The 121,896-nt window shown below is 37.7% G+C and overlaps 8 protein-coding genes and 1 pseudogene across 20 annotated transcripts in view; 6 read left to right on the top strand and 3 right to left on the bottom strand.

Moving 5' to 3' along the window:
* Nucleotides 1-1,204: 1,204 nt before the first annotated feature.
* Nucleotides 1,205-3,820, top strand: LOC128607940 (crooked neck-like protein 1; annotated as a pseudogene).
* Nucleotides 3,821-5,053: 1,233 nt separating this feature from the next.
* On the top strand, nucleotides 5,054-8,730 carry taf10 (TAF10 RNA polymerase II, TATA box binding protein (TBP)-associated factor). Of its 4 annotated transcripts, none has more exons than XM_053625232.1 (7): nucleotides 5,054-5,439; nucleotides 5,678-5,697; nucleotides 6,116-6,242; nucleotides 6,801-6,955; nucleotides 7,066-7,130; nucleotides 8,080-8,194; nucleotides 8,383-8,730. In XM_053625232.1, exons 1-7 carry the CDS (start codon nucleotides 5,301-5,303, stop codon nucleotides 8,473-8,475), a joined length of 714 nt encoding a protein of 237 aa, XP_053481207.1. In that variant the 5' UTR covers nucleotides 5,054-5,300; the 3' UTR covers nucleotides 8,476-8,730. The 4 variants fall into 4 exon arrangements, with proteins under 4 accessions (XP_053481207.1, XP_053481208.1, XP_053481210.1 ...); XM_053625233.1 differs by having other exon boundaries at nucleotides 5,074-5,439; nucleotides 8,386-8,730; XM_053625235.1 differs by lacking the exons at nucleotides 5,678-5,697; nucleotides 6,116-6,242 and having other exon boundaries at nucleotides 5,107-5,439; nucleotides 8,386-8,730.
* Nucleotides 8,731-8,785: 55 nt separating this feature from the next.
* Nucleotides 8,786-40,551, bottom strand: cacna1sb (calcium channel, voltage-dependent, L type, alpha 1S subunit, b). 2 transcript variants are annotated; one of them, XM_053625224.1, is made up of 45 exons: nucleotides 40,144-40,550; nucleotides 38,193-38,298; nucleotides 34,676-34,815; nucleotides 34,118-34,254; nucleotides 33,883-34,035; nucleotides 32,877-33,082; nucleotides 32,654-32,757; nucleotides 32,250-32,395; nucleotides 31,997-32,078; nucleotides 31,754-31,914; nucleotides 31,453-31,678; nucleotides 31,033-31,240; nucleotides 30,385-30,505; nucleotides 30,164-30,278; nucleotides 29,963-30,050; nucleotides 28,706-28,775; nucleotides 28,164-28,296; nucleotides 27,563-27,692; nucleotides 27,387-27,446; nucleotides 27,171-27,277; nucleotides 25,603-25,690; nucleotides 25,356-25,463; nucleotides 25,212-25,264; nucleotides 24,901-25,047; nucleotides 24,545-24,746; nucleotides 23,789-23,947; nucleotides 23,523-23,633; nucleotides 23,344-23,427; nucleotides 22,851-22,898; nucleotides 21,221-21,247; nucleotides 20,981-21,106; nucleotides 20,377-20,442; nucleotides 20,181-20,272; nucleotides 19,932-20,097; nucleotides 19,628-19,755; nucleotides 19,434-19,530; nucleotides 19,168-19,270; nucleotides 18,977-19,078; nucleotides 16,955-17,082; nucleotides 16,574-16,696; nucleotides 12,935-13,155; nucleotides 12,418-12,482; nucleotides 12,204-12,301; nucleotides 11,986-12,051; nucleotides 8,786-11,895 (listed from the first exon to the last, which is right to left on the bottom strand). In XM_053625224.1, the coding sequence occupies exons 1-45, from the start codon at nucleotides 40,329-40,331 to the stop codon at nucleotides 11,665-11,667; spliced, it is 5,520 nt and encodes a 1,839-aa protein (XP_053481199.1). In that variant the 5' UTR covers nucleotides 40,332-40,550; the 3' UTR covers nucleotides 8,786-11,664. The 2 variants fall into 2 exon arrangements, 1 of the variants encoding a protein (XP_053481199.1); XR_008385980.1 differs by having other exon boundaries at nucleotides 11,880-11,895; nucleotides 11,986-12,080; nucleotides 40,144-40,551.
* Nucleotides 40,552-40,599: 48 nt separating this feature from the next.
* On the bottom strand, nucleotides 40,600-49,033 carry tmem9 (transmembrane protein 9). Of its 2 annotated transcripts, XM_053625237.1 has the most exons (7): nucleotides 48,790-49,033; nucleotides 48,366-48,467; nucleotides 45,665-45,759; nucleotides 44,783-44,891; nucleotides 43,251-43,382; nucleotides 42,718-42,874; nucleotides 40,600-40,729 (listed from the first exon to the last, which is right to left on the bottom strand). In XM_053625237.1, exons 2-6 carry the CDS (start codon nucleotides 48,447-48,449, stop codon nucleotides 42,749-42,751), a joined length of 546 nt encoding a protein of 181 aa, XP_053481212.1. In that variant the 5' UTR covers nucleotides 48,450-48,467; nucleotides 48,790-49,033; the 3' UTR covers nucleotides 40,600-40,729; nucleotides 42,718-42,748. The 2 variants fall into 2 exon arrangements, with proteins under 2 accessions (XP_053481212.1, XP_053481211.1); XM_053625236.1 differs by lacking the exon at nucleotides 40,600-40,729 and having other exon boundaries at nucleotides 41,320-42,874; nucleotides 48,790-49,030.
* Nucleotides 48,286-61,135, top strand: suv39h1b (SUV39H1 histone lysine methyltransferase b). 3 transcript variants are annotated; one of them, XM_053625228.1, is made up of 7 exons: nucleotides 48,286-48,489; nucleotides 53,241-53,466; nucleotides 54,018-54,193; nucleotides 54,982-55,635; nucleotides 56,107-56,253; nucleotides 56,811-56,940; nucleotides 59,122-61,135. In XM_053625228.1, the coding sequence occupies exons 2-7, from the start codon at nucleotides 53,388-53,390 to the stop codon at nucleotides 59,253-59,255; spliced, it is 1,320 nt and encodes a 439-aa protein (XP_053481203.1). In that variant the 5' UTR covers nucleotides 48,286-48,489; nucleotides 53,241-53,387; the 3' UTR covers nucleotides 59,256-61,135. The 3 variants fall into 3 exon arrangements, with proteins under 3 accessions (XP_053481203.1, XP_053481205.1, XP_053481204.1); XM_053625229.1 differs by lacking the exon at nucleotides 48,286-48,489 and adding an exon at nucleotides 50,641-50,902; XM_053625230.1 differs by lacking the exons at nucleotides 48,286-48,489; nucleotides 53,241-53,466 and adding an exon at nucleotides 50,411-50,591.
* Nucleotides 61,136-64,109: 2,974 nt separating this feature from the next.
* Nucleotides 64,110-80,769, bottom strand: si:ch211-167b20.8 (protein phosphatase 1 regulatory subunit 3A). 2 transcript variants are annotated; one of them, XM_053625226.1, is made up of 5 exons: nucleotides 79,899-80,769; nucleotides 76,045-76,079; nucleotides 75,740-75,807; nucleotides 69,058-70,167; nucleotides 64,110-68,033 (listed from the first exon to the last, which is right to left on the bottom strand). In XM_053625226.1, the coding sequence occupies exons 1-5, from the start codon at nucleotides 80,726-80,728 to the stop codon at nucleotides 67,992-67,994; spliced, it is 2,085 nt and encodes a 694-aa protein (XP_053481201.1). In that variant the 5' UTR covers nucleotides 80,729-80,769; the 3' UTR covers nucleotides 64,110-67,991. The 2 variants fall into 2 exon arrangements, with proteins under 2 accessions (XP_053481201.1, XP_053481200.1); XM_053625225.1 differs by lacking the exon at nucleotides 64,110-68,033 and having other exon boundaries at nucleotides 68,311-70,167.
* Nucleotides 80,770-85,146: 4,377 nt separating this feature from the next.
* Nucleotides 85,147-100,864, top strand: foxp3a (forkhead box P3a). Of its 5 annotated transcripts, none has more exons than XM_053625220.1 (12): nucleotides 85,147-85,173; nucleotides 85,784-85,998; nucleotides 92,503-92,675; nucleotides 93,860-93,950; nucleotides 94,048-94,216; nucleotides 97,614-97,709; nucleotides 97,900-97,987; nucleotides 98,065-98,115; nucleotides 98,252-98,399; nucleotides 99,277-99,353; nucleotides 99,454-99,555; nucleotides 99,820-100,864. In XM_053625220.1, the coding sequence occupies exons 3-12, from the start codon at nucleotides 92,505-92,507 to the stop codon at nucleotides 100,021-100,023; spliced, it is 1,197 nt and encodes a 398-aa protein (XP_053481195.1). In that variant the 5' UTR covers nucleotides 85,147-85,173; nucleotides 85,784-85,998; nucleotides 92,503-92,504; the 3' UTR covers nucleotides 100,024-100,864. The 5 variants fall into 5 exon arrangements, with proteins under 5 accessions (XP_053481195.1, XP_053481197.1, XP_053481196.1 ...); XM_053625223.1 differs by lacking the exon at nucleotides 85,147-85,173 and having other exon boundaries at nucleotides 85,514-85,998; nucleotides 99,820-99,941; nucleotides 100,151-100,864; XM_053625222.1 differs by lacking the exon at nucleotides 85,147-85,173 and having other exon boundaries at nucleotides 85,507-85,998; nucleotides 94,063-94,216.
* Nucleotides 100,865-101,044: 180 nt separating this feature from the next.
* tspy (testis specific protein Y-linked) lies at nucleotides 101,045-106,549 on the top strand. The gene is made up of 7 exons (XM_053625218.1): nucleotides 101,045-102,275; nucleotides 103,195-103,272; nucleotides 103,382-103,493; nucleotides 103,588-103,742; nucleotides 104,095-104,171; nucleotides 104,379-104,518; nucleotides 104,767-106,549. The coding sequence occupies exons 1-7, from the start codon at nucleotides 101,403-101,405 to the stop codon at nucleotides 104,961-104,963; spliced, it is 1,632 nt and encodes a 543-aa protein (XP_053481193.1). The 5' UTR covers nucleotides 101,045-101,402; the 3' UTR covers nucleotides 104,964-106,549.
* Nucleotides 106,550-116,288: 9,739 nt separating this feature from the next.
* The window catches only part of sema3ga (sema domain, immunoglobulin domain (Ig), short basic domain, secreted, (semaphorin) 3Ga), a 25,179-nt gene continuing 19,571 nt past the window's right edge, over nucleotides 116,289-121,896 (top strand). Inside the window, exons 1-2 of the mRNA XM_053625216.1 lie at nucleotides 116,289-116,916; nucleotides 118,926-119,069. The gene's annotated coding sequence lies outside the window, so the exon portion shown is untranslated. The remainder of the gene's footprint in view (nucleotides 116,917-118,925; nucleotides 119,070-121,896) is intronic.

Below are 121,896 nucleotides of genomic sequence, written 5' to 3'. Positions count from 1 at the left end.
TCTCCTTCCTTCTTTAAGAGTTTCTTTCTTCTCTCTGGGTCAGCATCATGTCAAGCATGATATCACCACTGGTTTGTTTTTTTCGTGTTGTTGTTTTTTAGTAGCACTGAGTGGAAGCTATGTTGTCCAGATTTAATCTGACATTTAGTGTTGAGACAAAGTCTATGTGAAAAAGGTTGAGACCCCAACGATATCTTAGTAGTTTATTCATATTTTTATAGAGATACATTCAAATTGGGCTATGAACCAAATTACCATTACTTAGCCAATGGTTACTCAACCCTTTTTAACATAGAATTATACAAATATACAAAATTTGGTTTACTAGCATGCTAATTACATGAGGATATTAAGGACATTCTAACACTTAAAAAGGAATATTTCAAATATTTTATATGGAACCATACACAAATGCAAAACCTAATATGGCTTTTTGAAGTATTTTAATAATCCACAGTAAAGTGTAGTGGGCTGGGACAAGCAAAAATACCCATATTAATAATTTACGTCATGTATCTGAGACAGGCACATAGTCTGTTGTGAATGACACTTTACTTATGTTTAAATGTCCTTGTCACTAGGATGGTACCATCAATGGTGCATGTTTGTACCTATGCCTTCTACCTAAAGTGGATGTAATTACATACATGTAAGTACATTTAATTAGCGTTTACACTTTGAGAGAGAAATAGTACTAAACTGTACCTTTCCTTGTTGCTGGAGTGGTACCCTTTTTGTCCCCTTTAATATGTATCTTCCACCTGGAAACATGGATATAACGTACGGAATTAATTCTATACACCTATGCACCTTACCTGCGTGAAGTTGCAAAATAGCCTCAATCGTTTGTGCTACTTCGGTTCTGGAGATATTAAAAGAGTATTTATAGGTCATTCTGGGATCACTCAGCCCCCCCAAATTCACCCCAAATAGTCTCAATCGTTTGTGCTGATAAAAGTTTCATTTGTGCTGCTTTAGTTTTTAAAATATTAGACATTGAATTCACGCAGGTAGTTTACCTCCATAACATTTCTACCCGGATGATTTTCCCCACCTGTATTACGTCAAGTCCTGCCTTCTTCGCTATGATTGGCTGCTCACAAAAGATTGCGCAATAGAACTCGAACGTCGAACGTAACTGTTGCACGATAATCGTTTACGTCACAGACGTCATGACGTTTGATAACCATGGTAACGAGACGCTTAGTCTACATACAGTTTAAAATAACTTGCATGAACTTGGCCCCCCACTAAAATGTTATGGCGGAAAACTTGGAACTTGGTTTTGATAGAATAGCATTGAGCGTTTTGTGTTTGCGTTAACAAATTGAATGCTGTACACTCATTTTATCTTCATTTTTTTGTGTGGTAAGATAATATTTTTGAGTCATGGTGTCCACAGCGGCAGGGAAGCAGAGAATACCGAAAGTGGCAAAGGTGAAGAATAAAGCCCCAGCTTTGATGCAGATCACAGACAAGCAGCTGCTCCGAGAAGCCAAGGAACGAGAACTCCCCCCTCCACCCAAACAGAAGATCACTGATGAAGAGGAGTTAAACGATTACAAATTACGAAAACGCAAGGGATTTGAAGACCATATCAGAAAGAACAGGACTGTCATAAGAAACTGGATCAAGTATGTACAATGGGAGGAGAGTCTGAAGGAAGTGCAGAGAGCTTTTTCTATGTACGAGTGAGCGTTGGACGTGGATTACAGGAATATCACATTATGGCTGAAATACGCCGAGATAGAGAAGAAGAACCAACAGGTCAATTAGGCCCGCAACATCTGGGACCGAGCCATAACCATCCTGCCTCGAGTCAACCAGTTCTGGTACAAATACACCTACATGGAGGAGAAGCTGGGGAACATAGCAGGCTGCAGGCAGGTATTTGGAGCAGGCCTGGCACTCTTACATCAACTTTGAGCTGCACTCAAAGCTCACGCGAGAAAAGTGTACTAGAGGGCTGTCAAGTTCTTCGGTGAGGAATATATGGATGAAAACCTCTTCGTGGCTTCCGTTAAATTCGAGGAAAAACAGAAAGAGTTTGAGCGTGTTCGGGTGATCTATAAGTACGCCCTGGACAGAATCCCCAAACAGCAGGCCCAGGAGCTTCTCAAGAACTACACAGTGTTTGAGAAGAGGTTCAGAGACAGGAGAGGAATTGAGGACGTCATCGTCAGCAAGAGGATATTTCAGGATGAGGAGGAAGTTAAGGCGAACCCACACAACTATGATACCTGGCTCGATTACCTGCGGCTGGTGGAGAGCGACGGCGACGCCGACACGTGGTACGAGCTATCGCCGACATTCCCCCCATCCTGGAGAAGAGACACTGGAGGATCAACCTACCTGTGGATCAACTACGCTCGCTTTGAGGAGCTGGAGGTCAAGGACCCTGAAAGGACAAGACAGGTGTATCAGGCATGTCTGGAGCTCATCCCTCACAAAAAATTTACCTTTGCTAAAATCTGGCTGTTCTATGGCCAGTTTGATGTCTGCCAGCAGAACCTGCAGAATGCCAGACGAGGCCTGTGCACAGGCATTGGGAAATGCCCAAAAAACAAGCTGTTTAAGGGCTACATCGAGCTGGAGCTGCAGCTCAGAGAGTTCGACCGTTGCAGGAAGCTGTACGAGAAGTACCTGGAGTTCAGCCCAGAGAACTACACCACCTGGATCAAGTTTGCCGAGCTGGAGACGATCCTGGGAGAGATTGAAAGAGCACGGGCCATATTCGAGCTGGCTATCGGTCAGCCTCGCCTCGACTTCCCAGAGGTGCTCTGGAAATTCTTATATCAACTTTGAAATTGAGCAGGAGGAGTATGAGAACACGCGTGAGCTTTATAAGAGGCTCTTGCAGCGCACATAAGCACGTAAAGGTATGGATCAGTTATGCACAGTTTGAGCTGTCGATTGAAGATGAGGAGTGACTGCAGCGGTGCAGGCAGCTCTACGAGGAAGCTAACGATTGCCTGCGCATGTGTGAGGAGAAGGAGGAGAGGCTCATGCTGCTCGAGGCATGGAACGATTTTGAGCAGTAGTTCGGCACCGTGGCCAACAAGGACCGAGAAAAGAAGCTCATGCCCAAGAAGGTGAAGAAGAGGAGGAAGCTCACGGCAGAGGATGGGTCGAACGCAGGATGGGAAGAATATTACAACTACATCTTCCCAGAGGATGCTGCCAATCAGCCCAACCTCAAACTGCTGGCCATGGCCAAGATGTGGAAGAAGCAGCAGCAGCAACAGGACGAGCCTCACTTAGTGGTCTACTCACTTTTGTTGCCAGCGGTTTAGACATTAAAGGCTGTGTGTTGAGTTATCTTGAGAGGACAGCAAATTTACACTGTTATACAAGCTGTACACTTACTACTTTACATTGTAGCAAAGTGTAATTTCTTCAGTGTTGTCACATTAAAAGATCCATCCATCCATCCATAACCGCTTATCCGTTATCGGGTCGCGGGGGCAGCAGCTCCAGCAGGGGACCCCAAACTTCTCTTTCCTGAGCCCCATTAACCAGCTCTGACTGGGGGATCCCAAGGCGTTCCCAGGCCAGTGTGGAGATATAATCTCTCCACCTGGTCCTGGGTCTTCCCCGAGGTCTCCTCCCAGCTGGACATGCCTGGAACACCTCCATAGGGAGGTGCCCAGGGGGCATCCTTACCAGGTGCCCGAACCACCTCAACTGGCTCCTTTCAACGCAAAGGAGCAGCGGCTCTACTCTGAGTTCCTCTCGGACAACCGAGCTTCTCACCCTATCTCTAAGGGAGAGGCTAGCCACCCTCCTGAGAAAACCCATTTCGGCCGCTTGTACCCGTGAGCTAGTTCTTTCATTCACTACCCAGACTTCATGACCATAGGTGAGGGTAGGAGCGAAGATTGCCCGGTAGATCGAGAGCTTTGCCTTCCAGCTCAGCTCTCTTTTCGTCACAACGGTGCGGTAAAGCGATTGCGATGCTCCGATTCTCCGGCCAATCTCCCACTCCAATGTCCCCTCACTCATGAACAAGACCCCGAGGTACTTGAACTCCTTCACTTGGGTTAAGTACTCATTCCCTACCCAGAGTAGGTACTCCATAGGTTTCCTGCTGAGAACCATGGTCTCAGATTTAGAGGTGCTAATCCTCATCCCAGCCGCTTCACACTCAGCTGCGAACCGATCCAGTGAGTGCTGGAGGTCACGGACCGATGATGCCATCAGGACCACATCATCTGCAAAAAGCAGCGATGAGATCATCAGGTCACCAAACCGCAAACCCTCCCCACCATGACTACGCCTCGAAATCCTGTCCAATGATATCACAAACAGGATTGGTGACAAAGTGCAGCCCTGGCGGAGACCAAGCCCCACCTGGAACGAGTCCGACTTTTTGCAGAGCATCCGGACACAGCTCTCGCTTTGGGCGTACAGCGACTGGATAGCCCTAAGAAGGGAACCCCTCACCCCATACTCCCTCAGCACCTCCCACAGTAAACCACTGGGGACCTGGTCATACGCCTTCTCCAAATCCACAAAACACATGTAGACCGGATGGGCATACTCCCAGGCCCCCTCCAAGATCCTTGCGAGAGTAAAGAGCTGGTCCGTTGTTCCATGACCAGGACGGAATCCGCATTGTTCCTCTTCAATCCGATGTTCGACTATTGGCCGAACCCTCCATTCCAGCACCCTGGGGTAGACTTTACCAGGGAGGCTGAGAAGTGTGTTACCCCTATAGTTGGTGCACATTCCTTGGTCCTAATCAAATATTTACAAAAATGTGAGGGGTGTACTCACTTTTGTGAGATACTCTGTGTGTGTGTGTGTGTGTGTGTGTGTGTGTGTGTGTGTATATATATATATATATATATATATATATATATATATATATATATATATATATATATATATATATATAATAGGTCTCTAGGGAAGTTATACATTATAAAGGTACCAAAAATTTCGCTCTGATGGCATCACCCCAGCGATAAGGAAAATACTTATTTATGAGAGTGTAAAGTAAGTTCGTCTTATTTTCGTCTCGCAATAGGGGCTTTTATTATGAAGACTAACTTCCGCACCGTTTACGTCGCGGAAATGTTAACGCTGCTGACGTCATACAACTTCCTCGAACAAAACAGATAGGAGGGATAGATACAACAGGGAAGTTTTGTTTTACGTGAAAGGTCAGAGTTTACATTATTCACTGAAAAAAAATCGCGCGTGGAACGAAATATCCAGTTATTTAGGCGTAATTTGTTTGTTCGGTGTTGTGGAAGCGCCTCGGTTCAGAGAGTTGTGTGAATCCCTGCGCTGATAACATGAATGTCGATGCTGCACAGGCGGCGTCGAGCGGAGCAGCGAGCACAAACTCCTCAACCCCGAGCAGCAGCAACTGTGTCCCTAACAGCAACTCCGCCGCTAATGTCAGCAGTTTACCTCCAACTGGCAGCACTAATGGTGAGTGGAGTGTGTGAAATATTTCACAGTAAAACCAGGAGCTAGCTGCCCTTGAGCTAGCTGCTTAGCTAGTGTTATTAAGATATGTTTAAAGTTGACACATGCAGCCGTTCTTCAGTTTTTAATCATTTTATATCAATGTAGTTACATTTTATAATTCAGTAAAAATATTTTAGGTCTAGAGTATTGTGAATTTCCATTCTTGGATTAATAAAGTGATCTATTTATCTGTTTCTAGAATCTCCGGGTTGTTTGTGTGTAAGTAGACTTGCTGTGTCTTGAGTCCTTCTAGCTAGCATATCATTAGCTTCACTTTAGAGGAAAATAATGGAGTGTGGTGTTGATTAGTTTACATCCATTTTATCCGTTTATGGTTAGATTTAATGGTATGAAACAACCACGAAAACGTTACAGCAGCTATAAATGGCTGTTCCTTCACCAGCATCTTATATTTCTCTCTTGAAGTTTAAGCGCACCTATTATGGTTTGAAACATGCCTAATTTTGTTTTAAAGGTCTCATACAATAGATTTACATGCATCCAAGGTTAAAAAAAAACAACAACCACTTTAATGTGCTCAACATTTAAACTGCAGCATAACCTTTTTACCAAAGTGTCACAAACGACTCGTTCAATGATCCGTTCTAAAGAATTCATTCTAAACTCCTCCTTTCAGAGAGCTTACTCTGATCTGATTGGTCAGATGTTCCCGTGTGTTCTGATTGGTCTACAACTGTCAGATTGTTTCAAAAATGGAACCATGTTTTCATTCACAAACAACTATGTAACACACTACATGAAAGGTAATATCTGAAAAACCATAATAGGTGCACTAGACATATGTTTTGGAAATAAAACATTTGATCAATGAAATAAAACATCTGATCAATATCTTGGTGTGGTAACTGTGGTATAAGCGGAATAATGGACTACGGTCCATTGAATTATTCAAAAATAATGCAAGGAATGCTGCATTACCACCTTGGGTTGTGCGCTTTCTAATACTTCAACATCTCGTCGTCAATTATTCCTTTCTTAATGCAGTCCGTACATTAAAATTGTGTAATGCACACCTAGCCATGAATTATCCCTTATATAAAAGTTTCCTTACAGAAAGTTATACCATATCAGCAATTACACAATTCTTTGATAAACAGTATGTCTTTAAATCGGTGTAGATTGTTTGGCGTTTCTGTCATACGTGTCCCTGTATAGAAATGACAAACGTGTGATTGGCCTTGCAGCTGGAACTGCTGTCAGAGCCGTGCTGTTATATATTTAACACCACATTCTGTCCAGTTGAATATGAGAACAGTGCTATTATTGAATATTAATACACCATTTATATTTTGTCTCAATAGTTCCAACCTCAGCTGCCATGGCAACACCATCATCAGACTCTGTGTCCAACGGGCTGTACGTGCCCACGGGATTAGCCAACGGTGATGTGAAGCCTGTCATCTCAAGCACGCCATTGGCTGATTTCCTGATGCAGCTGGAAGACTACACCCCCACAGTGAGTTCACACGTAATGAACACCAGTGATCTTCTTTTAATGTGGTCATGCCTTTATTTTATTAGGTCTTTTTATGTATCTATTTATTTATTTGTTTGTTTCTTCCTTAGATCCCAGACGCGGTCACAGGATATTATCTCAATCGAGCAGGATTTGAAGCATCAGATCCGAGGATGTAAGATTAGCTTGTTTATACTTTTACAAGTGTTAGCCATACTGTTGATAAAGCACAATATGAAATTTATATGCACTGCTAAGATGAAGTTAGTCTCTGGAGGAATGCAGTGGAATAGGCCGTGCCCTATACATTTTAAGAATTTGATATGTATACAAGCGTAAAAACTATCAAATAGCTCAGTAAATTTGTTGTTATAGGTCTGATAGCAGGAAAATAATACTGGTTATGCCTACAGCGCATCATTGTACCTTACATAATGTAGACTCGTATAGATAATAAGGTTTGGTGACCTTTTTGTAATCTAGACATATTTACACTCCATCCGTAGTAACATGCACATTATGATGATGATTATTATTATTATACACCTTTCTGGCCAAAAGCTTCGGAATCTTGAAGATTGCAATCCAAATGGCTCTTTTGGGTACATCTTGTCTTGTGTATAACTTCTAACAGTTAAATAAACTTTTGAACATAAGGAAAGAGTTTTTCAGTTTATGATATACCTACTGGATTGAACAAAAAGTTAACTGAAGTATATGTTGAAGTTATTCAATAGTTTTATTTTAGAATGTTTAACGTGAGTAAAAATGATAATTTAAGCATTTGACTTTGGTTGCAACGTCTGTGAAATGGACTCTTACTTTGAAAGTTTGGGCTGTGTTTAGTGATGAAAGGCTCAAGAGACTACTAAAAGTCTGACGAAATAAAGTGCACCTACTGACTTTATCAACTTGCCTCAAAGTTTAAATTCCTCTCATTAAAAGACAAGGGCAAGAACAATTTTAGTTACACTCCAAGATGATGGTGCTTGGCTTGAGAACTTTGCGTTTCCTAAATAAGTGAATAAAACTGAAACTTTTTTGCCATCATATTAAACAGGAGTAAATGACCGAACTCGACTAACTCATGACTTTGAAACACGCTTCTTTTCATGTAAATGCAGAATCCGTCTGATCTCATTGGCGGCTCAGAAGTTTGTCTCGGACATTGCTAATGATGCACTTCAGCACTGTAAAATGAAGGGTACTGCATCTGGAAGCTCCCGGAGCAAAACAAAGGTTAGTGGAGTTTGTATTACCCACAGCAGGAAATGTTTTCTGGATGTAATTGTATTGGAACTTTGCAACATTTTTGGACTATTATTAATCAGTATATATTGTTTAGTCTTTTGCATGAAAATTTCTTTATTTTATGGTTCACTGACTTTTATTACAAATCTGATTTTTGTCTTGTTCATCCTGAAAAGCAGGATAAGAAGTACACACTGACGATGGAGGACCTGACTCCGGCTTTATCCGAGTATGGCATCAATGTTAAAAAACCCTACTACTTCACGTAAAAAACGAACATCCTGAAACGAACTGCTGAAAGTAACATGGCTCCATAAATAGGTGTCCACACAGTAGAGACCTGACTTTTTAACAGTGAAAACCTTTGGTCCATGTGACACAGAGAAGGCTGTATGTGTGTGTTTTTTTCCTTTTCATTTATTTAGCAATTTATTTTAAGTTTTTGTTTTTGCTTAACTATGGATGTAATTCATTACATATTTGTAATATTTGATTAATGGAAATAAACAGAAATGTATCACTTATCTCTGATTTTTTACATTTATTTTATTTTCTGAAAATATTGTGCATCTGAGCTGAATTTTACAGCAGACTCTGCCATGCTTTTTATCATTCATATAAAATTATTCATACTGTCATACAAAAGAAATTATTCTTTCTTTTGTTTGTATATCCTGGCAACTTTTCCAGTTGGCTTCACATACTGGAGTATGTATTTTCTTCACCTAAATTTTGAAGGGTTTTTAGACCATAAGAGGAATCAGACCTGCTTAAGTATTAATAGAAATGGAAGTTGCTCTAATGTTTCAGTTGATGGATGACAGCACTGAGTACCGGTGTACAGTCATAACCAAGTTGAAGTACTGGTATACAGTTTACAATGAGGTGTGTTAAAATGGCATATTGAATTATTGACAATCTCGGCACAACCTTTTAACGCTTGTTCCCCCAGTGTATTTTTAATGAACATGGGCAAAATATGAGACATTTATGTACAATTTCAAAATTCCTTGGCCACAGTGATAACATTTTGCTTTAGGCAACTGGCAAAATGTGCATAATATAGCCATATACAGTTCAGTGCAAAAGTTTGCATCCCCCATGGTTTCTGGGTTGAAAGCATAGAGTTGAAAACTCTACACTTTGTCTACATAACAATTCCATGTTCATGTAATGACGTTTTCATGTTGAAAGCCTGTCACAAAGCCTGCATACTATGGAAACAGAGTCATCAGCGGTTAACTTCATCAGCAAGCTCAAAAATCCTTATGTGCATGCTCTAGTTATTTTAATATGTCTGTTCAAGGTGTCTAATGACCAGTCTAATGCATTATAACATTGTGAGCTGTCCAAAATACTGACCTTTCTCAATTTGTTTTTCAAAGAGACATAAGAGCTCGGGCCACCATAACCAATAGTGAAACCCATCATTAAACAGACTAACAAATAAAAAAATAAAAATAAAAAAGTATTCTGTGTATTAAAAAAAAAGAGGGATGCAAAAATCCAAAACTACAGCAGGGGAAAAAAAATTGGAAAAAGGAACAAATGGACTAAAAGTCAACAATCAGAAAAAAAATTATTTTAAGAATTGAGGATGCTGCTTTATTTAATATTTTATTTGTTTTACAGCATCCATGATGAGATTAACCTGATTATACTTTTAACATTTTTTTTATAGTGTAAATTTTTTTTCCAAATTTCATTTGATTTAATATACACTGAGAGACGAGAACTTGTTTGAAGAAAAATGCTTTGGGGACAAACACAAAGTGACAGTGAAGGAAACTGGGTGAACCTTGCCTTTATTTCCATGGTAATGATTAGCTTTTTCTGAATCGATGGTGAATGTCCAGATGATACTGTCTCCTGAGAGTCCACTCTGTTGTGAACACAGGAGCAGCAAACATATTACAGAAACACAACCTCTAGCTTCCACATTTTTTTTAATTTTTAAAGACCTTTTTTTCTATTCTAGACAGATAAGGGTTTTGAAGGGTCAGGATTTTTGTTTGTCTGTATCTATAGAGATCATTAACCATTTACACAATACAATAGCTAAAGTGTGTTAAGTATAAAGTAAAGACCTTAACTCAGAATCCATCTTTCAAGAGTGCCTGGTCCTCTTTGGAAGTATCCATCTGTTTTGTTAGTCTAAAACCTACTATCCCAAAACCAAAAAAAGGAAAAGGTACTTTTCTTACTGCCATACCAGACAGCACTCTGAAATAAAATCAATTTCCTCACGTACATATGGCTGCTGCAATAACTTAATATAATCATGAGTAAATCAAGTGTTTCAGTGATTCAAAATTCACTACCGCAGCCACCAGCCATTCAGACACATCATCTGACATCAGTAAAACCTCAATCAAAATGATTCTCATACACTTGCGTGTAATCAAGTCAGCATTTCATTTTGCCTTCCCTCTTACTGCTGGACGAATGTATTTTAACCTACAGTTCTGTACAAAATCTTAGCCCCAATATTTAGACTTGGATGTTTTTGTAGAACACATTAAAGTGCCAAACTTTAATTCTCTACAAAAATATACGTTACAGATAAATTTCTACTGTATACGTCATTAAAGAAAGTAACACATTAAGAAAGAGACATCTCAAATAAAAACATCAGAAGAGCTATCTAGTATTTTACCTGCAGAGAAAGAAACAAGTGAAAGAAGGCGTGTAGAAGAACAGTGCCAAATTCATTTAATTTCCATATAAAACTATGCAACAACATACCTATGATAATTGATGCAAAGGCAAAATATATATATATATATATAATTTTAAATTGAATTGATTTCTGCTCCCTGAAGTATTTTTTTACATTTCAAAATGTTACATTTGTATTATTTTTTTAAAGCATCTTCACTTATTAATCTCTTATTAAATGACTTTTGAACAGTACTTTTCTGGTTAGTTTTTTTTTTTTTTTTACAGACATAATACTCTACCTAATTCCTTTTCATATATTATTACCTTTCATAATTCCTGTTGATTTCTTAACCAGGGAAATATCCTTATCACAGATCATTCTCTGAAATAATATGACTGAATTCAAATGTTTAAAACATTAACTATTCAGACGAAGACCTGTTTTGAAATGGGTGCAAACAAGAGAGAACCCGTCTTGCGCACGATAATGAAATAAATAAGAATTTGTCTGTCTTCAGTCCCACTCACTCTTTTCTGTGTCCAATGGAACAAAAAAATCCACTCTTTGAATAAACGATCAAATGAACACAATGCCACACCTCACCTAGGCAAAACCTCACTCACATAGTTGTTTGCTTTGCCTGTTAGAGATATTTAATTCTTTTTGTTTCAAGAACATGTGAAACAGCATGTGAGGCTGTGAAACAAGTGAATTTGAATTTTCAGGATAAGGCTTGTGAAGTGCCAATGTATCCTTGTCAGGACAATTCTGAAATAAGCAGACTGATCATAGCAGCCTACACTGCAGTGGTGGCCTCGTTTGATTCAGCAGGTTTGGCGCTGGGTGGAACTGGAATGGGACGTCTTTTACGTTTCATCGTTTTCCCACCATTTTCATTCAGAAGGCCCTGAGCGGCTCCCTCCATGTCGCTCACGCTGATATTCATGGCTTCTGCCATCTCTTTCTTAGTCACAGCAACAAACTTGGGATCCTCAGCCAGAGTTTCAAGGCCACCATTTCTTAGTGCCTAAAAGTGATGAAAAAATGCAGTCGGATGAGTTTTTGGCTCTTTCTGACCAGCTAACACTGAGAAGTATGTTATCAGGCTGCTGTTTACCTGTTGGATGAGTATGTCAGTCGCTGGTAAAGATTCTTTTTCACCATATGTAGGATCATATGGGAACTGCAAGAGTAAAGAGTAAAACACTAAACCTAAAGGCAAAAGCATGTCCACAGTAATAAAGGTTACTCAACAGCCCCTGTTATTTAAACAACCAGAATGTATAAATTATACTGAATATTTTTTTAATATTGAAAGGCCCCTGGTCAGGTTACCTGAGTGACGTCAGTCCTCACAGTAAAATCTGACTGGCGTCTGTCTTCAGCATCTCTAACAGAGGATGATACTCTACTGGGAAGCATACTGACTTCTCCTGTTGGGTACAGTTCTTTTCAAACAAGGAGTCTTCAAACAAGAATTCTTTAACAGCCAATTTGTCCATCGTACATTTGAGATTTTATATATAATCCATGCGTTCTTTATACTTACTGATATCTTCAAAGGATTGGCCTCTGGGTCCAACAACCAATGGTGACTCTCTCTCAAATATAAAACTGGACAAGATAAGACAAGAAAAGCTTGACAGGTCATTAAGGTAAACAAATGCAATCTTAAGGGTTTTTTTTTTTTTGGTGAAAAGCATTTTATGCAGTCCTAGGTAGAAGGATGACATTTTGAAAGTTAGGGGTACCCAGTTGAATTCCCTGTCCTAACACATCTAATAACCTTTAAACACTCCGAAACTTTCAGTGGGTCCAAACTCATTCCTTATTCTTTTAATTATAGTTAGTTTCATTGCAGTTACCGAATAAATAATAGTTGTAGCTGAATCGTATGCTGTAAAATAAATAATAAAAACTTATACAAACAAATAATAATCTGGACCTTTAAGGGGTTGAAACCGGTAATTAAAAGGTGCATTGAATTAGGTGTCCTTGAGCAGGAAAATTCACCAAGACAACAATCACCAACAATCACCAAGTGCTGGAATATATAAAATACTCACTCCTCTGTAAAGTTGGCATTGTTGTTGGTGATGTTTGTTCTGGTTGGTGTTACAGGGAAGAACTCAGTGTTCTGGAGGAAAACAGAGTCAGGTGGAGACTCCACATCCTCCGGGCGACTCTCAGAGAATTGCAGGGGTCGTTGGCTGGTCGGTACTGTTGTAGGGCTACTGGGTTCTGATGAAAATGGGTCTGTGCTGGTCCCAAACAGACCCCCAGTTCTCTGAAGGAGGAAAAACTTTGTTTGGATACAGTACATACAAACATGATCTAGCTTACTAAATTGCGCTATCTGTGTATATACGGTATCCATCCATCCATCCATCCATTCATTTTCTATATCGCTTATCCTACAGGGTCACATGGAACCTGGAGCCTATCCCAGGGAGCATCGGGCACGTGGTACACCCTGGACGGGGTGCTAATCCATCACAGGACACAATTACATACACAGTCACACACCCATTCACACACTATGGACACTTTGGACATGCCAATCAGCCTACCATGCATGTCTTTGGACTGAGGGAGGAAACCGGAGTACCCGGAGGAAACATGTAAACTCCGCACACACAGGGCAGCAGCGGGAATCGAACCCCCAACCTTGGAGGTGTGAGGCGAACATGCTAAACACTAAGTCACCATGCGCCTATACAGTATACAGTGGATATAAAAAGTCTACACACCCCTGTTAAAATGTAAAAAAGTAAAACTAAGTTCAATGTCTGAACAGATTTCACCTTTATTGTGAAATTGCAACATATAAATATCAAGTGACAAACACCCAGAAATGTTTTTTGGGGAAAAAAGAAAAAGAAAAAACCTCCAATACCTAGTTTGCATAAGTTTGCAAACCCTTTTATAATTGGGAATGTGGCACTGTTCAGAATCACATTCAAACTCATGTTAAACACTAATTAGTATACACCTGCCATCAATTAAAGTGACCCCCAAAATAAAGTACAGCTGTTCCTATAGGATTTTCCTGACATGTTCTTGGTAACATCCAACTGGAAAAGCAATGGGCCGCAAAGACCTTACAAAGCAGGCACAGAAACTTATTGTTGAAAAATATCAAACAGGAGAGGGTTACAAAAAATGTCTAAGCCATTTGATATACCAAGGAACACTGTAAAGACAATAATCAAGAAGTGGAGAAAAATATGGCACGATAGTGACACTGCTAAGGATGTCCCTCTAAAATTGATGAGAAGATCAGGAGAAAACTGGTCAGGGAGGCTGCCAAGAGGCCTACAGCAACATTAAAAGAATTGCAGCAATTTCTGGCAAGTACTGGTTTCTCCCTACATGTGACAGCAATCTCTCAAATTCTGCATATCTATGGGCTATGGGGTAGGGTGGCAAAACAGAAACCTTTTCTACCAAAAAATAAAAAATAAATAAATAAAAGACACCAAATCTCCCAAAACTATTTGGAATAATGTGTTATGGTCAAATATGGTAAATTTGAACTTTTTTTTGCCATAATAACAAAAGATATGTGGTACATAAAAAATACCCACAGCACATCGCCAAAAGAACACCATCCCCATGGGGAAGCATGGTGGTGGCAGCATCATACTTTACGGCTGTTTTTCTTCAGTTGGAACTGGGGTTTTAATCAGGGTGGAGTAAAGATGCACTGATATTTTTCCTACTATCGGCTACCGATAGTTTAAAAACATCCGATGATCAGGGCTGATTATATTCTGAAAACACATCGATTGTGTAAAGATGGTGTCTCTTGTGTGGAATGATGACAAAACTGCAGTTTGTAATCTCTGCACTGCTAAAATTTTACACCGGAAGTGAACAGCAGTGAAGCAGGAGTTTCAGCCTCGAATCAAATCCCCCCCATGCTGCCTGCTCGCCCTTGTGCTGAATTAAAGTGCCAGTACACCGTTGAAAGATTTAAATGAAGATGAGTTGACAAAAAAGTATATATTGCACATAAAAATATATTTGTAAAGTAGTATATTTTATATCCAGTTAATGTTAATATATAAAAAAAGTTTATATTATATATTACCAGTTTGTTGTTCAATGATGAAGAAGAAATGCTTTTGTTTGTGGTGAGTGAATGTGAGACTAACAGGAGGTTTTTAGAATTCAGTCAAAATTAATTTGAATTAATAACATTCAGCACATCACCAAAAGAACACCATCCCCATGGGGAAGCATGGTTAAGAAATCTTAAGAATGTGTTTTCTGTTTATGAAACCAGTTACTGTGAAACAACTTGCTGAAATGGAGAGAATAAAGTTTTTATTTGCATTTCTTTCAGAATTCTTTTAATTAATTATTATTCATTTAAAAGAAGGCATAAAAGGCAGAACTATCGGTATCAGCCGACATCACTCTGAATAATCGGTTATCTGTATGGGCTGAGAAATTTTGTATCGGTTCTTCTCTAGGGTGGAGGGAATAATGAATAGCTCCAAATACCAGTCCAATTTTGCGCAAAACCTTTAGGATTCTGCTAAAACACTCAAGATGAAGAGGAATTTCACCTTACACTATGACAGCAACCCAAAGCATACATCCAGGTCAAGATGTTTGGCTTCACCAAAACAAGTTCAAAGTTGTAGAATGGCCCAGCCAGAGTCCAGACCAAAATCTAATCAGAAATCTGTGTGGTGACCTGAAAAGGGCCGTGCACAGGAGATGCCCAGCCAATCTGACAGAATTAGAATGCTTTTGCAACAAAGAATGGCAAAATAAAAAAAAGTCAAATTGTTCCAAAGTGATTGACTCTTACACAAAAAGATTGAATGCTGTGATAAAATCGAAAGGTGCTTCAACTAAGCATTAGTTTAGAGGTGTGCACAATTATGCAACCAGGTTATCGTGCCCCCCCCCCCCCAAAAAAACTCTTCTTATTTTAATTAATAGTATAAAATTTCACAAAAAAGAAAAGGTTCTAGGATGATTGGTTACATTATTTACATTACAAAAACCTGCCATTTTAACATGGGTGTGTAGACTTTTTATATCCACTTTAAATACATTGTCTGTTGTTGGAGTATAAGGCGGTTAAAGTTTTATAAAGTGGGATAAACGGATAAAGCATTTACCAAAGATGACTAAATGAATGAATGAATCTTTAATTCAATTATATCTTTTATTTGTGCAGTTAGTCCTTATGGACTGTTAAATAAATAGTAGATAAACACCAGCAGACTATGATGGATTTACAATCATAACACTATTGTTAGTGTATATACATATGTACATGCTTACTGTATATAGATTTGTAGATAGATACATACCTTTTCATACGTGTATTGTTTGAATGCTCTTACATGTGTCAACTTGCACTCCCCACTTACCTTATATGTTATACCCATTGTCTGTATAGTCTATTTATTGGTTGTTATGCACAGTCTTCAGAGATGCTGCATCTAATTTCACTGCACCTTTGTACCAGCTATGAATGTGCATGTGACAAATAAAGCTTTGATTCTTTGAATCTATTTTAAAGCCTGGAATAAATATTTGTGTGTGCTTTGTGTGCCTTTTTTCCCCAGCAAAGAAACCAAGTTCTCAGAGGTTTACAGGGAGTGCAGGGCTCATTAGGTTTACTGAAAATTGTTATAATGCAAAGGTCACATTGTTTAATAAGAAACAATTGTGCTTGTTACCCTGTAGATGCCCTCCTCTCCTCCTGCCATGGCTCTATCCATCTCATCCTCAGCAATAAGGTCTCCTGAGATGGCCCTGTGGAGCTCGGGGGCAGCCTCCTCCTCAATGCTGCGCAGACCCGCCTGAACAACAAAGGATAATATTGTGTGTTAAAGTATGTGTTGGTAAAATGCCAGGATGAACTGAGAGAAGAAAGGGGTAGTGTCAAGTGCACTACTGAGCATGAATAAGAAGCAAAACAAATTAGGTTGGGATTAAGTCATAACTAAAGCTATAATTTTATTTAGATGTTTACAAATATCAGTCAAAATAATAACACATGGAATGACTGTTTGATTTCATAACTCATTATAACATGACAGTATCAAAGCATGTTGTACCTGAATCTCAGCTGCTCTTTTTTTGGTAGGCCGGTAGCCATAGTATTCTTCCTGGCGCTGCATAAACTTACGGAAGTACTCCTGAATCAGGAAGGTGGCGTAGAATTTCCCAACAGTGACCTCATCATCTGTAACCAATCACATCACATCACATATTATTCGGTGGCAGGAAACTGTACATGCTTTTAAAGTGCACCTATTATGCTTTTTCAGATATTACCTTTCATGTAGTGTGTTATAGAGCTGTTTGTAATGTAAAAAGTCTGCAAAGTTTCAAAAATCAAAGTGCAGAACAAATGGAGTTATTGGCTCCCAAAAGAAAGAACCGATTCTGAACAGCTGAAATGAGTAGTTAGTAATTCCAGACTTACTTCCTGTACAAAACTACGTAGGTCTGTAACAAGAAAAACCCCGCCTCTGGTCTCCGCTCTGATCGCGAACAACGTGTACTTTGACCCGCCCTCAAACACTACAGTTCCTGTTGCCCTGAAAGAGTTAGGTTTCTGTTGTCGCCATGTCTAAAAGACGTTGTTTTCTGCACTGCCAAAGCAAAACCACTTTGCATAAACTACCAAAGGATAAGGATGTAAAGCGTCAATGGTTAAAATTCATTTTCAAAACGATACCACAGCAGTTCAAATCGGACCTTTATTTGTGTTCATTTCACTGATGACTGATTCTCAAATCTAGCTGAAGTCAACGCTGGATTTACAAAACAATTATTCATTAAAGATGGGCCGTACCCACTTTATTTGGACCACCTTGTGCCTCTGGACCACAGTCTGTAAGTATGATTAAAATTATTTATGTATATATTTTCTATTCAGTGTTCCAAATGCATAGTTTTGTGTTGTACAGGTGTACAGCCAGTGCACAGCTGTTAGCCTGTTAGCTGTTAGCCTCTGCTAACCAAACTACATTTAAACTTACCGCTGAGAAATGTCCTGTTCTCATCATGCTTGCATGCTTGCATTTTGGTTCAGGTTGATGTTCTCATGTATCACTATTGGACTCAAATGAATTAGGTAAAACCGACGACATTATTACTGAGTTGAAATTCAGATATAGTAATGGGCATTTCCTTTCCAACACGTGCTGTAAGTGGTAGAGCAATCACAACAGACTGGGACATCTGACCAATCACAGCAAAATAGTAATCTCTGAAAGGAGGAGTTTAGCGCGAACGGATCATTGAGCAAGTTGTTTGTGACCCTGAGAAAAAGAGATGATGTTGCAATGTAAACTATGAGAAAATTAAAGTGTTTTTTGACCTTGGGTGCATTGTAATCCTGTTGTATGAGACCTCTAAAACAAAATTGGGTGCTTTTAATATAGCATAATAGGGGCACTTTAAATCTGTGTAATCACTAAGTCTACTGGCAAATAAAATCAATAAAACAATAGTAATAGTAAATAGAAATATTTGTAGTAAAGCTTAATATTAATTAAAGTACAAGCTAAATAAGTAGTCAAACATTTCAGGACTGTTGTTATAGGAAAATAAGCAATAACGGGGTGAGGGCCATAACCATCCCAATGTTGAATATTTTCCTATAACAGCAAAATGTTTGTTGCTTATACCACAGCAATTTGCCAGTGCTAAAAAAAAATTCCATTTATTATTCAATGACATGTTGGACAGTTTATCTGCTTATAGTTACATTAAATGTTGTGGAAGTTAGTTCCTATTAACACTTGTGTTATAGCACCTATAAAGTCTTGTTCCTTAGAAAGCTTCTCTTTTTTTGTGAAAGAACAAAAAAAGCAGCTTGAAAACAGATAGCACAAAGACTTCTGTCCTTAAGACTTTCTCATGGTAGAAAATTTACAGACTATTACAAAGTGCACCATACAAGTCCCTGTGAATGAGCTGTTACTATAGAAACGGTAACATGTTAGTTATGAGGGAATTAATATAAACCTGTGAACCAGAACACATGTCAAAGCCATACCATATAGATGTGGTATAATAGGATGTAAACCTAGAACACAAAATGTTTACTTTATACAGGTATTCTTTACCTCCGATAGGTGGAAGAACCTGGTCCAAGAGTTTCATACTGGTCCGTTTCCAGATACTTTTAATAATGGCTCTCAACTCTTCATTAGCCTGCTCAAAGTTGCCTGATAGCCACAAGGCACATGTAAAACAGTTGTTATTAAAATGTATTGGTTATATTACAGTATTACTGTTTTCCCTCAGCATTACATACCTTCGGTTTTAATCTTCAAAGCCGTTCTGACTAAAGCAAACAATGTGGCATTGAAGGTGACCGTTCCATCGCTGTTCAGGGGCATGTTCATAGAAATTAATCGCTGGGGACAAAAGAAACATTATATCAATACAGTGGTTCAGTCTTTGGAAGATTACTTGCTCATAGGATTTCCTTCTAAAAGTGTTAGTTTGATTATCGTTATACTGTACAGTAGATACAGCTGATGTTTTTTTTCACCTTTACAGTTACTTTAATTGGCTTACCCTGCAGGCTGAGCGGTGAGGGCAGAATTTTCCAAAACCCAGTGGTGGCTGGATCCTTCGTAAAAGGGTTACTACATCCAGATGTTTAATTCGCCCCCTTCAAATTGAGAGTGATAACTAACTGTTTGTAGTCATAAAAGGTTTCCAAATATAAAATGCACTTAAAAGATCAGCTAAATATGCATTTGACTCACGTTGCCTCAGGATCATATTCTGCCCAGATCTTCTTGAACTCATCCAGATGGTGTGGACCGAGGATCGACCAATCACGGGTCAGGTAGTCAAAGTTGTCCATAATGATGGCCACAAACAAATTGATAATCTGCAAAAGAGGACACAAATTTACTGTTAAACTATCAACCAAACGGAGTTCACCAGTCACTTCAGAGATTTACAGAAAATATCAAATCTGCTACTGAGAGCTGAAATTCAAAAAACACTATAAATAACATTATTATATATGTTTGGGTTTTTTTTGTTTTTTTTACAGATGCTTACCAAAAAGGCACACAACATGTTGAAACTCAGAAAGTAAAAGACGGCAAAGTTAGTTCCACAACTGTACTCCTCTCCAGGAGTTGAGCCATGGTCTGATTTCGGATCGCACAGTTTCCCAGACATACAGGCCAGCATGACTTTTGGCCAACCCTCTCCCGTAACACATCTGTAACAGAACCAAACAATTTGCAATTTGAATCATTTTGCCACATCTAGATTACAGTGATGTCAAATAGACATCTGACCCACCGGAACAGTAGCAGAATGGCTTGTGGGAATGTCTGGAAGTTGTTGTTACGGTTGATTTCATTGCCATCCACTAGGGCAATTTTACCAAATACCTGAACAGGAGGAAAGAGATACAGACAGATCAAGAAAATGAAATGGATGTAGAACTGTAGAGTTTCAGTGATGAAGCATGTATAGGAAATTCAAAGAAGCTCACCTGCATCCCTATGACTGCATAGATAAAGAAAAGCATTACTATGATAAGAGCTATATGAGGGAAAGCCTGAAGGAGAAAAAAGAGACAGATCCTATTTTAGATTATTATTATTATTATTATTATTATTATTATTATTATTATTATTTTCTGACACTACAGTCCTTATTAATGTTAGTCTTCACTAATAATAACATAATCGCAAAGCCGTCTAACTGGTATTTACAATCCTGATGAAGATGTAAACAGTAAACTTTATGTAGTTTTCATAACTGTACTATGACATGAATGAGTTGTTTATGCAGCCTTTTAGTAAGAGCAGTTTATGTCAGAAATGTAAGCAACATTCACCCATTATTAGAAAATTTGCTACAAAATATTCTAGTACTGAGAAAATTATATCAAATTGGCAACCAAACATCACTGTAATATTGGATAGAACGGACATTGCTGACACCCATCCAGGAATCAGATAAAATCATTGCTACTGGATTATATATTTTACTATATGGTTTCACGCATATCAATGAGTTCAAAACCATTATATTTAATAATAATCCTCACTAATCATGTCTCCAATAACACTGCAACAATCTCTCTTTCTGACCTGGAAGGACTTAATGAAGGTCCACAGAAGGTTGCGAATGCCCTCAGAGCGGTTAAGCAGCTTTATCAGACGCAGGACACGGAAGAGTCGGAAGAAGGTGATTGAGACTCGAGCATTTTCTTCATACTGTGAAGAAGTGGAAATGTAGAATGTAGTCAGTAGAGAAATCTGAAATCATGAAGCTTTAAACTTGACAAGGATAATAACAGAGTACAGGGTAAAATGTATAAACGGACTCACAGCAATGGCCTGCATTGGATTTGTTTCCTGAAAAAAAAAAATCAAAAAGATATTGTACATGTTGATTTTTTCATAGTGCCTAAGTACTGCAATGTTGATATACAGTGCATACTAATGGCACCAAACAGGCAAATGAAATGGTTTGGATAACAAACCTCCCAAACTCATTTGTGCAAACACTTTCACTGACCATTTTAAAGACACTTTACATGCAAGGCCTAGGTCAAATAAAACAGCCATTTCTTAATTTGCCTACCTCTTAATTTCCCAACCAGCGTGGAAGACACTAATTTTTTTTTTTAAATAGTTAGATTGTTACAGTGATCTTACAGTGGATATAAAAAGTCCGCACCCCTGTTAAAATGGCAGGTTTTTGTGATGTAAAAAATTAAACCAAGATAAACTATCTTAGAACTTTTTCTAATTTTATTGTGACATTATAATCTATTAATTAAAGGGGAAAACCATAAGAATCATTTTAGGGAGGACAATGAAAAATTGAAAATATACAATAACTTGGTTGCATAAGTGTGCACACCCCTAAACTAATACTTAATTGAAGAACCTTTAGATTTTATCACAGCATTCAATCTTTTTGGGTAAGGGTCGATCAGTTTGGCACATCTTGACTTAGCAATATTTTGCCATTCTTCCTTGGAAAAGCATTCCAACTCTATCAAATTGGCTGGGCATCTCCAGTGCACAAAGAATTCAGGAGATTGTCATATGTAGGTAGCAACCATTACATGGCAGAAATTGATGCAATTCTTTTAATGTTGCTGTAGGCCTCTTAGCAGCCTCCCTGACCAGTTTTCTCCTGATCGGCTCATCAATTTTAGAGGGACGTCCTGTTCTTAATAGTCGTGCCATGTTTCCTCCACTTGCTGATGATTGTATTCACAGTGGTATATCCAATGCCTTGGACATTTTATTGTAATACCCTCCTGACTGATATTTTTCAACAATGAGATCCTGTACCTGCTTTGTAAGCTTTGTGGCCCATTGCTTTTCCAGTTGGATGTTACCAACAAGATGTCAGGAAAATCTAATAGGAACAGCTGCACTTTATTTGGGGGTAATCAGTCACTGTAATTGATGGCAGGTGTACACTATTTAGTATTTAACATGAGTTTGAATGTGATTGGTTGATTCTGAACACTGCCACATTCTTATAAAAGGGTGTGCACACTTATGCAAGCTGGGTTTTGGTTTTCATTTTTGCTTTTCTTCCCCCCCAGAAAAAAAAAAACCTTTCTGGGTGTTTGTCATTTGATACATATTCATATGTTGCAATTTCACAATAAAGGTGAAAAATGTCCTGACATGATTTAACTCAGTTTCTTTTTTTCTTTTTTTTTTTACATCACAGAAACCTGCCATTTTAACAGGAGTATGTAGACTTTTTATATCCAGTGTAACTCTTTGGGTTATTTTATTTAACCTTTTTCTTTTATAGCTTACTCTGACTAAGCCAAGATTAGAAGCATTTTTTGTTTTTGCAAAAACACATTAGCTTAACCACTGCAAGCTTGTTTACTTGCTTTGACTTCTAAGTTAAATGGACAAAGTGTACCAGGGTCAGTAAACCAGCTCACACAGCAAGGCCCATGCAGCGCACATTGATATTTACAGTACAGCCATGGAGGCAATACAGTCCACCACTGGACTCCAAAGCAGCCTGGAGAGGAAAAAAAAGTAGAATGAAGATGGGATAAAAAAGGTTTAAACTAAGAAAAATTATCAAGAACATTATACCACACTGTGGTGACAGTAAAATCCAAAAATAAAAAGAACAAAGCATCTAATCTTATCTCTGGAGGTCCATGGTGACATGCAGTGAGGTTGAACAGATGTGGACAAAGCTGAATTAAACTGCATTACCAGTGGGGGCTAGACCAAAAAAAAATGACACTGGTACTCATACTCAAACCAACTGAGAGCACTGAGAGATAAGTCTGGCCTTGATAAAGCTGGTGACTGCTTTGGCTTGTATAAGTATAATGTGTAAATATTAACAATAGGTATAAACATTGCTTATGTTTGTCTATTAGCTATTTTTCATATTTATCAGCATTTTTGACACACATACATAATGTTGTAGGTGTTTTTGCTCTTGTACTTACATCAACCTGACTGAGGACGACATCTACGATGCTCCCAACGACAATGAGGAAATCAAACACGTTCCATGGGTCTCCAAAGTAACCCTGCAGAAAGTGTCCAAGAATGTGAGCAAACTCTCTCAGGGAGGAACTCAATCAGGAATATTTATTTTTTTTAATTGCACAGGAGTTTGCATTACCTTTACTTTGAAAGCAATGAGTTTGACAATCATCTCAATTGTAAAAAGGACTGTGAAGATGACATTTAGAGTGTCTGACAGTTTGGTTATGTGGTCTGACTGATTACAGTGCTGCATTACAAAAGACAAGGAAAGCACTTAGATAATTAATATTGGTATTTTCGAAATGAAATAAAAAAAACATAATAATTTAACAGTAAAATACGTTAATAGTCAACAGCCAAAGACTGTAATTCATCTTATATGCATAGTAGAGAAACACACACCTGCATTCCCAGACACAATGTGTTGAGTATGATGAGGAAAAACATGAGGTACTCAAAGTAGCAGGAGGTCACCAGGTACCAGAACTGGTACTGGAAAGGGTTCTTAGGGATGTAGCAGCGGAGGGGCCGAGCTTTCAGCGCATACTGTACACATTGGCGCTATGGTGGAAATATCATACAAACCACATAGATTAGAGGAACTACGGCTAAAATAGCCATCTTTTAAGTAAGGAGAAAAAAATTATGGGGTGTGCTATTTAGGAAATTTTCAACAATGGGGTAGTGTGATGCAACATGAGGTGGAGTTATTGTTACCACTCCAAAGTTGATTCTTTTCCAATAACAGCACATCCCATAGTGCTCTATTATCCTTATACCATGGCAATTTTAATACCATCATAATAACCTTTAAGGGTACATACATTTTATGTTTCATACACCATTGCTGGAGGACTTATGTTAGACTTATGTTGAAAAATTGTTAATAAATAGTATGTGACTGTATTTACATAATGAAGGGTAGCCTCTTTGTATCTGTAATTTTTTATTCTTATCTTGCAAGTTTATATTTGTTTTTGTTTTTTTACTAAGACCACATTCAGAAATCGTTGAGACCTCTTTAATGAAGCATCCACCTTACCTTTTCGAAAGTGTATTTACTTAACAATGAGAACTAAGCATTATTTCATCTAATGTAAATTGTAGGCATTTAATCATGTTCCAGTGTTCCACAAAACATAAAAATAAACTGCTTACCTGGTTCTTGTCCAGCTCACAGTCCTTGTACTCCTGCTCGCCCTGCTCTCGGAAAGTGACAATGACAAAGCCGACGAAGATGTTCATCATAAAGAAAGCGATGATAATAATGTAAATGATGAAGAAGATGGAAATGTCCACACGGTTATTATAAACCGGGCCCCTGTCTTCTGCATCTGAATCTATAGCTTTATAAAGCAACCTGTGGAACAGAAATAATGGGGGGGGGGGGGGGGGTTTAAAATCAGATGTCCTTAAAGCATCAATACGAAAGCACTGAAAACTGCAAAAGGATGAGTTTAAACATACACTTCCAGAATTGCTGTCTATAGAAGCAATGCCTCCTCCATACTCACTCTGGCCAGCCTTCAAACGTGGAGACAGTGTAGAGTGTGAGCATGGCCTTCAGTACATTATCAAAGTTAAAGTCACTATTGACCCACTCTCGTCCACGGACCTCCATGTCGTGGAGAGTGTTCTGCACATGATGCACATAAGTTCCCCTGAGAACAACAAAGAAAACCCTTGTAAACAGAAACTTAACCACATTAGAACATTATTTGTAATGTCTAGAAGTTTAAAGAACTACAGTAATACACCTCTTAAAAGGAATCTGAATAGCTGATATATAAAATATCTTGAAAAAAGATAAGACCAGTGTACTCACCGACATTCCACCTCAGTCAGTTTCAATGGATCTGTACAATAGTAGAACTTGCCCTAATGAAAATATAAACATCATAAGTACTAACAAATCATTTCCCTGCAAGCAAGGCAATATCTACCACGGCAGGTTGTATTTTCATCTCACCTTGAAGAGTTGGACTCCAATGCAAGAGAACATGAAGTTTAAGAGCATGGTGACCAGTATGATATTGCCAATGGTTTTGATGGCCACAAACACACACTGGACCACATGCTACACAAAGAAAACAGATTTTTAATTACATATCCAAAGCAAAAGTTTGATAAACCCCAGATAAAACATGTAATAAAGACTGCATTCAAAGCATAAACAATTGCTGTATAGGATAATCCTTATTTCAAAATGTACATACCTTTAATCCTTTGGCTCTATTCATGGCCCTCAGTGGCCTCAGAACTCTCAACACCCTGAGAATCTTCACCACAGAGATGGCACTGGACCTGTACAGGGAAAACTCCACACACTCAGCACAAGCACAGGATATCAGGCACTAGATAAACAGGCGGGATTGCTCTTTTATTATATATACATGAAACTGGACTCATGACCTCATACTACCTCTCATCATAATGAATTTAAATAAATGCTAAAATATACATAATCTTTCATAAAAATAACAAAAAAAAAACACCTTTGGTCACCCTTACAGAAAAGTCATGATTTGGATGATGTACTTTTTTTTTTTTAGACATTTCACAATATGTTTCCCTTCTTTTCACATGTTTTTTTAAATACATGATTAATTTATTTTCACATTTTCATTTTTTGCATGTGGATTCATTTTTTAAGTCTTTTTCAAATGAGGTCACATATTTTTCATGTCCAACATGTTTACTTGAGTTCACATGTGCAATTTCAAGGCATAAGATGATGCGAGGCACCTTCACATGGTTTCCACACAGGATCACATATTACATATATAATCACATATGAAATTATGTGACTTTTTCATAAGGGTAGTTAGGCAATGGTTGCTGAGATTAAAGCAAATTCATGTCAATTCCCCTCAACCTCAAACATGTTCTTGATAGGTTTTTTTTGTTTACTGGAACTTCCACTTTTGTGAAATTTTTCCAATTAGGCACTCTTTTAACGAGTTATGCTATGACCCGTTTCATTGTGTACAAAATATATCAGTCAGATTTACTGTATTCGATTTAGTTTTGAAACCGCACAGATGATTGAGGTACTAATAGTGTTAATGAAGACAATGGCTGCAGTCTATAATGGAGACTATACTCTACTCCCTCCAAAAGCCATACGCAGTTAGAATTCCTTTGTATAGCAGTCAAAAGTAATGGTTGTTTTGCTACTGTCACATACTCAGACATGTTAAAAAAAAAAAAAAAAAAAAAAAATACAGAAAAAAACAACAAAAAAAAACAATTATGACTAGACCAGCAAAGCAGTCTCCTATTATGAGTTTCCTTTACCATTTCCACTTCACATAGGCTGAGCTTGTAAAGCAGGCTAAGTTCTAAATGCATAAGTAAATAATAATTAAAAATGCATAAGCTACAGCAATTTTCCTATCTATCTATCTATCTATCTATCTATCTATCTGTCTGTCTGTCTGTCTGTCTGTCTGTCTGTCTGTCATTCTATCATTCTATCTACAGTATGTTATCCAAGGTAGTGCTTAAAACACAGAACCCGAACTAGACATCTCATGCACAATACTTTGCCTGTTTTATTCCTTTTAGTTACAATTTACAAAACATTGAATCTCAGGAAAGTGTCCATATTGATGTTTCCTTCAAAATTACTGTTTAGAAGGAGCCTTTAAAGTAAATGCATTTCATTATTCACTTCAGAATATTCACCAACAAATGGCTTCTGTGAATGGTTCTCCATTAAAGTATGTCTATCATGTATTATTATTATTATTATTATTATTATTATAGTTATATAAGAACTTACTCCAGCCCCATAGACATTAGGGAAACCACAACAACAATGAGATCCAGAATGTTGAAGGCATTTCGGCAGAAGGAGCCCTTGTGCAGGAAGGCACCATACACAGTCATCTAAACCATGACATTCAAGACACACAAGTTCATTTCAGCATAATGTGTCAGGAAGTCATTTTGAATTCTTGAAATTAAATTTGAATAATTCATTAAAGAAGTAACTTACCTTAAGGACAATCTCAATGGTGAAGATCGTTGTGAAGACAATATCAGCATAAGCCAAGATCTATAAAATAGTCAGGTGTATTTGGCATTATAATGGCTTTGTTATATATTTGTCATTTTGGTTGAATGCAAATAATAGTGCAGAACAAGTAAGCTTTGGTTTTTCTTTGTTGGCACCTTGTTTCTGAAGGATTTGGGGTCAATGGGATCTTCAGCAGCCAGAGAGATGCTGCTGAGGAGGATGAGGAGAAGGATGAAGTTTGTGAAAGGGGTTGCGTTGATAGCCCGGTGGCACAGTTTACGGAACCTGTCAGTGAAAACCACAGCACACATACAGACAATGAAAAATGTGTTTATTCACACCCATTAACTCAAACTCTGGCCAACAATTGACAATCTGCTTTTACGTTCCATTCACCTAAGTGCACAACCTGTTGCTATTGTAAAATAAGACACTGCTATTGGTGGATACAACAACTTTTTTTTCTGGGGGAACTTAATTTGTTGTTGGTTGGCAACTGATGTGTGGTTTAAATTCTACTTGAAAATCAACCTGCTATTTTCTAATTACTTAGCCTGTGTGATTTTAGAAACAGTAAACACAGAAAGTGATTTTAATGTAGTGTTGAACATATTTAATAAACTGCATAAATCATTCACTGTAAATGTAAAACCTAATTCGAACCACTTGGAAAAACTGTACATGACAGTATAACTGTGAGGGCTTTTAAGAGAGAAAATTCTATGAGATGTGAATTCTAAGATGTGAACAATTTACTTGTTCTGTGGGCCAAAGATGAAGAAGGAGCTGGCTTCAGGCATTGGAACCACTGTCTCTTTAAGCTGAAGATCAGCCATAGGTCTGGGTCTTGGACTGAGAGGGATCTCTGGCTCTTCCTCCTCATCATCACCTGAGCAATAAAATAAGTTAAGTTATTAACTTCATAACTAAGCTTTAATAAGTTTTAAAGTTAGTAAAAAAAAAAAATACATTGTCCTGTTAGTTCACAGTTCAGATCAATAAGACTGACCTCACTTCTAGAATTAAGCCTATGGACATTGACAGGAATGTGATCTAACTGATATAAAAGCAAAGTGAACAATGCTCATTAGTAACTGAAAACTGCTGATCTTTAGAAAGAACCACCCTATTTATGGATACTTCATTATTTTTAACACCGTCCCATAAATGACCATAGGCACATGTGGTTAGTATTTAGCATGACCAATAATAGTGCTGCTATCCTTGCAAATATACCAATGCCTAATTTAGAGTCGCAGCTTAAGCCAGGAAGGGGTTTTAGTGTTTGTGTTGGTTACCTGGAAAATCAGCAGGAGGAAACGGGTCCTTCACTTCTTTTACATTTGATTCAAACTCATCCACTTTAAGCTACAAGAAACATACATGGCCAGAAGATAGGAAAATGACATTAATATAGTTAATGAGATCATTTACAGATGGGTAACAAATTAATTTATTAACTAATTAATAAAGGAATTCATGACTCTGTTATGCCATGTGGCCAGGGTCAAATTCAATTCGATTTTATTTGTATAACACTTTCAACAAATGACAATGTCACAAAGCAGCTTTGCAGAAATCCATATGTAGATTTAGATCCCTGATGCACAAGACAGAGGAATCAGTTGCAAGGGAAAAATTCCCTGAAAGAACATGAGGAAAAAACCTTAAGAGGAACCAGACTCAAAAGGGAACCTACCCTCTATCTGGCGATATATCTGGTGAAGTTGGCACCCCATGAAATTAAATCGATCCAAATCGGTGCCGTTCATTTGTGTTTGGTTTGGTTATGTTCAAATAAAACACTGTAAGTGTTTCCCTTCCTTAGATATAACAAGAATGTTTTCGGGACCGGTGATGTCATTTTCCACCCCATTTCTCCTAAATTGCACAAAACCGGTGCCATTTGTTTGTGCTCAATTTGTTTTTGCAGCAGTAATCAGCACAAACCAATAGCATAGTTTTGGTCATTATTTAATTTCATGGGGTGCCAACTTCATGGAGATACCAGATAGGGGGTTTTGCTGATATGTTTTAGGTGTACCTGTTCCCTTAGAGGGAAGCAACACTAATTCATCCTTTATCCTATGCTGAATTATTTCTATCCTAATGGGAGTGGTCTCTTCCAGGATGACCACATCCACAGGCTATGAGGGCTTACTGAATGGTTTGATTAGTAAATTATATGTTAAGGCTTTCACAGTGATCGTATCTCAACACTGAACATCTGAAGGGACGTTGGACCAAAGTGTTAGACAGCACCCTCCACCACCATCATGAATACTCCAATTGAAGAAATATTTTTGGAAAGGAACATCTTGTGTGTCATGGCCAAATACCTTATTAAAACACATTGGTTTTCTTTTAATTTGCCACCTGTGTGTATAATGGCCAAAGCACGGAAGAACATTCAATCACACAATAATATTCCTATCCTTGACTTGACTTGATTCCTTGACTTCATCAATAAGTTGAGGAAAATCAGAAATGTCAGTATAGTATTTCATTGTAAGGAAACCTTTATAACAGAGCAGTGTCCTATCAGGTGTTAATACCTTCGCTGTCGTGGGCATGCCTTCAGCCTTATGTTTGCTTTTGACCACCACAGCTTTTTCGTCCTCACTCTTCTGTGACTGGGGTCCTCTGAAGGAAGAAATCAGAAGATTCTACAGAACTTGCGTGAAATGCCAACTTTATAAGACAGAGAAGTGGTACAGAGTCTTAAGTTTCATGGCTAATTAATTGAGTATGCATACCTCATGAGCTTCTTTCTAGCTTTCTCCTCCTCCCTTTCTTTTTGTGCTGATGAAAGGCTTTCAGCTTCACCTAGGTTATCCACAGCAATGGCCAAGAACACATTCAAGAGGATGACTAACCACAGCTCAGGAAAACAACCTTTAAAAATGTTCAAACACTGCCATCACTAGTGGTCTTTACATGAATATGGTAGATCTAACATAAACATTTGGAAGGATACAGTTTCCACAGACATACAGGATGATGAAATAAATGCAGACAAGAATTCCTGGGAAAGTTGGTCCACCATGAGCCATAATACCATTGTACATGATGGAATCCCACTCCTCCCCAGTCAGAACCTGGGGAAAAAAACATCATTTAGGATGTGATCTAGTATCAAAAAATAGAAAGACTCTAAAAGACGTGGAGAGGCTTCCTTTTGTTATTATGTTTCAAAACTGCGGAACTCAACACTATGATACATTAAGCAGTCAAGACCCATACACTCTATTAAAAAGCATTTTTATTGGACATATAATTAAAATAACTTTCTCTAGTTTGGTTTTTCATTTGGTTCATTTTATTTCATTTAAATATTTTAATATGTTGAATTATTTTATTTTTATTTTATTTATCTTATTCTATTTGATATATTTCATTTATTCTGTATATGTGTATTTTTATGTCTTTACCTCTGTTTTTGTACATATTTTACTGTGCAACTATTACTTTGTATCATTTCATTTTTAATACTTGAATGTACAGCATTTTGAGCTACCACATCTATGCTACCACATCTCTATACATTTTATATATAAAGTTTATTGTTATATCTTGTATATTATTATTAAGTATTAAAACATATGTTCAGTAATAACGTGTGCACCTGGAACACACTAATGAGAGCCTGTGGGAAGTTGTCAAAGTTGCTGCGCTGCAAGGGCCTGTCAGGGAAGTTGAATTTGCCTCCAAACACTTGCATGCCCAGGAGAGAGAAGATAACAATGAAGAGGAAGAGCAGGAGGAGTAGGGAGGCGATGGAACGGATTGAGTTTATCAGAGAGGCCACAAGGCTGCTCAGAGATGTCCAGTATCTAAGAGACAAAAAATAAACTGTAGTAATCGAGATATGAATTGCCCAACAAAATGTTAGATTTAGGTGAATTACTGTTTTTTTTTTTTTTTTTAAAAAAACAACAACTTTGTCTTAGAAGAAGTAATTACTGTGTCAAAGTTTACCAGTAAGTCGGGATTTTTTAAAAAAGTGTTATTTAAATCTACTTGTGTCCTCAGCTGGATAACTCACTTTGTAACCTTCATCAGACGTAGGAGTCGAATACACCTCATCACAGAGATACCCAGTGATGTCATCACATTTGCTGAGACCAGGATGATCTCCAGTATGCCCACAGTAACAACAAAACAGTCAAAACGGTTAAAGATCGACATGAAGTACATTCGTAGGCCAAAAGCATACATCTTCATGACCATCTCGATTGCAAAACAGGTGAGCAGGATCTTGTTGACGGTATCTGTGGGATCAAAAATATGCTAAGCAAACTTTTATGGGTTTGAAAATCCCTAGATTTCCCTCAGGCAAAACAGACCTTGAAACTGGGTCATCCATTCAGACTGGGGGTGATGTTCTGAGGCAATGGCGAGAGTGTTGAGTAACACGACCAGGATCACCAGACAGTAGAACACCTTGGACTTCACCCAGACAGTACACTTCCTCCGTAAGACACGGTTATAGCGACGAGCAAGGCGACTAGGAGTCAGATTGTGAAAGTAATAATAATGATGATGATAATAATAATAATAATAATAACAGATTCTTTTAGATCACTTACAAGTAATACACTACACGGTTTAAACCCTCTGTTTTATAAAGGCTGTCTGTCTCTGAACCACTGTCCTTCAGAGGAAGAAGACCTGTTGACAAAAGTAACATGATCATAAACTGACACAATTTGCCTTTTTAATGGCTATTTGCCAGGAGCAAAATGGTAGCACAGACACAAATATAAATTAATGTAATGCAGTGGAAACCCAGATCTTCAAAATCAGTACCTATAGTTTCTAATAAATATATATTCTGAGTACCTAATCCTTCCTGATCAGCATCCAAAATTTCAGCATGTGTAATCCATTCCATGTAACCTTTCAGATCTTCATCCATCTGCTCTCGCTCTCGTAACTTCTGGTACTCCCCTCTGGACCTACATTTTTCTCTCTCCTTACTAAACTCCCTACAGAGAGGATGGAAGCGCATGAATGAAACCAACCTCATATGTATATGACACTAAGCAATAGAATAGTTTGTAAGTAGTTAAATTATGAACTTGCTGATTCACAATACATAAAGTCAGACTTATGGATTGTGGATTTAAAAGGGAATCTCCAACTATAGAAATCTTACCTAACAGATCAGGAAGCATATTGTGTGCAGCTGTAGGGAGGTAGGGCTGTGTAAGAGCTTCTAACATATAAAGTGGATTATCACTTACCCACTGAGGACGCCAAGAATCAGGTTGAGGACAAAGAAAGAGCCAAGCAGAATCAGAGACACAAAGTAAACCCATGGCCATTCGTTGCCAATAGCATCATTAACCTGAAGGAAAACACAAGCTGTGCTTTACTTTTAAATCCTTACGTCAGCAGAACTTATGATTATTCTAAAGACGTAGAGTTAAAAAAAAAAAAAAATTTTGATGAAGTGTTTACACTTACCCAGTAGAGAACATTAGTCCAGCTCTCCATGGTGATACATTGGAACACTGTGAGCATGGCAAAACCAAAATTATCAAAATGGGTGATGCCCCAGTTGGGTCCTGGCCATCCAGCCCTGCATTCTGTGCCATTGATGCTGCAGCGGCGTCCATTTCCTGCCTGGGCACAAGGTGATGCCACTTCATTCTCCATTAAGGCAATAATGTCTGTGACACAAGACAAGGTGAACAGTCATAAAAAATGCCTAATATTAATTCAGTATGAGAAAATATCCCCATTATTATTAGAGAGGATTAATAGTTATTAATCAGTATAGTAACACTTTCTATAAAGCGAAGGTCATATTTATAACAATATACAAATCCATTCATATGTTATAATGCATTCACAAGGTATTATACACATTATTTATGAAAACCCATTAGATTATATAGCCATATGTGCGTTATAATATTTACATTTAAATGTACGGCATTTGGCAGATGCCCTTATCCAGAGCGACTTACAGAAGTGCTTTGAAGTCTCTATCAATATATAGATCCTGATACTGTTTCAGTAGATCATGGACTAAGTGTATTATCAGTATAAGTACTGTTCATAATGCATTATAACATCAATACCAAAGACAATGAGCCCTCATTTGTGTAGTGCATCATGATTCACTTGATTTTTTTTTTGTTTTAATTTCCTCAACGTTATCATATCTTACTATAAAACTGGGGCTGAATTTCTTTGAGAGTTATGATAAATGTGTTATAAACACCTCTTATAACATTTTATAATTCTGTTGACAATTTATAAATGAATTACAAACACTGCTATAAACTGTAATGCCTTTTCAAATAACTGTAACGATGTATATAGTGTCTTATGAATGCATTACAGCATGCTATGAAATATTCATAGGTTGTTAAATACATATAAAGCCTTCATATAAAGTATTGCCATAGGGTAATTAATCTAATCCAAGCAACAGAAGACATCAGTAGATAAAAATTGACCCTACCTGTGCCTTCATAGTAACAAGTCTTGTGCATCTTGCATTTAAACAGCTCCAAACCCATTATAGCATAAAGGGTGACCATGAAGAAGACCAGAAGAGCGATGTGGAATAGAGGCAGCATACCTTTCATAACAGAGTTCATAACCACCTGCAAGCCTAGAGAGGAGCAACATGTTGAAACAAATTATTCCATGGTGGGTTTAAATTGGAGCAGCATGGTAATGTGGGAGGCTCTTACTGGGAACTCCAGAGACAAGACGAAGTGGTCGGAGGACTCGAAAGGCTCGGAGAGCTTTCATATCAAACCCTCCTCCTCCTTTCTCTATGGGGACTCCAGCTATTTTATTGATGGTGTCAACTGCCAGGGTAAAGAGCCTGAAAACAGTAAAACAATCATAGTTTTATCAGAGAAATTGTAACAAGAAATCATGTGAACTAGAAACAGTTGAAAAAAGTTAGTTTTACAATGTAACGAAAAGCCATTATTAAAAATTGTAGTAATGATTATACAGTTTCCGTAACACACTGATCGACAATTACTTTCTGTAAAAAGAGCACATGCAAATTAGTAGCTAAAATAACATATGGAACAACATTTAGTGTTTATTTTTTATTATATAAAAGCTCAAATTGTAGGTCATCAAAATGTTTGTAAGGACATATAGTGCATGCATCCACAAGTATTTATGTATATATTAAAATGAAGCAAAATCAGGCATTGTTTTAAGGAGGCTGTTTTGGTCCATTTTGATGAAAAGCATTGAAATGTAAAGATCAGTGGCCAGATTCATCTCACCCCATAAACACGATGACAAAGTCCAGTATGTTCCAACAGTTCCGTAAATATGCGCCTTCGTGAAATAACAGCCCATATGATACTACCTTCAGGAAGCACTCCAGAGTGAAAACTATCAAAAATATATACTCCAGGCTCTCCTGCAGAACAACAAATAGCTTTGTCAGATGATTATTCCATTTTATATAACACATGTAATGTATATAGTACTGAAAGAATCCCAATGTGTACCGGAATAGAAAAGAGGTATTTTAGTGTAAACAACACTGAATGTGTGCAGTGTGCATTGCTGTTAATTCGCAGTCATATCACAAATAATAGTCATATCTTGCTGTGTATCTGCACCAACATTAACCAATAATTTCAGCAAACTATGTTTGTAACCAAGAATGAACATACTATAGGGAATGAACCGATAATATCAATACAGATATGAACAGGAGTTGCACTTTTTGTTTTTTGTATTTTGTTCTTAGAAAACTTGTCAGAAGGATTCACATTCAAGATGTCAGATATGAAGCTTGCATGGCAAAGAAATATTTATTAACATGAACATGAATATGAATGTGCATCAGTCTTTAGTAGCTGCCTGGATTGGGTCAGAGGATTTACATCAGGCTAGTAGTTTGTTTTGGAAAACAGAGCAACTAAATTTGGTAGAAAGAATCATGGACAGCAAACAAATACTACTACTTTATTGGGAATGGGATTTAAAAACAGTCCCATGAACATCTGTGGTTGATTGTCCAGTTATGAACTTGAGTAATGAGATTGAGGAACTGTCAGAATTCACAGACCATGTGGACAGTGGTGACATTTTTACCTCATGAAAAAATGTGGTCTGGTTTAGGCTAAGCCCACTGGTAAGAATAAAGATATGAATCATTTAAATACTAATCTTCTACTGTTCTACACTGTTGTGATCTGCAAACAATTGTACAGAGAGAATTCATTTACATTTATTCACTTAGCAGACGCTTTTATCCAAAGCGACTTACAAATGAGCATTCAGCTACGCCCTAATTTATTTTACATAGAAACTGCACAGAGCTCATGCAGGCACAGTACAAACAGCATGGGACTCCTGCTTGTTTCACATACAAGGAATAGGAAATGGAATCTTCCATTCAGGTATGCACAGTTATTCTTAGTTTCCTAATCCATTTTTAAATACAAGTATGCTAAAACAGCATTATATAATGTAATTATATAACTACTGTACTGCTAGGAATGTTAAAATCCTAAATATATCCTAAATATATCGTAAATATTTCATTTAAAAGTGCAAATATTCTCAGATCAGTCTTACACACGCACAGATTTACCAAGTAATTCACTTATGGCATATCAGTTGTTAAAAACTAATCATAATCATACTCCAGGAAAATTCAGAACCTTCGCTGCAGAAATTCAACCAAGCTACATCTTTGGATGAGAGAGCTGATTTGGGCAGAGACTGCAACACCCAACTCTCAGCTTGAATTTCATGATGTGCATCTGAGCAATGGCCAGGCTACAAGTTAATGTCACAGCTGGGGGTAAATAGCCAGTAACTGTAGAAATCATGACACATTAGAAATACAACACTCTAGTAAGTAACATACTATTAGAGATCTGGGAATATGATTGAGCATACTCAGCTTGGCAGTGGATCTGACTGAGATATTTAAAAATGTGCTTGAGTGAATTTTGAATTTTGTTGATTATAAGTTGTAAATTCCTTCTTATGTATTTTCTGATTCTGATTGAGTCCTTTTACCATGAATATGTTTCTGCATTAGTTTTTTTTTTTTAATCCACATTCTTTACTTAAAATAGCACATCATATGAATTTAGACCTATTTCTAAATATCACATATTAAAAAATAAATGGGTTGTTCATGAGTTAAAAAAAAGGATAAAATATTATACCTGAAATAAAATTAAGTCTTCCATCATAGTTATAAACAAAAATGGCTAATACTCAGTTTATTTATGTTATTTCGAAGATCAAAATGATAGAATTATTATAATTTTTTTTTAAATATAGCAATATTCTTGATGTACATAATTTCTGCAGAACTTGTATGATACAGCTGATTAAAAAAAAATCTAAGGTGTTCATTGGGATTTTATTTTAAACGTTTCTAAAGATTTACTGTACCAGAGACATGCTGCATTGAGAATGACAAAAAATTTTATTATGTTAAATTATAGTAATGCTTTCAAATGGTTTAAAGGAGATTTACATCTTGTATTTTCCTAAAGCTTTAAACTGACAATTGACATCCATGTGTGGACACTATGCATGAAAGGGTTAACATACTCTGACAAAAATAAAAAATTAAAAAGCTATAGACATAACAGCATTAGGTACAATAAGGCTCTGACAAGAGGAAAAGGCTTTTATTAGTATCAACTAAAACGGCAATATGAGCAATAAACTCGTTTGGAACATCATTTAAAAATACTCCCCTAGATGTTTGCATGTAACTTTGAACCTCACACTCATTCCTGTGGATTGCAACGCCTTGGCTTCATGCTAGTCCTGACCAAGGGTCTAAATATAAAGTTGAGAATGATAAACAGTACCAACTCTAGTCATCGAGCTTTCGTTCCAGCTTTCGAGTCAAAACGTCTTACAGACTCACATAGAATACAAGGGGGTCACAGAAGCAATTGTGTCAAACCCACACATATGAGTTGGAGAATACCTGAAATATTATTAATTACTTTAAATGATTAATAGAAGTTATGTTTTTATATTCGTCCGAATTACCAAAAGTAAAGAACATTTACGAGGACTGTCACAACCACCCCACTACATTCAGGATTCTTTGAATGGTTCTAGCTTTCTAAATGGAAACCCTACATTGTATGGTTTTAGATAGAACATTTAAAGGTTCCACTAGTGCAGAGGTAGTCTATTGGATACGGACCCAGCAAAGCAGATTGAAACAAGCACTCAAAAACACTGCAACTGAACTGATCAGTTTGTATCCCTGCTTATGTACAGCAAAAACAGAAGTCTCATTTATTCAGAGTGCACAGCACTATTCAAAAATAGTGATATGAAGAGCCGCTATAAAACAAAATATAACCACTTCAAATTGATGTGTCTTATTTATAGCCATGAGCTAATCACTAATGGGTAAGCATGAAAAGGTAACTGCTGTCACCATTCAGCCATGTTAGATACTTAATAAGCTAAGATTGATGTAGCTGAACCTTTACAAATTTTCATTAAAGACCCCTGCCCTGGAAGGACAAATGTTTTTTTTTTCTTTCTTTCTGTAATTCTATACTCTTAAAACAAAAGTAATACAATAGTTTAGATAATTATGTTTGTAATGTATGTCAAAGTGTACCATTTGGATTTTAAGCCAAATCACATAAGTTAGATACATGAATACACATAAGTAATAACGACAGTAAAGTAATAATTCTGACTACATTATCTTGGGTAAATACTGCCAAATGGAAAATAAAAGGGTTTGGGCTTCTATAGGCTTAGCCAGCATCTGGAGATGATACTCACCAAAGTGGAGTTGGTGGAATTGGTGTCATCCTCTGGCATTGGGAGAAACACAGCCAGAGCCACACAATTAGCAAAGATAGTGAGTAGAATGATGATCTCAAAGGGCCTGGTGGAGACTGTTCAGGAAAATACTGGCCAAGCATGATAAAACAACAACAATATGACAGAACAAACAGCTGAGCTAATGAAAGAAACCTGGATACCACTTGGCAGCAAGTGCATACAGGATTCTTAAAAAGTTGTTTTTTTTTTTGTTTGTTTTTTTTCAAATACAGGACTTGTTAAGATTCTACATTAAAGTTATGGTAGCATTTACTATTTCTCTTTTAGTGTACATTTTCCCACCATGTTCAAATATAGTTAACTAGGCAAGGCAGGGTTAGCATCCAACTTCTGCTTTTAAATTCATACTAGAATTATAAGATAACACCTTTAACAAGTCATTGATTAAACTCTATCACACTGCAAAGCAAACTTCCTTCTTGTACATATAAAGTGCTATATGAGACCTTTGTTAAGCCTTCGATATTTGCTAGCTATTTTAGCCCACGTTAGCATCCAAAACAAACTTTTGCTTGTAGTTTGTATAAAGGTATTTTACTTTCTAATCAATTCACTTAAACACTTAACTAAAATTCTGGCTTATTGGACATCGGATCTTGATCTCTTCTAGCATTTAATAATGGAGAGCGAAAACTACAGCTCTTTCACACCAAAGGCCAGGTTAATATTAAAGAAGGCCCCATGTACAAGTAAAGTTCGTATTGAACTACTGGTGGTTCGAGGCGACTTCTTAAAGGAACTTCCCTATTTTTAAAAATTGTTTGTCATGGCAGCAGCCATATTAGGATTGTTAGCTGCATTTTTTAAAAGGATTAGCTTGAACTCTTAAAACACTTTCCACAAAACAGTTCATCAAACCATAATATTGTGGTGTACAGATCAGTATGGCATGGTCAGCATGGGTCTGCTTTTGAGAGAGAGAGAGAGAGAGAGAGAGAGAGAGAGAGAGAGAGTGAGAGAGAGAGAGAGAGAGAGAGAGTGAGTGCATTCCTGCCAGCAGACTGCAGCACCTCAGAATTTCCCTGCCAGCTCAGCATCATGTCCAGCACAAATGATCTCACACAACAGCTGCATGCACCCAGAATATTGTCAAACCATTTAACCCCCCTGTTATGTTGGAAAAAAAAAGTTCATCCATTATGTTATCGGTCAAAATGACTTCCACTGTTTAAATACACACAAAAACAGCAAAGAACAACTTAAAACTGTAAACCTTTATCATGGCTTGTCTCTGACAATAAGAAGAAATATTTGCCTAAAAGCTTATGACCCTACATGAGCAAAGTAAAAAAAAATTCAAAGAGAAAAAAAGAGTTTAACCAGTATTTCAAACACCTCAAATGTGGAAATATAATAAAATGACATTTTATTTAGGCTAATAAACAGTGATATATCTGTGCTTCTTTTCCACTCTCTCCATGTCTAAAACCACATATCATTCGGCTGATCATTTAGCACACAATTAAGCTGCTCTATTGATCAAATGTATCAGTCTCTAACTAAAATAGAGCTTAACACCTTAGACAGTGTAAAGACCTGAGATATTATCTCCATTTAACCATGCGGGAGTCTCATGGATAACAAAAGCTTAACACATTCACTCAGGCTATTAATGGATTTCAAGATTTAGGAGAAAAAAACCCCCACCTGTGCTCATCATTGCAAGTATAGGCAACAGAGCCTGTCACAGATCCACAATAGATAAATAAATGATTCTCTGGTTATGTTCTTTATTCCTAGCTGCAGTGGTAAACTTACAATCTGGATACTACTACAGGTTATTAATCTGTATGTGTCTCTTCCATCATCAACTGCCACTCACAATCAAGGTCCATGTCACTGTTTCATGAAAACACAAGGTATTAATGTGTGTGTGTTTGAAGGATACTTCCACTCCACTATGTTAATGCAGGTCTTGCGGAAGGGGTTTTTGAGAGTGAAGAAGAAGAGGGAACGAGCAGGCCTGGGGTTTCCTCCAGTGGCCTGCAGTTTCTTCAGCTTCTCCCGCTGCTTCCTCTTCAGCTCCTCTTCGTTCATGATGAACGAGGCCAGGGCCGGTACTCCGCCCGAATCCATTTTGGAACCCAAAGAAAAATACCAAGTAGTCAAAAAGCCAGTTACAAAAACACCGACTTTACAATCCTTTGGTCTCTTAGATGTCCATGTGAGACCTTCACAGTTCCTCCACCTCCTCTACCCTCTGTTCTGTTTGAGCTCTCCCTCTCGCTCTGGAAAGGCCTCTCCTCACTCCTTGGCCCTGGCCCCTGCTTGGAACAGTACACCAAGCAAGGAGAAATTAGAGAAGCGCAGAGCATTTGGGTGCAGTTGGCTTGTGTCAGGTTTATATATAGAAAAGCATTGACTGTCCATGCTTGGGGCTGAGGAAGAGGGTGGTGGGAGCATGCTTTCTGGGTGGGGACACAGGAAGAGGAGGAAACAGCAGTCAGGGAGCTTCAGCTGCCCAGGCAGCAGTACTGGAGATGAAAGACAAGATTATTTATATATATATATATATATATATATATATATATAATATATATATATAAATATATAATATATATATAATATAATATATAATATATATATTATATATATATAATATAATATAATATATAATATATATAATATAATATATAATATAATATATATATATAATATAATATTATATATATATATATATATATATATATATATATATATATATATATATATATATATATATATATATATATATATAAATAAGACAGAGAGAGAAATACTGTGACACCTAGCAGACATTGGCTGTAAATGTTTATAAGCTACAACTGAAGAAGGGAGTTATTAATATTGCATCAATAACTTTGTCATGAAGTTACTAGGATCTTTTTGTTACAGTTAGAAATATTCATACTGCAAAGGATGTGCAATAACAACTGAACCAATAACAACTTTAACCATATGTTGCAGACTGATTTATTGTACTATCTTGTATATTGGATTATACAGTTCATCTGATTTATTGTAATACTGGATATACAGTATAATGGATTATGTGTAGCAAAAGCAAAAATACTACATCCATATACAACTTTCAAAGATTGTGTTTATTTAATTTCTCAATGCAAGTAGAATACAACATATGGAAATATATTTCCTGAAATAGAACAGTGACATACACTCAAGTTTATTAAACTCATGTTTATCGGGTACATCTCCCTTGCACCTACACTCAGCAACCATTTTTAATGGGTACATACTGAAGAGAACATAATTACTGTCATCATGCACAATTCATTCCACCGTCACAGAAACAAGGCATTGGTACAAGTATATCAAGGACGGCAGAACTACACATCATCATACCATTATGACTGGGGGTCCTACACTCTTAGAAAACAAATGGGATCTTCACAGATTCATTAGATATTTAAGGATTCTATCAAAAACAGGTTTGATTTGGAACCTGTTCTAAAAGGAAAATAATGTTGTAGAGTTCTACAAATAAAATATGAACTCCCTCAAGGGGCAAAGTGTATGGTGGACCTTTTCAACTGAAGAACAGGGTAGAGGAGGCTCAGAAATTATACATAACAACAGCAATTAAACAGTATACCCATAAACAGCATGTGCAAAATTCCTCAGATATGTTAGATGTACCCAAGTAAAGTTGCCAATAATTAACTATAAGCTAGGCATAACAAATAAACTTGTAACTTAATATAAAGCTTACATGTAAAAAATAAATATAGGCAGTCTTGCCAACAGAGCTAAGCAGAATGTCTTAGCAGAATAATACCTGTTAAAATAAGGTATCAAAATATATTAGATAAATTATGCAAACAAAAATCCATAGGTTTTATCTGAAATGCAAAACCACCCTAAGAACTCTAACACATCACAAAGTACAGAAGTGCAAAACAATCTTGAATATTGGCAATATTCAGTGCAATCAGATTATATTTGGTGTGAAATCAGTCACCACTTACATGACATTAGGAATGGCAAATCTTTGCATATCCTAAAACCCAGTCACTGATATCTACAAAAGGTCCTAAATGAAGAAAAGCAGTTTCTACTTGGAGATATAACTGCGCAAAAGACATACGCTTGTAACATTCACATGAATCCTATGTTGCTTAATTACTACATGTGCTTGCTCAATGGATTTTGTTTAGAAGAAAAGCTGAGAATGTCAGTGTTCCCCAAATTCACATTACTTTGCAAGTTGGTCAATTTTTCACAATATAAAATACAAGTCTAAGCTAAACAGCCATTAAGTAATTCTCCATGTTATACAACAAGGCTAATAATTTCAGTTTAATATAATTTTATGCACATGAATTTAAATTGAGCTTCAAATAGCAAACAGAATGCTATGCAAAAAATCTAACTGAGAACAAAAGCCATATATGGTCCCATTGTTAAAAAAAATTTATCAAATCAATCAATCAATCAATCATGAAACACAGGAGGGAGAGCTTGCCTTTGCTTTGAGCGTCACTGTAACTGAGAGATTAGCTAAGCAATTTGTGGCGATCGAACACAGTCTTGCGCTGCTCTTGAACCTGTTTCTTCCAGCGCTGCTGAGCCCCTTCCACTCGCTCCAGCACAGTGTTCCCTCGGCCTGGAGCCCTCACATTCTGTAGAGCGAGACAGAGCAAATTCTGAAAACGGACTCTTTCTGCCTGTATCTTCAATAACAGCACATAGGAGTAACATCACATAATGTGTGTAGTAAAATGTATGAATCATGTTCCATGTTCATGTAGCGGAACATTTCCATTTCTCTTTAAGTGGGATATAACGCTTTACCTAGATATCCAATCAACAAATTACCCAGCCTCATCAATCATCTCGCCACTGATCTATAATCAGTTCTCATTTGTCCCTGTAAATGTCATTACACTCATTCTGGTTTTGGATTAAAACCGACTTCTGCTTTAAATGTCAGCTGTGTATGAAAGAATCTGGTGACACCAGTAGGGTTTTCTAAAGACATACTGCTAAAGTCTATACCTCAGCATCATCCTCATTCTGCAGTGGTTGTCTGTAGGGATCACGTTTGCGGATCAGAGGGTCCACCAAAAGCAAGAACAGCATGTACAGTAGAAGAGCACCGACCACAGACAGGTAGATGATTATGGTTACCTGGAAAGCAGTGATGTAACCAAACACAATTACAATATTCAGAATAAACAAAAGGTGTTTTAAACAGAACACAAATACGGATATGAATAGAAGGCACACTATTAGTGTTTTAGGTCGATGTAAACACTGCCTTCCTGGACTCTAAAACAAATTAACTTGTACATTAATTGCATGCTTCTTTGTCATTCTTTAATGAATGTCACTTTATTGTTTAAAGGACCTCATTTTAACTAGCAGTAGCATTGCATCCCAGCTTCATGGTGGATTCTGATAACATGCCCAGTGGAAGTTTTCCATAATGCAACAAATCTAAAAACTAAAGTAAATCTGATAAATTATAATTAGGTGCCTATTACTGTGGACTGTAAACAACAGTTCCCAGATTTGGGAAAAACATTGTTTTGAAAGATAGTTCCTTAGCGTACTCGGTCACATTACACACAAAGTTTACCAGGAAAGGCATATGGTTAAACCCAATTATGAACTCAAGTGAAGTAGGCATGGTTGAGGAACTACACAAGATCAATAAAGATATGTTATGCAAATTACTATGTTTTGTTACACTTGTGAATTGAAAAATAATAAATATAAAATAAATAATTTTTAAAAAATTAATTACTTCATGTTTTTTTCAGTAGCCCTGGGTTTTCTATTGTTTCTGGGGTATAATGGTAGTGTTCAGGGAAAAAAAGAAGATTAATACAGCCCAGTCCATAAATATTTGGACAGTGAAAATTTTCATAATTTTGCCTCTGTACACCACCACAATGGATCTGAAATGAAGCAATTAAGATGTGATTAAAATATATATTTTCAGTGTGAATTCAAGGGGTTTAACAGAAATATTGCATTAACTGTTTTGGAATTACAGCCTTTTTTTCCTTAAAAAAACAAAAACAAAACAAAAAACAGAGTTACAGACTTTATTGTCAACAGAATTTGCATCCAGGTATTAAAACTAATCCTAATTTTTTACGATTATGTTGGTTTGTCCAATTACTTTTGATCCTGGGAAAATGGAGGAACTCCATGCAGCCAAAAAAGGCTGCAATTCCTAAACGGTTAGTGCAATATTTTTGTTAAACTACTTGAATTAAAGCTGAAAGTCTACACTTCAATCACATCTTATTGCTTCATTTCAATAGTGTGGCATACAGAGGCAAAGTTAAAATGGAGAAAAAGGAAAGAAAAATTGTGTTACTCTCCAAATACTTATGGACCTGACTCCAGAGGCACTGCATTACACCCCTACTGGAAAACAGACAGTAAAAATACAACTCAAATATGTAGACATCTAGAAGAGAAGCACATTGTAGTCAAAACCTCAATTCTTATTCATATTAAGAATACATTACGATACATTACATTAGTCAAGTCTCATATTTGGGGCTAGAGGATACCTTGATGGTATTGCTGCTTCGCTCCTCATACTTGCACTCACAAAGCAAACAATAAGCCTCCACATCATGACCAGGCACTGGCATGGGCACCACTATATGCAGACAGTTACTGTAAATACACAAAGCATGCTCAGAACTACACCACAACCTCAGACTGTACTGAAAGTCCATGACTCTCAGTCTTATCCACAATCACACAGCATGACTACAAATTCCTGTAACACATCACTTGCTAGTTTAACTAGCTGAATCAAGTGTTCAATTTAAATTATTCACATATAATGGCCCTTATTCGTCACAATGAGTGCAGATTTGAGCACCCAGAATGACGAATGATTCTGTATCTAATACATAAAAGTGTCATAGGACAAAAACACAGGTGGTCATTTTAGTGCAAATGATGAATTTGCTTCAGACGTGTAGAAAAATACACCATATGCATACAGCATGCGCCAATTTACCCTCAAATACATCTAATTACATGCTGCAATAGTGACCAAATCAAAAAGAAATCAGCAGGCTACAGAAGACAAGGAAAAAAGGTACATTTAGACGGTTGCTGCAAATAAACATTAATGGGAGTGTGCTGTTCCTATAAAAATAAAATAAAAAAATCAAACATTTTACATTTTAACATTTAACATAGAAAACGGAACATTTGAAATATGTGAACTTTATTCACAGCTACATTTTTCATTTTAGATCTTCAGATTTAACTGAAGTCGGGTTTAATTACAGCTTTACTTATAAATATAGGTAATATAAACAAACCCTCAATTCATTTAAAATGGACTGCGAGAAGGATTTAAGCACACAAATATTACTGTGCCCATTTTTATGAACACATTTGACTGTATGCAACTTTGATGAATAATAACTAACCAGTCCTTTTGGGTGACGTTCCTGTTGCTGTAGATATGGCCACTGATGTTTCGATATGGAGGACAAATGCATTTGCAACACACATCTTCAATACTCTGCAACAGTGTCATAAACAACAAAAAAATAAATGCAGTGGACTATATCGCAAAATGTAATTGTAGACATTTGAAGACAGAACTGATGTAATGTCATTATGAATCTGTGACAGAAATAGGCAAATGTGGAACCATCTTATATACCAGTGTGTGTGTGTGTGTGTGTGTGTGTATATATATATATATATATATATATATATATATATATATATATATATATATATATAAACAAACATTTCACAGTGTGTGTATATATATATATATATATATATATATATAAAAACAAAAACATTTCCCCCAGACACCAAACATGGTATATCCATCCATCCACCTTCTACCACTTACTCCTTTTCAGGGTCATGGGGAAGCATCGGGCACAAGGCGGGGTACACCCTGGACAAGGTACCAGTACATCGCAGGGCACAATCACATACACATTCACACACCCATTCATACACTACAGACACTTTGGGCATTCCAATCAGCCTACAATGCATGCCTTTGGTGGACTGGGGGAGGAAACCGGAGTACCCAGAGGAAACCCCCGCAGCATGGGGAGAACATGCAAACTCCACACACACGGCCCCGGCGGGACTCGAACCCCAGACCGTGAAGGTGTGTATGAGGCGAACGTGCTAACCACTAAGCCACTGTGCACCCTCAAACATGGTATATGATATACAGAAAGGTTGTAACCAATTCTTTGTGCTTACAGAAGCCTGTAAGTCACCTGATGTAGCTCTTGGGTTTTTCCTTTATATCTCTGGGCATTAAACAGTCTGACAGACTGTCAACTGTCTTGAAGGCCCTGCGTTTGTAAACAATCCTTCTCACTGTAGATGGTGAAGTTCAAATTGTTTAGAGATGGCCTTATAACCCTTCCCAGACTGATAAGCAGCAACAATTGCTTTTCTGCAGTCATGGCTGATGTCCTTTCTTCTTGGCTTTATGTAGACACACACCTGAGTGCTTCAGAAAACCAAACTGCCAGGTGTGCTAATTTTTCCCCACCTGATTTCCGAAAGTCATTTATGGTATATACTGAGTATTTTACAATGGCACAACCAATCAGATTTTAGAATGGAAACTAGTGCTAGCATTATATAAGTCTGCTGACACTGTGGAGCAGTTCTCGGTTTGAACTGAAAAACATAGTCGTCTTTGTGGTTCTCTGCTCCACTTGGATAACTTTGTTTCATTTTCAGTAGCTATAAAATCATGACAGCAGCATATCACATGATTGCCTTCCTCATACCTGTCTGTCTTCGGGAAGTTGCATCACCACAGGACAACATGGAATCACAACCATCACAACCATATGTGCTTTTTGAACATCTCATTCCAGATTTAGTCCTCACTGTACTGTTATAATAACCACAAGTCTTCTAGGAAGGCTTTCTATTAGATTTTGGAGCGTGGCTGTGGGGATTTGTGCTCATTCAGCCACTAGAGAATTAGTGAGGTCAGGCACTGATGCTGGGCGAGGAGGTCTGGGGCGCAGTCGACGTTCCAGTTCATTCTAAAAGTGTTCAGTGGGGTTGTTTCAGGGCTCTGTGCAGGCTACTCAAGTTCTTCCACCTCAACCATAGCAAACCATGTCATGAAGATTACTTTGTGTGATCACTTTGTGGGGCACTGTCATGCTGGAACATGTTTTGGGCTCCATAGTTCCAGTGCCGGCAAATCTTAATGCTACAACATGCAAGACATTCTATTCAATTATGTGCTTTCAGAGCCATATCTCTCGGCAGCTCTCACCTGGTTTCCCACTGAAGCTAAGCAGGGTTGAGCCTGGCTATTACCAGGATGGGAGACCTCCTGGGGAAAACTAAGGTTGCTGCTGGAAGTGGTATTAGTGAGGCCAGAATGGAGAGCTCATCATGTGATCTGTGTGGGTCCTAATGCCCCAGTATAGTGACGGGGACACTATACTGTAAAAACCATTTTTCAGATGAGACGTTAAACCGAGGTCCTGACTCTCTGTGGTTATTAAAAATCCCAGGACACTTCTCATAAAGAGTAGAGGTAGTACATACCCCGGTGTCCTGGGAAAATTCCCCCATTGGCCTCCCATCTCTATCATGGCCCCCTAATAATCTCCATCCCTGAATTGGCTACATCACTTTCCTCTCCTCTCCATCAATATCTGGTGTGTGGTGGGCGTTCTGCCGTCGCATCATCCAGGTGCATGTTACACACTGGTGGTGGTTGAGGAGATTTCCCTCATACAATGTAAAGCGCTTTGAATGTCTAGAAAAGCACTATATAAATGTAACTGTAACTAACTTAGCGGCAACAGTCTGGTGAAAACTTTTGACTATATATAATTTACAGTATATCTTATTTGTATTTGCATTGGCAGATTTGCCTTGTACAAAGTCTGCCTCTGATTCTGTGTGATGGTGTTGATGATGTGTTTCATTCCACATCCGTCCAAAATAATCCCCTTTAACATATTTATTAACAGGAAGTAATGTGCAAGCCTGTATAACTGCCACCCCTGATAATAACGTCTATGAACTTTAGTGCCCCAGAGTATAGTCTGAAATAGTAACCGCTAAATATAAAGGAGAGAAGTCCGTCACTGTTCGCTGAAGGAACTGTACCTTATCTGCGTGTGCAAAACACATCGCCTCACAGAGCAGCAGCACTGAAACCGCCGGCCCAAGCTGCTGTATACTGACCAACATCACTGCTCCACTTTACTTCTGCAATGAAAACACATTCGAGGTACAATGTATAATTATATATATCTTAATTCTTGCATATTGTAATTTAGGCATGTAAAATGGTTTTACAATTATTGCAAAATAGGCAAGTAAAAATGCATTATTAACCCAGAATGTCATAAAGTGCCAAAAAAAAAAGACCTCGGACCTAAATTACGCTAGTAAGCTAACACCGAGCTACAAGCTCGTCTCTATTTCCACAGTTAGCTAACTAACTAACTAACTTCCGAAATACAAAACAAACCTAATGCAATATTTTAATATTAAAAGCGGACAAGATGTGTACACTAGACAGACTCACCTCCGCCAGCCAGCGAGCCTGAACCATGGGACAGTGAACAGCACTCGCTATGTGAAGTTACGCAATAACGCACCAAAATAAAGAAGCACTATAACCGTTATTCTTCAAAATAAAAGAAACTGGCGGCATTTAAACCCAAATAATTATACTGCTTGGCCTCAGTTGTTTGTTACTTCTTAATAAGATTATGATTAATCTTATAAAGAAGTATAATGATTTTGTTTTAGTTAACAACAACAACAACAACAACAACAGCAACAACAAAATAACAACACTTCCTGAAGGACTTTTATCCACGCTTTTACGTCACATGTGTCGTGTTTCTATACTCGAATTCTATTGGTTGGTGAAAGTTTCAGTCATGGGCAGCTGGTGTGTTTTTAACTGCAGTAGTAGGAAGATGGTGGATTTAACGGTAACAGTTTGTTGCCTTAAACTTTCCAAAACTGTAGTTTACATATACACTTTCATCCAACTAGAAATACTGAAGATTTCCCTTTACACTTTCCGTTTTAAGGTATCATAGAATCTAAGGCTGACATTAGACAGGATTGCAGGTTAACCTACCCAAATTATAATAAGACTACGTTTGACCAACATTTTATAGACAGTATATCAATATTATCCATACATTTTGATTATGTTCTGTTCTCATCTTAATAATAAAAGATTTGATGCTCCTTATGTTCCCTTCCGTGATATTATAGCCAAGGGCAGGTAGACCTACTTTTGACTACACTACAAATACGCTGCTACACTGTTTTCATATGGGTACCATACTGTACTTTTTGCACTGCTCACATGTCACATCTCTGCTTCAAAGCTTGTCTTATATGTCTACACGAATTATACTGTACAGCTGCAATATGTATATAGTATTGTACATATGCGATATGTACAAGGGCTACTTGTATAGTGGGACTGCTCATTGTTGCTTGCTGTATATACTGCTCGTGTGTGTGTGTGTGTGTAGATACATATAGATATATATATAATGTGTATAGAGGTTGCGCTTTTATACATATTTATACATCCTGTATATACTCTTTATATATCCCTGTATTGTTCTCCTTACTATCTCTTTTAATTCTTCTTTCTTTTCTTTTTTTTTCTTTTTTGGCTGCTGCTGTGACACCCTAATTTCTCCATCTGGGGATTAATAAAGTATTATCTTACCTTATTTTAAGAAAGGAAAAAGAGGATCAGTAGATATGTGGACAGAAGGAGGAAGAGTAGAAGCTGTTGTCAAGCATCTATAGAGAGCAGATATTTTAAAGTAAGACAAATCATACCCTTCAGCATTGTGGTCAGAGGAGTCCACAGCGTTATTTGGAAATGATTCTAAAAAAAAAAACGCTACTGGATGTGGACTATTAATTTTGCAGCCAGGTACGAGAGTGAATGAGGGAGAGGTCCTGCTGCAAGGCACACCAGTTAGTACAGGAGAAAATGTGTAAAGTGAACCAACTAAGAGGTAAATAATATTGTAGCAGTTTTTACTGAGTAATAACATTGACCAATTCCAAATAACACTTCATTAAAATTGGCCAAAGAAAGAAGTAGGTTGTGGTTTTGAATGGTTTCAGAACAGTCATGCTGATCGTTTTGAAACTGTGCATTTTTTTTTATCCAAATAAAAAGCACAAAATTTCTTCCCGCTTATACGTCACGTATCATATTTCTATTCTCAAATTCTATTGGTTGGTCAAACTGTCAGTCACGGGCGCCACGAGCCAATCGTCGCGTGAGGTTTTAACTTTACAATTTTGGCGGTAGTAAGAAGATGGCGCAAAATTTGAAAGGTAAGAATTAGTTTTCTTTAAATTTCCAAAACTATAGTTGCGTATATATTTTTAAACTAACCAGAAAAACTGGCGAAAAAAAAAAAATCCGTTTCAAGGTATCGTATAAGCTAAGGCGCCATTTTGACAGGATTGTTAGGTAAAGTGGGGTCCTTTAATGTTGCAGTCCCAGACTGCGGTATAACATGGTGTTGGGGCTCAGTAGTATCGGTTACTGTGCTGGAGTACCAGACCCACACACTTCCATTTAAAGTAACCCTGGTGGATTTATTGAACAGTTGTGTAACGGCAGACTGTCCGTGTGATATGAAGTGAGTATAAAGTGGGATCAGTGAGAAGGTTAGATCTCTGTAACATTTCACAAGTCCTCGTTTCTTGGTTCTTAGCCAGTTAGCTGGTTCAAGCTTGTGTTTTCTGCTGGGATTGTAGATATCGAGCTAACAAACTTCCCTGTCCTTGATTAAAGTAACCAATGATGTGACTAACCTTGTAAAACAGGAGTGTGAGTTTTTCAATTTCAAATATTTCTAAGCTTTTTATGTATTTATTTATTTTGCCATTAATAAAACGGTACTCCCACAACACATGATGCTTTCCCGAAATCCTCAACGTGTTGACTGTTTACATATGAAAGGAAAATGTTTTTTATTCTAAAGGAGCATTAATTACCCTTTTGTCAAAACTGACAGGCTGAAAAAAGATTATATTGTATGAAAAGAGACTGAGTGAAAATGCCTACATATTAAGAGGTAATTAAAAGGTAACACATTACAATTTATTTCTTGCAGTAGCAGCATAACTGGAATTAAAACAATAATTTTTAACTATATGAAATTATTCAGACACAATAGACAATAAGAGAAAATATCTGCATATTACTATTACTACTCCTACTACTTTTTAGTATTACTACTTCTCTCTCTCTCTCTCTCTCTCTCTCTCTCTCTCTATCTTTCACTTCCTCCTTTCAGTTCTGCCTGTCTCCTTTGGTGCCATTTTACTTTGCAATTAAAATATCATTGTTAGGGTTGAGTTATAAGAGGGCAAGAGTATATCAGAGTAATGTTCGTGTCATATATACATCTTATGCATGTATGCATGATTCTAAGTTTACAACCATTTAAAAAAAACAACTGTCCATCAAAACATCTTTCTAACGTAAGGTGCCTGTTTAACACTTACCACACCCTTTTATATTGCGTTACATGAAGTAAGTCATGCTATTTATATCAACCGTTCCACTGCAAGGCCTTAGTAACGTAAGGTTTGACTTTCACTTATCAGGCCAGAAAAGAAATGCTCTCAATTTATACTGTCCCAGTATACCTGTATTCATCCTATTACACTACACTGAGGATGAATTAGTGTTGGCTCTTAATGCTCTGTACCACAGAATAGCACTAGTCAGACATGAAATGTACATTGAACATTGTGTCATGTACTGTTGTGTATAGTGCGGTGGTATCATGGTCAATTGTCTCTCAGTTGTAAGGCACTTTGGATTATCTAAATGAGTAAAAATGTATATGAGAGAGAGAGAGAAATGTATAGACTGCACGCTATATTTTACTAAAGCCGGGTGCACTCTGTGCGATGTTTAATAGTCGTTTGCGACTGTTGCTTGTCAGACTGTGCGAACATGATCCCCGCTGTAGTTGTCATTAATGTCAATCTCATTTGTCATTAATGTCAGACTGTACGACAGTCAAAACGCATACAAGAAGACTCGTACGGAGTATGAGAAGCTACACTACAGGACTGTGCCTCAAATCTTCTGACAGAATTTAATCAGAGGAAACATCTGATCGCAACGGCCATTAATCGGCTGTTGGGGAACATGTAAAACTAGCAATCAAAGATTACAGATTTTGGCCAAGGATTATAGGAATCTTTTAGGATTCACAAAATTTGCCTTAGACGACCAAATCGTGGCAGTGTGAACGCGGGTATAACCACATAATTGTTTACACATACCACTGCATATATTCATATTAGTTATTTTTATACATCTACTACTCTCTACTATATACCAGAATTCTTATATCGCGGGGTGTACAATCTTATCCAGAACGGGCTGAAGCATGTAGCGCATAAAAATCACATATCCTCTGTTGCACCTCTTACTAAGGGGTTCCATATTAATGCCCATGGTTTTGGAATGAGATGTCCAACAAGCTCATATCACTCCGTACAGGATTCCAGAGGGTTTTTCGTGATAGTTGCGGCCAAAAATGCTCGATTTTGACATAGTTGTACAAACAAACATTTGATAAACTTTGAAACAGTGCCTATTAATAAAGTTGATATACTTGAACAAAACCACAAGGAACATTAGCTGTTTCAATCATTTATTCAACAGAAATATCAATAGATGTAATATTCTTCTGTGGAAAACGTAAGTACACCCTTGGCCTCAAAAGCTAGTATTACCCCTTTAGTAGAAAAACTTCTCATAGGCGGTTTGCATTATTGTCCACCAGGCTTGCTGGAATTTTTGACCACTCTTCCATGCAGTATTATTTCAGTTGCAAGATGTTTGAGGGTTTTCTTGCATGTACTGCTCATTTCAAATCCCCCCACAACATTTCAGTGGGATTCAAATCCAGACTTTAAGTAGGTCATTCCATAACTCTCCATTTCTTCTTTTAGAGCCATTCCTTGGTGGGTTTGCTAGTGTGCTTAGGATCATTATCCTGTTGAAAGGTCTACTTTTGGGTCAACTTCAACTTTTGGACAGATGGCCTCACATTATCTTCAAGCAATCTTTGATATGATGCAGAATTCATAGTTGAATCAATGAATGCAAGCTGTCCAGTCCCTGAGGCAGCGAAGCAACCCCAAACCATAACATTTCCACCACCGTGCTTCACAGTTGGTATGAGGTGCTTTTCCTGAAAAGTTGTCTTTGGTCTGCGCCAAATATGTCTGCTTTTACTGTGGCCAAACAACTCTTATCTTTGATTCATCTGTCCAGAGCACATTATTCCAAAAAGCCTTTGCCATATATCTCATTGGCAAACTGTAGTCTTGCAAAGGCTTTTTCCTGTCATGCCTCCCATCCAAATTTGTGCAACCTCTTTCTGATTGCAGGAGCATGCACTTTGACACATATATATATATATATATATATATATATATATATATATATATATATATATATATATATATAAAATGTATGTGTGTGTGTGTCAATTATGTATTTTACTTTGCCCTTACCACTACTTAACTAATTCTTATATAACTGGCTAATGATTCTTACAATGGAGTTTAAAAAGAGAAAAAAATTAAACGATTACAAACATAAGGGATAATGCAACAGCAAGAGATTTTGCTATTAGTTCCTAAAAACAAAAGAGCAAGAGCTTCTTTTCTCACTTGTATGAAAGTTGCCGGTGAGTGAACATTAAATTCCTTCTTATTTTAAAGAGTGCAAAGTAGCATGTCTTGCTACTTTTGACCAACTGGAAGTGGTTTGCCGAGAGGAATGGGTCAAATGCCAAGAACTGGGCGTCAACAAGAACAACCTGTGTGACTATGAAGTGGAATACCTTTGTAACTACAAAAGAAACGTTATCACTGATGAGAAAAGACAAGAAACACAGGTAAGAGTAACAGACAGTTAAACCAATGAGTTATTGGTTTCTCTTTATTTTATAGCAGAACTCCTCAAGGTCTAAATTGAGAAGACAAGGACTAGATGCTACTTTTCACTGATGCTAAAGTTTCATTTTAAATGTTTTCCTTTAACAGTTTCTTAGTATTGTATATTCAAAATTAAGAACAGTTATCAGCTTTACCAGTGATGTTCTGGCTTTGCAACTTCCATACTTGCAACATGTAATAAAATGTTATACATGGGTGACAAGATAAAGAAAAAAACACAACACAAAGGTTCTTAGTGAGGTGTTGATCCACCACAAGCCACTGCACCTTTCTATGGATTCTTTTATGTGCAAATTCTTTTGAACATATCCTTCAAAAAAGTCTTGCATGGTTGTTCAACTGTGTTGTAATTTGGTTACTGTGAAGGCCAGGGCATATGATTTATATCATTTTCATATTCCTGAAACCATTCAGTGAGCCCTCGTGCCCTGTGGGTCGGGACATGGAAGAAGGCTCTCCCTATAGGATAGAAATGTTTCATCATAAGATGAAAGTGATGAGTCAGAAAAACTTTGTATTGATTTGCAGTGACACTTCCCTTTAAGTAGATAAGTGAATACAGCCACCAGTTTCTCCTTTAATTTGTCACCTGTTTGGAGTGAGATCCAAACCCAGTCGACTCTATCGTCAGTCTTCCCCAGACTTCGACTATGATTCCTCCCCTTCCAAACTGTTGAATTTCTGTGTAAAAGTGTATGTCTAAAAGGGGATTTTGTCTCGCACACAGGATCTGTACTTGGTAAAATGGAAGGGCTATCCGGAGTCTATGAACTCGTGGGAGCCACGGAAGAACCTAAAGTGCACTGATCTGCTTAACCAGTTCTGGGAGGATTTGATGCGTGAGATGGTGCGGTTAAAGAAGCGCAATGTTCCCAAGAAACTGGATGCTTCCATTGTATCTAATCTTGTGCAGCGAGCAAAGCTTAGGCAAACCCTCAAACTCTGGGAGAATCATCTGAACAGCCTGGGCTCAGACAAAGGTCGCATCTATGTGGAAAACCTGGTAGACATGGAGGGTCCTCCAAAGAACTTCACCTACATTACCGATTATAAGGTGGGCGACGGTATTTCTCTTAATGAGGTGGCTGTTGGCTGTGAGTGTACAGACTGCCTGAATAGTCCTCTGGAGGGCTGCTGTGCCGGAGCCTCGCAGCACAAGTTTGCCTACAACGACTCTGGACAAGTGCGTATTCGGCCTGGATTACCTATCTACGAATGCAACAGGCGGTGTTGCTGCGGGCCCGACTGCCCCAACAGGGTGGTGCAGAGGGGCATTCAGTATTCACTGTGCATCTTTAGGACAGACAACGGCAGGGGCTGGGGGGTACGGACCATGGAGCGCATCCGCAAGAACACCTTCGTCATGGAGTATGTAGGAGAGGTAATGGGCTATAGCTTGTGTTTGTGTGTGTGTTTTCTTTCATTCATTCAGTTTGGCCATGCTTAAATATATACTGCTTATTTTGTCATATACCCAACCACAAATTTGAATTAGATGGAAATGTTTCTAGTTCACAATACAACTACAGTTCCTACCTGGATTTATTTCCCAATTAACTGCATTCGAGTTTCAAAAGTGGAAGAAAACCCACAGTCTCATAATCTTCCACAAGATAACACACACATGTGTATGAATTGTACAGTAGATTGTATACTTTTTGGCAACTACCATCTCATATAAGGAAAAAAAACAGACAGCGCACACCAACAAGAGACAGTCTACAAGCAACAGGATCGACTTGCTAGGATTGTAGCTTGCTTGTGTGAATGACTTACTACTAACCAACTTCTGTCAGGTTGTTACAGTAAATGAATCTCTCTAAGAGCCTGTCTATGTAACTGCGTAACTCAGATCATCACTACAGAAGAAGCAGAAAGGCGAGGGCATGTCTACGATAAAGAAGGCGCCACCTACCTGTTTGACCTGGATTATGTGGATGATGAATATACAGTGGATGCAGCTCACTATGGCAACATTTCCCACTTCGTCAATCACAGTGTAAGTGTGACAGTTGTTTTCCCGCATTGTGGAACAGCTGAGGTATTTGTTCCTCCTTCACAACTTACGATTGTCAGTGTAATCAAAAAATGTACGTAGGTTATTTTTCCAGTTTAGATATTGCTGTATCTGCAACAAGAGTATTATAGATCGCATGGTAAGAAGTTGGAAATATTGGGTTTGAAGATGACTAATTTAGCTTTGTTTCACTGTTAGTCGATGAACTTGCTGATTTACTAATTTACCCTTAATTAACATCCTGTGTTTTTTTTTTAATGAGAGAGAGGAAACAGAATCTGGAAGCACCACTGTTCTTGGGTTTTAGTGTGACATGCCTACATGAAAGTATGATTTTAGTCAGTGTTTGTGATTACATTTATCCAATTTAGAGTTTAATTTAAGGTATAATTATTTAAGTGTTCATGTATTTTATACGGTAAGCAACAGTGCATGCTGCTATACTTTTAATGGGTTTTTTTATCACTTAGTTTTCATTAAGCCACAGTGACCGACAAACAACACTATGAAGACTAAACCTTTTTTTTTTCTTTCTGTAGTGTGATCCGAATCTTCAGGTGTATAACGTCTTTATAGAAAACTTGGACGAGAGACTGCCACGGATAGCTTTCTTTGCCACTCGTGCCATTAAACAAGGGGAGGAGCTAACCTTTGACTACAACATGCGGAGTAAGTGTTCCCTTTAAGGTTTTTTGTGTTTTAGGTTTCAAGCTTGGATTTCTCTAACCTAAATTCTCTCCATGTTTAAATCTATAGAATGCAAGATATCAGTCAGTCCATGATTTTGCGATTGCAGAAATGAGCACAAAATCAAGGAACCTCTGCAATATTCAGAGGAGCTTGCAATTTTTCAAAATTACAGTAGATTTTCAGCAGATTTGGGCCAAGACGCATCATGTGACATCATCACAAAGCATATTCGGCCAAAGCTCTCTTCAATTCACATGCGTTGAATATGAGCACAGCTAAAAGGTCTCATTTACCAACAAACATCACTGCGAAAGAGTGTGCAAAATAATTTCGTGCAATTGCAATTTCACAAATTCAACTAGTTTTTTGAAGAAGGAAAAAAAAGCACAAAAAAATTGACTCTGACATTCTGACTCATGTCTGCTTTTGTTTACACTTTCTCACTCTTACTCAGGAGTCTTCAGTCTTATCTGCAAAGGGCTGGTGTGGCTGCAGGTTTTCATTCCAACCAAGCAGGAGCCACACCTGATTCCACTTGTTTAATCATTCATCTTAGTTTCCAATCAACTATTAAGTGTGCCTCCATTTTGGCTGTAATGAAAGTCTGTAGTCACACCGGCCCTTTGGGGATAAGATTGAAGACCCCTGCTTTTACTCTTTCTCTCACTGCTTAGTCAGACTTTTTTTGTGCCTGATGTTGGGCATGATGTTAAATTTATCTGAGCTGGTGTTTGCCACACATGTGTTTTTTTCCCCCTTGACAATTCTAACCCAACACCCCAGACACTACCTCTGTTATAGGGTGTTATAGCTTTAAATTGAGCAAAAAGCTGTTTTGTAAAGGAATGAGTGAGAAAAATAATAATCATCTGATAAAGATGATTGCCAAATGCTAAGGCAAGGAGGCCACAGAAAACTTATTTTTGTCTCCCAATTGTGTGGAAGGACCACACTGTAAGCATTTAGAACCTGGAATGGCCAATTTAAAGAAGTTTATATACTATAAATATACACCAATCAGCCATAACATTAAAACCACTGACTGGTGACATGAATAAAATTGATTATCTCGTTACAATGGCACCTGTCAAGAAGTGGGATATATTAGGCATCAGCTCTTAAGCTGACGTGTTGGAAGCATGAAAATGGGCAAGCGTAAGGATCTGAGTGACTTGTGATGGTTAGACGACTGGGTCAGAGCATCTCCAAAACAGCAGGTCTCGGGGGTGTTCCCGGTATGCAGTGGTTAGTACCTACCAAAAGTGGTCCAAGGAAGGACTACCAGAGAACCAGTGACAGGGCCATGGGCACCCAAGGCTCATTGACGCACACGAGGAGCGGAGGCTAGCCCACCTGGTCCGATCCCACAGAAGAGCTACTGTAACACAAATTGCTGAAAAAGTTCATGTTGGCTATGAAAGGTATCAGAACACGGTGCAAACACTGGGGCTGAATAGCCTACAATGGGCATCAGAACTGGACCATGGAGCAATGGAAGAAGGTGGCCTGGTCTGATGAATTACGTTTTCTTTTACATCATGTGGATGACCGTGTGTGTGTGTGCAACACTCACCTGGGGAAGAGTTGGCACCAGGATGCACTATGGGTTGAAGGCAGACCAGTGGAGGCAGTGTGATGCACTGGGCAATGTTCTGCTGTGAAACCTTGGGATTGGCATTACTGTGGATGTTACTTTGACATGTACCACCTACCTAAACACTGTATTGCAAGTACACCCCTTCGTGGCAACATTATTCCTTAATGGCAGTGGCCTCTTTCAGCAGTATAATGCGCCCTGCCACAATGCTAAAACTGTTCAGGAATGGTTTGAAGAACCTGACAATGTGTGCAAGGTGTTGACTTGGCCTCCAAATCTGATTAAGCATCTGTGGGATTTGCTGGAAAAACAAGTCCAATCCACAGAGGCCGTTAATGTCTTGGTGCCAGATATCATAGCGCACCTTCAGAGGTCTTGTGGAATCCATGCCTCGACGGGTCAGAGATGTTTGGCGGCACAAGGGGAACCTACACAATATTAGGCAGGTGATTTTAATGTTATGGCTGATCAGTGTAAATGTTTGTTTATGCATGTGTTGGAGAGATGGAAAGAATGTTTTGTCAGTAACATTTTTAAACCCTTGCTTCTTTTTCTTTTTCCAGTTGATCCAGTAGATGCAGAAAGCACAAAGATGGACTCTAATTTCAGTTTAACGGGACTTCCAGGTTCTCCTAAGAAACGCATGCGTGTAGAATGTAAATGTGGTGTGCCAACATGTCGAAAATATCTATTTTAGATAACCCAGGGACTGGAGGAGTTTGTCATGCCAAATTGTCGCTAAAATAATAATGGCTGTAAAGGCTAATAGTGGAATCTCAAACAAAATTTTACAAATCATTATCCTTGATTACTCTCGAAATGTGTACTGCTATGTCACAGTATTTTTATTTAATGAATTTTCTACATAAAAGGCCTGGTTAGATTAGAGATGTGTGTTTCAGTCCTCTGATTCTATTCCTCAGCTAATTCCCAATAACTTTATGGGCTCAAAAGGAGAAACACACTTCTGTAGAACTGTAACTTTTTTTTGCAGTTTTCTTCCCTGACATTTGGCATGATGCTGCGAGTTCACATTTCACTACATTACATATGTGAAAAAATATACAGTTCTTTGTAAATGCTTTTTTAAAATCAAAAGTCAAAGATATGGATCATCATGAGTTTGGCAAGAAATTGTGTTTATCCTTTTTTTAACTGAAATTTTTATAGTTTAGTTATTTTTATGAGAAGGCTTTTATTTTTCTTATATAATAGTTGTGTGTCAGGCAAGTGCATTAGTATTAAAATATAAAGGACAGTTATCAAACCCACTGAGGATTATGTTAAATCTTTTTAAGTTTGGTGTAATCTGTCTGGAAAACCTTGGGTGCAGCTTTGATTTCATTAACCTGCCAACAGGGGGCAAAACTGTATTGCCAGATATGTGCTTTTTGTGAATGTTACATTGGAAAAATTATTTTTCCACACGCATGAGTGATGATTTTTTTTTTAAATCATCACTTGAATTTTAGCAGAGCGCAGATTGTGCAGATGATTGCTTAGTGACATTCTGACTGTACTGTTTAAATTATATTTTTCCAAATAATAATAAGACTTTATTGGTCACATATACAATACAGCACAGTGAAATTCTTTTTTTTTTTCACATATCCCTGCTTGTTAGGAGGTCGGGGTCAGAGCGCAGGGTCAGCCATGATACGCCGCTTCTGGAGCGGAGAGGGTTAAGGGCCTTGCTCAGGGCAGCTTGACGGTACTGTGGCTTGAACCCTCGACCTACTGATCAGTAACCCAGAGCCTTAACCATTGAGCCACCACTGCCCAGTCAGTGTTAATGATTCTATGTTGTAGCAATAACCTGTGATATACAGACTGTTGACATTACAGGGGAAAACATTTATATGTAATAATAATAATAATAAATTAAATTTAAAAAAAAATTAAAGTTGTTGGCCCACCAGGAGCTTCTTACTAAAAATATTCCCTTATGTGGTGTTTTGATTTTGATGCTGTTTAACATCAGGGCATATGTTTCATATCCTTTTTGATTATATCAATTTTATCTTCCTGTACTGTTGACACATGTACTGGATAGCTATAGAAGCTATAAAAGAAAAAAAGGCTACCAACTGACAAGTTGGTGCACATACTGTATGAGAAAATTTATACTTTTGCAAATTTACGAAACTATACAAATTGAACATTGTGCTCTTAATGTTGGTTTTGGTGTCTGTTATTTCACCCATGTATGGTCTGACTATGACACTATTGTCCAGGGGCAGAGCCTGCTTTCAGTAACAAATGATCTACATTTCAAATAATGTAGTCTTGAAGTGATGCCTGCTATGTTATAGTGATTCATGATGAAGCCTCTAACCATACATTCAGTTCAATTTACCACATTTGTTTTTGTTATTATGTATTATCAGAATAAATGTCCTCTGCTGTTTGGAAGGCTGTACAACAGGTAAAATAATGTGAAATAAAAAACAAACTTAAAATGTAATTTTCTGATAATTAGAATAATGCTAGCACATTTATAGAACATTGTTGCACAGAGTAGTAAAAAAATGTTTGGGATAATATAATGGTTGACCTTTTACAGTGACTGCTAACATTAGGGGTCCTTTTATACATTTCAAGTCAAATAGTGGTGGTATGAAGGGTAAAGTTTTCCTTACAGAAAGCACAGCCAGACAATATAAGATCTTGGTTGATGAGAGCGGCGAGTTGCTCTGTAACTCGATATGATGACTTCAGAGCAATGTGTGACCTTTTGGATTGATATCAGAGGCTTGGGTCATGTCTGAAAGTCTCCCTACAAGAACATTTGCTTGTCTTCATGAATATAAGACATTGTGTCGGTAATAGCACTCTTGATGGGGGGGATTCCATCTAGCAGAAGGGCTTTTCTTTTTGTTTTGTGTTTTATATTTAACATTCCCATATTTTCAGAATTACAGGTAATCTGGTTTTATATACAGCACAAGTGTGTTCATCATGCATTATACAGTTATTAAAGTGAAGTTAATAAATTATAATAGTTTTAAAATATTTAAACTTTCATCAGTAAACTTAAGCTACCAAAGCATGAAGAAACACTGTTTAAGATATTTTTCAAACACCACTTTAGCTTAAATGTCTACTGATTATAGATTAATAGACTGTCTGAAAAGGACATGCTTGGAGGAAGGAATTGTAGCAAAGCCCTGCAAAATATAACTGACCACCTTTTTTTTTAGAAAACAAAAAAACAAAAAAAAAAAAACTGCCAATTTGTTTATGTATTTAAGCATCAGCAGCGAGTGTGTATGCATATTTGCACAGTGAAGAAGAAACTATACAAGAGTATCCACCTCAGGTATGCTGCTGCTTAATTGTTTAATTACTTACTTATTCATGCCATATTAAAACAACAGCTATTAAAATAAGATGGGCCAGGAAAGTGTTGGTTATCACCAAATTGTTTCAGGTGAACTAAGCTAGCTAGCCTAAAATTTCAAGTCAAGGTTTATATAATCTTATTTTAAAAAGGGGGTTTTCAAACTATTTTCATTGTATATTAATATAGCTGTTTTTTCTGTTTAAGTGCGGTGATTTCATAATTTTTTGCCAGGGGTTGTACATCAAAAGCAGATTATGATCACTAGGATACCATTATATACATGTGCATAGGCATTTACAGACCTTTAAACAAAGTCACAAAGTGATTCATGATTCAGTATGTGTAATAAATATTACTGCCATACAGCCACTGGTGGTGGTTAAGGAGATTTCCCCCATACAATGTAAAGCGCTTTGAGTGCCTAGTAAATTATCTTGATATGACCGACAGTTGCTTTAAGGCTACATGGGAAACCCTGTCTACCTTAAACTTTCTTTAAAATGCTGCAGTTAACGGTTTGCCAATGTGTCTATATTATTCATCATTCTTAGTGAATTTCAATAATTTATTAATTCAAAGTATCAGATATCTCACTGCAATATTGCATGGTGCATTCATTTAATGCAAAGTGTTTCTGGTGGACAGTGTTGCCTGCATGAAAATGTTCACAGATGCCTGTAGATGCACCTCTGACCCACTTCTGACTCTACTGACCCAAAGCTTCAAGGGGAGAGACACCTTTTAATGGAGAAACGATAAACATTCATTGGACAACAGGCTTTCATTATGTCATTTTGGGTCTCACCCAGAAGAAAAGCTTCACTGGGAATCAGTGAGTACCATTGGTCCTTTCAAGTCTCTTGGTACAGAAAATTTGACTGGCTGACTGATAGTGATATAACCAAGCTCATGTACTGCTGGTCTTGTCTGTTGACAGACAGTTGTGCTTCCCCTATTTTAAAAAATACCAGCCACTACTATGAAGCTATCTGCCAAACAGCTTATGATGGCTGATACCACCAGTTTCCTGTTCTCCAAAGCTGGGGATAGACTCCCATCATCTCTTCTGCATTGGGGAGTGTATTAAGTAATGCCATTTTTCACAGAATACTATGAAACTATGCAGTGCAGAACTTTGAACTTAAAACCTGTAGCGTTTACTAGTAGTGTAGTAGTAGTGTGCCACTACTATTGTTGTGTGGTTTTCTCTTGACATACCATGCCTAGTTCATGGCCAAGTTAGCTGAATTATTACTCGTCTAGTGCTGTAGTTGGTTTCCTTCCATCCAACACACCCCTCATTCTCTTAAATTTGGGATGGATTTCTACTATATTTTTCCCACTATATGGAGAGTAGTTAGTTTCATATAATTGGTGTCTGAATGCATTTGGAAACCTAAGACGGGTACCATTTGTGTGCTCACTGCTTTGGCCGTGTAAAGGATGCCGTATCTAACTCAGACAAAACCTCTGCTGATTGCACAGTGATTCAGACAAATACAAAACACCCTTGTCTGCCATTGACTGATATGTCAATTCTGGCCTCAGCTACATCTGAAAATGGGGCTGGATCAGTCCCTTCTAGCTCACAGGTGCTGCTAACAGGCTCTAAATTAGCCATGGTAGACCACTATGTGCTGTTCCAGCTTCTGTAGAGGATGCTAGAAATCATGATCGCAGCCACAGCTGTAGTTCCCATAGAATTTGCTGGAGCTACAATCTTTTCAGGAGTGGGATATCAGCCTATGGCTCAACCCCAAATATCACAAAAAGAAATGTCTCCTTGTCTCAGCAAGAGGAGTCCAGGATCTAGTTTGCTGGAGACACAAAGCTTTTCTAAGAAAAAGAGTCCATGTGGGGGTGGTGCCAAATCAGAGAGAGACTGTCACCATGGATGCTTACAGGCTGGTGAGCAATGTGGTGTCACAGGTGCACAGGGGGCTTCAACCCCCTGGTAAATGATCAAAATACAACCAGTTAGAATTGAGGGAGGACCGTCTGCCCCAAGTTCTTTTTAATGGCTCTGAGATATTTCCATGGGTTAGCTTGCTCAGACAACATTGTAATTATAAGCTACATCAACCAATAGCGCAACATGAGGCTAAGCAACTCTTGCCTTGTACAAAATCTGCTCAGTTGGGCCTATCCATAGTTAGCTTCCCTGTGAGCAACTTATCTGCAGGGGTTGGACAACAGTGGCCTGCTGGTACAAGGCGCACTGCCCGCTGACTAGCCTCAGCATTTAGTAACAGTGGATACAGTGTCCTGTATGTGGCCCCCCAGATGACCAGCAAGATCTTGGTTTCCATGAGGGCTTTTGAATGTAGTTGCAACACCCTGGCATTTTCCTCCACAACAGAGATTTGGCACCTTCAACCAGGTTGCCTGAACTTGCAGGTGTGGTGGCTTGACATGAGTTGCCAACTGAAAACTGTTACTGAGCAGTCCAGGAAGTACTCGTGAACACAATAGCCCTTAGTACACTGATTCTGTCCTTAGGTAGAACTGTTTCAAAATGGTGTGCAGCCCATCAGCTGGATCTAGTGCTAGACAATGGCAAGTCCTCATCTGTTCTAAAGGTATATGTGCTGTCATCTTAGCACACTACACCCCCATAGATGGCATCTATCTAAGTTCTCAAACTTATTACAACTTTTCTGAAAGCAGTTCTCCAAGAGGCCTGCATTGGATCTCCCCTCTTGTATTATAGTCCCCCTCCTTACAAGTCTGCAAGATACAGAACTGAAATGGTGTCTCTAAAAATGACCTTTTGCTAGTCATCACTTTGGCCAAAAGAGTGGTAGAAGCCCCTTTGGCAGTAACCTTGCCTGGTATGCATTGGTGGCTGGATAACTTCTGGGATAACATTATAGTTGAATCCAGAAATTGTTGCCCAGTTTCATATAACTCCGTTTTGTGAATTTTTTTATCTTGCAGAATTTCACATGAAGTCAAACCTACAGAGCATCCCTTACTGTTTCCAGTATAGGTCCTATGGTACTATTTAAACCAGTTAGCCTCCATCCAATCTTTAGTCCAACTTTTTATGTCAGAGACAAAAGACACAAGGGCATCCCTTTTCAAACTATATTTGTCCTAACATTTTGGTTTCACCAATGTGGACATTGCTTACATTTTAATATAGCCTAAGTAAAATAAGCACAGAAACAACGCTTAGATATCTGCCACTGTTTATTTGTGAGTGCTGTTTGTTTGGTTGTAGCTTACATAAACTCACAAAGAACTTGCAATTTAACAATGCAGTCAAGTTAACACATTTCATATATTTAATGACAACCTTAAAAATCACATCAACTATTAAGTAATACAGTGCCACTGGTGATCAAACTACTTGGCCACATGAAAATTGCAGTTGCAGCAAATGCCATGTTTTAAATCAAACAATAAATGCCTTCTACATATTGCATAACATTCCATGACATTTCTCATTTTCAACAGTTCTCATTTTTGAATATTAACAGTGATTGGCTGATGTAAACATCATGGTAAACTCATAAATGAAAACCACTGCATGATGTCGTGTTACAATAAACAAATATTATATTAATTATTACAGTATAGTTACATATGAAGTTACATAATTAGTGTGTAAATTGATCTAATGCACTCTAAATGTAGGTACATTAAAATAAACATCCTGTCATTAATGAATGTTTAGGTTATTGTTTCCATTTAATAAGTCAGCAACACCTTAATTTTTCATTTTATACAGTTGCAATCAAATTATTCAACCCCCATTGCAAATCACATTTATTGTCAAAATTTACAGACTTTCAACTGTTTGCAATGAACAAATCAAAACAAAAGCAATTGAAATAGTTCAACACACTGAATGTTTCAAGTGGTTTCCCCAAATTCAACTGAAGATGCAACTTATTATGATTTCTCCAGTTTCAAAATTATTCAACCCCCTGTATAGAATCCCTCACAACAGCACAAATATGCAAAACAGGTGTTGTCTCAAGCACACCTGATGCAACTAATCAAGGACTTCATTGGTTGCAAAAGGTGCACTTGAGCTGGAACACATGAAATACCTGAACTGGCTAGTGTAGAAAATATATGAAATATCTGGACAGGGCAGAAAAATGAAGCAATCAACGGCTGCAACCAGATTCCTGAGAAGGCAAGTTGTGAAAAACCCTTGAGTGACAGCAAAAGACCTGCAGCAAGACTTGGTGGCAACAGGCATTGAGGTTTCAATGAGCACAGTATGGCACATACTAAATGCAGAAGTTTTCCATGCAAGAACAGAAGACGTACACCACTACTGACCTAAAAGCACAAGAAAAGTCAGCTCAAAATCATATCAAATAAGCCACAGAAGTTTTGGGATTCTGTTCTGTAGAGCGAAGAAACAAAACTTTTCGGCACGGTGGAGGAAGAGGAAAGAACACTCTGTCCACAGTTAAGCATGGTGGTGGCTTGGTGGTGCTCTGGGGCTGCTTTCCATCCTGGAAAACCTGCAGCATGTGGAAGGCAAGATGGATTCATTGAAGTATCAGGAAATCGTAGGAGAAAACGTTATGCCATCTGTGAGGAAGCTGAAGCTTGGACATCATTGGACCTTCCATCAGGACAATGGGCCCAAGCATACCTAAAATTCCACCAAGGCTTGGTTGCAGAAGAAGGCCTGGACGATTCTACAGGGCCATCACAGTCACCTGACTTGAAGTCCCATAGAAAATTTCTGGTGGGATTTGAAGAAGGTGGTTGCAGCACGCAAACCCAAGAATATTACTGAACTGGAGGCCATTGTTCATGAGGCTAAGATTCCTCAGGAACGCTGTCAGAAGCTATGTATCTCATTTGTAGCAGGTCATAACAGCAAAAGGATGTACTACTAAGTACTAAAGATGTTTGCCATGAAGGGATTGAATAATTTAGAAACTGGAGAAATCATTATAACTTGCATTTTCAGTTGAATTTGGGGAAACCACTTGAAGCATTCATCGTGTTGAACTATTTCAATTGCTTTTGTTTTGATTTGTTCATTGCAAACAGCTGAAAGTCTGTAACTTTTGACAATAAACCTAATTTGCAATAGGGGTTGAATAATTTTGATTGCAATTGTATTTATGACATTAAGATATCATTTTACTACTACCACATTAGCCAAGCCCTGTCGATATTCATTCTTTAAGTATGCCATCATTTGGAACAAAGGGGTCAACCCTGCCATTTCTCTTCTTTGTGAATATGCTCCCAGTGTGTAACCACTGTAATTAAAGCCTGCACCCATATCAACACTTTCTGTATCATGACGCTACATGGAAGAAAGCAGATAGGTTGATTATGTTGTACCTGAATATACTTACCACAATTAAGCCACTGATGGTCAGTTTTCATAAATTTCTGACTAGAACTTCGAACACTGTATAACCTTCTTTAACAATATGTTACTTTCTTTAGCACTATTATGTTGATTACTTAATAAGTCTTAAATCTTTCTTACATGGCCAGGAATCTATGTTGGGGGGGGGGGGGGGGGGCGGTTAAAAAAAAAAAAAAACATAGATCAAGGAGAAGCAATCAGGTCACATTCATAATATCATTCATTCAAAACTTAAGTGTCTGCAAAACAATTACCACACTTGGTCGATTCTCTGTATATTTGATCAGGTCTCAAATGTCACAAGAAGGAAAAGTAAGTGCCAGTGGAGTGCCAGTGCTACAGACAAGGTTTCCTAGTGGCAGGACAGATTACCATCCAAGAATTATTCATAAGCTGTCTTTCCACCACAGGAACTTTCGCTAGGAACTAGGGACTTTTGGAGGTACTCTGTGTGTTCCACCGCAGGGACCAGGTCTAAACTAAATTCCGGGTAAAATATACCTCAGAAAGTCCCTACTCGGGAGGTGATACTTTTTCAAAGTTTAGGAACTTTGGGGGGGCGTGGTACTTGTTCGCTGAACATGCTGATTGTTTTTTTCCCAAACACCGTTTTAAAAAGTATGTTGCAGTACGTACAGTAACATTTGTTTATTGTGATTTGAATCAACACAATGGAGTTTCTTTAAAAAATATGACCAATGGACCGACGACGAGGTTCAGGCCTTATTAAGTATTTAGGCCGAGGACAAAAAACAGCGGGAACTGGAAATGGTGACCTGCAATGAAAAAGATGCTTAAAATTATCAAGTCATTGAAGCAACCTGGTCATTGTTCACACAGGAAAACAATGCAGAGAGAAGATCAAGAAATTAAAAGAAGGCTACAAGAAAATTAAGCATCACAAAAATAACAGGAGCGGTTTGACCGGCGGACCAACATCACCGGACTAAATTTGCCTAATCTTCACGGTACTTTAGACCGTGATGGAAACGCAGACAAACAGAGGGTTTTAGGTAGAGCAGCTTTAGGAAGCTAAGAAACCTTGAGGAACTTTTGAGTGTATTTATATACACAGAAAATGAGAAATCATACCACAATGCCACATTCAGAGGCTAATTAGCTTAGCGATGGAGGGGTTAAGCAGTAGTTGCTATAGCAGTAGTTTTTTTGTTTTTTTTGCTATTTACTATTTATATTATTATCTATTTAATTTTAGTGCAATATATGCACCGTGCTTGCACACTGATGAAGGACTTCTGTCCCAAACATCCTGTTTGTCTGGAAACAGTGAGTACTATGCTGAAAGCTGTTACTTGTGTAATGGCTATGCAATTTTTTTTCCACAGTATTTATTAGTATCCGGGAAATGAGTCTAATGAGTCTGAATAATCTATCGATTGTGCATTATTACTAATCACAGTGATATTACATAAATTATAGGCAGTGCATACAAAAATAACTCTCTGAATAAATAATGGTTGCCTAATATAGATCTATGCTATGTAAACACCACAAACATTAATAAGAAACTATTTGTACTTGTAGTATTTTTAAAGTTCAGAAAAAAGGCACTTGGGAAGGTGAGTTTTCCAAAGGAAAAAAAAACTATCAAAAACAGAGGGAAACTACAAAGAGTGCCATGATAAGGAAGATGCTGGGTTCATGGAACCCAACGATCAAGCAGACAGAAGCACTTAGGAAGGCAAAGGATGGAATTAGAGTCTTATGTAAAATCACATCAACCTCTGCATTAGAAGCCTCTAAGGTCTTACAGGACAGAGCAGGATGGCTTTCTAATACCTCTTGTTTCTTAATTGAAGCAGGGTCATTGTAGTGCAATTCAAACTCTTCATTAAATAAAGGATCCTCCTGTGTCATGGAAGGTTTTCCAGCCTCAGGTGCCACTGCTTGCACAATGGTGGATAAACTTTGGGATGTCACTGTTGCACTAGAAATAGATGTTAGCATTGGGCTCTCCTCTTTAGGAGATGCGCATTCAGAGCCAGATGGAATGTCTACATTTACAGAAAGGACTTCAGGTACCTCCTTCACTTCAGGCACTGGCCCCTGGCCTGGCTGTTGATATTTGGCTAACTCTGGGTCAGGTGATCTTGGAGGGCTGGGAACATTTTGGGTCACTATGTCCTCTCTGGTCTGCCCCAAGTCGGTGGGTTCAAATGGTTTCCTCATACTAGATGCAATCATGTCTGGTTCTTCCCCTACCATTAGACCTGCTTGTTCCTTTTCTCTGGTTTCCCTTCTGATCATCTGCTTTTCAGGATTCTCCAATAAGGGCTCATGTGATTCTTCAAACAAGATGTCATCACCCGTGCTATGACCAAAATCTCCATCGCCTTTACTTGCATTGGCAGTGATCAATTCCATTAAGGAACATTGCTGTGTTGATTCTAGCAGCTCTTGTAATGAAGAATCAGTGTTGTCAATTTCCATTTCCATATCACTGGTCTGGCCTTGCAATTGTGTCATTCTCCTCTCTCCAGGCTGTATTTCATCATTCTCTCTGTGGTCTTCCCCCATATCTTGAATGCTTGGAAACATGGCTGGTAAAGTTATGTCTAAATCAAAAGGTTCTTGGACTGCAGTGTCTGATTCGGGGTTATCTTGGTTTGGACAAAAGGGTTGGTTGGACTCGGCAGAATGCACAAAATGTCTGTCAGAATTAGGTGCCCGGTCATTATCTGGGGCTTCATTCTGAATGGAAAATGTGATGTTCTCAGTGGGTATTAGTATTTCTCTGCCTTGGCCTTTTTCTAGATGGCCTGTTTGTGATGGACTTGTAGGTAAATCCTGTAGAGGATATTCATCTTGTCTGTCAGCACTTAGAAGAGGGCATTCTGCTATTGTAGGGTCGTCTTTAGTTTTAGAGGAAGAAATCGAAGCTTCGGGAATCTGCAACCAAGAGGACAAATATTAAGTGACTCTGAAAACACTGCTTTCTGCCATACTACTGTACAAACACTTATTGGGTAAAAGGATGGAATGGGACTTTGAGACATGGAAGTATTCCATAACCTACATATATACACACACCTATAATACCTTAGCCTTTGGTCATTCACAAGCATGAATGAACCAAAGATATTAGTATCACCCGCATTATACCACTATCCATGCTGTTGTTTTCTCAGTCTAGATATTTATTTGGTATTAGCTGTGTATCTATTATTATATTTGTATTGGTATTCATAACATTAACAACCATAGTTAGAAATATTAGTGACAAATACAGATAACACTGGGCTTATATTTACAGATGAATTTAAGTTTTTTAAGAACACCACATGGTGATCTTTTTGATTTGATTAGTACAAGAAAATTCGTATAGGAATTTAATACACTACATTTAATAATGAAGTAATAGAAATAACAATAATAGAAATAATTTAATAGAGAAATAATACAACTGAATTATAAGGAGGAGAAAAAATTGTTTTGGGTGTCTACCTTTTATGGTTTGTTTAAAGCTTTGCAGATTCTAATTTTCTTTAGAGGCTAAAAGCATGGTTTATTAAAACACAGATATATAATGTCTACTGAACTTATATAACACAATAAAGCATGCAATGTTGTCGACAGTGGATAGGAATGCAGTGAAGCAATAAAATGAATGTTATAAACAAAACAAAATTCTCCTGAGAGTTAACTCTTTCACAAAGACAAGACTGTGCCAAAGACAAGAGAATTATCAGTGTTCTGTACAAAATGTTCTTGCTTTCCACGTGCCATGGAGGAAATGATAACAGTAGCAAGATGAGGGGTTAGCGTGCAGCGTGCCCATTACCTAAGTTCTTGCTGAAGCTTCAATGAGCTGTACAGGTGGAAGAGCAAAACATAATTACTATTGATAACATTACTGAATATAATAAAACATGACTGGGTCCAACAAGCCAAGAGAACTGCAGTTTGGGAAGACACTTGAAGTGGCAGCCATGAAGGTCTAAGTAGAATTACTGTCCACGGTTTGGCAATTGGCATTATAAAGAAATGTTTTTTAAAACCTTCATCCCATCTCCAACACTGATCCCAAAATTGCCACTGAAATTCAAGAGTAATAATGGAAGATTAAATTAAGAGTGTGTTCTCTGTGAAGGCTTCAAAATTGTCAGATTGGCAAATGATTTACAAAAGTCATTTTGATGCTTATTAGAGATGGGCTTCGAATTTTTCGAAGCATTATTCAAATAATATTCAGTATTCACATGCACAAAAATGACATGTATAGCGCAAAAATTTAAGCCTTTATGCACATGCACAGTCTGCGTGGATGAGCATTTAACTTACAGCATATCTACCTAGGTATGTTTAGTGTCTCCTTACTGTACCACACAGTTAGTTGGCTGCATGCTGATGATGAGCATTAAAATAGCTTTTCACTTGCTGGAAAAATGGAAAACACTATTTACATATGAAGAGTGCAAGAGTTCATGCTTTGGCTATTATGTATGGCATCTATAATTAAAGTTTAATCAAACCCAAATGTTACCCTATTTACCACAAGACAAACTGCTTTATGAGATGTGGCAAGAAGCATCTCATTTTGTAGAAGCATGGACCAAAAAAACTTCACCTCAGAGTAGTAAACAGTTTACACATTTATGATGACATTGGGGAAAAAACACTGTACAATAACATTTTAGCAGTGAGACAGATGGCCATGATACACTGACAAGGATTGTCATTTGCCTTTTGTCTTAAATTGAGATGTGCTTTCAGAAAACAGCATCCAGAAAAATAAAACTGTCTACTGAATAGTGTTCAAACTTACAGTTAACCTCCAGTGAGAGTCATCCATAACTATATGCATGCGACTACAGAATTGGCCAGGCACCAACACATGATGGCCCAAAGCAGCTGTCACATTTGACACTGAATTGTCTGTACGTTTGCAAACAGTAAAATGGCCTGAGATGTGGCATTCCTAGTTTTAGTTGTGAACTTGCTGCTGCTAACATCCAAGCCAGCTCTAGAAAGTCTGTATATGGGCAGAGTATGGTTAGTTGAAATTTCCATGACAGAGTAGAATCTGTCTTCAGTCAAAAAGGCTTGCATGGCACAGGAATCAAGCTTGATGCCAATTAACACGTTGAGTCAAAAGCCTCTTCTTGTAATTGACTTTTAGTCAAAGAATCTGACCAGGTGCTCTGGCCTGTATATAATCTCTACTGACTTTTTTTTCCTAGTAGTGACTGCACTTCTGCAGTCTATAGGATTGCCAATTGGCTTGGGTCTCACACCTCTATGTGGCAGATCCCTGTGTTTGGCAGTGGTCAATAGTGAACCTGTTAACAATACCCTATGGACAGTGTGCTCATCAGCAAAGGATCTGATGTTATCAGGCACCAATGTTTCAGTTACAGAGGGGAAATTCAGCCCAACCCTATCTGCGTATTTTCAGAAATTATACTCTTCCACTTCCTGTGAAATGCTGAGTTTGGTCAGGCCCTGATCTGGCATGAACCTATTTTTCTGTTCTAGCTATCGTGGTGGCACAAACTTGACTTGCATTGTATCCTCCATAACTCTCCCCATTTGCAGTTGTGGTTTTTGAAACCCAACTTAACATGAAAAGTTTGATAGGAGGTTGCTCTTTTAACGGTTTACTTAGCATTTCAGACAGATGAAGCAATTATCTAAGGCATCCAGGGCCTGTGCAACAAAGACTTGTCCAAGTACCAGTTATTTATTGCTTTCCGCTGATATAGCTCCCATAGCTTGGAGTGCTGCTTGGAGATCTCTATGCCCATTGCAAACTCACACTTGCAAGAATAATACACTTGGCAAACCATCATATCAGTTCTTTTATATTCAGGCTTTAGGCAACACATTTATGTGCAGATCTTTGTCAACCTTTGTCATTGTGAAGCGCAAAATAAGACAACGAAGGCCCCGTACAGTTGCACAGCTGAAAAAATGCATAATGGATGAATGAGGAAAATTCCGCTTGCTAAACTTAACCAACTGGTGTCTTCAGCGCCCAAACACTTAAGTATTATTAAAAGAAAAGGTGATGTTACACAGTGGTAAACAGCCAACTCTCTCAACTTTTTTGGTGTGTGTTACAGTCAGATTTGAAATTAGTATATATTTTCAAAAATAAATTAAATTCACAAAGTAAAACATCAAATAATGTGTTAATGTGTTTTCAATATAGTACAAGGTGAATTACATTTTCAAATGATTCTTTTTGTTTTGGTGGGTTTTTTTGCATTTTCCATACTGTCCCAACTTTTTCGGAATTGGGGTCGTACAAGGACCTACACACGGTCAAATATAAAAATGAATTCAATTAATATGTATAGTGTGAAACAGTTAGTTGTATCAGTAAGTAACTGATATTTTGAATGAAGGTTATGTGGTCAAATAGGTCATGAGTACGATTTGTTGGTATTAAGTACTACACTCTCAGGAAAAAAATGGTTCTTTAAAGTGTTTATTAATTGGTTAAATGAGCTAGCTTTCAGAAGGAGTTCTCCTTGAAACAAGAAGAGTGCATAATCAGTGTACTGAAGTTAAATCAGAATGTTGCCCTGATTGGTCTACACCTAGGAGTTTTAAAATACTCACCCCATTTTCATTTGTTATATTCACAGAACTGAACCCCATAAACCTGAGCACAATGAGATCATAGCACAGTCCACTACACTGCCTTACATAATGCATTGCAGACAGTGTGACAGGGATGTGAAAACACCAATGAATTATACCACACTGCAGAAAAGAACACTAAAATGTTCAGTCTACAAAGAGCAGACGTAGAAATACTCCATCGATAAACCAAAGCTTAAAATCTATGCATTAAGAGTTGTAGATTTGTTTATATTTCCTATATTTATTTTGCAGCAAACATTTTAGAAAAGTACTTTGCAATACACTGTGAAGTTCAAGTTATTCAACTGCAGTGAGACAGCATTTCTATTTTCTACTACTGGCTAATGGTGGCACTTTTTATAAAACAATAAGTACCTGATAAAGGAAGAATCTGGTAATTACAAGTAATTTAATCATTTGGATTTTTATAAAAAAATTGTGAAAATTACCAGGTCTATATAGCAGTACATGGTACCATGATGTGATAATTTAATAGGATATAATTATTTAACATACTGTACGGTGCCATTACAGAGTTTGTGAACCCTTGACAATTTTCTGTATTTCTGCATAAATTTTGCCTGAAATGTGATCAGATCTACATCTAAGTCCTAAAACTAGATCAAGACAACCCAATTAAACAAATAATGCAAAACATGGTAAATGATAAAAGGTCTGCACTTATATAGCGCTTTTATCCAAAGCACTTTACAATGTGTCTCATTCACCCATTCACACACACACACACACCAATGGTAGCAGAGCTGCCATGCAAGGCACTAACTTGCCATCGGGAACAACTTGGGGTTCAGTGTCTTGTCCAAGGACACTTCCGCATTTGGAGTCACGTGGGCCGGGAATCAAACCGCCAACCCTACGATTAGTGGACAACCCGCTCTACCACCTGAGCCACAGCCGTCCCGGCCGAAAACATTATAGCTTTTTATAGCCGCCCAAATAAACTGTTCACTTTTTGAGGCACCAGTACTTGTACACTGAAATCACTATTTGTTATGACCTACATCCACATATGGAAATGAAATGGAAATATTATTTTAAAAAAGGCATGTCTGAGAACATTTGGCAGGAAGCAGAAATATCTTCTTGTGGACAACCCGCTCTACCACCTGAGCCACAGCCGTCCCGGCCGAAAACATTATAGCTTTTATATTTATTTACTGAGCAAAATCGTCCAAAATTAAATATCTGTTGGAAAAAGCATATAAACATTTGCATTCAGTAACATGTGTGACCCCCTTGAGCAGCTAAAGCAAATGTTTTCGTTCACTGGTAATCAATCCTGCACAATGGGTTGGAATTTTGGACCAACATTCCATACAAAACTATATCAACTCTAATGTTGGTGGCTTCCTTGCATGAATTCCTCTTTTTAGGTCCTTCCACAACATTTCTATTGGATTCAAGTCTGGACTTGGACATTCCAAAATGTTAAAATTTCCCTTTTTTAAAATTTACTCATACTCCTAGAAGTTCACATACTTTTTTCTGATATTTAATTAAGATAACGATCTTAACACATTTCTGGTCAAATTTATGCAAAAATACAGAAAATGATAAAGGGTTTACAAACTTTCTAGCAGCACTGTATATAGTCATTCATAACCTCTTAATATGTTGAAATTCAACAAGTACTGCCACACACTTTTTGTATTTTTAGTATTTTTTGTTTGATTTATGATATATGTACTTTTTCAGTTTGCAAAGAATGCACTGGATATTATTTCTAAGAATACATATTTACTGAGTTTTCACACAACTTACAGTTACTATGCATTTTAAAAACCTAACGTGGTTATTTAAATCACCATTTTGTTTTAACAGTGGTTAACGTGGTAAGAAAGACACTACTGACCTCAATGTCGATCTCTGGCTCAATAACAAGCGGACACACAGGTGAGAAAATTGCAGTATCTCCATTCCCTAAAATGAAATAACGTGTGACCAAACTTGATGGTTCAAAAGATGATGGAAAAACTATACAATATGGTACAAAACACTTTATTTATATTAACGCTTGACTACATTGTTTAAAATCAATCTTTTTCTAGTGAATATTTTACAACATTTCTTGGGAAGGAATCAAGTGTTGTTCTTTCAAGTGGCCTTAAATAAAAAAAATAAAATAAAATAAAAAAACATTTTTAAACAATTCCATACCGTCATCAGTATCCGGATAGAAGTCATCCTCTGCTCTGGAATGGAATCAAAAGAGAATTATGCTGCTCAAAGTCCACGTGTAAAATTTAGCTACCTGAGCTCATGTCTAATAATAAAATATGAAAAAGCAAAAGGTTCAGAGGTTTGTGCTAAAACATAGAATTTAGTTTGTAAATGTTGACAGCAAATAAAATGATAGTCATTCTTTGCATGTAGTGTGGCAGACATCAGTTCAAATTAAGTGCTTTACAGAAGAAGCAGAAAATAAACCAAGCTTTAGATGTTACTTCTATTAGGAGTGTACGCAGGTATTTGAATATGGTAAATGGTCTGCACTTATATAGCGCTTTTTTAACCTTAGTGGTTCCAAAGCGCATTACACTGGTTTTCATTCACCGATTCACACACACTCGCACACCAATGGTAGCAGAGCTGCCATGCAAGGCGCTAACTTGCCATCGGGAACAACTTGGGGTTCAGTGTCTTGTCCAAGGACACTTCCGCATTTGGAGTCACGTGGGCCGGGAATCAAACCGCCAACCCTACGATTAGTGGACAACCCGCTCTACCACCTGAGCCACAGCCGTCCCGGCCGAAAACATTATAGCTTTTTATAGCCGCCCAAATAAACTGTTCACTTTTTGAGGCACCAGTATTTGTACACTGAAATCACTATTTGTTATGACCTACATCCACATATGGAAATGAAATGGAAATATTATTTTAAAAAAGGCATGTCTGAGAACATTTGGCAGGAAGCAGAAATATCTTCTTGTGCAAGTTAGGGGGGTGTATTGGGACTAAAAAAGTATTGGCAGCATGTAGCTTGAACTCTCATGCTGGTGCGGGTGAATGGTCATATACATTAGGTACCTTTAGATTTACAGATTAAACCCATTTTACACTAGAAATGATTCTGCACACATGTCAGGTTGCATACATGGTGCAGCTCTCACATCATTTCTGTGTCATCATTCACTAATTTAGTAAATATCATGCGCAAGTATCTCTACTGACTGACAGACTACACTTTGGAACTGTGTTCATTAAGTTCATTAATCCAATGTGATTGCTGTGGCCATCAGAACTTGTCACCCACGTATACATATGTGCAGCGTTCTTTAAAAATGCCACTTGATGACCCCACACCTTTTTCCCTCTCCTTGTGACTAACTGAATATCCCCTCATTAACACTTATGGATATTTGAAAATTAAAACTAGCTAAAATGCACATCCCTAACCTGTATCTATTCTCCACACTTTCAGAATAATGTCTGAATAATTCCCCAGTGTTGTTTATATATTTATTATATATATATATATATATATATACACATACACACACACATACACACACACGCCACACTGCAACATGGGACATTATTCAGGAAGTGCTGGTTATGTTCTGTGGTCTGCCACTAATGCGGGTCCTGTGGTGTTTTTAAATTGCCCTTAAATAGTGTTTATATTCAGCTGCAAATGGATGCATTAATATCCGAGCAGAAACAGTACACTTGTTTTCAACTACTGATAGCTGTTCTGGAATGATAGTTGCTCCTCTGAGAAAACAGAGGATGACCTTTTGGGGATGTCGTTTGACATTTCGGGGAAAGGTCGAAAGTAGCTGGAGTTTGGAACACTGAGCTTCTTCATACTTCTTAACTTTATTCACGCGCGCGTGTGTGTGTGTGTGTGTGTGTGTGTGTGTGTGTGTGTGTGTGTGTGTGTGTGTGTGTGTGTGTGTGTACAGGCTGCTACTGTCAATAAAAGTATTCCAAAACTACATTGTATTATGTAGAGCTCGTACAAACAAGGGGGGCAATCTTAAGCCGACGCATAGCTTTAGTATGATGGATCTAATATTAGTAACTACGGATCTAGTATATTCAGAGCTAAAGTTTATGCAACTAACTGCATGCGCAATGCTTTCTACTGTTTGCAGCCTAAGAATTAAACCCCTGAATGACAAAAAGTTTAAGGCAATACTTCATTCAGCACAAGTAGCATTGTATGACGTATTGGAAGTACTAAGTACATTTTTCAGTTCTATGATTTGGCAAAAAACTTTGAAGTCTTTATTAAAACAGGTTCAACACTATGTACGTATGCCCAGGGGTGCAAGAAGGCATTATGCATAGCGGTGCTAGAATTTTAAGCAGCATACATGTGACATTTGATATCTATATATTATTACTAGGTACTATTTTAGCAACTGCAGAATCCTGAAAGTCTGTTGTGCTGCAGCACCCTCAGCACCGCCACATCCCATGTCCTTTGTTATACCAAGAGACAAGTTAATTTGCACAACCAAAGGCTGCCATTACAAGTAGGCCACTTAACAAAAGTGCTGGCGAATTATCTGAAAATAGCCTAATTTTTTATGTTGCCTACTTTTCAAAAAATAAATAAATAAATAAATCAGTGTTAACGACAAAGAATTACATCTTAACTTAAAATTACAAATTGATCAGTCTGTACAGGATATTGAGAAGTTTCTACCTGATTGTTACGGCCAAAAATGCTTAATTTTGCTGCAGCTTCTTTTTTTGTGCTTTTTTTGTGGAAAATGACTTGAATTGGCAAATTGCAATTGCGTAAAATTGTTTTTCACGGTTTTTCACTGTGTTGTTTGTCAATAAATGTGACCTATTAGCAGTATTCATGTTCGACGCACATGAATCGAAGAGGGCTGATGATCTGCACAAATCTGTGTTTGAAAAATTGCAAGCTCCTCTTAATATTGCAAGGTTTGCTTGATTTTGTGTTCATTTCTGCGATCGCAAAATCCTGGAGGGACTGATTGATGCCATTTAAGGCAACTCTGTGGGAACATTTTAATTGCCAAGAAATTGAGTAATTTCAGGGACTTTAGTATATCTAAAACACACAGATGGATTGTTTGTTCAGTAATATACACTCATTGGCCACTTTAACAAGAACCCCTGTACAACTGCTCATTCATCCAATTAGTCAATCATGTGGCAGAGGTACAACGCAAAACATCATGCAGATACAGGTCAAGAGCGTTGTTTAATGTTCACATCAAACATCAGTATGAGGGGGAAAATTGACCTCATTGAGTTTTTACTGCGGCATGGTTGTTGGTACTAGATAATCTGGTTGAGAAACGCTTGATCTCCTGGGATTGTCACTCACGACAGTCTCTAGAGCAAAGGTCACCAACCCTGTTCCTGGAGATCTACCTTCCGGAAGACTTTAGGTCCCATCTGACCATCTAATCAATGCCTTAAGAAGTTCTTGATCAACTAAAAGACGTGTGTTAGATTTGGGTTGGAGATGAAATCTGCAGGAAGGTAGATCTCAACGATGACGGTTGGTGACCACTGCTCTAGAGTTTACACAGAACTGAGCGGAAAAACAAAAAAAACATCCAGTGAGAGCAGTTCTGCCTTAGAGAGGTCTGAGGAGAATGTCCAGACTGGTTTGAAGTGACAGGAAGGCTACGGTAACTATAAGAAACTCTTTACAACCATGGTGAGCTGAAAAGCATCACATGTCGAACCTTGAGGTGGATGGACTACAACAGAAGAGAAGACCAGGTGCACTCCTGTCAGTCAAGAACAGGAATCTGAGGCTCACTGAACCTGGACAGTTAAAGATTGGAAAAGTATTGCCTGCCTGATCGAGGTGTCCCTATTAATGTGACAGGTGAGCGTATGTGTGATTAAACTCATGAACAATCAACACATACAGAAGCAGCAGCACAAATTTACATTGGCTAAACACACGCCCTGATGTTTAGTATCAGGGATTGTTGCAGCCCCAAACATAAGCGCTGCTAAGCATTACTGGTATATGTCTGGTTATTATGTACGCATTGCAGGGGATTTACCTGTACCGTGGAGGCTTCAGTATGCCTTTAATTTCTCGATCGTCTACCTTATTAACCGGGACCGTGTCTTCCTCATAGGACACGACAAGGGTAACTGAATAATTCCTGCCCGAATTGTTCGCCCAAAACTCCCCATCAGACGTTTCATAACGCACGCCGAAGTCGATCCGTGCTCCATTGAAGAGGTACGGCTCGACGAAGGACAGCCTGGCCGAAAACTTGTCGGTATCGCCGTCGTGGGATCCTTGCACGTACTCGGCGGCTGAGTCAGTGTGAGTGATCCAGCCGTCCATGGTGGACCGGACGTAGACGCATTTGTGATAAGAAACGTTCAGCACGCAGATAAGCGCGTCGAAGGCGAGCGGCTCGTCCTGCACGGCGGTCACTTTCTCCACTTCCACTTTATTAGCGCGCACCGCGAGCGTCAGGTCGCTTTCCGCACGCGCCTGGAACTCGGGCCAGACGCGGTACACGGGCTGGAGATAAGCTCTGCGATACTTCGCCTCTTCTTCCTCCCAGTCAGCGTTGTCCTCTTCGTCGGCTGTGTCGAACACGGCGATCTCGCGCACGTCGACCAGATCTCCTCCGGCGGCGTCCGCGAAAGACACTCTCCTCTGCGGAAGGGCGAGGCGAATCCGCATATACTCGGCCGTCTCGTCTATAATGGACGGGCCGCGTTTTCGCGGTACAGGAGAGCACCGCGGTATGAAGCACACGTCTTCCTCGGTTTCTTCCTCATCGTCATCTTCGACGGGGGAGTCATCGTTCTTAATGGTCGTGAAAAGCCCCTCTTGTTTGGGGATGGTTAGTAAGTGGTTCCCCTGCGCCATGGCTGGTGTGTTCTCGCCTGGATGACGACAGCGTTCTCTGTCGCGCGCACTTAGAACGTGCCGAACCGCATAGCAGCAATGGAGAGCGGCGGAGCTGCAGCCAATCTCGAGGGACCAGCAGCTTATTCTGGCACATAAACTATAGTACATGAGCTCGCCGACAAGAATGTGGCTAAATTTAGAAGGAAGTGGCATGTCCATCGTTTTTCAGGGGTCAAAACACAGATTAAGTATTTCTGGTGGCGTAGTCTTGCCCCTTGCTCAAGCTACACTGTGTCCTACACGCCCCCTGACCCATTTACCTGCCATGCTAAGAGCTTTTATCTGGGTGGTAGAAATAAAACAATGTGGTGGTGGTGCTGCTGCTGGTGTCTTCGTCGACCCTTATTCCAAATTGTATTTATTTATTTATTTTATTTAATAGGTGGATTTATCATTTTCTGGATCATCTTCAGTTAGTCTATTTGGTCAGGAATCACACTCTGTTAACTCTATTTTTAACTCATCATACACACAAATTCTATTCACAAGGTTTCTATAGTTCTTCTTCTTCTTCTTCTTATTATTATTATTATTATTATTATTATTAATAATAATAATAATAATAATAATAATAATAATAATAACATTCTTGTCCCAGAGTTATACCTTGAAGAGTGACAACTTTCTTGATCTTTTCTGGTTTAAATCTCTGTCGAACCCATCACATATATGCATTGTGTTCCTTATGAAATAAGAAGTCTGTATATATTGTTACAGGGGTATTCAAAACATTAATACATAAATAAAGAATCAAACAAGTCTAGGTCATAGAAACATGACTCTTAGTCTATTGTGTCTATTGTCTATTACTCCTCACTGCATTACTCCTCACTGTCGTTGTAAAAAAAAAAATAATAATAAAATTGTTGACATTTGCTCCTTAATATTTTCCGATTCTCAATAAAATATTAAATCTCCTCATACTAATTTTAAAATAGTGTGATGTGATATTTCATATTCACTTTCTCATACACGGTATATAATCTTGATGGTATGCAACCGCAAAATAACCTCAGTTACGAGTAAGTTTATTAATTATTAGGCTATTAGATATGTCTTTGGGTTATTGCAGAGCATTAAACTGGTTATCAAATAGCTTATCTATTTTTTAAATAAAAAAATATTGTTTTAAATGTTAAGTTAAAACTTGAGCCAGCGAACAAGTCAAACTGCTTCATTTTATCCACAATATAGCTGACTTGCCAAAAATGTACAAAGAGTGTTCTGAGAATTTTCTTAGAATGCTTAGTATGATTTACAGACATTGATTTGTGTTTTTACAAAGAGATATCAACATAAAAATTTCACATTATTGCAATTGGGTTAATGTGAAAGTAGCGATCAGTTCTCCTTAAGTTTTTTTTTTTTTTTTTTCAAATGCAAGGGACCTGAGGAACCTTTTCCCTTACCAGGTTGAATAAAAATCTTGAAGATACTTTGTTTAGGCCTGTAGGTTGATTTTGCCAATAAGTTGATGCGTAGTTTGAAGGATGAAGGTTAGTTTAAAAAACTATAGAAGTTGATCATAAGCTATTTCATATCGGATCACACAGTGAAGTGTGCAAGAAGTGCTGATCAAATTCTTATTTCCAGGAAATGTATCACATATCTTTTTTTTTTTTTTAGAGCTGTGGATATGTGCAACTTACTTTCGAGTCCAGTGCTCTTGAACAACCCTTAAATGCTGCAGGTGTGGAAATGCAGGTTATTAAAGATACAATAGCTATTAAGCTGAGGTTAGGGTTATCAAGCGAATCATAAACCTTAGGTTAGCAAGAAAACGTTATTCAGCATTCACTCAATAATCACTGGATGTAATGTCAATACATTTTTTTCATGCTTATATTAGGAAACCATTTTGAATCTATCATTAGACGCTGTTTATGGCCTGTGTAAAGCAATGGAATATAATCTTTGTGGCCATAATTTTGTTTTGTTTTTTCAGAAGTAAACATTTCCCAAAATATGATTGATTGAAATCACTGTGAGATATACAAAGAAATGTGTTTGTTTGTTTGTTTAATTTATGATAATCGTTAGAATTCTCTCATAGACACTTAGGATTACTATCTATTCACATGTCACTTGTTACAGTGGCTTATATTAGGTAGACCCCTTAATATTAGGTAGATGTTCTCCAATCAGGTAACTACTAAGCCTTTCCCAAAATGCTCTTGAATACAGAAACTTTAAATGGTTAATTGATTAATTCAATCTCATGCAGCCAGTTAAATGAGTAATCCAGGAAATTTAACAAACAGATAAACTCTGTTTAAACTAATTGCAAAGGCTGCATGCTGAATTAGCACATATAGTTATGGATTTGGTAATTACGATCACTGAGTGTCATTTACTGGACATTAATATTAATATTACAAAATCTGATAGAGAACAAGATTTACAGCTAGAATATTCATTCAGGTTTTATTTGACTTAATTATATATTTTTACTTTGGGAAAAACTGATTAGCATTTTCTTTATCTTTCTGCAATTACCATTAAACAAAGGCAGATTTAATGCTTTATCTTGAATGTTAGGGAATGTGTGACTAGTGTAATCAACAGGTGTAAGAAACATCAACATACAAACAGTAATCATTTCATACATATAAAAGCTAAATATGGAAAGCTATGTGGTTGGGAAAGTAGGATAACAAAGTTATAGAGGTCTACTTTAGTACAAGTGAAATCCTTTAGGAAACTACTTGAGTAAGATTGTAAAAAATACTGTTGATCTACTGTTGCAGTTTGCCATTATGATTACTTCATTTTCAGTATCAACAACCTAAATTCTATGAAACAACTGGTTAAATTCCCAGTTGAAAAACTGGTTCAGGAAATGAAATTCAGTGGTATGTTGACTTTTTTTTAAAAAAAATTTTGAAATCATTACAGAAAATGCCATACAGTACATTAAACTTATTTTGATATGTGGTCACACAAAGCTTTTAAATGGAAACAAAAGGAAAGTGTCACCACAACCTGTGGGCACCATTATTAAAAATATTAATACTCCTTTAAAAGGAATTTTTGCATCGGGAAGAAAAAAACATGCCCATATAAAGGTTTGATTAAGAATAAGAAAAATATAAGCATCATCTATACCACCACACCTACTATTTTGTGGCTAAAGAGCATTTTTGTGATGTTCACTGTAGTTGTACACTGATCCCAGTCTGTTAGTTTGGATATTCTACTGAGCTTATAATAAATAAGTAGGACTATGTGAGATGTGTTCATGTACCTGATACAGGTTTAAAACCTGGTGTTTAAAAGTAAATTGTTTATTCTCTCGGTATTTGTACACATTTATGACATGACAGATTTGGAGCCACTATACTCTTTCTTTTTAGTTAAACTGTTTAGTTAAAATGTTTTAACTGGTTAAATAAAATATGTGTGTGTGTGTGTGTGTGTGTGTCCCACTTGTACAATACTAATAATCCTATTTAATAACAACAACAAAAATTGTTGTGGTTGTTGTTGTTACTATTAATATTATTATTATTAAACACAATGTTTACTTCAGTGGAGAGAGAGGTTTGACATATCTTGATGTCTGAGGTTGAGAAGATCATTAGCAAAGGTGAAGCTTGAGAACAATTTGTTCAAAACCCAAAAACAGGATGAACTTGTTTTTTTCTGCATTCAAGACTAATCTGACATGGTGCATACATACGAACATAGGTTCACACACACACCCCCACCCCCATTAGTGTCACATCATGTACGCCATACCCCGTAAATGGACTTTCCATACACGTAACAGGTTATTTTTTTGCTCATTTTGGGCTTCCGGAACGGTCTTCCCCATGTTCTTTTCCATTAAAGCGGTATCTTTGGTAGTCATTAATTCATATACCTAGAATATACTTGGAAAATAGCACGTTAACAAAGACCTATTAAAGATTATTACATCACATTTTGAAATTCAGAAGCATGCAACACCATTTGCATTATAACATATACATAAAAACATTGGGTTAATAAAGTTAATAAAATGAATACACATACAGTGTGTTGTTTAGTTACACTTTTGAATTAATCAAAATGTCACCGCTTAATGTGCTAGAACATGGTATAAGCTTGTTTTATGAGAATGCAGTTTTGATAGATTGAAATTTATCTGGAATTCAAGTTTTTTAAGGAAATGGATTAATTGATGTGTAGATGGTGCACCTTGTAAAAATTTACATGCTTATCTTGTACACAGGTACACAAAATATTACAGCATGCACACACACACACACACACACACACACACACACACACACACACACACACACACACACACACACACACACACACACACACACACACTAAAGGGAAACCTATAAAGGGGGTGACCCAACCATCAAAAATCACCAGTACTTATTCAGCTACAGGTTTATCTGCAGACATCGGTAAGTCCTCAATCAGTCCTCTATTCGTTATAGCACTATTTTCTTAATTGGTTTACTTTTTTTTAAATTTCCATTTCCATTTCCTGACAGCAAAACTGTATGCATCAGATAGAAGGATTGATAGGGCAGTCCTGAAACCCTAATCTTATACCACCATAAAAGGTTTTTGTAATGGGTACTTATAAATGTTGCACTAACATTTTCTGTGAAGACCTCTAGTTTGAAGGTCTATTGCTAAAAACATAAATTAAATGCAGGTTAAATTCTTGAGAAATTGAATTATATCAATTCAAAAATCTGCGTTTCTTTGTAAATTTAATTGCTTAATTATTGTAGCCCAATCAACAGTATAGTATTAGAGCTAATGAATAAAAATGGTCCTGGTAGCAAGGTTAAGATAGCTTGACTAAAGTAAACAGTTTATGAAAATTTTCATGTATTTTACATTATGGAATTAGATGTTGCTATGAATCTCGACCAAAATTGAAAGGTTGAGAAGTCGTTCATTTCCTCAATTACAGACACAAATGAGGCCACAACGGAGAATTGTGTATCTTTTCTCATACACTTACTAGAGAACTCAGTCTATGGTTTTCCTTCCTGTTGAAAGGAGCCATCTGTTCCTGCACAGCACAGTGAAACCATAACGAGACAATCTGAGTGGGAAAGACAGACAGACAAAGGCAGTGAGAGGTAACGCTGACACACTTCTTGAAGTTCTAACAGAATAATAGTAGTGAAGGCTACAATAATATTTCCGTCACCATGAATAGTAGATTTAAAATGAGGTTTTTTTAGTGCTGGAAGATCACTTGACATGACAAGGTAAGTTACAAATTCTGAAAATGGATGAAACATCACCTCACTGTATGTTTGATGTATGTACGTAACAGTTTCTCTATGAATCCAGAACACACACACACACACACAAGGATATCTTAAATGGAGGTAGTAAACAATGATATAGTTTATCCGCTGTTAATCTTGCTGATAGGTATGCCATTTAAGATGGACAACATTTGCTGTATTACAGTTATTTGGAACTGGTGAACGGACTTATTCGGTACATTGCACCTAGAATGTGTATAAGTATCTAGTACAGTTCAATATAAAGGTGTGTACCTTTGTCAAGGGAAGTGTTGTGGTATAAGAAACAGATCATCAGCCTTGCCTTGATATAGAAACATACTTGGGCTATGTATTATATATCCATGGGCTATTTGAGAATAAAAATGAACTCCTGCTTAAATTGCAGACATGTGCATATTCATATGATTAAAGTACAAAATGAGCATCTCAAACGATGAGCTATAGCTATATATAGCTATAGATATAGATGGATACTTATACAGTTATACAGATGTACAGAATAATAGTTGCTCAGGAAGTTGAAAAAATCGTTTAAAAATTCTTACGTTAACAGGTCAAAAGAAAATGTAGTCTGAGGTTAGCTGTGCCATACCCCGCTGCTTCAAGCGAAATTTGTCAACTTCATTAACCACACGTTTATCGAGAAAAGAAACCCGTATAACACCGATGATCCACAAACACAAGTCTGCAGAGTTATATTCCAAATGAGTCACTGATATTAATTTCAGTCTGAATCAGTATTTGCTACATCCATTCTAGTATGCAGGTAAAGGGGATAAAAAATAATTGGAAAATAAAGACTGTAACTACACTGTTGAGTCAGAATGAATCTCTAGTGGGATGTAAAAGGCTATGGTATGATGTCATCAATAGACCAGTAGAACAATATATATAATATTAGACTACTATTTACAGATATGGTAAGAGTAATAGTGAAATTACCCAATGGTGCTAATTATGCTTATTTTCCAGTTTGGCTGCTTTATAGTCATGAAATGCAGGCATAACATATTAGGGCATAATCTTTGTGCACATATTAGTCTTACAGATAATATTAATATCATAATGAAACATTTGTACACTAATCACTGGCAAAAACATTGTAAAAATTGTCATATCAGAATAATCAGCCAAATCACTAGCTGTGGCACACGCCAGTCGATGGCAGATTTACAGCCAACTAGACAAAAAGTGTTTCAATGTAATCTTGCTTGACTTGTATATCAAGTCTTCCATTACTTGAAGAGATTATCATTCAGAGTATGAGTAGTTCTCATATATGCCCCAGTTTTCATGTTTAGCTGTAGCTCTCTTTGTTCTTCCTACAACTATCTAGTACTTATTTGTGGTCATTTAGTGGAAACTTTGAGTTTTGGAGGCTTATAGTTTGCTTGTACTTGCATGGCTGTGCACAGTGCAATGTCTTTTGTACATGTAACAAGTAAATATCTAAGAGAGCTGTGCTGGTGGCCTAAATAAACTGAATTCTTGAGACAGAACTTTCCTGAATATTGATGTCTGCTGAGGCTTGCAGAATATTTAATTCCATTCACATTTCCATGCATTGTTTGCTTTCTTTAGTTTTGCTTGTTGAAAGTTTGTTCTTTATATGTTTTAAAGGATACAATATTTGAAACACAATGTCTTTAGTTTCAGAAGGGGTAACATAATGAATGGACTGAGAAAGAGATGTATTCAGACTGAGAAATGCATATTAAATTTCACTTACTCTAATAACAGAAGAGTAGTAAATGAACTTGGCTCTAGCTTTACATGTATGCAATGAAGAAGTGCGAATTCATATTGGTGTAATTAGGCATGCAAACTCTAAATAGGTGCTAAGTATTTAATTTAGATGGTTATGGTCATGATTATGGTCAGAGCCATATCTCCCTGCAGCGCTTGCCTGGTCGCTCACCCCTGCTAAGCAGGGTTGAGCCTGGGTATTACCTGGATGGGAGACCTCCTGGGGAAAACTAAGGTTTGCTGCTGGAAGTGGTATTAGTGAGGCCAGCAGGGGGTGCTTACATGGTGGTCTGTGTGGTGACCCCAGTATAATGACGGGACACTATACTATAAAAACAGCACTGTCTTTTGGATGAGACATTAAACTGAGGTCCTGACTCTCTGTGGTCATTAAAAATGCCAGGACACTTCTTGTAAAGAGTAGGGGTTGTAACAAGGAAACACCTTGTTGATAAGCGAAGTCAGAGGGTAATGGCCAGATTGGTTTGAACTGCCAGGAAGGATATAGTAATTCAAATAATCACTCTTTATAACTGTGGTGAACAGAAAAGCATCTCAGCATGCACAACACTATAAACCTTGGGGTGGATGGGCTACAACAGCAGAAGAACACATTGGGTTACACTCCTGTCAGCCAAGAACATGAATCTGAGGTTTTCATGGGCACAGCCTCATCCAAACTGTCCAGTTTTGGTGAGTCTGTGCCCATGATAGCCTCAGAGTCTGTATATTGTAGGCCATCCACCTCAAGGTTTGATGTGTTGTGTGTTCTGAGATGCTTTTCTGCTCACCACGGTTGTAAAGTGTGCTTATTTGAGTTACTATAGATTCTTGTCTGCTCAAACCAGTGTGGTCATTCTTCTCTGATCTTTCTCATCAGCAAGGTGTTTCAGCCTACAGACACTCCACTCACAGGTTGTTTTTTGTTTTTAGCACCATTCTGTGTAAACTCAAGAGACTGTTGTGTGTGAAAATCCCAGGAGATCAGCAGTTTTTGAAATACTCAAACCAGCCAATCTGGTACCAACAACCACGCTATGGTTAAAGTCACAGAGATCATGTTTTCCCCATTCTGATGTTTGATGTGAACAGTAACCGAAGCTCTTCATCCTGTATCTGCATAATTTTATGATTGACTGATTAGATAACTGCATAAAGTGCAGGTGTACCGGTGTTCCTAATAAAGTGAATGTTGAGTGTATCGATCTCATATTGGTTACTTATTAAAGCTTTGACTACTGATCAGAAGGATCTGAGTTCAAATCCCAGCACCACCAAGCTGCCATGGTTGGATTCTTGAGCAAGTCCCTTAACCCTAAACTGTTCAGTTGTATCCGGTCTCACTTGTAAGTCGCTTTGAATAAAAGGGCCAGCCAAATTAGCAAAAGTAAATGACTGGATTCTTGTGCACAAACTGCTCATTTCATTCATGGTCTTGCTGAATGACTGGCCATGACATAGTCCTATCTCTCATAAAGTTTCACTTTCAAACACGTCAACTGTTTCGAGGATCATGCAGGTGCTTTGTGGAAACCCTGAAATACTAAACATTCATGTAGTTATTAGCAAGCAGTGGTTTCTGCCTTGCCGCATAGTGTTAAATGACATTTTTCACATTGTCTTTATAGTTGTGGGGTAAGGAAGACTGGTTAGCCAAAAGTGACCAAATCCATTTTTTGCTCATATGTGGGTGTTAGTTCTTACTACTATAAATTTTCAGAGGAAGTATTGGAAATTACATGCTATACCTTTGTATCTGACAACATTGGTACTAAAAGTCACAAGAGTTTTTGTCAGAGACACTATCCATCGTAGTTACTGAATAGTTTAAGGATGCAAAAAGATAGCATAAGGATGAATAATAGTATATTTTCTTAAACGTAATTTGGATTTTTTTTTTGTGCTCAAATTCTGTAATATGATTGGTCAGAATGTATGAGCAGCTCTGACAGTAGTGACAGCTATAAATCAAAATACATGTTTATATTAATGCACTGTATTTTGTTATCATTTCTACAGTAACAACTCATTCACTAAAATGGCAGACTCTCCACAAAATACAAGATTTCTAATAAACAGATTTTTAAAAATGTTTCTTATTTAGCAAAGTAAAGCATCTAATTGTTGATATGGTGAAGCATTTTGTAAGAAGACTTTATTTAACATTTATGTAGGGAGTCTCCAGTTTCATCGCTTTGTAACAGTCAATAAGTTTTCTTCTTTTTTTTTGCGTTTTCTGGTTTCTTGGTAACGTGACAAGCTGCACTGTTTTTTTTTTTTGCTGTTGTTGTTGTTGTTGTTTTTGTCTTATTAATTTCAAGAGGGAGAAAAAAGTGAGGCTGGTGAGGGAACGACTGTTTATCATGTAAGTGATAACAGGAACTAACTTGTCTCGCAGATATTTCATAACACGAAGCATAACTGTAAAATGTTAAAAAGCATGACTTGTAATCCTTAGCAAATTGCTGTCATGTAAAAGGAGTAACACTTCATAATGTGCTGTAATAAGAAAACATTCAGATTCAGGGTGGTAACACTGCTCGGTTGTTGATTATTTTCCTCTAACAGCTTGACCCAAAGTTTTTTATTCCTTACATAAATCAAATCTTAGGCACTATATTATAAGCAAAGAAGCAGTATACTTATTACTATCTTGAAATTCTATTTGAGTTATTAATTCTATTTGAAATTACTAAGTATTTTTTGTAATTTTAAGTTTTTGTAATTGTAAGTTTTTGTAGTGTGAGCAACACTATTATATTTTCTTTACATTTACAAGTACAGTATTTGTAACATGTATAAAAGATATAAAAAATATTTTTGTGCACTCATTCACCCCAAAACGCCCACAAGACAAATTACTTCCTCTGATTATTCTCAGATTCTGGCAAAGTTTTGACTTTTTAGAAAAACCCCCAAGGTGAAAAAAAAGTGACATTTATGTGGTTACATGCCTCTAAATGTCACCTGTCACCTGTACTTTAGAGAAAGCAGACATAAACTCAGTTCGAGCCTAAACATGAAAACTAAACCACAAAGGCAACAGCATTCAAAAATCCAAAGGTGAAAGTACTTTTCATGCTCTTTTTTTGAATTTGTTCAAAAGTACAGGTATTCGAGTGCTATAGCTGTTACACAATGGAAATTAACCTTTCGAAGAGCTAACAAATATTAACAAGCTGCAATTTAAATTGCAAAGGTGTCATCATTTTTGTATTATACTGTTTCTGAATTACATTAGTATTTTTGTCATTTTCATACCTTAAAATATATTTCCAGGTTTAGAGTAAGATTTTTACTGACATTTGCTTTACTGATATCAAATACAGTACATGAAAATGAATTTAAATAATTTAGTACAATAAAAATGCAGTTGTTGCAAGTGAATAGAGTTGCTTTAGGTTCTTTTTCCTTAACATGGGGGGCCCTACACTGGCGGATGTGTGTGTGTGTGTCTGTGTGTCTGTGTGTGTGTGTGTGTGTGTGTGTATGTGATGTTTCCATCTGCAAGCTTTCCTGTGGTCCACAGGTTGCTTCCCTCGTCTTCAATTCAATGCACACCTGTGCAACACCACAACAGCAGAGAACACACGGATGTGCATCCTTTTTTTTGTTTTGTTTTGTTTTGTTTTGTCTTTTTGACACACAATATGTCTGGAAACAGTTTGGTATTGGCAACCAAGGAAGCATGAGCAGACCACTGGATATGACTAATCCAGCTTTGGTTGATGTTTAAGATGAAGTGAAGTAAAGCCTATGGCAATGTTTCCATCTGTGTTTTGTGATTAGTATTTTATATGCAAAAAAAAAAAAGCTTGATTCACCAACAAGCTTCCTGTTGACCTTGTCAGTTGTATGCTGTATCTCCCGGAAATAGTTATTTGATTTTTTTTTATGGTTCATCCTTTTTAACAGTAACATGTGTATATGTACACAAATACTCTAGCACATAGGTTTTCATATTTTATATTTCAAGGGCTTTTCAGTGGTTTATCACATTATGTTTTTCATTTTGCATCACATGATCAATAATACAAACTATTAGCTAAATAACTATAACATATTTATGTATATTTAACATATTTACAATATATTTAATTATTTGACATTATTTAAAAAATAAAATAAAAAAATAAATAAAAATAAAGTATTATATTGTTATAGTAACATATAATATATGGTCATATTTTGCCAGAGCAACACAAAAACACCAATACAATTGTTCATGTAGGTTTCCATATGTCTATATGTCTAGAGCACTTAGTAACAACTGGTAAACAATTTGTAAAATCTTATTACAAATTAATATTCAGTTTTAAAATTTTCTTTTCATGAATAGCGTAAGCCCAGATATATCACATTTATATATATATATATATATATATATATATATATATATATATATATATATATATATATATATATATATATATAAACATATAATGATAATAATAATAATAATAATAATAATAATAATAATATATTTTAATCCACAAAACCCCTAAACCCCCACAGTCTATCAGTAACCACAAAACCTTCTTATTAGTTTAACTGTAGTTACTGAATAATTCATGTTAGTTTCTATATATCATATAAATATACATTACTGTATATGCTTTAAGATGAATACCCGTATGCAGTTCTTACAGATTTGAAGTCTACCACTAAGTACAATGGTTATAAATAATGACTAACAGTGTATATAAACTCCAGCTATGCTTCATAATGGTGCTGGGACAAGTGGAGGACAAGACAGCGGCAGTAGTACAAAGGACCAGAAGCAACTTCATCAGCTGGTAGAAGAGCCTTCTGAGTTTTCCAGATCAAAGATAAAGTACACAGCAGGCAATCCATCTTCAAGAGCCACTCAGTGCATCATTACAAAGGTAACACAATATGAGGTTATTGCCATTCATGCATTTAAATTGCAGCTCAAAACACTTTGCCTCTGACAACAGGAATTGTAGGAATACTCAGGTATTACATGAATAAATGACATTTAGTCTGAATAACAAAAGTAAAAGTAAAAGCAAAAGTAAAATAAAGATAGAAGAAAAATAAGCAGTGTTAATATGTTTAACAGCAATAGTAATGCTGGGTTTTTTTAAAAAAAAAAAAAGAAAAAAGAAAGAAAGAAAGAAAGAAATTACCAGCATTATTTATTTATTTATTTATTTTTGCTAAATAAAAAAAATCTAAAGGTTTTAAAACTGTGGTCTGAATCTGAAGTATTGAGTTGTACTGAGTTTCAGATATTTGAAACATAAACACAAAAGCTGCTTCCCCCCTTTTTTTAAGCCCAGTAAGAAAACCTTTGATAATCTTTGAACTACATTTGTGACATATTCTGTGATTATGATGTGTGAAAGTACTAAGTTATTAAAAGTCCCAAAACAAAAACTGATAACAGTATATATATAAATATCTAAATATACCAAGGATGGGTGCAAGATTTATATTAATACACTCTTACACAAGGATTTGTGACGCGTATGTTGCACATAAATTGATTAGAAAATGTGTACTTTTTGATATAGTACAGTTGTCTGTGACGAGATGTTTATTTAGCATTTTTGGAAGGAGTCTCCAGTGTCAACACTTTGTAGCAATCAATGATAAAGCTATCCTTTTAAGTTTTCCACCATGGGAAAGTCATCAGGATAGAGAACTTTGCAGTTTCACAGTAATGTGACAAGCTACAATCTTATGTCTTATTAACTTCAAGAGGGAGAGAAAAAAAGAGGCTGGTGAGGGAGCAACTATTTATAGCTGCTATGATGTAAGTGATATCAGGAACTAACTTGTTTCATCATTGTTCCACAACATTAACCATAACTATATACAAACAAAAAGTATGATTTGTCAATCCTTAATACATCAAAATTGTTATATCTGGCAAACTGTTGAGGTATAACAGGAATAGAACACTTCATGATGTGCTGTTTGTAGAAAATATTCAAATTCAGGCCTTGCACCACATCATTGTTGGGTATAACAGCATGCGCCATTGTGTATTATTCCTTACATATATTACCTGCAGAACTTCACACCACTTGTTTTCTATGTCCAGGGCACCAGTGAAAAAAATAACAAGCAAAATCAGCAGTCCATCCCGCAGAGACCATCGGTTCTCCGAAAGGGCAACCAGACTCTACCACATGGTACATTCATCAAAACAAATCAATTTTATATTTTACCTCCATAAATGACTGTTTTAATAAAGTAGAGTTTCTAATAGAAAGCCTAACAATTCTGCAGCCTTGTCCACTCCAGCTGGTGTAGGTGACTGTTCAACTGAACTCATATTTAAGGAAGAAATGGACAATAATTTGCCAGTCATCTTGCCATCTTATGGCACAGACTATCCCACTAGAGTCAATGCTTCTGGACCAAGTCCTGCTCAGAGCACAACAGAGCACCATACAGAGTAAGTACAGAAACAGGCTGATTCTTACGCTCACTTGAAGTTTGGACTGCTGCTTTACTGCTTGCAACAACTTAGTGAAGAATGTTACAAGTCATAGGAATTGCTAACTTTTTTTTAACTGTTATAGAGGATTTGCTTTTCAAACAGCTTCAAACAAAAGCATTTACATCAAGACATTTACATTTTGGTCCACACCCTGTTGTGGAACAAAGGAAAATTATTTACTGTTTGGCTTTCAGCCCAGAAGTCCAAATTAAAAATACTAAACCTGTTAACCAAGTCAGTAATTAACCTAGTAATTATAATAAGAGATCTACTTTTAGCATGTAGTGAGGTCATACCTTACTGCAATACCAGACTATGAAAGCAGCATCAAAGTCAATATACAGTGTCAGCAATTTGGTTTTAAATGACAATATACTGTATAGTATACAGTCAAAAGTTTGATGACACTGGACCTTTACAACCAGATATGCTTGGTGAACATCCTTTCCAAAACCTATGGCATTAACATCGAGTCAGTCACTTCTTTGCTGTTATAACAGAATCCATTCTTCTTGGAAGGCTTTCCGCTAGATTTTGAAACGTGGCTGTGGTGATGTGCTCATTCAGCCACAAGAACATTAATGAGATTGAGCACTGATGTTGGACAGGTCCATGTTCCAATTTATCCAAAAGGTGTTCAGTGGGGCTGAGGTCAGGGCTCTGTTGACTTAAGTTCTTCCACACCAGCATTGGCAAACCAGGTCTTTATAGACATCACTTTGTGCAAAGAGGCATTACCATGCTGGAACTGGTTTGGGCCTCTTAGTTTTACTTAAGGGAAATTATAATGCTACAGCATACAAATATATTCTAGACAGTTTTGTGCTTCTAACTTTGTGGCAACAGCTTGGGGAAGGTCCATATATGGGTGTGATGGTCAGGTGTCCACATACTTTTGACCATATGGTGTAGTGTACCAAATCAATATACAATGTTCCCTATCTATTTCTGATAGAAATATTTGCAACAATTATTATAATAAAAATACTCTTCCCTCTTTTCTCCTTTGTTTCCTTTCTTTTAATAAGGGGACCAAGCATTTTTTGCTTGGAAAACCTCTTATTTTGCTACTTCTAATTCTTTTTTTATTCTCCTTGTAGATTGTGCAGGTCAAACTGTAGATCATAGACATGGAAGTTGGTGGGCAAATGCAGTAGTACAAGCAAGAATAGCCTGATCAACCTAGGGTTGCTTTAGCACAGCATTCTACAATTTTGTCCAAATTTCTAGAATGATGAGCTCCATAATAAATCTCTTTTCTGATTTTTTTTCCTTTTCTGTTTTATTCTCTTTTTTTTTTTTTTTGGAACCCACGTTAAAATTTTGACCATTCACCCCCTGCTGATTTGGATTTTGAATAGTACAGTATGCATAATATGCAGAGCTGTTTTTTTATACTCTGCCCACAAGTTTTTAGCAATCATTTCTGAGACTGGGATGATATTTAGACATAGCTGGGTAAAATGTGGTGTATTCTGCTTTGCTGTATTGATCACAATTTAGTTTTATTTTACCACTACTTTGACAACTGTATCTCAGCAGACTCTTTTCCAACTGAGTTTAGAAATAAATATCTTCACCAGTCTGTAGATGTGATTTAATGATGACTTGATACCTGGAGAAACAAATATCAGCACTTGAAAATGTTATCATTGGCCAATCATCATCAAAATTAAAGCTCACAAGAACTGAGCACTACCGATGCTTTCGAGTTCAGAAACAAATGTACAGTATCTCTTGAAAATAAGATATGCAGTCAAAATTCTTTCATAATCTCATTGATGTTTGTACTATTTAACTGTACAATTTAACATTTAACCAGTTAAATGTATGCTTATTTGCATACTATGTGCTACAAAAGATTTTGTCCAGTCTTTAGTTAATTCATATGATATTTTTATATGCCTCAATATATCATATAATATATGATATATTGAGGCATATAAAAGTTATCAAATAAATTAGCCTTTGATGCTATAACAAATCCAAGATGCAAAACAGGGAGTGAGGGAATACAATAGATGACAATGGGAAATTAAAGCTGCAAGCAGCATTTCTGGGGGCCAAGCACTCAGTTCCAGTGAGCTGCACATTCACAGATGCATTGCAATTATTGCCTAAGCAATCACATGAAAGCAGAGCCATAACTTTAGGCAAAGGGATTCAATAGTGATTTTCACTCATGATGTGTATGTGACAGTGGTGGAATTGTCTGACTTTAGGAGGAAAGTTCTAGATGAACAAATGGGCAGCAGGTGGCATTGCTGCTGCAGCTGCCACTACTGCTGGGATCTGTGGTGTTGTCTGTAGCTACTTTGACCTGTGGTTGTGATCACTACTGCTCTGACCTGAAAATATTTTTATTTTTATTTTTTTCTCATCAGTCTGGGCCTTTTTTCCCCCAGTTTGTGTACGTTTAGACAGGTCTCAATATGATGAGAGAAAAATTTGGGGAAGATTGGACACATTTTGGAAGAGGAGTAGCAAAAATGGCAGTTAAATATAGCTATTTTTAGCATGTTATTGTAACTTTTGACCAGTAAGTGGCGTCGGCATGAAATTTGTTGCATAGCCTTAGGTCATGGTCCTGAAGTTGCCTACCAAGCTTTGTGTCAGTGCAAAGTCATTGCTGAGATACAGCCTCACATCCTGTTTGGTGGATTTGCTGTCATATTCATTGGCCCATTACAGACAAACTATTTGAAGTATTCAAAATTCTTTTGGTAACTTTTGTGAGGCATACTCTGAAGATGATGTGTGCCAAATTTGATGATTGGACAAAATTTGTTGGAGGTCAAGCGGGGGAAAAAACAGTGTTTGAAAAAAATCCAAGATGTCAGAAAATCTTATTAGGCGGAAATTGACATCATGGGGTGCATTGAACTCGTCATGACGAAGGGAATTCAGGGATGCCTTTAAGTCTTGGATACGGTTCAAACGTACTTCCAAATTAGGCCCAAATTTGACCATATGGTGGCAATAGAGCATTGGCAGCACTTGGCCCAAATTTGGTCAAAATGTTCCTTAGACCCTCCCCAATCAGTGTGCCAAATTTCACAATTTTTTATAAGACAGTTCTATCAGCTGCCATAGACATGCTAGCCAGAAGAAGAAATAAAAAAGATGATGATGAAGAAGAAGAGGTAGAATAACGATAGGGTACCTACACACATTCAGTTCTTGCCCCCCTAAAAATAGCTTCACTGTTATGCTTATCAAATTAAGCAGACGTTGATGTCATAGGGTGCGTTGAACTCGTCTTGACCAAGAGAATCCAGGGACACCTTTAAGTTTTGGACACACATTTCAAATGTTATTTATTATTTATTAACTATTTATTTTATTTTTGAAGTCCTCCACAGATCTCTGAGCACCTTTTATTTTACAAAGGTGTGTGTACCTGGCCAGGCTGCAAGGAAACATTCAAGGAATATAACCACTTCCTGAAGTAAGTCATGACATTTAGCATTTATTTTGTGATGTACATGATGTTACCAATTTCTTAAATTATTTCCATCTTTATCCATTATTCTGCTATGACTAAAAGTTTTATTGTTAGGGTCCCCAATTCATGTTGCATCTCATGCTGGCTTCTTGAATTAATGCAAAATTCGTCTTATTTATTGTATATTATAAAGACATCTCTATTCGGAGCATGGCCCTGGAGACAAAACTATTGAACAGTGGAGAATGCAGAAAAATATGGTCGAACGCATGGAGAGTCAGGTAAGCACACAACACATTCATGAAGCACATTGATTTAAAGCTTCATCACTGATCATGCTGATAACCTTGTGTTGCAGTTAGTTGCGGAGCGGCAGAGGTTACATTCCATGTACCTGCATCTGTTTGATGTAAGCGCTTTTACTGAAGTAACAATGACATATAATGCAGTATTCATGCTGAAATACTTTTTAAGTGGATAAGTAGTCTTTATACATTGTCTGCAGTTCCCAAACAGTAATTGACCAACATGTTCTTCTACTTCAGGCTAACCCAAGACCGAAGCAGTCCAATACTCCTTCAGGAAGCCTGCAGTCATGTCAGAGTTTGAGCATTCTACATGCACAAAACACAACTTCATCTGACATGCTACCTCCAGGATACTGGCAGATCCCAACAACCCCATTCATACCTGGTTAGAGCACGCACACGCACACACACACACACACACACACACACACACACACACAATCACACACACAATACAAAGACAATAAAAGCAAAAAAAAGTACACAGCCTCTGAGGTGACATGGTGGTTATTTTTTAATAATGCATGCCCAGGAATTAATATGCTGAGTTCACAGATTTTATAACTTGAGCCCAAGTTGATACAGACTAATCGCATCCATAATACAATGCCACTGACACCAGTATGTCTCTGTGCATCGTACAATGGTTGAAGTAAAGTGTAATATTATCGTTCTCAATGCTTAGGTTCCTGTGGCCACTGTAGTCTAATTCATTTGATTTCTCTATGTCTGACTCATTTTAAAATACAATAATTAAGTATTTCCTGACCATGAAATAGATGTCAAGATCCTAACTTGTGGCCTTAATATCTTACTGTATATTTGGGCAGCTCCAGGGGAGCTGTATCATGGCTGACACCCTAACAACAATTTCCTTACAAGCTTGGATATGCAAAGAAAAATAATTTTACATCAATTGTGTCAGTCTCAGTATCAGTGATATTATGCAGAGGTATTTTCAGTAGAGGCAATATGACATAACAATTAACACTGTATGTAAATAGTGAACATATGATACAATTTGATACATTATCCACCTTGTGCCCAGTGTTCCTGGGATTGGCTCCAGATCCACCACAACCGGTGGATAGTCAAGTATCAGCTGAGTAAAAACATTTAGGAAACTCAGACTTTTTTGTTTTCTGTTATTTGGGCTTACATCTGTGATAATGTCAAAACATTTATTGTGCTATTAAGTACATTATTATGTAGTCTTTGATTTGATTTAATTGTTTGTTAAATATGTTGCAATTATTCTACAGGAATTATCCCTAGTATTGAGTGCTACAAATACACGAACATGAGGCCACCATTTACTTATGCCTCCATGATAAGATGGGTGGGTGAGCACTGTTAATGTTTTTACCTACTGACAAAGACATTCTTCTTGATTTTTCTAAGGTCAATCAGTCACACTTAATTTGTATCCTGCTATTTAGGCGATTCTTGAATCTCCCGAAAAACAGCTAACACTGAATGAAATCTATCACTGGTTCACACGCAAGTTCTTCTACTTCCGTCATAACACAGCCACATGGAAGGTAAAAGACACATTTTACTTTTTTGCTCTGTGTCTCAGTAGCCACAAGCAGAAGTTTCAAACCACAGTCATTACAGCTATCTAACCAAACATATTTAAACAAGAGAATTGCTGACAGAAACACACTGCTGATGTTATAGTTCAATAAACACTTTTTGTAGCATGTGTAGTTCAGTGCGCTAAAGGAGTGTCCTGTATAGAAACCTGTTAAAGTAGACAGATTACCATATTTCTTACTATTTTTTTTTTAATCCCACACATGTAGAATGCAGTGCGGCACAATCTCAGCCTCCATAAGTGCTTTGTACGTGTTGATGGAGGGAAAGGCTCCGTTTGGACAGTGGATGAGGCAGAATTTCTGAGAAGGAGAGGGCAGAAGTTACACAGGTGCACTATCCCAAAATGGTTAAGTCCACTGAACATTCAGGACATAAGTGATAAATGCGAGATGCAGCTCTTCTTTATATAACATTAGCTACTGTATGGGGTGGCTTTAGCCTGTTTGTAGAGTTCAGTTCTGTACACATACTAATACAAATGATTAGAGTCATGATTATTAATCTATTACTGACCGATTTCCCCCTTATTTTGTCTAGGGACCAAGACATGAGCTGGGTGGCACACTATTCCATGTTCTTTTCTTGAAATTACCTTCTTCAGTGTTAAGTCACATCTTGAGACATTCTATGAAATGTCACTTATACCTCAAAGTGTCTCTTTCAGTAGATCTATGAGTAATTTCTAATTTTCATTAGTCTTCATTCTCTTTGACTTGCCAATAGGGCTATACTGTCTGTGGGCTTTTATGGAGTTGGATTTAGTTCAGTAGAAATTTGAATTTAAATGCAAAAAAAAAAAAATAATAAAATAAAAAATTATTATAATAATAATCTGAATTACTGGGTTCTGTATTTACCTGCAAGTTATTGTGAATGCGATTCTAAAAATGTGAATAATTTATTTTAAAATTTCAAAAGTTCAACTGCACACTCTTAAGCATGAAATTCAGTTTTGCAAACCACGAAATTCAAGTTCAGTTCAAAATTCATTTTCAGATATATAATACAAATTAAAATGGATAACTTTCATGCGTCAATGCATTTTCAAATGTTTGCATTTTGTATGCCATTTCTTATGGGATGATTTATAACTCAATAGCTTTTTTTTAGCTGCAGAAAGACATATGCTCTACATAGGCAGATGCCTAAAATACTAAGGTACACAAATTATTGTGATATTTCATTGTATTTAAATGGTCTTAACTGTCCTATGTTACAAAATAAAATATTACTCTGAGAGAAACGCGAGTCTTTCTGTATGTTATTAGCAAAATAGCCAAATCAATTAACCGTCGCTTAAAAAAGCGCAAAGAGGACGCAGTTGTGTTGTCCTTAATGTTCAGCGGATCTGCTTTAGGATTGGCTGAGATGATTTTTGCGCGGCGCGTCTCAGCCAATCAGAGTATTGTTTTTCTCGTTCGCTTGAACGTTTGGCTTCAGCCAAATGGCGAACGGAAGGGCAAATTATAAACAAGTACGCGGAACTGGAAAACACGAGGCCTTGTCAGACGTTTAAGTAAGAGAATTTTACACTTTCTTGCAGACGGAAACAGCAGTACTGTCAGTGCAGGGAAGCAGACACTTTTCATAGTTAGCAGACAACCGAGCTAGGCCTCTAAACTCTCGACAGAGGAGAAGTGCTATGCAAACGGGGTAGCTAGCTATATATCTAGCTAGTTGGCTAACCTAGCTAATTAGTAAGATCACACGTATCAGGGGAAAATCTGATCAGTAAGTTACCAAGCAATAATTTTAAGCACAATAACAAGTGTTTGCTGCTAAATATAACATGAGTACAGCGTCGGACAGCAGTAATAAGCCGTCCGAATGTAATAAAAAGAGAAGCGCGAGCCCGCGGCAGCAGGAGGACTCCCCGCTGTCCAAACAGCCCAAAGTGGACGAGGAGAAAGATGAAGAGACCGAGTCGCGTGAACGCGCCGAAAAAGACGCGGTTCTATTAAAGAAGAAAAATAGCGCATCAGAGACTAGCAATGCTCCTGAGCTGTATGAAAAGAGAGTGCGAAATGCAAACGGGACAGAAAATGCTAGTGGAACTGAACGTAAGGACAGAGGTGTAGATGGAGAGTCGTTTGAAGGCCAGAAGGTGCGCTCAGATTGCGCAACCATAGTTGCGGCTGAAGCACTCGCGAGCCTCACCGGTGGCGGAGACCGAGGTACTGAAACGCCATGTTCGTCCAAACAAGCCCTCGGTGAAAACACGGCCAGTAAACAGAGGCGTGCCGAGCTGGAGCGGAGTGGGCGTGCGGAGGACAGCTGTTCGGTATCCGCGCTGAGGGGTGTCGGTGGAGAGGCGCGGGTGCGCGTGTGCCGCGCAGATGCAGATGAGGAAGAGGAGGAGGTCGAAGACGACGACGATGATGACTCAATCCCCGGGTCCTCCTTGACAGCCAGCTCATCTGATGACGACGACAATGATGATCAGGAGCGCGAGGAGTGCGCCATCGTATCGGTGCAGATGGCCCCCGAGCTGCGGCGCTCCGTCGCGCTCCTGGCGCACGTGCAAATGCGGCTGGACGCACTGGAGAAGAAGGGCGCGCGCCTGCACCGGCGCCTCGAGCTTAAGTTGGGGCGTCAGCGGCGTCCTCACCTCCAGCAGCGTGCCGCCATCGCACAGAGCATCCCTGGCTTCTGGCTCACTGCCGTATCCTTTCTCCAGAGCGCACCACCAGGGCTTTCCCACTTCCGGCATTGTTCTGCTCTGCTTTCAGTAGGTTCGCTGTGAGCAGTGTGGACCTGACGTATCGTTTGTAACGTTATCCTCTTCTGGGTTCATGATGAAGTATGTATGGAATTAAATTAACGGGTTAGAGGAAAAAAAAAAAAGTTTGTATATTCTAACTCCTCACACTTGGGCTCTAAATTCATTGCCTTCAGAAAACATCCCTCCTACAGAATACATCGTTCCTAATTTTTTATAACACTTAATGTCCAAACTTTTCCTTATACTGTTAATAACCTTTAAGGCGAGACGTGTCCGCTCTTATCTACACATCCTATCTGCTGTTTTGGCTGCAGGTTTCCAACCAAGCAGGAGCTACACCTGATTTCATCTGTATGATCAGCTGATCTTGGACTTCAAATAACTATCAGGTGTTTTGTTGGAATGAAAGCCTGCAGTACTAGTGGCCCTTCGCAGATAAGATTGGACATCTTTGCTTTAAGAAATCTGAGCATAGAATGCCTGGAAAGTCAAAAAAAATTAAAACGTAGAAAAAGCTAGGGAAAGGCTTTGTGAAGGTGCTTTCTACATTATATCTGTGTGCTATGTACAACACACTGCATCTCTATGAGAGCGCATTATTTTATATAATATATGATGGATAATGCTGTCAGATGTCCAGACACTCTACAACACTACAGCTGGCTGAAGTTCTACATTTTAAAACTCGACACAACTGTAATGTCCTTTTTATCACATATGCACACCAAAATGCAATTCCTGACATAATGAAGCAAAACTGGGACTTTTGTTCTACACCATCATTTTTATTGATCTGAACTGACTTTTTTTTAAAGTTATTTAAATAATGCATATGTTTACTTAACCAAGAGTATTTCAGCTTCTCAATCACCCACACCTGTCAGCACAGATTGATGAAAACGATGAAGATGCTCTCAGTTACATGATCAATTTGGAGGTGAAGTACCCAGTCCTGTTTATCTGTGTCTAATGACCTTGCAGCAAACGTTTAGATTTACTCCAGTAATGATATACGAATTTCATTAACAGTACTGTGTTCTGCACAGATCGAGACTTTCAAAAACAACAAACTTGGCTACCGGATTTGCTTTCATTTCCGTCGGAACCCATTCTTTCAGAACAAAGTCATACTAAAAGAGCTCCATCTTGGATTGGGAGGTAAGATCACTGAACTCTGGGTCATTTATAAGTGAAGGTTGTAGTCTTGCATATCTGTTATATAGTGATAGTCATTGTATTGCTTTCTCCTTAGGATCCCCAGTTTCTTTCTCGAACCCAATTGTTTGGCATCATGGACAGTCCTTGACAAGAAATGGAGAACCAAGGCGGAATTCACGAGGCGTTTACGAGAGTTTTTTCCACTGGTTCGATGACCATAGTAGTCCTGGGATGGATGAAATAGCACAGGTACAGTATAATTGGGTGGTTTACAGTGGTGGACAAATCAGTAGTCGGTGCACCCAGATCTATTAGTGTTTTATTTATAGCTGCCTGGCAGACAAGTGGCCTCAGAAGGCAACAACCAGAGAAAGAACAAAAATTACTATATAGCAACACAGAAAAGAAACACTGACTAATTACAAATCATCGTGCGTAAGTATATGACTCAAACAATGTGCTACGAGCTTGAACTACAGTATATGTACAGACAAAGTAATCCACACAGTATGTTTTTGATTAAGGTTTTGGTTGGATGATCATGTAGGTTAATGCTTAATAATGAGCTCATTCTCTGCATCTGTGCCTCATTCTTACGTAGATCCTGAAGGATGACCTGTACAAAGACCCTCTTAGGTACTACCTGACACCACTGTGGGAGCCACGGGAAAATGGCAGGTAATGAAATCCACGATTCAAAATATTGCATGATTCTTCAGGATTTTATCATGCAATCTTTGCTTCATGTGTTTTTTTGTTTTTTTTTTAAATCGCAATTGTATATGCCTTTTATATATATTACTATGATTTATTAAGAAGTTTAGGACAGTAGGACGGTTCGATCTTCACCTTTAATCCCGCTGTCTGAATATTTTTTTTGTCCAGCACATCCAAACCAACCCAAAACAGTAATGGAGATGAGTGTGTGATCATCTCAGATTCAGATGATGAGCAGGAACTGGTCAGCCAGGATCGACAAGAAGATCAGGATGATGAGGACAATGAAGATGAAGGTCCAGTCACAGGTAATGAACTAACACTGCAAAATAACAGGCAAAAATCTACTATATATATATATATATACTCTAAAATGTGTCTTTTAGTTTATAGAATGTACAAACAAAATGGTAGAATATGCTTCAAAGTAAGGAACTGCTATACTTTATTTATTTCTTTATTTATTTTTAAACATTTTTTTGCCTTTTAATCGCTAACCTTGTTAGATAAGCATAAAGTAATGTACATTATTCTGTTCATTACACATTTGTTTCAGGTGCTGGTGACAGTGACCAAGATGGAGTGGAATCTTCCACTGAGGAGAGGCAAGAAGAGGAAGTAGATATAGAGGAAGTGGATGAGATGTGTCACTCAGCCAGCAGTGAGGTTAGAGAGCTGGGCCAGGAAGATGATGATGATGATGATGATGATGATGATGAAGTTAATGAGGATGAGGAGGAAGAGGAAAACTAATAACAGTATGCAGATAAAGATTAGAGTTTATTCTTCAGACAAATTATGGACTCGTTAGGGCATTGTTATGGCAAGTAGCTGTATCATGTCTGATAAATACAGATTCATGTTGGCAAACATTGCTGATTGTTATACAGGCTAATGCAAGATGACGTCATTACTATTTTGCTACAAAATACAGGATGTAGATTTTTTTTAAAAACTGGAAGGTTTAATCTGAGTTGTTACATGGTGGTGTAAATCATGTGCACAGGCTTTGCGTTGTTCCCATTCCCAATCCAGGCTAACTTTTTTTTTTTTTCCCCCACATTTTTATTCCAAACATCAATGGAGGTTTTAATGGTGGTTACTATTAAAATGCATAATTGCTTTATTTTATTTTATTTTTTTATTGCATGGTCTATTTTCAGCTAGACGGACAACTACTGTAACTCGGTGACAGAGCCCAGTTAAAATGTACCTGTTGGCCTACAGCATTGTTTCTGTTTGTTTTTTCTTGACGTGTTTCTGCAGCCGAGCCAGAAGTCTGGCTTGCCATTTAAAAAAAACAAACGAAAAAAAAAACCCAATCAATTTTCTGCTATGCATAAGGATTTATGTGACCAATACCACAAAATCAAAACCCTTTAACCTGATTTGTTGGTTGTGAGTTTGATATTCTTTAAGACTTTGGTAATCATTCTTAAAGGGTGTGTTCTAAATAAATTTGAACTAGATGCACTTAGTTCTGAACCAAAACTGGACCACTCAGGGATGTTTATTACAGTGGATTTGTTTCTTTGATGTGTTTTTATCGGGTATAATAAGATTTATTACTTTGGTCTGAGTTGTTAATAGTTATTCAAATTTTTAGCTAAATTCATCAAAAATAATTATAGATAGATATCTTTTTTTTGTAAGAATAAACAGATAGAAACACTTTTTCTGTGCATGGTAGAAAACTTAACAGTTTATACTATATGGCAGCTCTGTTTATAATAATGGCACTCGAATAGATGGCAGCACACTGTTGATACACATGCATGAACATGCTATAAACAGTCACAAGCTGTAATGAATAATCATCCTTTTTTTTTTCTTGCCATGGAAATAAGGAACTCATTAGACCAGGTGGTATGATCTAGCTTTATCTGTAGACTATTTTAGTTTCTGATACATTCATAAAACATTAATTATACATTTGTATGAGTGTGTATATGTAGGGCTTTGGGTTTTTTTTTCTATATTGTCATAGGCGGCGCTCACTTTTTCTGCTGTAACCCTCATCATGTTTTTATCATTATTTATTGGGATTTGTCATTAATCTCCTGCCACCTGAAATTATCACGCCTTATCCACACATACAACTTAATTTTTGGTTGGCGAAATCCTAGAATACTAAGTTTATACATCCAAGATGTTTATTGTTAGTGTAATTTCTAACCCTTAATGAAGGGTTTGTAATTTGTTAGTTTTGTAATTTTAAAGTGGATTCAACCTAAAGCATCAGAAGAGAAAGCTATTTTTGTGTGGTAAAGTTTATAGCTTAAAAGTTTAACATATATGATATGATTTGTCTTTAAATAAATGTTCATTTTTAAAATAAAGGTTTTATGTGTTTATTTTGTGTAGTCAAGATAGCCTACTATTGAAAAGCTTTTCGCTTAGCAGAGCAACTATCTGATGCTATTATTTCTTGCACAGCAAAATGTAATACATTGTTTATTTTGAGAAAAGACAATGTTTGCAGTTTTTACCTCACAGTGGTTTCTATTGTAAATTGGGTAAACGATCCAATATGTACACGAGCATCAAAGCACAAATTCTGCCTGTTTTATTATTGTTTTCAACAGTCCCTCAACATCATTTCCTCATAACTTCATAGTGCTCATCACCTCTTTCACATATAAGCTATAGCTTGTTAAGAAGCTTCCAGAAAACGTTATTGCATGCTGTTGTGTGGAAGAGCTCGCAGATAATACTTTATAACATTTATTTGAATTTAATTAACTTGTATAATTTTGAATTGTTAACATCTTTTCCTCTTTTTTTTTCTTCAATGTTTTGGAAAAAGTTTAGCAAACTTTCTATGCCGTTTTATCCATTTTTGTACCTAAGGTACAAAAACGTACTCATCTAATGAACTTAACGCGAACATATAAAGTGTGAAACTGTTCCTGTAACTGGGCCACTGGAGGAAATAGCGAGCACATAAACAATTGCATGTTAGAAGAGGCACTGAAAGGGAGTCCCACACACTCAGAAGAAAATGGTGATGAACTGTAGCTTTCCTTTAGCTGGAGTGCTACCCTTAAGCGTACATCGCGTGGATTTTAATATCTATTGTTTTCCCTAGAAAGGTAACACATAATGTGTCTTTTAAAGGTAATTACAGACCAATTATGTACTCTAAATCTCTTTTAATGGTACGCCGTATACACATTTCCAGGTGGAAAATAGACATTAAAGGTATAAAAGATAAGGGTACCACCTCAGAGACAAGAATACGTACATTTTATTAACCTTTTTACCCCCAAAAGTGTCCCAAGCCGCTGTCTGTTACAGGCTTGAATCTGTTCTTTGTTTCCGTTAGGGGGCAGTATAGCCAAAATGATATTTTGGGTTATGCAAGGAGTCACTTTCCATCTGTGAATTGCAGGTCTGAGTGTGTTTAGACAAATGAAGCAGAACAGTTCAGTGTCTTGACATTGTAAAGCTATTTTCCTCTCAGTAATCCCTGATTAGATGTTTGCTTGTTTCCCCAAAACACAACTACTTCAACATAAATGCTTCATTATATGTAAGAGGGCATGGTGCCTCACACCTCTGGGGTTGGGGGTTTGAATCCTGCTTGCATGTGCTTCCCTGTGCTTTGGGGGTTTCCTACAGGTAATCCAGTCTCCTCCCCCAGTCCAAAAACATACGCTGTATGCTGATTGGCATTTCCAAATTGTCCGTAGTGTGCGATTGTGCCCTGCGATTGTACAGGGTGTCCTCCACCTTGTGCCCTGAGCTAACCTGAGACTCTGTGTAAGAAAGCAGTATTGATGGATGGATAGATGTGCAGAACACCTCACCTTTATTCTACTATAGCTTCTACAACAGTGCTTCTCAAAGTCAGGTCTACTGATCCATAAAGCATAACCTGTTTGACTGGTCACTTGAATTGCATGGGATTAATCCAAACCTCAATATCTCAAAAACAAGCTGGCCTATGAAGAATGTCAAATTGGGCCTAATTTGTTCTCTCTGTGAAAAAGTTCAGCAATAGAAAGCTCTGTTCTAATAAACAGACACATTATTGCACACATTTAAATAATGTACCTAATAGTGTAATAGATGGATTTTGGTCAGAATTTATTTTACAGTTAAAGGGGTCAGCTGGCTGCAAAAGGTATTGAGAAACCCTGCTTTAGACCACTGATAGCTGTGGGTAAGTGAAATGGCATTTTCTTTCATGTGAAACAAATGACTTGATTCAGCCAATGAATCAGCTTATAACACCAAATATTGCATATACTGTAATTTGAAATTTTGCATACATATACCATTGCAAAAACAAAACAAAATAATAATAATAATCCATCCATTTTCTATATCGCTTATCCTACAGGGCCGTAGGGAACATGGAGCTTATCCCAGGGAGCATCGGGCACAAGGCGGCGTACACCCTGGACGGGGTGCCAATCCATCACAGGGCACAATCACATACACATTCACACACCCATTCATACACTTTGGACATGCCAATCAGCCTACCATGCATGTCTATGGACTGGGGGAGGAAACCCTCGCAGTATGTGGAGAACATGCAAACTCCACACAGACAGGGCAGCGGCGGGAATCAAACCTCCAACCCAATCATGGAGGTGTGAGGTGAACACACTAACCACTAAGCCACCGTGGATCCACAAAATAATAATAATAATAATAATAATTGATTATTATTGTTGTTGTTGTAAACATTACATCTATAATAAGAATAAGAACCACCTACAAATCCAGTATTGAAAGGTCACTATAAAATTTACTATTACTGTAAATACACAATCTCGACGCCACTTGACTTTACAAACAGCCTTGAGCCAGGTATTTCTGGGCAGGCCTCAACAGAGGAGTCAGTTTTCCAATGAAACATTTAACCACACTTGATTCCTTTCTTTATGCAATACTATAAATATTCCACCAGCAAAAACCTGCCCAGGTTTTTAAATCGGTGCAGTCAGGTCAGCTGTTAAGAATCAGGCTTTCCTGTTATTATAGGATGGGGATATTAAGCATACGAGATTATGGGCCACGCTTGTCTCCTGCTGTCACCACTAGCAAATGTGCAATCCTTTAGACTAGCTAACTTGTGATGTCATTCTCCAACATAGGGACTAAATCTTTGTAGATCGTTTGTGTTCTTCATGGTCCATTCATTTTCATTCAATGTATGTTTATATTTGTCCTTTGTTTAACGTAGCAGATTTAAGTCAGGCTTTCAATGAATTCTCTTATAAACATAAACCCCACTTTATGTTTACTGTGCACAGTTCCATCATCTGCAGTAAGGTTTGTTTACACATTAGGATTAATGTGTGTACACATTAATCATAAAGGTTATTGGTGTTATTAATTGTAAAAAATAAATAAATTAATTAAAAAAAGATGATGGCATCCTTGAAATTTAGTTTTATTAAGAAACGTTCCTAATATTTTGTACAACAGAAAGTAAAAGCATTGACACATGCATGCTGAAATGTCGTTTCAGAGGTAGACAGTGCTTAAGTCAGCATACTATATTAATTACAACTATACTAAGTATTCTTTCACTGCATTTGTATCTGAGGATAATTAAAAATTAATGCTTGTTCATTCATACTGAAAATAGGCATAAAAAAGTGAAAAAATAATAATACTGAATTTTTGTCAGTAAAGGTGAAGGGAAACAAAGAATGAAATATGATGGCAAGAGTAGGGCTGAAAGAACAGTAGCAAAAAAGCAAGTGAGATTAATGGTGAAACTTATTAGCTGGGCCTCCCTGTATGTGAATGTGGTGGTGTACAGATAAATGATCACAAATAAAAAATATACACAGCTACTTTGGGTCTGAAACCTGGGAAAGCTGCAGGGTCTGACAGAATTAGTCCTAGGGTACTGAGGGTCTGCGCGAATAATCTGTGTGGGTCTTCCAGCACCTCTTCAACCTGAGCCTTCGACTGGTGCCAGAGCTGTGGAAAACATCCTGCCTGGCTCCTGTTCCAAAGAGGACAACTCCCTCCACACTGAATGATTATAGACCAGTAGCCCTCACATCACATGTACAGTAATAAAGGTCCTGGAAAGACTGGTACTGCAGTTTGCTTACCAGCCACAGGTAGGCGTGGATGATGCGGTCATATATCTACTTCAAAGGACCTACTCCCATCTGGACTACAACACCACCACAGTAAGAATCACTTTTTTTAATTTCTCGAGTGCATTTATCACCGTTCAACCTCTTCTGCTGAGAGAGAAGATGAGAAGAATACAGGTGGACACGTCCATGATCTCCTGGGTCACTGACTATCTATCGGACAGACACCAGTTTTGTGGCGCGGAACTGTGGTCTCACCCTTCCTCTTCACTCTCTACACCACAGACTTTCAGTACAGGTCAGATCTCCCATCTTCAGAAATTTTCTGATGACTCGGTGCCAGTTGGGTGCATAAGGGACAGACAGAAAGAGGAGTACAGGGACCTGGTTAACAACATTTGCCGCTTTTCTACTGCAGGAACGTTCCCCATGAAGACAATAGTCAAACTACCACCTGTATATGCACCACCACTTTACTTCAGTTACTTCAGATACTGGTGTAGCTACAATGTTTACACCCTACTGCACTACCACATTACACTCTGACATTGTATTCTTTTTCTTTTGTGTGTGTGTGTACATATATATACAGGAAAGATAGGAAGGACTTTGAAGAACGGAGAATATTCACATGCTCAATACTTCAGTGTTAATTATTAACACATAATCATCTCAGCATGCCGTTCTATGTGTCCTTCAAAAGCAAAAGCTGTCCGTAAACAAAGAGAGACAGAGTGTGTGTGTGCATGTATTGGTGCATGTATGTGTGTGTATGTGTGTGTTATTTACCGTGGGACTTAATTGCAGTCATAGCATTAATTAGTTGCATTAAAATTGATGTCATTGGAAGGTCCTTACAAGGGGAGTAAAATAAGTGTGAGTGTGTGTGTGTGTGTGTGTGTGTTCCATTTCCACTGGGCCTCCTGAAGAGAGAAACCATCACACAGCTGAAAAGTCAGAACAGACTCTTTAATTCATGCTAAACAGAGCAGCACACACACATACACCTCAGTGGAACTTTTAGCAGCCCAAAATCAGCCAGCAGTGTATCCATCTTTAATAAGACAGGGCATTATCACACTGCTCCATTCTAGCACCCTCTAGGCTAACGCTAAAGTGCTGACAGATTTATCCCCACAGACAGATGTACAGGACACACACCAAGAACGTCTGTTAATTATGTGCATTTTTACATTCACATGGACCCGTCACTTTTGTTCTGATTTTTCTAAGTTAGCACATGAGCTAAACATACATTGCCTACTGGTTATTGTTGGTGGGAACAGAGAGAGACTGAAGGACCATGATGAAGGAATGTGGTTACACTGTGTGTTTGAAGTTATTGCTTTAAGCTGAGCCAGGACACACAGGCACACGCTCTTACATGCATGAAGACACACGCATTCTTGTGCAGATCTATACAATCGCTTGATTGCGCACTTAGAGGTCAGGAGTGTGTTTTCATATCTCTTACTCCTTTCATCTTTTATCAAGCTCCAGGTATAGCGTTCATCTTAGGGTCCGCGCTGTCATTCTCACACATTTCAAAAGATCTACTGGCTGGATGTATATCTACATCTGACAGTCATAATCCCTTGAGGAAACCACCACACCTGTGCAGTTAACAAAGCGGCTACTTGAACAAACAGAAATCAGTGCAAGTTTTTGCGGCAAAGTGGTTTTGAACACATGCATTTTACATGTATTTGCATTTACATTTTGGCAGATGCTTTTATCCAATGGGACTTATAAATAGTGTGGAAAGTAACAAACTACATGTAGTTGTTACAGAACTTGAGTTCATGGTTAACTGTAACTGTACTTTGTATAATCATATCATAGTACTATATTTGAGTATAATTAAAGCGTTGTACTAAAAATAGTATTAAAATAAAATATTCAAATTCCACACCTGTAGAAGTCTCCTATCAAAGAGTCTTCACTTCAGGCACCAAATGCTTAATCAGCGGCAGCTATGTCTGAGACAGTGGAGACTGAACATCCCTGGGCCGAGCTGATCAGGTATACACAGTTTTAAATGTTGCTTGATAATAATCTGCAAATTATGCATGCCTAGTTCAGTGTGCTAGACCAGCTAGCCAGATTTAAACTTAAACTTTAAAAATTAAACATACAGTAAGATGTCTCTTCAATGTTCAGTATCAGTTGCCTGTTGTGTTAATACTGTATATCTCAGTTCTGATATAGCCTATTGGGGCATCTTTGCTAGATAGCTAACTATGTGTTGTGTCTTTGTGTTAGACTACAACTTGAGAAAAATAAAGGAGACACTTGGAGGTAAAGTTAACTCGTGTATTAACCAGAGCAAGAACAAGCAACATATCAATGCGCATGGCTAATTACCAATCAGAAATCAATGCTAAGGGGAGTGATTCCACTTAAAGAAATAAATCCACTCTATACACTACACTATGTAGCCAGAAACATGTGTGAATGAACATGAGAGGTGTATTGGTGTGTTTTACTTTTTCCACCATTGCTTATAAGAGAGAGGATAAAAATCCAAACACATACCTGAGCAGTTGAAGGTTAAAAGTCTTGCGTAACATCCTAACAGTGGTTCTCTGTCAATCCTGAACTCACAACATTACTAGCTCAAAACCTGAACCACTGAGCTACCATCCCTGAGACACCTCACACAATGATAATCTTTCTCCAACCAAGCAAGACTGAAACCAGACACAGGTATAATGTGTAAACCTTCTCCCTTGAGTGCACTGTGAACAATTTACCATTTAACCTAAAGAGTGTTCATTAAAAAAAAGACCACAGGACATCACTACATTATTTACCACCAGATAATTCCCAGTAGAGTAGCATAGCAAAAAAGCTCCACTGTCCCCGGTTCGATCATGAGCTTGGGTACTGTCTGTTTGTTGTCTGTATGTTCTCTCTGTGTCTGGGTGGGTTTCATCCTGGTTCTCTGGTTTCCTCCAGCCTACCAGAATCATGCTAGTAGTAAAATGGCTACACAAAATTGTCCCTAGGTTTGACTGAGTGTGTGAATGTGTGTTCATGGTGCCTTCAAGTGGACTGGCATCACATCCAGTGTGTATTCCCACCTCATGCCCTGTTTCCGGAGATCCACTGTGAGCAAGACTAGGATAAAGCAATTAATGAACAAGAATGAATTAATAATTCCCATTGAATGTGATGTGCCGGAAGTGAGAAACCACAAACCTGTGTCACTATAGCCGTCCAGAACATGTATTTGTCCTGCTGGTCTAGACAATGTCTTAGATTTTATATGTCTGCCCATTTCCAGGAATCACCATTCTCCAACTGTAGTTATAATCAAATCATTTGCTTTTGTGTAATTTCAGAGCCAACATTCAGGCCCTTATAATAAGGCCTGACCACTTATGATCACATAAACCCTCCACCTTTTTTGTTCATAGGCCACATGATAGATCAGTCATAGTGTTTGGCCTTTGACATAAGCTGAATGCTGCAGAGAGTGAATGGGAAAGGAGCTCAGTCCTGGAGCTCAGGGCCACTGTGGGTGAATGAGGCACGGAAACCCGAACATAAAGCTCACATTTTAGTCACTTCCTCAGAGAGGGAAATAAAGGATGCCTCCCACAAGGAGAGAGAAAGACAAGAAACCACCTCCACATCCGCACCGCACTACAAAAGGAAGAAAGAAAGAAGACAGTTAAGAGGCACACCTCAAAGCAGGCGGTGGAAAAGAAGACTGCACTGTTCAAACAGTCATTGAAGGTCAGCTTTAAGGACAGAATAAAGTAAAGAACGCCAAAGAAAATACTCTGCTGAACAAATTATGTAGGCTGCTATCAAATGAACAAGTAAAATACACTGTTTGAAGGCTATAAAGATGACGTAGACCTGAGTGGTGAATTAACACCTAAACTATCCTGTGGTCTTCATATAAGTCACAATATGGCTATGGCCATAATTACATACTACCTTCTTAAATAGTAAGCTTTGTCAAAGCTGTACACTACCTATGATTATATTCACATGGACCGAAAAGGTTAAGCTACGTCCAAATTCACAAACTGCTGCACTAAATAGTAGGCCATGTCTAAATAGTAGTCTGTGTATGCGTGGCATACTATTTTGACATGTAGAACTGTATGAAAGTAGCTTAAGAAAAATGCTGGGGTTTTTGTTATGTGTTCTTTTGAATTTGACACAGTGGAGACGTTAATACACTGGCCTGTCTCAGCCATTCTCAAAGTGTACACACACACACACACAGAGTAAAGCACTCTTTGAGGCCTACATGACTGCTCTGAGACGATTTTCTGTGCGGGAGAAACGGAACCCCTTCACCCCCCCCCCCCGGTGATTTTTTTTTTGTCTCCGTTGTCGTTAGCCGCACAAATGCCAAGTGAAGAATCTGGGGAATTTTCTAACGCTTTATTGCCCTTTGGTGCCCTTTTCTAACTGTTTCCTTTACAGGGGCCTCTTGTTCGAAATGTGGCAGGTGTTAGACATTTGTCAGTCAAACAAGACCTTTTTCACAACCAAACTGTATATACAACATAATTTTAAGGAAAAACATGTTAATGTACGGTAAAATCAAATTAACAATTACGTTAAAGTAATTAGCCAAGATAATCCAAATGACAAATTATAAACATATAAGCCTCCATTGAAATGACACACATTCGGTAGACTATGGGGTAAAATTGTATAAATGTACGTCACAGTATCATAACTGTACCTCTCAATATCACAACAGCACAAACTGCTAGAACAACCCAATTTATAAAATATATTTATTGCATTTAGTCCTCTGTGGTTTATCAAATCAATGTAGAAATGTTTGATACTGCTTTTGTCTGTATATCCTTTAAAAAAAGAGAGAGAGGCCACCTTTTTACTGTTGCATCATTTAATTTTATGGTAGTTATAACAGATGGTCTTTATTTCCATCTGCTGTACACGCCTTCTTTTACAGCAAAAGTACATCATTTCAGAGTGTTAAAAGCAGGGCTGAATTTGATGATTCCAAGGGATGCCTTGCCCTGGATAAAAGAAATGACAAGAAAGCACTGTCCTTGAAAAAATTTACAATATCCAGAATAGCTAAATAAGAATGACAAGATTATGAGCTTAAGTAATTAAATTTAAGTTGATAGTTTTGCTAGTCCAATAGTATTATTTATAATATTTTAAGATAATGTGGGTGGCACGGTGGTTGGTGCCTCACAGTTTTAATCATGAACTTGGGTAACTGTCTGTGTGGAGTTTTGGATGTTTTCCTCATATCCCTGTGGCTTTCCTCTCGGTCCTCCGGTTCAGGGTGTATTCCTGCCTCACACCTAGTGTTCCAGAGATCCACCACAACCCTGACCAGGATAAAGTGTTACATTCACTTTAAATGAATGAATGAATAATTCCCAGCATCTTATCTATCTATCTATCTATCTATCTATCTATCTATGATGTTTAGTTTCACTGTGTACTGTACCAGGTGTATATGGCTGAAATGACAATAAAACCACTTGACTTGACTTGACTTGGCTATCTATCTATCTATCTATCTATCTATCTATCTATCTACTGTATCTGTCTATCTACATACATACATACATTGTTTCATTTCACTTTGTACCTCACCAGCTGTATATGGTTGCAATGACAATAAAGCCACTTGACTATCTATCTATCTATCTATCTACATACACACATGGTTTCATTTCACTTTGTACTGTACCAGCTGTATATGGCTGAAATGACAATAAACATGATTTGACTTGACTATCTATCTATGTTTTTTGTTGTTGTTGTTTTCTTCATACTATGTCAATATACCTAAACATAAGCCTAAATGTATGGCATTCATGCAGTTGTAGATATAATCAGAGAAACACTAGCCTTGAGAACCACAGTATGTGTGTGTGGTCATTTCTCATCACATGTGAACTTGGCAGTGTTTTTGCCAGTCGTCTGGGGCTAAATACACATTTATACTCTGACTGAAGCCTCTCTGTTGTCTTTTTTGTCAGTTATGACTGTGTACTATTCCTGTTATTCTTTATCAGTTTAGGAAGTGTGTCAGTTCTCTGTCAGTCCTCGGTGTGTAATGAGTTAAGTGTGTATTGTTGGGAGTGGGAGTGTGACAGGCAGGGAGACGTTAGAGGGATCCAGCAGTGAACACCTGCCATGGCTTAAAAAACACGGGAGGTTAGAGTGCAGAGTACACGCTTACGTGACAACAGGACATTGTTTTCTTTCTTTCTTGACTCGGAACAGTTATCTTTCGTCAGACTCTCACGAATGCAGCGAAACACCTGAGTTTGGGGCATTTGTTGCAGTCTGCCTTCACGGTTTTTGGGAGATAAGAGAAGGGAGCACTAACGCTTTATCTCCTCACTAGAGACGCAACGCATCGAGCACATGAAAAGAAGTCCAAAACACTCAAGCGCTTTCTCTTTTTTTTTATTTTTATTTTTTTAGGCGAACTACTGTCGGACGGATTATAGTGTGTTTTTCCCCCCCACAAGATTGAGGAATATCACATCGAGACTAAGAGGAATGCGGTGATAAAATCTCACCTGCACCAGAAAAGTCAGCGTCGCCTCTCTTTCTTTTCACCCCCGGGTCTGACAGAAAGCTTGGAGGCAAAAGTATACACAAAGTGGGTAAGATTCGTTTCCTTTCTTTACTTTGGGGTTGGAAGAATTTTCAGTCTGTCTTTCTTGTCACTTCGGTGGTTTGTTGGAAAAAAAAAAAAAAAAAAAAAAGGTTCTCACTTCAGTTTCGTCATTAGTGTACAGTAGGTTATAGCAGCAGGAGTGTCAGACTCAGGACCTGGAGAGTCACAGCACCACAGAAATGTTTCCACTCTTCTAGCACAACATTACACTCATGAAGGGCAGTGGGAATTTGCTGCAAAGTTAAAATTAGGTGTGGTAAATAAAGTAAAAAGTGCTGTAGTTCTAAATATAACCCTTTTTGTGTTTCTTTTCTGAGGAAGGACTTCTTGTTGTGTTGTTGTTGTTGTTCTTGCCAGGTAAAACTTTGCAGGGGTCAATATAATGTGATGGAATATATATATATATATATATATATATATATATATATATATATATATATATATATATATATATATATATAAAGACAACAAAAATAACCCTCATTCAGTGCCACAATTTAGGGCACAAATGAACCTGATCAGTTATTAGACCTCTAAGGAACATAAAGTTGTCTAACGTTAAATAATCTTATAAATGATAAGTTTCAGTACTTTTTTCTTTTGTCTTTCTATAAAACTCAGTTCACATTAAGGCTGCATGCTACCACCCTTTTTAATGATTCAGTCCCAGGTTTAGTTTGGAAAAGGTTTTTGGAATAAATGTATAAATGTGGAGCGAGATGTAACGGACGTCATGGATTTCAGCTTTTAGTATTCATAATTCATACGCTGTCCATTCCAGTAGAGTGCTATCATCTATAATGTATGCGTACATGAAAATATAGCAGTCCGTAGCTGCCAATTCCCACTTAACTGTTGAAGCAGCAAATGGGCCGCTTAACAAGATTTTTACTTCAGACTGGTCTGGTTGCATTTTACATGGAGTTAGTGCACACAGTGGGGTTTGTTACCATCAAACCAATCAATATTTGTGCTCTAATGTGTGTGGATGTGTGTGTAGGTGTTTTGTACATGCAAACATGTCGACGTGTTCCAGGGGGTGCATCTTAGACATCTGCGACAGGCAATGTGAAGTGAAGAAATGAATCCAGTAAAATTTGTGTTGATACAAAGTTTGAGTAAATTTTTCCCTGTGTGCACTGATGTGACTATGTGATGTAAAGATGTAAAGTTTGGTAAAGAATTAGTTTTTATTGAACAATGAGAACAATTTTACTTTGTAATCAAAAAATGTGCATTAATGCTGTGGTATTACTGCTAGTCTTTCACATAGTAAACATTCTATTTTTCATAAACAGGCCAACATGCATATAGTACATAATATCCAGATAGATCTGTTTAATAGTGAGCTCTAAACGAGCAGCACAGCTTCGCTACATGTGGTGTCTAGCACACACATGATTAAAAGACGTTCTTGTTGTGTCCTAAAAAAATTGCTTTTGAATTCCCGCAGGGTGTGAATTTTTTTTTATAGAAAACCTGTACACAGTACTCAATTGATCAAGTGACAGTTTGCTCTAAACTTTCTCAGATCAGGAGAGAGAGAGAGAGAGAGAGAGAAAGAAATCTTGGCTAATTACATGGGGATTGAGATTTTCACCACAGCTCCTCAGCAGGTGGAAACATGACCCACACTGACCTTATTTTCCCAACCTCAGGCTTTTGTTTCTATAGGCATATGTCAGTGAGTTTATAGTACACTTGCGTGCACACGTGTGTGTGTGTGTGTGTGTGAGAGAGAGCATGATGTGTGTGTGAGCATGATCTTGGTGGAGACCAAAGGTCACTAAAAGCATAGGAACATCTGACAGTTTTGACTGTATGGGGGCTGGTTGGTTTTTTTTGGAAAGTTCTCACAAGGATAGTTAGACAAATGTGTGTGTGTGTGTGTGTCTGTGTATGTGTGTGTTTATATGCTCTTGCGGTTGAATAGCTGAGCTAAGATGTATGTGCGTTTTGAACCTGTATATGTGTGTCTGCCACACCTTTCCACAGAAGCAGTGCCAGAATCATCATGTGAAAACACCTGAGCGCAAGACCTGTGCTGACAAACATCGAGTGAGAAGAAGCCAGATCTGATCAAGCAGACCGAGTCTGATCTTCAGCCAGTGGAGCACTCAAGAAAAGAGAAAAGGCGAGGTGAGGAGATGAAAACGACAAATAAAAAGACTTGAGACAGAAATAGACGGCGAGAAAGGCCTGTAGCCCCCTCAGAGAATGAGTCACTGACCTGAAACACTGTTAGTTTTTTTTTCCAGTGTAATTTCCCACCAGACTTCAATCTTCGTGCACTTACGAACTTATTTGGAGCTTGTTTCGAGCCGTCCCCATGAATTCCTGGCCTGCTGTGATTTCAATCTCTCCTGCAGGACAGGTATATCCATCTCTATGGATGGTGCAGAGAGATTACTATCAGATCAGTACCTCATGCTTTCAGTGCTCTTTCTCTCTTAACTCCTTTGCTCTTTCACACCATTACTCATTCACATGTCCCCTCTATCCTCACCCATCCTTCCCTCTATCCTGCGGTTTGGGCATGTAGTGCATTCCAAAACAAGCCCCTAGATGCGCTGAATGTGAACCCGAGGCTGGTGCATAGAAAGATTTGCAAGCAGCAGTTTAACTTTTTAGAGAGAACTCCAAACTCTGGAGATTGTTTGGCAATTCATGTATTATCATATATATATATATATATATATATATATATATATATATATATATATATATATATATATATATACTGCCAACTCTAGAATTATTGGCACCCATCAAGAGAATGGGCACAATAATAAGCAAGAGTAAACATTTCACACAATTATTTTCATTTTCCACTTGCAGTCAATTACTCTTTTCCACAGGAACTACTTTTCTTAAATAATAATATTTTTTCTAAAAGGGCTACATTATCCATCCATCCATCCATCTTCTACCGCTTACTCTTTCTTCAGGGCCGTGGGGGAACCTGGAGCCTATCCCAGGGAACATCGGGCACAGGGCGGGGTACACCCTGGACAGGGTGCCAGTCCATCGCAGGGCACAATCACATATACACTCACACACCCATTCATACACTACGGACACTTTAGATACACCAATCAGCCTACCATGCATGTCTTTGGACTGGGGGAGGAAACCGGAGTACCCGGAGGAAACCCCCGCAGCACGGGGAGAACATGCAAACTCTGCACACACATGGCCCCGGCAGGAATCGAACCTGCCGGACCCTGGAGGTGTGAGGCGAACGTGCTAACCACTAAGCCACCGTGCACCTGGGCTAGATTATAAGCAAGTAAAATTCAAACAAAGTATTGCCCATTGAAAGACAGATGTGTTAACCTGCATAAGTTGGGTAATGGATATAAAAAATACATAACCAGTTAAAAATATAATTAATAGAAAAGTTAATACAATACTGTCCTTCCTGGGAGTAACCTTCAAAATGCAGTGCCATAACTTTATCAGTTACAGTTGAAATCGCACGTTGTGTTCAGATAAGAGCAAAATCAGAGAGGACTGATTACCAGGGAAATCACTCATACTGTACCTACTGCAAAATAACAGGAATTAATGGGAAATCAAGCAAACTCGGCAATATTCGGAGAAGCTTGCAATTTTTTCAAAATTACTGCAGATTTTGGGTCAAGACGCATTCAGTTAAATCCCTCTTCGATTCATGTGCATCAAACATGAGTACTGATAAAAGGTCTCATTTACCAACAAACGTCACTGTGAAAGAGTATGCAAAAACTGTTTAGTGCAATTGCAGGTTCATCAAATCAAGAAGTTTTCAGCAAAAAAAAGCACAAAAAAGCATTTTTGGCTGAGCAATCACAAAGGAAAACTGCAAAATCCTGTACAGACTGAAATATGATGATAGATGATTGATACTTTGGGCTGTTTTGCATCTAGAGGTCTAAGATATTCTAAAAGTACCAGAATAATCTAATCTAAAACCTGGTTGTCTCTGTCAGGGGGTTAAGAAGTAATGGATGGTTTACCATGGCAATAACCCTAAACATGCATCCAAATCAACACTGAAATTGGAATACAAAATTAATGTTTTGCAGTGGTTGTCTATCGTGCTCCAAACATTTTGAACATTTTCTTAAAATAATGCTACTTAAACAACTTCTATATTTGAAAAAATAATACTATACAACAACTAAACACTATGTTTTACCATAAAATACCACATTGCATATTATTCATTTCAAATTGATTAGTGCTGAATCAATTTCTGTGAGCGGAAAGGAGCGACGGAGAAGTAGGGCGACAAACACGGACAAATTTCTCTGACGCAAGTTTTATCAGTCAGTGGAGTGCACTATGAAACAGTTAGTACATCCATCCATCCATCTGTTTTCCGTACCAATTATCCTACACAAGGTAACGGGAGAGCCTGGAGCTTAGCCCAGGGCACAAAGGAACACAATTGCACACACACTCACACACACATTCACACACTATGAACAATTTGGAATTGCACTTGTGTTTTAAAACTTCAGACACAAGTAATAGGACTTTAAAAATAGTTAAATGTTACATTATTTATTAAAGTAAAATATGCATGGAGTGATTTTACTTTGGAGTGCTTGTGATGGGAACTGAATCACAAGGATTTTAGGTATGTGGTGGCAAAGAGGAGCAAGCGCACAGTAATGGAAAGAACGATCTAATGATGCATAGGACAGAGTTTTCTGTATTTGATGAATATCTAATTTGCACATTGGTTCAAAAATAAACCGCCACCTAAAACCATTACTGTACTACTAATGCTAGTAATACTCAACACTACAATACAATAAAGATTTAACTCTATATATGATTTATTAATTCTGCATGGGTTACATAAGAGTGACCAACCTCTCAAAGATGTTATTTAAGGTCAGAGGAACTTTAGAGGCAATTTAGGTGACAAAGCTTGTTTTATGCCACTCATGTATCCCACTTTTGAGAACTGAGGTGT

This window comes from Ictalurus furcatus, chromosome 5 (genome assembly GCF_023375685.1).
Source record: "Ictalurus furcatus strain D&B chromosome 5, Billie_1.0, whole genome shotgun sequence".
In the NCBI taxonomy this organism is placed as follows: Eukaryota; Metazoa; Chordata; class Actinopteri; order Siluriformes; family Ictaluridae; genus Ictalurus; species Ictalurus furcatus.
Note: the sequence above shows the minus strand (reverse complement) of the source record. Positions and strands in the feature narration are given on the sequence as shown.

What these genes read in the sequence shown, in the direction of transcription:
- taf10 (XM_053625232.1), top strand. Translation starts at nt 5,301, where the DNA reads ATGAATGTCGATGCTGCACAGGCGGCGTCGAGCGGAGCAGCGAGCACA. An exon ending in AATCTCCGGGTTGTTTGTGT is followed by an intron (nt 5,698 to 6,115) that starts GTAAGTAGACTT and finishes TCCTCCTTTCAG; the next exon opens with AGAGCTTACTCTGATCTGAT. An exon ending in GCTCCCGGAGCAAAACAAAG is followed by an intron (nt 8,195 to 8,382) that starts GTTAGTGGAGTT and finishes CATCCTGAAAAG; the next exon opens with CAGGATAAGAAGTACACACT.
- cacna1sb (XM_053625224.1), bottom strand. Translation starts at nt 40,331, where the DNA reads ATGGATTCGGGCGGAGTACCGGCCCTGGCCTCGTTCATCATGAACGAA. An exon ending in ATAGAGCCAAAGGATTAAAG is followed by an intron (nt 25,464 to 25,602) that starts GTATGTACATTT and finishes TTCTTTGTGTAG; the next exon opens with CATGTGGTCCAGTGTGTGTT. An exon ending in GAGAGGAGGGCATCTACAGG is followed by an intron (nt 13,156 to 16,573) that starts GTAACAAGCACA and finishes TTCCTCCTTCAG; the next exon opens with AGAACTGGGGGTCTGTTTGG.
- tmem9 (XM_053625237.1), bottom strand. Translation starts at nt 48,449, where the DNA reads ATGTTGGTCAGTATACAGCAGCTTGGGCCGGCGGTTTCAGTGCTGCTG. An exon ending in AACGTCACCCAAAAGGACTG is followed by an intron (nt 44,892 to 45,664) that starts GTTAGTTATTAT and finishes GTGTATTTACAG; the next exon opens with TAACTGTCTGCATATAGTGG. An exon ending in AGAATGAGGATGATGCTGAG is followed by an intron (nt 42,875 to 43,250) that starts GTATAGACTTTA and finishes CTCGCTCTACAG; the next exon opens with AATGTGAGGGCTCCAGGCCG.
- suv39h1b (XM_053625228.1), top strand. Translation starts at nt 53,388, where the DNA reads ATGAATGCAAGCTGTCCAGTCCCTGAGGCAGCGAAGCAACCCCAAACC. An exon ending in ACCACCGTGCTTCACAGTTG is followed by an intron (nt 53,467 to 54,017) that starts GTATGAGGTGCT and finishes CTTATTTTAAAG; the next exon opens with AGTGCAAAGTAGCATGTCTT. An exon ending in AGAAAAGACAAGAAACACAG is followed by an intron (nt 54,194 to 54,981) that starts GTAAGAGTAACA and finishes TCTCGCACACAG; the next exon opens with GATCTGTACTTGGTAAAATG.
- si:ch211-167b20.8 (XM_053625225.1), bottom strand. Translation starts at nt 80,728, where the DNA reads ATGGCGCAGGGGAACCACTTACTAACCATCCCCAAACAAGAGGGGCTT. An exon ending in CTGAAGCCTCCACGGTACAG is followed by an intron (nt 76,080 to 79,898) that starts GTAAATCCCCTG and finishes ATTCCATTCCAG; the next exon opens with AGCAGAGGATGACTTCTATC. An exon ending in CTATCCGGATACTGATGACG is followed by an intron (nt 75,808 to 76,044) that starts GTATGGAATTGT and finishes ATTTCATTTTAG; the next exon opens with GGAATGGAGATACTGCAATT.
- foxp3a (XM_053625220.1), top strand. Translation starts at nt 92,505, where the DNA reads ATGCTTCATAATGGTGCTGGGACAAGTGGAGGACAAGACAGCGGCAGT. An exon ending in GAATATAACCACTTCCTGAA is followed by an intron (nt 97,710 to 97,899) that starts GTAAGTCATGAC and finishes TATATTATAAAG; the next exon opens with ACATCTCTATTCGGAGCATG. An exon ending in TCGAACGCATGGAGAGTCAG is followed by an intron (nt 97,988 to 98,064) that starts GTAAGCACACAA and finishes CTTGTGTTGCAG; the next exon opens with TTAGTTGCGGAGCGGCAGAG.
- tspy (XM_053625218.1), top strand. Translation starts at nt 101,403, where the DNA reads ATGAGTACAGCGTCGGACAGCAGTAATAAGCCGTCCGAATGTAATAAA. An exon ending in GAGCCACGGGAAAATGGCAG is followed by an intron (nt 104,172 to 104,378) that starts GTAATGAAATCC and finishes TTTTTTGTCCAG; the next exon opens with CACATCCAAACCAACCCAAA. An exon ending in AGATGAAGGTCCAGTCACAG is followed by an intron (nt 104,519 to 104,766) that starts GTAATGAACTAA and finishes CATTTGTTTCAG; the next exon opens with GTGCTGGTGACAGTGACCAA.